The sequence below is a fragment of the Durio zibethinus genome, chromosome 19, assembly GCF_047325235.1.
Source record: "Durio zibethinus cultivar Kanyao isolate XHJ-2024 chromosome 19, ASM4732523v1, whole genome shotgun sequence".
Lineage (NCBI taxonomy): Eukaryota > Viridiplantae > Streptophyta > Magnoliopsida > Malvales > Malvaceae > Durio > Durio zibethinus.
The window spans coordinates 801,897-937,557 of NC_143180.1; the positions used below are offsets into that span (position 1 = coordinate 801,897).

The 135,661-nt window shown below is 33.0% G+C and overlaps 15 protein-coding genes and 5 pseudogenes across 33 annotated transcripts; 8 read left to right on the forward strand and 12 right to left on the reverse strand.

The window, feature by feature from the left end:
* Nucleotides 1-10,571: 10,571 nt before the first annotated feature.
* On the forward strand, nucleotides 10,572-13,712 carry LOC111310079 (scarecrow-like protein 3 pseudogene; annotated as a pseudogene). 7 transcript variants are annotated; one of them, XR_016330228.1, is made up of 3 exons: nucleotides 10,574-11,079; nucleotides 11,178-11,774; nucleotides 11,862-13,712. The product of XR_016330228.1 is annotated as a scarecrow-like protein 3 pseudogene, transcript variant X4 (transcript). The 7 variants fall into 7 exon arrangements; XR_016330230.1 differs by lacking the exon at nucleotides 11,178-11,774 and having other exon boundaries at nucleotides 10,572-11,079; nucleotides 11,912-13,712; XR_016330229.1 differs by lacking the exon at nucleotides 11,178-11,774.
* A 1,486-nt stretch (nucleotides 13,713-15,198) lies between these two features.
* Nucleotides 15,199-16,009, reverse strand: LOC111309712 (dirigent protein 22 pseudogene; annotated as a pseudogene).
* An 889-nt stretch (nucleotides 16,010-16,898) lies between these two features.
* On the reverse strand, nucleotides 16,899-19,600 carry LOC111309713 (protein trichome birefringence-like 38). The gene is made up of 5 exons (XM_022908715.2): nucleotides 19,189-19,600; nucleotides 18,176-18,341; nucleotides 17,870-18,045; nucleotides 17,596-17,754; nucleotides 16,899-17,493 (listed from the first exon to the last, which is right to left on the reverse strand). The coding sequence occupies exons 1-5, from the start codon at nucleotides 19,491-19,493 to the stop codon at nucleotides 17,202-17,204; spliced, it is 1,098 nt and encodes a 365-aa protein (XP_022764450.2). The 5' UTR covers nucleotides 19,494-19,600; the 3' UTR covers nucleotides 16,899-17,201.
* Nucleotides 19,601-20,569: 969 nt separating this feature from the next.
* LOC111310081 (uncharacterized) lies at nucleotides 20,570-22,125 on the forward strand. Its single transcript, XM_022909206.2, has 5 exons — nucleotides 20,570-20,696; nucleotides 21,002-21,090; nucleotides 21,165-21,286; nucleotides 21,379-21,500; nucleotides 21,640-22,125. The coding sequence occupies exons 2-5, from the start codon at nucleotides 21,006-21,008 to the stop codon at nucleotides 21,962-21,964; spliced, it is 654 nt and encodes a 217-aa protein (XP_022764941.1). The 5' UTR covers nucleotides 20,570-20,696; nucleotides 21,002-21,005; the 3' UTR covers nucleotides 21,965-22,125.
* A 155-nt stretch (nucleotides 22,126-22,280) lies between these two features.
* On the reverse strand, nucleotides 22,281-25,901 carry LOC111310080 (uncharacterized). 2 transcript variants are annotated; one of them, XM_022909204.2, is made up of 2 exons: nucleotides 22,804-25,901; nucleotides 22,281-22,640 (listed from the first exon to the last, which is right to left on the reverse strand). In XM_022909204.2, the coding sequence occupies exon 1, from the start codon at nucleotides 25,752-25,754 to the stop codon at nucleotides 22,818-22,820; it is 2,937 nt and encodes a 978-aa protein (XP_022764939.2). In that variant the 5' UTR covers nucleotides 25,755-25,901; the 3' UTR covers nucleotides 22,281-22,640; nucleotides 22,804-22,817. The 2 variants fall into 2 exon arrangements, with proteins under 2 accessions (XP_022764939.2, XP_022764940.2); XM_022909205.2 differs by having other exon boundaries at nucleotides 22,281-22,666.
* A 5,251-nt stretch (nucleotides 25,902-31,152) lies between these two features.
* LOC149513283 (uncharacterized) lies at nucleotides 31,153-32,460 on the reverse strand (annotated as a pseudogene).
* Nucleotides 32,461-37,500: 5,040 nt separating this feature from the next.
* LOC149513284 (uncharacterized) lies at nucleotides 37,501-39,221 on the reverse strand. The gene is made up of 3 exons (XM_089749018.1): nucleotides 39,157-39,221; nucleotides 38,287-38,380; nucleotides 37,501-37,874 (listed from the first exon to the last, which is right to left on the reverse strand). The coding sequence occupies exons 1-3, from the start codon at nucleotides 39,219-39,221 to the stop codon at nucleotides 37,671-37,673; spliced, it is 363 nt and encodes a 120-aa protein (XP_089605144.1). The 3' UTR covers nucleotides 37,501-37,670.
* A 13,703-nt stretch (nucleotides 39,222-52,924) lies between these two features.
* Nucleotides 52,925-55,954, reverse strand: LOC111310084 ((+)-borneol dehydrogenase 2-like). Of its 2 annotated transcripts, none has more exons than XM_022909207.2 (2): nucleotides 55,584-55,954; nucleotides 52,925-54,012 (listed from the first exon to the last, which is right to left on the reverse strand). In XM_022909207.2, the coding sequence occupies exons 1-2, from the start codon at nucleotides 55,631-55,633 to the stop codon at nucleotides 53,214-53,216; spliced, it is 849 nt and encodes a 282-aa protein (XP_022764942.2). In that variant the 5' UTR covers nucleotides 55,634-55,954; the 3' UTR covers nucleotides 52,925-53,213. The 2 variants fall into 2 exon arrangements, with proteins under 2 accessions (XP_022764942.2, XP_089604358.1); XM_089748232.1 differs by lacking the exon at nucleotides 55,584-55,954 and adding an exon at nucleotides 54,108-55,431.
* A 1,674-nt stretch (nucleotides 55,955-57,628) lies between these two features.
* LOC111310083 (uncharacterized) lies at nucleotides 57,629-60,878 on the reverse strand. Its single transcript, XM_089748233.1, has 9 exons — nucleotides 60,675-60,878; nucleotides 60,511-60,593; nucleotides 60,229-60,338; nucleotides 60,072-60,122; nucleotides 59,258-59,400; nucleotides 59,080-59,169; nucleotides 58,510-58,616; nucleotides 58,068-58,152; nucleotides 57,629-57,929 (listed from the first exon to the last, which is right to left on the reverse strand). Exons 6-9 carry the CDS (start codon nucleotides 59,125-59,127, stop codon nucleotides 57,798-57,800), a joined length of 372 nt encoding a protein of 123 aa, XP_089604359.1. The 5' UTR covers nucleotides 59,128-59,169; nucleotides 59,258-59,400; nucleotides 60,072-60,122; nucleotides 60,229-60,338; nucleotides 60,511-60,593; nucleotides 60,675-60,878; the 3' UTR covers nucleotides 57,629-57,797.
* A 203-nt stretch (nucleotides 60,879-61,081) lies between these two features.
* On the forward strand, nucleotides 61,082-64,195 carry LOC111310087 (ribosome biogenesis protein NOP53-like; annotated as a pseudogene). Its single transcript, XR_016330232.1, has 11 exons — nucleotides 61,082-61,250; nucleotides 61,346-61,521; nucleotides 61,619-61,667; nucleotides 61,767-61,864; nucleotides 61,958-62,068; nucleotides 62,214-62,299; nucleotides 62,698-62,815; nucleotides 62,896-63,013; nucleotides 63,294-63,367; nucleotides 63,462-63,541; nucleotides 63,866-64,195. The product of XR_016330232.1 is annotated as a ribosome biogenesis protein NOP53-like (transcript).
* An 863-nt stretch (nucleotides 64,196-65,058) lies between these two features.
* On the forward strand, nucleotides 65,059-68,009 carry LOC111310086 (ARM repeat superfamily protein). 2 transcript variants are annotated; one of them, XM_022909209.2, is made up of 6 exons: nucleotides 65,059-65,289; nucleotides 65,383-65,446; nucleotides 65,529-65,642; nucleotides 65,873-65,971; nucleotides 66,718-66,843; nucleotides 67,621-68,009. In XM_022909209.2, exons 1-6 carry the CDS (start codon nucleotides 65,260-65,262, stop codon nucleotides 67,764-67,766), a joined length of 579 nt encoding a protein of 192 aa, XP_022764944.1. In that variant the 5' UTR covers nucleotides 65,059-65,259; the 3' UTR covers nucleotides 67,767-68,009. The 2 variants fall into 2 exon arrangements, with proteins under 2 accessions (XP_022764944.1, XP_022764945.1); XM_022909210.2 differs by having other exon boundaries at nucleotides 65,069-65,289; nucleotides 65,535-65,642.
* Nucleotides 68,010-68,126: 117 nt separating this feature from the next.
* LOC111310082 (amino acid transporter AVT6C-like) lies at nucleotides 68,127-71,413 on the reverse strand. Of its 3 annotated transcripts, XM_089748230.1 has the most exons (7): nucleotides 70,807-71,412; nucleotides 69,959-70,111; nucleotides 69,604-69,807; nucleotides 69,033-69,498; nucleotides 68,847-68,943; nucleotides 68,386-68,422; nucleotides 68,127-68,265 (listed from the first exon to the last, which is right to left on the reverse strand). In XM_089748230.1, exons 1-7 carry the CDS (start codon nucleotides 71,165-71,167, stop codon nucleotides 68,261-68,263), a joined length of 1,323 nt encoding a protein of 440 aa, XP_089604356.1. In that variant the 5' UTR covers nucleotides 71,168-71,412; the 3' UTR covers nucleotides 68,127-68,260. The 3 variants fall into 3 exon arrangements, with proteins under 3 accessions (XP_089604356.1, XP_089604355.1, XP_089604357.1); XM_089748229.1 differs by having other exon boundaries at nucleotides 68,213-68,422; nucleotides 70,807-71,413; XM_089748231.1 differs by lacking the exons at nucleotides 68,127-68,265; nucleotides 68,386-68,422 and having other exon boundaries at nucleotides 68,613-68,943; nucleotides 70,807-71,407.
* A 443-nt stretch (nucleotides 71,414-71,856) lies between these two features.
* LOC111309457 (amino acid transporter AVT6C-like) lies at nucleotides 71,857-75,018 on the reverse strand. The gene is made up of 6 exons (XM_022908511.2): nucleotides 74,972-75,018; nucleotides 74,129-74,511; nucleotides 73,750-73,902; nucleotides 73,448-73,645; nucleotides 72,749-73,214; nucleotides 71,857-72,673 (listed from the first exon to the last, which is right to left on the reverse strand). The coding sequence occupies exons 1-6, from the start codon at nucleotides 75,016-75,018 to the stop codon at nucleotides 72,562-72,564; spliced, it is 1,359 nt and encodes a 452-aa protein (XP_022764246.2). The 3' UTR covers nucleotides 71,857-72,561.
* A 5,544-nt stretch (nucleotides 75,019-80,562) lies between these two features.
* LOC111310088 (uncharacterized) lies at nucleotides 80,563-83,269 on the forward strand. Of its 3 annotated transcripts, none has more exons than XM_022909213.2 (2): nucleotides 80,563-80,786; nucleotides 81,225-83,269. In XM_022909213.2, exon 2 carries the CDS (start codon nucleotides 81,312-81,314, stop codon nucleotides 83,001-83,003), a length of 1,692 nt encoding a protein of 563 aa, XP_022764948.1. In that variant the 5' UTR covers nucleotides 80,563-80,786; nucleotides 81,225-81,311; the 3' UTR covers nucleotides 83,004-83,269. The 3 variants fall into 3 exon arrangements, with proteins under 3 accessions (XP_022764948.1, XP_022764950.1, XP_022764949.1); XM_022909215.2 differs by having other exon boundaries at nucleotides 81,275-83,269; XM_022909214.2 differs by having other exon boundaries at nucleotides 81,311-83,269.
* A 20,058-nt stretch (nucleotides 83,270-103,327) lies between these two features.
* Nucleotides 103,328-104,381, forward strand: LOC111309714 (wound-induced protein 1 pseudogene; annotated as a pseudogene). Its single transcript, XR_016330233.1, has one exon. The product of XR_016330233.1 is annotated as a wound-induced protein 1 pseudogene (transcript).
* A 6,751-nt stretch (nucleotides 104,382-111,132) lies between these two features.
* Nucleotides 111,133-112,353, reverse strand: LOC111309715 (protein LURP-one-related 14-like). Of its 2 annotated transcripts, none has more exons than XM_022908718.2 (3): nucleotides 111,747-112,353; nucleotides 111,442-111,663; nucleotides 111,133-111,290 (listed from the first exon to the last, which is right to left on the reverse strand). In XM_022908718.2, exons 1-3 carry the CDS (start codon nucleotides 111,975-111,977, stop codon nucleotides 111,162-111,164), a joined length of 582 nt encoding a protein of 193 aa, XP_022764453.2. In that variant the 5' UTR covers nucleotides 111,978-112,353; the 3' UTR covers nucleotides 111,133-111,161. The 2 variants fall into 2 exon arrangements, with proteins under 2 accessions (XP_022764453.2, XP_022764452.2); XM_022908717.2 differs by having other exon boundaries at nucleotides 111,442-111,666.
* A 3,236-nt stretch (nucleotides 112,354-115,589) lies between these two features.
* On the reverse strand, nucleotides 115,590-117,887 carry LOC111310089 (staphylococcal-like nuclease CAN2). The gene is made up of 10 exons (XM_022909216.2): nucleotides 117,605-117,887; nucleotides 117,361-117,416; nucleotides 117,082-117,196; nucleotides 116,859-116,969; nucleotides 116,599-116,786; nucleotides 116,419-116,475; nucleotides 116,181-116,340; nucleotides 116,033-116,101; nucleotides 115,853-115,943; nucleotides 115,590-115,803 (listed from the first exon to the last, which is right to left on the reverse strand). Exons 1-10 carry the CDS (start codon nucleotides 117,755-117,757, stop codon nucleotides 115,748-115,750), a joined length of 1,056 nt encoding a protein of 351 aa, XP_022764951.1. The 5' UTR covers nucleotides 117,758-117,887; the 3' UTR covers nucleotides 115,590-115,747.
* A 962-nt stretch (nucleotides 117,888-118,849) lies between these two features.
* Nucleotides 118,850-121,125, reverse strand: LOC111310090 (staphylococcal-like nuclease CAN2). The gene is made up of 9 exons (XM_022909219.2): nucleotides 120,877-121,125; nucleotides 120,638-120,693; nucleotides 120,425-120,539; nucleotides 120,193-120,306; nucleotides 119,913-120,100; nucleotides 119,736-119,792; nucleotides 119,485-119,644; nucleotides 119,346-119,414; nucleotides 118,850-119,244 (listed from the first exon to the last, which is right to left on the reverse strand). The coding sequence occupies exons 1-9, from the start codon at nucleotides 121,027-121,029 to the stop codon at nucleotides 119,146-119,148; spliced, it is 1,011 nt and encodes a 336-aa protein (XP_022764954.2). The 5' UTR covers nucleotides 121,030-121,125; the 3' UTR covers nucleotides 118,850-119,145.
* A 9,053-nt stretch (nucleotides 121,126-130,178) lies between these two features.
* LOC111309458 (cation/H(+) antiporter 4-like) lies at nucleotides 130,179-134,720 on the forward strand. Of its 2 annotated transcripts, XM_089748979.1 has the most exons (4): nucleotides 130,179-130,327; nucleotides 130,631-131,275; nucleotides 132,433-133,441; nucleotides 133,553-134,720. In XM_089748979.1, exons 3-4 carry the CDS (start codon nucleotides 133,247-133,249, stop codon nucleotides 134,660-134,662), a joined length of 1,305 nt encoding a protein of 434 aa, XP_089605105.1. In that variant the 5' UTR covers nucleotides 130,179-130,327; nucleotides 130,631-131,275; nucleotides 132,433-133,246; the 3' UTR covers nucleotides 134,663-134,720. The 2 variants fall into 2 exon arrangements, with proteins under 2 accessions (XP_089605105.1, XP_089605104.1); XM_089748978.1 differs by lacking the exon at nucleotides 130,179-130,327 and having other exon boundaries at nucleotides 130,337-131,275.
* Nucleotides 131,787-132,786, forward strand: LOC149513285 (cation/H(+) antiporter 15-like). Its single transcript, XM_089748165.1, has 5 exons — nucleotides 131,787-131,847; nucleotides 131,946-132,025; nucleotides 132,170-132,221; nucleotides 132,303-132,319; nucleotides 132,433-132,786. The coding sequence occupies exons 1-5, from the start codon at nucleotides 131,787-131,789 to the stop codon at nucleotides 132,784-132,786; spliced, it is 564 nt and encodes a 187-aa protein (XP_089604291.1).
* Nucleotides 134,721-135,661: the final 941 nt, after the last annotated feature.

Here is a 135,661-nt window from a genome sequence, read left to right on the forward strand (position 1 = left end):
AGTTAAAATTTTGAGAGCAAAACCAAGAAAAATCATGAAATCTTTCATTAATCTTCATGATCTATTTGGGTGAATTACTGAGCTTTGTTTATTTCATGTTCTTAAGATTTATTGATGATTATTGAATAGAGTTTGAAGGCTGAAAGTAAGGATTTGAGTTTTTAAAGATTGAAAGAGAAATTTTATTTTTGGATGAGATGTTATGATTTGTAATAATGAATTAAAATAGAATTTTGTATTAATGGATAGATTATTGCTGTGATTATTATATATCATTGGAAAGCATGTTGAATCTAGTTTCTAATGAAACAAACGAAAGTCAAATCCGAGTTTTCTATGAAAAGTTGTCTAATTTTAACTTAAGGATATGCAGGCTGTAAGACAACAGTATCAGGGTTGAATTATGAAATTCTTCTTAATTTGTATACAAGGATTTACAGATTAAGCCATATATGTTTGGAAAACTTATTGAGTCTACTTTCCAATAAAACAAGCGGAATTGAATTTGGAGTTTCCTATGAATAAATATATAGTTTTTATTAGAAGGTATACAGGCTGTTTGGCAGTAGTATATGATGTGGATTTCAAAAATTGTTATAATTAATCTACAAGGAATTACGAGGTGTGCCATATATGGTTAGAAAGTTTATCAAGTCTAGTTTCTAACGCATTAAAGAGATCATAATTCTGATTTGGATATGTTGAGATATGATTGTTTTAATGAAAAAAGGTCAGGCTACCAGTATTAATTAGTTAAGTTAACCATTGTGTAACTTAGTTGATTTTTGTATAAATGGTCTCAAAAAGGGTTGATTAAATTTTGATCTGTTGAAATGATCTTGGATAGGCCATTAATTATTTTGAGGGAAAAACTAAGTGGTGGAATCCAAAAGAGGTAAGTAGAATCTCACACACTTTATTTGTTTTCGAACTTATGTATATATGTATGTTTCTAAATGAATGAATGTTTTATTTTTTTATTTTCGATATATGAAAATGGGATCAAGCATATAATTATTTTATGTTTTTGCTATGTAAATTATGGATCATGCTTATGAATGAAATGAGAAAGATTTATGTTTAAAGAATGATTTTGTGATGGCTACGTTTTTACATCCCTGAGAAGTGGGATCATCGACATCAGAACTAGTTCTACGACCCTGACTAACGGGTAATAGTAGTTAGCGTAAGCCCTGGCTAACGGGTTATAATAGTTAGCAATGATCATGAGAATGAAATTGTCGATACGACCAATGTCATGGGTTATAGCAGTGATTGTAGCTAACGATTTGAATGATAATGATGATTTATGATAATGATGATTTACGATGATTTTTAGTGATTGATCCATGATTTGGTTTGATTATGATGTTTGAATGATAGCATATTTTACAATGATTTATGAAGTGACATATTTTGACATTAATTTATGAATTTATGAAATATTTGACAAAACGATAATCTTGAAATGTTTTGATATTACGATTTGATGAATGTTTTGAATAATCTATATGATGTGCAAGAAAACGATGCTTGATCTAATAAGGTGTGTGAGCCTATACTTACTTGAGCTGTGGTTTGCTCATTCCCCCTTTACTTTTTTTTTACAGATGACTAAGTGATAAGTTTGGTTAATCTTATGTGAAGCTAGAAGATGAAATGGGTATGATTACTTAATCGTCAGAGAATATGTTGGCCAATGAGATTTTAAGAGGTAGTTTTGTATTTTATATGGTTTTTATTTGGATATATAAAGATATATCATCAGTTGGATTAAAGATATGAATTTTACTTGGTATATTATTTTATTGAAGAATTTTACAATGTTTAAGAAAGAAGGCTTCATAGTACTTTGAGGTTTTTTTCAAGGTAATATGATCGTGTTATGCCTCGATTCAGGGCGTGATAGCTAATTCCACCAATGGTAGCGGAATTCAGACATTCCTCTTCAAAAACCTGATACACCAAATCTCTGCTTCTACTCTATGCAACTCTGACTCCAGTTAAATCTTACAAAAACTACACTGCTGGATTATTATTTTGAGATTTAGCTAATTGCGATTTGATTGGATGCACTAATTGTGGAGACCCATATTCAATCTACAAGACATTATCCACTTTAATCCGAAAGTCATATGATTTTATTTTATAAAAAGTGACTTACAAGTTTGTGTTTATATCTCTACATATAAATAACCTTTTATTCATACATTCTTCTAATATGGGATTGGAGACATTACAATAACGTTCTAAAAAGCCTAGGGCATGAGCTATTATTCACATATTCTTCTAATGTGAGATCGAAAGCATTACAATCTTTTCACCTTTAAAGTTTGACATCCCTATCAAATCAAGTCCAACTATAAGACCAAAACCATTTTGATATTATTTGTAAAGATCCGCACCTAACCTACGAGATATTATCTACTTTAATCCGAAAATATCATAGTTTTATCTCACAAAAGGTGCCTTACAGGTTTTAGGTTTAAACTTCTACATATATGTAATTTCTTATCTATACATTCTTCTAATGTGGGATTGAAAACGTTATAATCTTTCCACTTTTAAAGCTTAACGTCCCTATCAAGCCAAGTCTAACCACATAGCTTCTATCAAGATATTCTCTTGACATAGATTCATTTTGTATGCTAGACATCTGAAGTGATAGTATTTTTTCATCTTACCAAGAACTTCAAATATCCTTACATATTGTAAACTTAACCTTTCTTACTTTATAATCCTCGTGACACTTTTAATAAAGACACATTTGAGTACAAATGATTAACCATTTGAAGCTATAAATCTTATCTTTGAATTCTTGTCTAATTATTGCTTACTTTAAACAATTCTTTAATCAACCAAAATTTATCAACCATTTGTTTCATAAATTCAAGAAATAAAAGTTTTTCTTCTTTGTCCTTATACCAATAAATCTAAGGCTTAGATCTACTTTCATACAAAACTTCAAAATAAATCATTGAATGTTTGTCTTATGACTATCGTTATAAAAATTTTCTCTTCAAGTGATGACATAGGTACTTTTTTGAAAAATGTCAATCATCGATAAAGTCTCAAAAAATAAAAAGAATACAAAATATTCTTTCCCAAAATCCATTAGTCCCTATTTATTAAAGATCATCTCTTTCTCAACTAACATTAGCATAAAAAATTTAGAACTTAAATCAAATAGGCTTTCACTGTGCATTTTGATATTTTCTTCCAATAAAATTCTAATGAATTAACTTTCATAACATTATTTTATAACAAGAAAACATATGTCCACAAATTTTTATGTAATTCTCTTTACTCCGAGTATTCATAACCATATGTAACCTAAACGTTAAATAATAGTATCAACAAATCCTTTAGTCACAAAAAAAAAAACACATAGTAATTTTTTTTTTCACCGACAATGTGAAATTTTCTATCAATTAATCATTAGAATACATATGAAATCAATGCAATAAATCATATCCATAAATTTACACTATGTAAATTCAAACATAAATTTCTAGTTATCTAAGTTGTCTCCAATTTCGAATATTGTTTTTTCTAATTTAATAGACCAACTATCATATAACAATTAATTCTTCATAATCTCCACAAATATCATAATGTTTCAAAATTTTTTTTTACCAAATATATTGCTATCATCTCCAAGTCAAAGTCAAAACCTATGCATCATAATCCATAAGTAAAATTCTCCTATAGAATTTAAATAATAAAAACTTCAAATACTTGAATTTATGTCGAAAGTATAGTTATAAAAAACAAATATAAACATCACATTATTTTAGAAATTTTTTCAAATTTCTCTAAAATCAAGTATATACTTAACATCACCAAGTATACAAAATCATCACTTATAATATTTCAGACAATTTTTTGCACTTGTAAGATTTTAAACAATCATTCTTAACCAAAACATATATATTTTTCTATAAATCAATTATTTCTTCAAAACCAACTTCTTTACTAAATCATTTAGATAATCAAAACTTTAATTTTTATCCACAAATTTAATTCCTTTCTAAGTACACAGCCTTATAACACAATTAGCAATGTTCTCCAAAAATATAAAATTCAAAGGAATCCAATAGTCCATTTCAATTAAAAACTATAACCACAAATTAATCACTTTAGCCATTAAAAAAAAATCATTACACCCCAAATAGAAATTTAATGATCAAACTTCAACTTAACTTACAAATGTCCAACTCACATGATCAAACCTTAAATACTTTCTTAATAAAAATGTAAAATCAAATCAAGTGAATATCTTTCTTTACATATATGAAACTATTTACCACAATTATAATATCTATAATTGAATCTATCAAGACATTTTCTAACATTATAACTAAGAATTAATTACTTCATAATTTCAAAACATCATTTCATTTAAACTCCAATATTTTATACTTTTAATTCCAATAATGTACACTCATATACCACTTTTAATCCATAATTAAGGATTCACTTTACACTTATCAAATATTTCAAAATCTCATTAAGTTGAAGGTCTTTTCTCAAACCCATAAGATCTTCAATGATCATATCGTTTTCTTGAATAATCCTTTAACTAATAAAATATATATCATTATAAGTCGCATTGAAAATCTCTTCAATTTATAAAATCGCATTATATCAAAATAATTAAACTTTCTCTTAACTACAAAATCAAAAAGTAATATGTAAATATCAACCAAAATAATTACTCTATGAATTCATTGAATCATTGATTCCTCAATATTTATTGAAACTTTAACTACTTTAAAATTTTATCGAATCATTCACTCGTACTCACGAATATAGTCTATGGATCAAACTTAAACCATTAGAAAATCATCACATAATCCAAAGATCATCATCTAAATCTTTAAAAATCTCCACATAGTATATAGAACATAACTCATATTTTTAGAAAGTTTTTTTTACTCTAAGGATTAAAACCTTCATTCTTAGAAAATCACCATTAATTTTATTATTATAATTTAACTTCTTAGAAAATCTCCAAAAATCATAATCATAGTTCTTAAAAAATTCTCAAAATCATAATATAAACTTTTAAACATCCTACATGGTTTAAAAATCATAGCCGAAACTCTTAGAAAATCTCCAAGAAAAATAACTAATCTTTTTAAAAAATCTCATCATAATCTAAATATCATAATTTTAACTTTTAAAAATTCTCCAAAGATCACAACATAAGCTTTAATATCAAATGTGGAGATTCATGCCCAATCAATAAGATGTTATTCATTTTGATCGAAAAATTTTACGATTTTATCTCACAAAAAGTATCTTACAAGTTTAAGTTTTAATTTCTATATATATATTATTTTTTATCTACACATTCTTTCAATATGGGATTTGAAACGTTACACTAATCATCATCATTAGCGCACATGAAACACACCAACATGCCAATCACAAACTTGTTTTATTTTTTATCCACTTACCCTTCAATCAAGTTTTTTTTTTTTTTTTTTTCTTTCTTGATAGATAGTCTTGAAACAAGTTGGATTGAATTAATTCTATCAAAAGAAGTTAAATTGAATTTAAAAACTCAATTTCAATTAAAGAAAAAGTATTATCTTAGGCACAATCATTAACAAGAAATGTTTACCTCTTTCATTCTTTAAATCCTCCCTAACAATATTTTTTTCATATGTGCTAAAGTAAGCTAAACACATTGGTCAAGAAAAAATTAGGTTGAAAGAACATGAAAGGAAGGAGTGGAGAGGTAGTTTTAATTCAGAAAAGCACCAGCTTTAATCATTGTCATTGACTACTCCAGCAAAGATTAAAATAATGTTAATCTTATGTGTTTTTGAAATCTTAATTACTATAAAGTGGAATTGGTCGGCTACTATTTGTTACCTTTTGAGAATTATATAATACAACATTTTATCAAACATTTTTTTATTATTTTAATTTTCATATCTCTCTGGGAAGGATGCTTAACTAGTTAACTGAATCTGCCTTCAATCTTATCCACGCAAAAGAAAAACAAAGGGAGATAAAACCAACAAATAGAAAATATATATACATGCTACCCAATCCATACAAATGTCTGCTAGTAGATTCTACCTAATTTTTGTATTCAAAGACAACGTTGGCATGCACCGACAGGTTGGTGAAATACCAAGAAAAATAATAGTAAAATCTAGTAAAACATTGTATTAAATTTCCAATGGAAAATTTCATTTGATTCTGATTTGTAAATATATATATATATATATATACAGTAGTAATGAGATGAACATTCCTTAGAAGCGATATACGCTGCACAAGTCCTGTAGCTAGCATGTACTGAACTACAAGTCTCAACACATATGCCTGCTGTCAAAATTTTATTGTCTTAAGGGCTTTAAAATGTGAAAGTAAAGGTTTCAAATCAATATTTCTCTGGTATATATGCTATGGTGGTTGGGTTTGGCTGCATGATGATTTAGCATTATTATTATTATTATTATTATTATTATTATTATTATTATTATTATTATTATTATTCAATTAACTAGACATAATGCAAGAGACGTTGCACTGGGCTGGCAATCTCGAGCAGTTAAGGGCATTTTTGACAAATTCGAAAGAAGTACTTTGGAATTGGGTATTTTCATTTCAATTTTTATGACTTGAAAGAAACTCCGGATTCTTTATCCTAAGATATAAGAAATTTATAGGTTGAGTTTGATATACAAACAATGTTTAAACTGTTGCATTGAGTGAAGGATACAGTGGTTGATGTTGTGCAATCTGAACAGCTGACATATATAAATCTTGCAGTGTATAGGTAGAGTAGATGATGATGATATATAATTACAATTATCTATATTATGAGATTATTAATTCATCAATCAGTTTTAATAAGGCTTTGGATAAATTAAATTCTTTTGTCTTAATTGATCAAACTGGTGGTTAGATAGACGCTCACCCAAATTTCCATCTCCATAAAAAAGGATGGTAAGGTCTTACTTTTGCTTCGCTTAGAAATCGGTTAAAACTTGAAAATGATGTTTCATTCACCTTAAAAAAAAAAAAGAAAAAGTGGAAGCTCTTAGAAAAACGAAACATCAAATTGAAACTTTAAAAATGATATTTGATTCACTTTCCACAAAAAGACGTTGAAATGGAGAGGAACAGATGCCAGGACACCATAGCAAAGCAAAGCCCATCCCTCATTTGTTTTTGCATGTCCCAATTGTTGAATTCCATATTTCCTCCACATTCTGAACTTAACAAATGTACTCCGGCCCTTAATAAGTGCTACATTTATCTCTCTAGTTAAACAATATCCTCTTTCCCCATTTAAGACTGATTAAGACTAATATTTAAGCAAACAAATATGTAGAATACAGCTCAAATTATATAACAGATGAAATGACAAAGTTTGATGCATAATGTATTACTACATAATTAATTGGTACGAATCTCACTGTCACATAAAAAGTAGAAGGAAAAAGGTAAAGCTGCTGAAGTTGAACCCAAATGCCAAACTTTAGAGAAGAGAAGTGAACTACAACAAAAGCTGCAAACACCTATGCTATGCTATGAACAAAGATTTTGACTTTGGAAGTTGGAACTAAGTAACAACTCTGCCACAACTAGATATCCAAACTCCTGTAATCTTAACGAGGTTGATGGATTCCTGGACTGCATTTGGATTTGGGATTGATGATCCGTTGGTTTGGAAAAGATGCTGATAAGATGTTTCCTTTCTAGAAAGTGGGGGGAAAAGGATGAATGACATTATGCCACCTGCCCCACGCATTTGGATGCATCGGGTGGAATTAGAAGATCTGATCAGGATGGGTGGTTTTTAATTTGGTTTATCATGAAATCGTTGGCAATGGGCATAGGCATGGCTAATAGTAAAAAAGGTGAGGCCCACGTTTTTAATTGGATAATGGAGAAATCATACATGTAACTGGTTGCAACTCATCCAAGCACATCATATGACTGCTCTGTCTTTTTGCTCATTAGCTTTTTTCTTCCCCCCCCGAATAAAAATGTGGAAGAACCACAAAATTTTGTGAGCTAAGGGCAATGGAAGCATCCCAGCCAGTGACTTCACATCTATATTCTCCAAGATTTGCGGTTCCTTTGATTTCTAATCAACTTCATGGAACTGTGTAACTTGCAAAATTATATACCAATTGACAATCAAAATATTAAGTCTATAAAACGTAAAGGAAATACACTAACTAAATCAACAAAATGAAATGAAGAAGAATTATTTGGTTCCAGGGGTAAAAATTACATACATACGTACGTACGTATATTAACTCTTTTGAATGCTCATCAAATTATGGGTTCGCTTGTTTTCCTTTTGCTGAGAAAACTGTGGGTTCTCTTAAACCTTTATGAAGTTGCGATTTTAGAAAAACACATGATGAAAATTTTGGTCCAGGAAACAGCAAAGATCAATTACATAATACTGGACATAATAAAAGAGGTAGCCCTGGTCATGTGTTCAATGCCCAATGGAGATTAAGCACCATTTCCCAGCCCAAAAAAAACGCAGTTACTCATCGTGTCAATGAACTTGGAAGATAGTCCAACCCAAAACTCTTGGCCTCTTCCCTGTCAATTAATTTGATTGCAGTTATGACTTATGAGCTTTCAATTTTTGGCCCAAATGGTGTTTTCCTAATAACTTTCATTACCTATTCTAGGTTTAGGCTAAAGCTACTTTAAAGGCTTGGCCCAAGACATATGGATTTTTATTTTATTCTTTTTTGAGAATTAAACGAGCTAGGGAAACAGCATTGAAAGGGTGGTTGGTCGCAAAAGTACAAAATGTAAACTCAGGAAAGCATCCCCACCTAAAACATTGTAAGGATCGATAGACGCTTAAGACAAAGAAGCTATCTTAATTTCATGTCCAAATCAACGAACTTTTTTTCTTTCGAGTTAATATATGTATCGCAATTAGCAAGGTATCTAGCCATATGAATCGAGAGAGAGTCTAACATAAGCTCTCTTTCAAAGATAATATCTAGACCTTGAAAAAACCCATCCTTTCATGTTTTTCTACTTTTGGATTTGACATGCTTTGTTTGATTCTGATTTCTAACCACTCCTCTCCCATTCCCATAAGAATTAATACAAAACAAAAGAGAAAAAAAAATTGATCAAGCAATATGGCAAAAAATCCTACACGGAAATACGGGGTGCAACCTAGTCAATGAGCTTATCGCACTTGGTTTGAGTAAAATTAAAGGAAAATTCATATTTAATATTAATTGCATGAATTATGAGATGTAAATATTCATGTTGTACATGAATGATTAGATTGGAGCAACCTCTATATTGAGTATATTCACTGAAAAACAATGAAGAACGAAGGAATATTTACACCAATGTTTGCTCCATAAAACAAAATTGAAAACATTAAACATATATATATATATATATATTTATACATTAAGTTTTAGAGAGTGCAAAAAAATTTACATGTGCTTGGAGTTGTCTTTTTGGCTGATGAAGGCTAGACGCACTACAAACAAAAAGAAACAAGTGGGATGGATCGATCCGCTCCATTGTCTAGTTTCTACCTATGTTAACTAGAGCATGGTATATAACCCACTATACTACTTTTATAACATCTTGGATAAAAAGTTAATGGTGTTTGTGTTTATATGGTGCTGAAAATGTGATGTTTTAATGTCCACGTGGGTGCCATTGATGTTCCATGGTAGAAAATTTAAGAGGTCAGGTCGACTAACATTGTAGATTTGAGAATTTTCTTTTAGCTGTTTGGAAACTAAGAACAAAGCAAAACTGCCTAAAAAATAAGTCATATCTCTACCAAACCTTTGTGTAATTGTATCACCATCAAGGGTTAAAAGCTTTAATTTATTGGCAATTGAGCAGATTGCCATTGATTGTTTTCCTGTACCAAATCATCTCTTTAAAGTGATGCGAGATCTTTCAACTGCTGATATTACGTAATTCAAAAGATTTACCAACTTTCTTATGCTGGATTTGGAGCATGTATAAGTTGAAAAGAGCAAGGACATAAAATTGCTGGCCACTACCACTACCGCCACGACCAAGACCATAAACAATGGATAAAAGGTATCAAAACAAAATTAAAATAATTAAAATGGAGGTAAGTGGGCATCACATTTCCCACTAACAAGATTCAGCAAATCAGTGGATGATGTGGTAAATCACTAAGCCATGATTATGTGGCATAATTTGGATCCTTATTACATTCTAAAAGAACAATTCTAAAACATTTTGTAGAAAACAAGGAAATGAGGCTAAGATAATTCCAAACCAAGACTAAACCATCCTAAAGTTAAATCTTCTATCATCTACTTTTGGCTTTTTTTTTTTAACTTGCTTGTCCCTTTGTCCTAATGCTAGAAGTAAGCCCCAAGTGGATGGAAAGAGAACAAATAGTCGATTTGGAGGCACATGGAGAGGCTTCCCTTGAAATCTCCACTATCACCCACTAAGCAACAAGCAAGGGTGTTGTTTTGTTTTGGTAGAGAATGTTTGGCTTTTTGTTGGGTTTGAGCATAATACCAATCTTGGCCAGCTCTTATTCCCATCCACTTCACGTACTGACAAAACAAATCAAATTTAGTGAGAGAAGGAAACAAACAAAGACCAAAATATGGTTGGTTAGAGATGATAACATTTTTAGAGAGAGAAAGAGAGAGAGGCAGACAGTAGAAACAGAGAGGGCTCTATCTCTATCTCTATGCTGTGTATGTATTTCAAGAAATTCCATATTCTTCCGAACCCACCAAAAGATAAACAAAACGATGAGGACAAAAACAACCTCTTCCGTTCTTGCCAAAGCAGCCATGGAAAAGTCCTTCAAGACAAGAACTTTAATTCCAATTGACTCGCTTTCCAACAGAACCAAAGACAACCAACCGAACCCTGCTTTTAGTGATGAAACCGCTTTCATGGATAAAGAGATTTGAGTTACCAAGTTTTCCACTTTTCTTAAGGGGTCTTCCACGATTTTAATGAATTTCAAAACCCAGTAGGGTATTTTAATTTATTACTCGGTTTGATCGGTTTTTCTCAGGACAATTCGCTTTTCTTCTACTGGTAATTTCCCTGTCTCTGTTTCATGACTTTCCCTGCTTAATTTGGTAGAGATTCCTTCTTTTAATCAAACTATGGGTTTTCCTTTGTTTCTCTGTTAGAGGTTTGCTTCAGTCTCTATTTGATTGCTGAGAAAACGTAGGAAACGGATGGAGAACTTTTAACAGTCTCTTTTTAACAAGCGCAGCATTTGACCTTACTTCATGATTTGTGTATAAAGATGAAGATGAAGTTTCCTCCTTTCTCTTTCTTTTTCTGCGAAAACATTCAGTTTTTAAGTTTCAAATAAGGACTTCTTAGGACAGGAAAGCAGGGGGTAGGGGGGGTGAGTGTGCTCCACTCAGCTGATATTTGTACAGGCAAAACAGGAAACATTAAAAAACAGAGCCTTGTTTTTGTTTTCCTCTGTTTCCTTAAAATTTCTTTCAAGATTCAACTAATGCTTTTTAGCCACAATTAGTCTAGCACTGCTAAAGTGTTGCAGGGAGAAATATCTAGTTCTTGATTACACTATTCTGATTAAGGAGTTCCTTCTGGTCGGTTACCATGTATTTTGTAGTCAAGACAAAAAAAATCAAGATGGCAGCTTAGTTTTGTGATTGAGAGTAATGAGAAGTTCAATTGACCTTTTTTCTTTTTAACAAGGAGACCAGATAAAGAACAGAAAGAACGAACTTTTAGAATTTCTCTCAGTTTTAGTAAGTTTTTGGACTATTCATTTAAAGCATTTGATTGATTTTGCATTAAATTATTTAGGCATTAGCTGTTCACTGAACAATATGCAGGAATTTTATTTTTCAGGGGGGCTGAGATTACTCTTGACTGTTAATGGCAGGAATGATTCAAGAGGGACGAACGTCTGTGACTTCATCGCCACTTCAATTCTTCCCCTGGATGTCACTATCTCCTGGTTTAGGATCGCCGTTCCCATGGCTCCGGGAGCTCAAATCTGAGGAGAGGGGTTTATGTCTGATACATCTTCTTGTTGCATGTGCAAACCATGTCGCTGCTGGTAGTCTTGAGAATGCCAATTTCGGCCTAGAGCAAATATCCCACCTTGCCTCTCCTGATGGAGATACCATGCAAAGAATTGCTGCTTACTTCACTGAGGCACTTGCTGACAGGATGCTTAAAGCATGGTCAGGTCTTCACAAAGCCCTCAATTCCACAAAAATATCTTCAGTATCAGAGGAAATTCTTGTTCAAAAGTTGTTCTTTGAGCTATGCCCCTTCTTAAAGATTGCATACGTTATCACAAACCAGGCCATTATAGAAGCTATGGAGGGGGAGAAGATGGTTCATATTATAGATCTCAATTCATGTGAGCCTGCACAGTGGATCAATCTTTTTCAGACATTTAGTGTTAGGCCAGAAGGGCCACCCCATCTGAGAATTACAGGCATTCATGAACAGAAAGAGGTGTTAGAGCAAATGGCCCTTTGGTTGACAGAAGAAGCTGAAAAATTGGACATTCCATTTCAGTTTAACCCAATAGTTTGCAAGTTAGAGAATCTTGATCTGGAAAGTTTGCGAGTCAAGACTGGGGAAGCTCTTGCAGTCAGTTCTGTTCTTCAGCTTCATTCTCTCCTGGCCACTGATGATGAAATGCGTAGAAGGAACAATAACTCCCCATCCTTGTCTAAGAACCTTAATAGTAATCAATCACACAGAATCTTGCAGATGAACCAACGTACTTTAGGAGAGTGGCTTGAGAAAGAGCCAGTCCATATATACAGCCCAAGTTCTGACTTGGCAACACCATCACCATCATCCCCGCTGTCCCTAGCTCCAGCACCGAAAATGGGGAGCTTTTTAACAGCTCTTCGGGCACTGTCACCAAAACTGATGGTTGTAACCGAGCAGGAGTCCAACCATAATGGCCCTACTTTAATGGAGAGGGTAATGGAAGCATTGAATTTCTATGCTGCGCTCTTTGATTGCTTAGAGTCTACGGTATCAAGAGCACAACTAGAGCGACAAAAGGTTGAGAAGATGCTTTTTGGAGAGGAAATTAAGAATATTATAGCATGTGAGGGTCTTGAGAGAAAGGAGAGACATGAGAAGCTTGACAAATGGATTCTGCGACTTGAGTTGGCCGGTTTTGTAAAGGTGCCTTTAAGCTACCATGGCATGTTGCAGGCAGGAAGGTTGTTGCAGACCAATAACTACGATGGTTATAACATCAAAGAAGAGAATGGGTGTTTGGTTATGTGCTGGCAAGAAAGACCTCTATATTCAATGTCAGCCTGGGGGTAGACGATATGATTAAGATTGTTACCCATTTTGTGTGTGCTTGTTTCCTCCTTTCTCTTGTTCTCTCTGTAAAGAATATCAAGTTTTTCTTTCCTGCAATCTCAACGTGTTCCGATGAAAAATTTGAGCTCAATTCTCCTTGACTCTCAAGTTTCTCTTTCCTCGTTTGCTAGTTTATTTGCCCTTGTAGTTTTAATGTATATGAAAGACTATTTATTCTGTATTTACTTAAAAATTTTGAACATATCGGTTCATTTTCCTTTTGGCTGCCGCTATATGTATAGTCCACGATTATTTGGGAACTCTTTATTTGCAGAAATTTGCTGGGAGACTTTTGAGTCATTTCATGATCTAATAACATTTCAAGTTTATTATTGATGGAATTTATTCTTCTGACTAAGCTTTGCCAAATCATTTTCTGATCTGTTCAAGCCTTTCCACTTTGTTTTTTATGTATTTCACATCTTGAATGCCTTAATTTGTTCTCTGGAAATGCCACTTTGCTTCACTCAGTAGTTGTGTGGCAGAAAATATTCTTGGAGGTTTAAAGTTGCAACATGACCTAAGAACTTAACAAGTCAATTGACAAATTAGATAATACCGCAACTCCAGCATTGGAAGGTTGAAACGTCTCTGGTATAAATTTTTTATGCATCCTTACGAAATATAGAAGTGAAAATCAGATTCTCCTTTTTTTTGTCAACACGAGAGCTGCTTGTTTCTGTGGCATATTGTTTTTGTCAAGAAATGGTTACTTGTGCGAGGCCTTCCATCTACATCACTTCTAGCCAGCCTGAATGATTTATTCAGTACATGATGGCTTGAGAAAATAATTAAAACACAAAAGGAAGCGTAATTAATAAGAACAAAATGCATAAAAAATCAATAATAAATGATACACTTGATCCTAATTAATAAATCATTTGATTGAGTGGAATGAAGTGAACTGCTCCTTTTTTTGTTTGGCCAACGAATGAAAAGAACTGTTTACTATTTTAATCAAATTGGGGCTCTCCTGCATTATTTCAGATATAATCTCAGTTAACTGATAGCTAATTCGTGATACTAAAAATAACTTAGGCAATTCAACAACTTTAAGTTGCAGGGGCTTTGGATTCAAAGTCTTCATTTTAGTCTTTAAATTAACTTTTCTTGAAGTATTTGCTTTTCTACTTAATTTCTCTTTTTCTGCAAAGAGAATTCATTGGTTTTAGATATTCTAGTCAGAACCACATGGTCATCATGTATATATACCAGGTTTTTTCAAAGCATGCTTGCTTCCTTCCATCACAAACAAAGGCCTCACAACTTTACTGCCACTGGATAGGTAATCACTAATCTGTAATCACAGCTTGCTTTACTTTTCTTTTGTCCCACATTTCCAAGTTGGCTGCACAAACTTGCTTTTGCTAGATGTTATATCGTGGTGAATGGGCCCTAATGAAATTTCTTTGATTTGTATATACCATGACTGAATCTTTAACTGTTTTTTCATGCTTAAGGTTAAGGCAGGCATTTTGAGAGCATTTCTATTTCTGCTTAGATTGATGTCCTACTTCATTTAGCTGGAAATCAATACTAGAATTTTTTTCTGCCTTTGCTAATTAAGAAAGGATATTTCTTTTTATGCTGAAAAACCCTTTTATATATAGTACCAAGAGAATTTCTAACCTTAATTTGTATTTTGTCAAAGACACTAAAACCCTTTTAAAAAAACTTATATACTTCGGTAATAAATACAACACTAGCTTTAAAGATTTAATCATTACATGATGGCTTGAGAAAATAAAACACAAGAGGAAAGCATACATTAACAAGAAGAAAATGCGATTAAAAAAAAAAAGTAAATAATGATACACTTGATCTTAATTAATCAATCATTTGATCGTGTGGAATGAAGTGAACTGTTCGGGGCTCTCCTATTTTTTACTGTATAATTGATCAATGAAAAAACATAATTAAGAAGCAACAAATTAATATAACCTAACAAAATAGCTCAATAATGTGACACATAGACATGGTACTCAACCGTGGCATCTCCAGTGTTGTAATCAAACCAAATTGTATGTGCCAGTGCATAGCCCCGGGCAAGCCTAAACACCCCACTACCTCCAACAATCGGCATTTCCCTCACGTCATTGAAAACTGGATTCCTCCCAAGAATGCTGATGCTGCTGCCATTGTAAGTTCCTTCAATGAATGCAAAATTCATAACCATTAGCAATGATACCTCTTCTTGTGCGGCAATGGCATATAGCCCTTGAGCTCTTCCAACCAGCTTTGAGCTGATATCAGGCCCTTCTGTCAATGCATCATCCATCATCATAGTGGCTCCAAATCCGTAGGCGCTGCTGTTTGCTGGTCCAGCAATTTTCACAGCACTAGGTTTTTTCCCACTAGTGACATCATGGAAATAGAAGTGGAGGTGGGATGTTTTTTCTACACGCTTTATTGCTATGCCCTCAGTTAGTTCCTCACAGAAGATGCCATTAACAGTATTGTAGAAGGTTGGGAAGATAACGAAATTGAAGGTGATGAGAAGGCAAATGGAAAAATTAGTGGCCATTTTGGATTGATTTTGAATGAGGTTGTTTTAAAGATTGCACAATGGCAAAGTTTGATGTTCTTTGTCAGTCAAAATGAGATTTGGCCTTTTTATAAGAGGTAGCAGCGTTGGTGAGTTTTGTAGAAACTGTTTGCCCTTTTCTTCCATTTTTCATTTCGTTTTTTCAATGACTTTTATAAATGCAAGTGGCCTTCTTGCTGTTTTTTGACACTATGAAAGGTTCTTTGATTTTGAAGGAAGAATGATTATGCTTCCACTATAACCTATCTCCAGTTAAAAAATGCCAAAGTACAAGGTACCATGATGTCCTCTTCATTTTCAAAACAATGATACTTTATTCTTCATCATATAGACTTATGCTCTGCTTTTTTCAAAGAATCCTAAGTTTTTGCTGATCTTGGAGGAAATGTCTTTAACTGTTGAAATACTTTTGTTTGTTGGTGTGCAATAGAACTTGCTCCAGGAGAAGAAGAAACAAGAGAAAAGAAAAAAAAAAAAAAAAAGAGTCTAAGAATGCTTGTTGGATGATGTTGTGCACTTATAAAAGTCAATGCAACAATCTGGGAAGATTTCGAAAGAATTAATGTAAAGCCAAATTTTAACATTTTTTTTTAATGATTTACATACGAAAGATGCAATAAATGAAAACAGAAACCTCCAGATAGCAGAGGTTTCTTTGTCATGAGCTATAGCTTGTGCATGATCTTATTATAAATTATGTGACTGCCCATTGCTAGCATAGTTTTTGACTATATTACCTTTGGTTGCCGACATATCTGATCGGATGTCGCACACTACTTCATAAATCTTATTTTAAGTTTGATATTATGTGACTGATGTTGAAGTAATCTTTGCTTCAAGCAAAATCAAAGCTCTAAAGCATTTTCTGTGAACATCTATTCTTTCATATCACCTATTTACCTTAGCTTAACAGTCAGCCATATTAATCTGCCTGTACATTTTATCTTTCACTAATTTCTATTCACATTTTTACATTGATCTGCCAAGAAGCTACTAATGGTTCTCCCTAAATCTTCATTAGGAATTTTAGAAGGAAATTACAGATTTATTACATATTTCAATGTATAGTCTTATGATCTTTTTGTAGTAAATAGAAAAATAAATAATTTAGATAAAAAAATGATTGGATTTAGTTTTATACGTTCACCTAGAATAAATTAGCACAACAACAATACCAAATGCCATTAAATCTGTCACATGTAAGGAGACTAAATCTATGTCGGTTGGCTTTTGACGATTGCTTGCTACCTGAACCAAATTTGTACTTTCATCTTTGTTTTCTCTGCTAACTGATGAGAGCTGCATACAAAAGTTCATTCCATGTATCAGGAAGGCCTGCGACGCACCAGTGGGTGCAATCCATGCCCTTGAAGCCATTGTAAGAGCTCGGATGTGCATCTTTTCTTAATTGGGAGAGTGCTGTAATATCTAGCAAATGAACAGGTTTCTTGATGCTACTTATGACCTCCTTAACCACATATGCTGCCTCAGGCAAACCAATTGGATAAACTGATCCATTAAATGGAATCATTTCCCTTAAGCAATTTCTCACTCCTGGCTGATTCCAATCCGTGCCACTGTATTCATATGAAAATAGAGTCAAGAAACTATCCTAGTTTTATAGGCTGATACAGTGTTCCGTCTTGAAAACAGAAATGGAAAAAGGAAAAGCAACTCACTTGTAGTGGGAAGGAGAAATTCCTTGAAAAATTACTTTAGTTATGTTAGTATCCACATCTGAATCAACCCATTGGGCCCATGTTGTCAAAGCTGTGCGAAAAGCAGTCATGCGATCAATGTCCTTAAGAATCTTTCCATCAACTTGCACATAATCCCATCTGCAATGTAACAAGACATATCATTATAACTCTTGTTAAAGTAATTGATCACTTTATGCTTATTTTATTAACTCTTGTAAAAATAAATTTTATGCTTGAGTTGTAGAGTTCATACTGTTGCTTCGGTCCTCTGCGGTACCACCATAGCCAAGTATTGAAAACTAAAACATCAATGTTATTCCATAGATCGCCATTTCTAATAGAATTCAGCTTCAGAACTCTGCCAATTTTTTCCTCGTCAATGTCTACTAAGTATAGGGAATGAAATAGCATCACGGATACATTGTAGTCCTGAAAGTTTCAGTCCAACTAGCGCGGTTAGTTACCTATAAGTTAAGTGTAAACAAATGAATCACGTGAAACGTTTCTGGTTGAAAATTCTTACATAGATAACCTTAATTATTCATCCTGGTGTTTTTACCTGGAATGTGACATTGTTATTCAACTCTTGTCTGACTATAGAGGAATTAGGCGTGGCGGCATGAAGCATGCAGATTAGTGATTGCCAGTGATTAAGACTTACAGAGTCGCCAATAAACGCGATCTTCTTGCCCTTGAATCTCTTCAAAAAATGTTGTCCATTAAACCTATCGTTGATTTGTTTGTAATTTCGATGTTATAGACTTAATTGCTTACAGCAAAATATGGAAAGAAAATTAGAAGGAAACATTATCAAAAAGAAGATGTAACGCCTACAGCACTCAGTAGACATGTGGGGCATTGACCAAACCTCATATTTCTCCATGTTCTGTCTTTCTCCACCTCTTAACTAAAAAGTAAATGCAGTATTTCAAAGATAGATGCTATATTTTTAGCTTTATTTTTAAATCATGCCTTCGCCTTTTTCTCAGATTCTTTAATTTAGATTGTCTGTTATGGGAGCATATCATCTGAGGTTGATGCATTTCAAATCCCACAAGCTATCTCTTCCTAATTATCGAGCATTAATGCATCACTGCACATCATTTCAAGCAAAATAATAGACAGTTTTCAAGATAAAATATATATTACATTTCCTCAATTTTACGTTAGAAAATGTTGTTTTTTATAGGAGTTTGTGTTTCTTAGCATCATTAATTGGCACATCCCATGGCAACATCAACATATAATATTTTTACAACACTCTCCTTTGTTTTTTACTCTAACCTTGCATATGCTGCAACAGAGTAAGCCGTACTATTTCTCCCTCCAAATTTAATGCAAACTGGACATTTGTTTTGTTTTTAGTAAAAACTGGTACCAACAATAAAGATCAGCCTAAAGTAACAATGAAATTAATGGAGCCTCTATATTCTTCAAAAGCTTGCAACTATAAATGACAACATTTGCAGCAGTACTGAGAACAATAACAGAAGAGAGCCTGAAAATGCTTAAGCTAATAAGCAGAAACATGGAGACAGTAGTGAGAGAGATGAGATATATATAGCAATGTACCTTGGCAAGTGACAGTTGCTTGGCTGCCATCTATATTTAAGGTAGAGGTGATCGGGACGGCCATACTTCTGGCAATCAAATTCCTTGCGGATGAATGGACAGGTTGATGAATTGTAGAGAGGGTAAGAGTTGTCAGACACCCAATTCCCTTGGTACACATTGCAACTGCTCTGTTCTTTTCTGGAGTACTCAACGCTGCTTTTCTTTCTGTGAATGCCATTGGCATTTGCTAAACATAGACATGAAAATATGACAAAGCTGACAGCGAGAAAAGAGTAGCATCTTCTTCTCTTGAAAGAACCCATTAGAGAGAATGGCAATGGATGATTTGAAGACGGGAGAGTGGAGATGAAAAGGTCATAATGATTGGTGCCTATATATACTAGAAAGAGGAGCTTAATTCTACAGAACTCTTTTAATTTGTTTAACTATTTACTAGTTGACTAGTTTGATATGCAGCAGGCTATTAATGGCCGACCTTACTTAAGGTGTCACCAATAGTTGTTTATTCTCATATTTGTGAGCATTAATTATTGCAAGCAATGATACTGTAAATAAGAAACGAAGGCCGATGATTGAAAGGGACTGGTGGCCATTGATAAGTATGGAAATGACATTGCAAATAGCATTGTGATTAAGAATTGATTGATCAGAAGTCAAAAAAGTTGGGAGGTAGCCGCTGTAGATGAAAGAAATTTTAACAACGGTAACCTCATGATATTCTTAGATAATTCATTTATTTGAAAGGCAATTAATAATAATCCAATAATTATTATCCTTATAATAATGGTTATAAATTGGGGGGTAAACAACAATAATCATGTGCATTGAGAGAAGCTAATTAATTAGATGAGGGCATTTGGCTAGCTATTTTCACATGCAACACATGACAAACAACTCACTCACCAATTTTCAAATGGCATGTCTGTCTGAGAACAAGAGTTGTAACAAAGAATGAACCATTAATTATTACTACCACATTGAAAAAAGGAACATATCGAGTGTGCTAAGAAAGCTCTTTTTGATTGATTGGTATTTGGCAATGGCATGCATCCAACTGCCTTAATTTCCATATATAATTGTTGGTATTTTGCATTTTCTCAAAACTAACTTTGTTAAAGCTATAAATTTCTAGTGCTTTCCAATGTTGCAATCATGTGATTCCAACCTGTATGTGATAATGATAACTTAAAGGAAGTGGAAATGAGAGAATGTGGCATTGTCTTTTTCTCATGCAAGACATTTATTTAGCACATCGTCTCTTCCGTGGCTTTAAAAGTACCAATTGGGCCCGGCTGGTCAGACCCATTTATGAACTATAATGGGCTTATTGAATAATTAAAGGTCCAAATAAGCACAATGAACAAAGCCCAAACAGAAGAAAAAAAACAAAAAGAAAAGAAATAGAAACGGGAATGAAAATCAGAATTTTCTTTGCCCTCTAGCTTTAATCGAGTTTGGACTTCGGAGCTTTAACGGAACCGAGAGACAAGGGGGAGATTTACGAGGTAAGTTTCGGATATTATTATTTTGATTATTAATCTTAATTGTTGTGTTCTTATTTTAGTTTTTTTTAAAATTCTTTTTCTTTAGAAATATGTGTTGGAATTTGAAGATTAAGTAAGCCAATTCTTATTTTAGTTTTCGATTATCAAAAGAAAAATCCTGCGAAGATCCTGCCGCAGGATTTTACTTTTAGCTTTTATTATTTGCACAAAAGTAAAATTTTTTTAACCAAATCGATTTACTGCTTGCAACTTGGAACATGTTTGATGAAATGCCAAAGTGATTGTTTCTTCTTTTTCTGTTGTAGAGAAATGGATAATAAATTGGCTCAAGAGCTCTATTCAGAAAGTTTGCAGCTATCTAATTTACACTTAGGCCATTCTTCAACTGCCAATGGTAATCAGTTAATAGTAGCAATTCCATGGGGTACCCGTAAGTCTTGCATTCTTTAGCAGTGATTTTTTTCCCAGGGTTCAATGAAGCTGACATTCAGGCTGAAGATGGGTCTTTATGGGGTGACTCTGATGATGAATTGGATAAAGCATCTGATTTAGACCGGGAATGGCAGAGGAGGCATGATCAATTCCACACGGTACTTGACAATTTAGATTTTCTTTTCATTTTATATGAAGATATGATGGTTGTTTAGTATTTAATATCACCGTCATTATTGAGAATTTCCAGATTGGATATCGTGATGGCCTGATAGCAGGGAAAGAGGCTTCTGCCCAACAAGGTTTTAATATTGGCTTTAAGCAATCAGTTTCCATAGGGTACAACTGGGGTCTTGCTAGAGGTGTTACCAGGTAAAATGAAAAGGAGGAGAAAATTTCTTATTCTTTGTTGATGTCTATATTGCTTCTACATTTGATGCACGGCATTGCTCTAAATCTTATTTTTAAATTTTGTTCCTTTTCCTGTTTTTGGTGTCTTTGCCTTTAAAAGCACACTGGCTTGTCTTCCGGATGAGTTGAGGGAGAGGTTGATTGAAACACAAGAAAAGAGAGATAAATTTCGGGAGTTATATGAATCTATGAATTCGCTTTCTACTACAGATGCACTTAAGTTGTTTCATGATGATATTTTGACAAAGGAAGCTATGGAACAGAGGGAGCCTGCTGAGGCTAGTGTAGGTGCTTCACAAGAACAAAGCTCAAATTCTTGTAGTTTGGGAGCTTATACTGCAGAGCTTCAATCACTTCTTCTTGACTCACCTGAAATCAATGTACATTTCTTCCATCAAGAAGTTTCAACTCCTGATGTTTGTTGAGAAGCGTTTAAACTTTATTATTTGTACATGAACATACATGTGAGGTTGACAGTGTATGCCACATGCCGTTATCTATGCATTTTATGTGGGCATGTGACACGTGTTAACATATATGGTGCTTGATAATTTGTATATAGCATTTTTTATATCCTTGTTGCTTATTAATGTTTGAGTACTCCTTAAAGATTGAATATCCATGTTCCTACTCCTGTATGACAGTACATTCTAGTAATAGTTAAATTCTTGTATGGCAATTGTAGCTCAACATGATTAGAAACAATACATGAAAAACATTTGATGATATTTGATGTATTGCTGGTGATAATAATAGTAGTAATTATTTAAAATATAAACTTAGTGTCATGATTATCAGTACATAATATTAAACAAAATAGACCTCCAAATGATAGATATGATACATTTGAAAACACTTCACAAACTCCTTACTCGCACTTCACCCTTATAATTTAGGAGAAACTGCCACCTTGCAGAGATCAACCCGCTACATTGTAAGTTGCTATATCTACGGTTCCTCCCAACTGTTGAAAACTAGTTCGTTGCTCTATTGAAACTGTAGTTTAAAATTTTTGGCCTTCTCTTGCTATGGTGATGATGCTTGCTACTCCTTAGACTGATTGCAGTTATAATTTGCCAAAAGCTATTTCCTTCTGATATCCTGGGGAATGATAAGGTGGAGTTTGTCTGTCAGATGGTGGTGGAATTATGTTTTGTCAAACTTTCAGCTGAGATAGGAACTTGAGTATTGCATTGCTAAAACCAGAATACAAAGTAAAAACCAAATAATAGCAAGGAATGGACTTGGAATAGGAGTTAATTACCTCAATAAAAAACCCTAGTTACAAGCTTGAATGGGCTGTCCATGGGCAAAGCTTGTTGAAGTATTCCTCAAATGGGTTTCACATTTAGTTATCGGCAGGACTGTTTCAAAGGCTTCAACAAGTAATGCCACCTTCCTCTTTCTAGCTGCAGCAAGTTTGGTGACAGCTTGTTGGAGTGCATGATCAAGCATCCATTCCTCTGCATTTTTCCTTTCATCCATCATCTGATGCCTGAGATCAACCTTTTCTGCATCTGGCTCTGGAACAACAGGCAGAAAGTTTGGTTCTCGTGGGTTGAATTTCTTTGGTTCCGCATAGTTCTCTTCATGTCTGTTGCGTCCAATTGTCCATTTTCTGTTGTTATGGTTGTCACTCAGTTCTTCCTTAGCATTGCTTCTAGTGAAGGAGAACTTGCTTCTTGGCTTGTGGCTAGTTTTATCACTTGCTGCAGGAAATGTTTCTGCGACATCCAACCCAGTACTAGCACCATCCACCAATTCCATTTTCCCAACTTCTTTGATGCCCTCATCTAAACTTGTTTTATGCATCCTTGAACTATTCTGCTCCTCCGAGTCCATGGAAGTAGGGAATTTTAACTTAGCTTCATCGTGATCTTCCTCTAGGGTTCTCTGGTTGTCTACAACATCTGTGTTCTTATGTTTGCCATCTGACAGGTGATCTTGACTCTCGGAAAGAAGGCTTTCATTAACAGTATCTTGAATTGAAAAACTTTCATCAATAGTGTTGTTAACTTCACAAAGTTTGTTGTTTCGGTTGTCTTCTACCTCGATACCATCTTCATCAAGCCCAGATAAAACATGAGATGAATCAGAGATTTGGATTCCAATCAACAATTCGGCATCAGCTACTTTCCCAGCTTCCATTTTGTCTCCAGCTTCACCACATGGAACTTCCTTCTGTGGACAGAAATCACCGATGGTGACTGTCTGATCTGCTTCAGAATCCTCTGGCTTCTGGATTACATTGTAATCTTCATTTATTTCATCCAGCTCCAACTTATCAAATAAGTGAAGCTGAAATTGCTCTGTTGCTTCAAAAGCTTCATCTTTCAAATCAATGGTGCAGCTATTTTCAGGAACTTCTAGCGGAGAATCTGCTTCAGAAACCTCATTAACTGTTCCCGGAACTCCATTCTCCAGCATTTTCTCTTTAAATAATGATGTTGGCTCCTCATATAACTCCTCTGTTGAAGAGGGAGATGCATCGATGCCTATGAAATCTATTTCAGCATCTTCTTCTTCTTCTTCTTCTTTCTCTTCTTCTTCCATGGCTACCAATACCTCGAACATCTCTTCAGCGGAGGAAGCTTGGTCGTAACATAAGGTTTCAGATACTTGGCTACATGAATCAATGCATGCAGCATCTTCTTCAAAGACTTCTTCTCCATCTGCCAGAATTTCCTCACTGATGTTGCTGTCACCTTCACCTGAACCGACCACAAATTCTTCACGCAAATTACTCCTATGACTTTCTGACGAATCCCCAATGTTCAAATCACATTCATCATCAGAGTCCATTGAGGAATGGGCTTCATCGCCAGGCTCTGAAGCAGAAAATGGCCACTCCTCCCACTCCATATCAATAACCTCAAAAATAGTGTGATCCACATCATCGCTTGAAACGCCTTCCTGCTTATCACCATCATTAAAGTTCCACGCTGGTGATTCTTCTTTAACCAAAATTCCTCTAAACTCTTCATCCACGTCGCTATGTTTCAGCTCTTCAAGAAGGGCCTCTGTGATATCTACTTTGGAAATAATTTCACCGATATGTTCAAGATGTTCGTCAAAATCAATCTTAGAGTGTGGTGAACCTTCAGATAAACTCTCTGAAACTGGCTTGTCGTTGTCATGCTCTGGCGCTGTTTCATTGCCACATCCAGAACCATCCACTCCCTCGGTGTTCATTTGTGTGCTTCCTCTGGTTGCTTCAACGTCATTTCCTTTGCTTTTTGCATAGATTTCAATGAAAAAATCCGTGGGCCCTCCTTGCACCAAAGGAGATATAGGAGAGTTACCCAAATTCACTCCATTGCTTGCAGGCTCGTTACCAAAAACCACCAGCTCTTCATCGAATTCCTCGGTTCCATCACCAGAGGGCTTTTGTCTACGCGGGCTCAAAACTTCCATCTTCATGTTTCTCCGGTTTTTCAGTGAACGTCTCCTTGCTTTTAAGAAACATTTCAATGGAGGCAAAGGAGTGTGTTGATGACCATTAAGGGAACAGTAAGTATATGGGCAGACCTTGATAATTGAAGTTCCTTCAGACTCAGTTCCCCCAGGATTAAGCATAAGATAAGCGGGAAACTTTGAATCCTTTAGAGTCGAAGAACAGGTAGCTCTCTGTACATTTATATCAGTACATAAAGCAACCCTGGGACATATTTTGACCGAAGCTCTAGCCGGCTTGAAAGTAGGAGATTTTGTTAAAGTCCTCACCAGCTTCAAACTAGATGTCCTTGTTAGAGTTCTAGAAGGTTTATTACAAGAACCAGAGCTAATTGTTGAACCAGTTGAACTTCTTCTACCTAGATTCTTGCTATCTGAACTAGTTTGAGTATTCCGGGAACTAACCTGAGGGCTCTCCTTTTTTGCTTTTGAACTGCTGGTGGACTTCATGTAGTTTGGTGATGCACCGATGGCTTTGATCATAGACTTCTTGGGTAGGGTTGCTGCAGCAGGTGGAACATGGAGAGGAGGTGGTTTTCCAGGTTGTGCAACGGTTTTCCTCAAAGGTGATGATGATCTTAAGCCCTCAATATCTGAGAGCTTAATTGATCTTGACTTTTTCATTTTTTTCTTCAAGTCTGTTCCTTTGTTCTTGCCATCCTGGTGCTGACAAGATGATGGTTTGAGGCTTCCCAACCGCTTTTCTGATTTAATATGATCAGCTTGGATACCAAGCTTGTTGGGCACCTTTCTTTGAACCATCCTCAAAGGAAAACCTGAAGCATGGATAAGTGATGAGAATTAAGGTGGGTTTTTCTTTGCTTCCCCTGGATATCGGGGAACTGAGCCCTGGAAGAAAAGTAGTTTTGTTGAGCTTTGTTTTGTTTTTGATAGGATGAAAATCACCTCAGTAGGAAAGGGAAATTCTTGAAGGCCAAACAATTTAAGATTCCTTCTGGTTTAGGTTATTTTAGTTTCCAGTGGGTGGCCGTTTGTTCAACTTCAACTATGATTTGGCAGACCAAATTTGAATAAGGCTGAGGTAAGTGTTTGATGCTGACTTGCACTAACAGGTTTTGAGTTTTGGGTCCCTTTGCTTTAGGCTGTTTCCTTAACTGCCAATGGCACCAATTTATTATCATTTTATTAAATTAAGCTTTAGGTATACCATACTAGCTCTTTTTCTTTCAATTCTCTTTTTCCTGAAATGACATAAAAAACCCATCAAAAAAATAGTTTTTTGATAGGTATGGTTCTTCCTTGGTGCATGATTGACATGCAAGAATGCTAAATTCCAATTTTGACATTATAATCAAGGCCAATTTGATTTGTATTTGAACTGAATATAAAGTTTTCATATATATGTTAATAATTTTAAATTCAAATATATTTAGCCGTTATCAGTCTTTTAAATTATACTACATATAATGCCAATTAATAGCTTCAATCCATCACCAACCAATATTTTTCCCCATTATTTTGGTTGCAAGGAAAAGAAGGAATATATGCTAATTCCCTTGCCCTTTTGCTTTGCTACATATTAATAATACTTTTGGTCGTTGATGAGATATTCACATTAATTTACATGTATATAATTTATACATGTAAATTAAGATAATAGATTTAAAATTTAAATCGATAAAAATTTGATGTATTTAAATATTTGAAAGAATATTAAAAGTTTTAAAATAAAATTGAGAGAGATTGAATGACAAAGAATATGGAAATGAAAAGCCATTTCTATTTGTTATTATAGGGGTGATTAGGGTTTTAGATTGGGAAGCAAAAGCAATGATGATTAAAAGAAAAAAAAAAAAAAAAAGATTAGGAAGCAACTGCTGACTAGGAACCTTCCGGCGTGCACCGCTAGAGGTTGGGCGGTTGGACTTTAGAAAAGACGAAGGCATGGTCGGCAAAAATGGGCTGCTTGTGGGGCCAACCAAGGGCGTCAGGTCCATTTAGGCAGAGTCATAGACGCTCCCCTGCAATACAAATGCCCTGAAGAATATTGAGAAAAAGGGGCCCACCTAACAATCCATGTTAATTTCCCCACCGCCCCATGCCCATTTGAATTGGCCTAATCAAACTCATTAAATTTTGATTTAATCATTTCTCACACTTGTATGAAATTTAGTCACCAAAAAGAAGTTCCAGTTATCTCGTCATACACTAAAGCCTTTTGAAAAAAGATAACACCATGTTTGATTTTGTAGAAATATTCTATTTGAAAATGGCAGTTTTATAAATTAATATTTGACTATATATATCCACTGTTTCTACATATAATGACTGTATATGTGTAATATCATTCAACATGTACAAATTAAGTACTGAATTTAGGTGTATTCAACCCAATGAAGATTTAGCTGAAACTTTTAGAATTAAGTTTTAGAAAAACTGTGAAAATTCAGTCAAACCTAACTATATATCATGTTAGAATAAGTATTATGCAAAATACTTCATTTTTCCTATCAACATTTTGCTTATTATTTGGTGAGCCTTTTTTAGACTCTTCTTAATGAAGAGGAAAATCAAAATCATTTTAGAAATGAACTCTGCAATTCAGAGCTTGCATGATTATTTATGGTTAACTTATTGGGAAATATATATGTATCATCATTAATTAAAGCAGTCGGCCTTTCCTGTCAGGTCTATCACATGTTTATAAAAGAAATTCACCCTTACGGGATACGCAACTGGGATTGACATTTGATAATTAAGAAAAAACTTGGCTAGCTTTACCCTTACCCATTCTTTTTTTTTTTTAATTTTCTTTTTCTTCTAGTAGTGTTTAGAAATTTTTTTTTTCTTGTGCATGTTAGTGAATGTTACCCACAAGAGTTAGACCCGCTAGAGGGGGAGAAGTTATATATATTTGTTAACCAAGATTTGATTTGTACGAAAAATATTGTAAGAATAAAATTTTGAATGTATTAATTTGATATCTTTCGGTACCTTTTAAAAATATATCCAAAATAGAATTAGACTCGAGTAAAATTTGTAATTATATGACAAAAATAATAGTAATGAATGTTTCTATCAATTTCAGTTTATACTCTCGAAAAATTCTTGAAGGATTTTTTATATATTCTTGTAATGATCTCAATTCCACTTTTATCGTAAAAGAAATGAAGATGGGCGCCTTCTACCACCTTAATCTTTCTCCCATGAGGAAGCTAGCCTTTTTGGTCATCTTATTAGGACCAAATAATAATAATAATAATAATAATAATAATAATAATAATAATAATAATGTTGGTTTTTTTTAAGACAAAACACTTGTGAGAATGAACAATGAGAATATGAAACTGAAAATGTTATCTCACTTCTTCATTTGACGCAACATCTTTAAATATAAAAGAATTTTAACCTAAAACTAAAATGACTGCTAGCCACAAGGTATGATCATCCTATTTACAAGCCATAAACAAAAACTACTAACACACACCTAACTTTCATAAACCACTAACACACATCTAACTTCTATAAACCACTAACACACATCTAATTATTCATCACACATTAACAGCCTATGTTTGCATAATGTAGCTAATGAGGCATTCTTGCAACATTCTTCCTTGCCTTAGTAGCTGTAAAGACCTAGTTTACTTATTAAAGCTCCAAATCTAGCTTTGGATAGGGCTTTGGTTAACACATTTGCAATTTGATCCTCAGTTCTGCAATAAAGCAAACTGACTTCACCTTTTTTTTGCATTTCTCTTAAGAAATATAATTTGATCTTAAATGTTTAGCCCTGCCATGAAAAATAGGATTATTTAATAATGAAATTACAGCTTGGTTGTCTATATGAATCTGTGTTGGCTCATTCTCTTCTATGTGTAAGTTTGCAAGTATCTTCTCGAGCCAAAGTACTTGATTCACAGTTGCAGTGGTTGCAACATACTCAGCCTCAGCTGTGCTCTGAGCTATCACTTCTTGCTTCTTTGAACACCATGAGAACATTCCTGATCCAAAGCCAAAACAAAAGCCTATTGTGCTTCTCATATCATCAACTGAACCAGCCCAATCACTATTAGAGTAACCATGGAGTTTAAAATCCTGACAGTAGAAATACTTGATACAATAATTTCTTGTGCCCTTAATATATCTGACAATCTTTTTAGCAGCTTGAAAGTGCACCTCACTAGCATAATGCATGAATCGTTAGAGCAGGTTGACTGTAAATATAATGTCTGGTCTGGTGGCAGTAAGATACATCAAACAACCAATCAAACTTTTGTACTGACTTTCATCAATTTTGTCTGATCTATCATCCTTGCTAAATTTTTCTTTTTGATTCATTGGGGTGTTTGTGCATTTGCAGTCCTTCATATGAAATTTCTTAAGTATTTCCCCTGCATGTTTCTTTTGGCATATGAAGACTCCATCTTGATTTTGCTTCACCTTTATACCCAAAAAATAAGACATCAGACCAAGGTCTGTCATCTCAAATATTTTGAGCATTTCGGTCTTAAACTCTTTTATTAGCTCCTCATCACTTCCTGTCATAAGCATGTCATCAATATAAATAGAAACTATGATTAGATTATCATCAGTTTCTTTTACATACAATGTAGCTTTACTTAGGCTTTTAACAAAATCAAGACCTAGTAGGTGTTCATCAATCCTGTTATACTAGGCCATGAGAGCTTGTTTAAGGTCATACAAGGCCTTCTTTAACAAGTAGACTTTTGTTTCTTATCCCTTGACTTGGAAACCTTTTAGCTGCTCTACAAAGATTTTTTCTTGTAAATAACCATTTAAAAATACAGATTTCACATCCAGTTGGTAAACCTTCGATCCTTTCTATACTGCTAAGGCAAGTAGCATTCTAATTGTATCAAGTCGTGTTATTGGAGTAAAGGTCTCAAAGAAATCTACTCCAAACACTTGAGCATACATTTTCACAACTAATCTGGCTTTATATTTGTTTACAGAACCATCTGTATTAAGTTTGGTTCTGTAAACCCATTTGAAACCTATAAGTTTTTTGTTTTAAGGTTTGTCCACCAGCTCCTAAGTGTTATTCTTTTCAATCATTCTAAGCTCCTCATTCATTGTTTTAATCCACTTGTCACCCTTCTTTGCCTTTTTAAACTTTGTAAGCTCAAAAACAACAACATTACACCTTTAATAAATATCAAGTAATGGCTTTGTACCTCTAATTGGTACTTCATCTATGTCATCCTCAGGATTTTGCTAAAACTTTGAGTGTTGCTCCTTTTTTGACTCTTTCTAGTTTCATTGTCTATCATCTATAAACTTAACATCTCTGCTCACAAGAATTTTTTCATTTTATGGTTGAAAAATTCTATAAGCTTTAGATAAGCTGCTATATCCAATAAAGACTCATGGTTCTGTCTTTTTGTTTAGTTTGTATCTTTTTACCTGTGACATATAAGAAAAACATAAGCAACCAAAGGTTTTAGATGCTGCAAGTCTGGCTTATAACCAAACCATGCTTCAAATGGAGTTTTCTTCTGCAAGACTTTGGTTAGTAGTCGATTTAGTAGAAAGATTATTGTATTTGCAACTTCTGCCCATAATTTCTTTGATAGCTCCTTTTCATATAGCATACACCTTGTCATCTCTATTATGGTTTTGTTTTTTCTTTCACTTATTCCATTTTGTTGTGAAGAATAGGGTGCCGTAAGTTGGTGCTCAATACCAGCTTCTTCACAAAATTTGTTAAACCTATCAGAAGTGTATTCCTTCCCATTATCTGACTTTATTACCTGCATTCTGTAACCATTTTGATTCCTCACCCATACTTTAAATTTCCAAAATACACCAACAACCTCAAATTTGAATTTAAGAAAATAAATCCGGCAGAATCTAGTATAATCATCAATAACGACAATATAATACTTACTGCCATTTAAAGATGATGTTTTTTGAGGTCCTCTTACATTTATATGAACCAGTTGAAGCTTGTGTTTTATTTTCCATGCAGTTTGAGGAAAAGGACTTCTAACTTGTTTGCCATTCTGACAAGCCTCACAATCTACCATCTTCTCTTCCAGCAATGTTATTCCTTTCACCAAATTATACTTTTGCATATAAAAAAGTTCAACATGATGGAAATGCCCAAGCCTCTTGTGCCATAATTCTACATTGCTTGTATTACATGGAAAGGCTATATGCTCTTTCTCCATTAAATTCAGAGCGAAGCTTTTTCCTTCATTTTTATCTTAAATGTATCTATGCCTCTTGCATATTTGCTCTTACACCATTTGTCTTCAAATAATATTTTGAAACCCTTTTCAAGTAGTTGTCCAACACTAAGCAGGTTTTGATCAATGTCAGGCACATATAAAACATCAATAATGCATTTCAAACCCGTTAAGCTTTCTATGACCACTGTTCCTTTGCCCTTGACTATGATGTATTCACCATTTCCAATATTGACTTTGGAAATGTTAGTTTTATTAAGTGCTTTAAAAAGTTCCTGATCATTTGTCATGTGGTTTGTACAACCATTATCAATAAGTCAAGAGTCACTAGAACTGCTGTTTGTTGCAAAGCATGTTGTAACAAACAACTGCCCCTCCTGATATTGTTCAGTAGCGACATTTGCTTCCTTTCCATGTTTATGTGACTCGCAAATCTTTTTCATATGCCCAATCTAATCACATTTTTAACATTGAATATCTGACCTCCACCAACACTTCTTTGCGGATGATTGGTCTTCTTACAGTGAGGACAAGGTGGATAAGTTTCATCCTTGCTTTTATTGTTGCCTATATTGTTACAGGCTTGTTGTTGTTCTGCTTCTTATTATTCTTTTTTTCTTTGCCTCCTCCTGACTTCTGTGCCTTTGCTTGAAAAGTACTTTTCATAGAATTCTCTCATCTCATCATCCTTCTTTGTTTTTATGCCTGCAATGTATTCACCAACTCTGCCAAAGAAATACTTGAGAGATCTTTTGACACCTTTCTAAAGAAGAGATTTTAGCTTCATATTTCTCAGGTAATGTAACTAGAATTTTTTGCACAATTCTTTCATAAAAAAAATCCTTATCAAATAGTCTCACCTTGTTCACATTACTGAGTAGCTTGTCAGAGTACTCTTTGATGGATTTTGACTCTTTCATTTTTTGCATCTTAAATTCTCGGATTAAATTTAGCACTTGTATATTCTTTGTCCTGCCATTGCCTTGGTATTCCTTCTTGAGATACTCCCAGATCTCTTTGGCTGATTATAGGTTCATGATTCTGGTGAATATTGTGCTTGAAACTACAGAATATAAGCAAGCTTTTGCTTTTGACATTTTGGTTCTTTTCTCCTTATGATTCTTGAGTTGAGCAACTGTTGGATTAGCAGGTAGTGCATGAACTTTATAATCATCCTCCACTGCTTCCCACAGATTCAAAGCATCCAAATGTACTGTCATTCTAATAGCCCAGGCTTGATAGTTGTCACCATCAAAGACTGATGGTTCAACAGAGAATGCCTTATCTGACTCCATTAGACTAAGGGTTTTGTGTGTTGCTGTGTTTATGCAGAGGATTTTTATTTGAAATAAATTTTCTTTTTTTTTTGGTTCACTCAACTCACAGATCTCTCAAGAAGCTTGGCTCTGATACCAATTTTGTTGGTTTTTTTTAGGACAAAACACTTGTGAGAATGAACAATGAGAATATGAAACTGAAAATGTTATCTCACTTCTTCATTTAATGCAACATCCTTAAAAACAAAAGGATTTTAACCTAAAACTAAAATGATTGCTAGTCACAAAGGCAAGATCTTCCTATTTACAAGCCATAAACAAAAACCACTAACACACTTCTAACTTCCATAAACCACTAACAAACATCTAACTTCCACAAACCACTAACACACATCTAACTTCCACAAACCACTAACACACATCTAATTATTCATCACACATTAGCAGCCTATGTCTGCATAATGCAGCTAATGAGGCATTCTTGCAACAAATAATACTCTGAGCCACAAGAATTTTTCATTATGGAGAAAGAGAGAGAATCCAGAAATTTCGAGCAACATCCCATGCAGGGTTTAAAGACAGGAATGGGAGCGAATCTGCCTGTGTGCTTCTTCTTCACGCATTGATTATTGATAATGGCATAAATATATGGGTACAAGAAGATTACAAGTTATCATGACTCTGACTCAGTAACAAGAACAAGACAGCTCACCCATTTTCTTTTGTCTGCTACACATTTCACATTTTCTGCTGCCTAATTCTCCTCCTGGAAAAATCCCATGCTTTCTTGTTCCATAAATAATTTATTCTCTCCTTTTCAAAATCAATTTTTAACAGCCAAAATTTTCAGATAACAATTGCATATCATAATTTTATATTGAATGAAAGATATAATGAATAATTGAAAATTTCTTGCTTGCATAGTTGCAATCTTATACATAGCTTAGTCTTACTTTGATTTACTTGATCTATCATTGATTGTAAATGTATGTCAGTGCTATAGCTTAATCTTTTAAGCAAGAAGCATATGAAGTTAATTATGACCCACAACTAGAAAATAATAGCTGGTTAGTTGTCTTAAATCCCACTATAATATATGGTAATAAGATGGCACCTAATTAGTGATCAATCATATGTGATGATCAAAAACCTAATTGACAAATTATATAATTAAGGTGATGATATAGAGATTAGAGTCATGAAAGCTCCTTTATTATAAAGTAAAAGAAGATATGGTATCCAAAAAAAAAAAATTATATAAAGTAAAAGGAGAATAAAGAGCTTTCAAAGGCACAAAATTCATAGTATTTTTTTATTTTTTATAAATTAATTACTTCAATCAAACTGCTAAAAAATGAGTATCTATTTTTTAGCTCTCTCTTTCTTTTTTCCTCTGAAACCAATTCAAATTTCCTAGCAATTATATTTACTCAGTTTGCTAAGGAACAAATAAGTTATGTCCAAAGGTTGATGTTCTAGAAAAAATTTATTGTGTCAATTTTCTTGCTTGTGTTGCATCTGACTTTTAAGAAACCCTTAATCCTTTCTGATGAGGACTTTACTGCAAATCACCCTGTATGAATACAAGTATTTGATTTCTTGCTTTGTGCTGAGGCTTCCTCTAGAAGAAAAGATTGAGTGTTACACCAACCTGGAATTTATAATCAGGTTGGTGAAAATATATCATATATAGTAAATTTTGTTTTACTCCTCTAATTTATGGCCAAAAACCATGATCATGGCAAGGGATTAGAGCCAAATATCCAAGTTGCTTTACCTGAAAGGAAAGAAAGGCTCTGAGTAGCTTTCACAAATGCACTACCATACATATTTCGGTACAGTTGTCTCCGGTTGAAGCAATTCTAAAGATTATTGGGATGAATCCACTTTTTGTTTCATACATAAGAAATTCAGGATGATCAAAGGCTTTTGTATGTGAACATTGATAAGTGAGAAGCATGGGATTCTTTTGAGAAATTTAATCAGCATTGTAGAATGTAAGGACCCTAGAAAAGATCACAGGTAGCTTTCTGGGATGCGAATATACCGGGGAAAGTAAAAAGAAATGGGAATGGTTGACTACTTTATTGAATTATAATAAGGCTAGTGGTTTGTTTCTATAAGAATTTCTGGAAAAGAAATCATTTATAGGACTTGGTTTTTCTACTGGTACAACGGCCAGGAATACATTCCAAGTTTTTCTTATCTTTTTCTTGTTAGCTGCTCTGATGGATTGGCTTGGAAAATTAAAAAACTTCAATTATGTCAAACGGCTTCTAACAAGTAACAACTACTAAAAATAAATTTTAAGTCTTTTTCTCTCATTTTTTTTAATGTATAAGTGATCAAATGTAACCTCAAGGAATGGTGGTCTGATTTTGATATTTCTACTCCTCAAAAGTATTCTAATTCCTTCTCAAGTTACCGACAGTGCAAAAGGAGCTTTAATTAAAACTTTAAATTGTCAACATGCTCCATTGCTTTATTTTAAGATATCCAAGGGAAAATGTAGCCAACAGTCCAAGACATGACCCCATAACCACATTCACAGGTTTGAGGCTATTAATTTAATTAATACACAAATAAAATACCCTCCAGGTTAAGAACTTGGAAAATCATCTATAAATGACTGATTGATAACAATTTACAGAGACAAGTATCTGAATAAGAAAGTCAATATAAACAAAGTTAAGCAAATAAGCACTAGGGGTAGGTTTTATAATGAGATTTGATATTCGGAAAACGAAATTTCAGCTGCTTTCTCATTTTTCTCAAATCTCCATGAATTCATCAAGAAACTACATCAAAAAAATTCCATAATTTATTTTTAAGAACTCCTAAACAGTTTGCTGATCACTTATTACCAAAATTTCAAATTGGGATAAGCTCAAGAACACGTCTGTTCTCATACAGGGTCATATGTGTGTTATACCAGAAATTCCAGAAAGAAAATGCAATGGCTAAAAATTTAAGCAATTCATACCATCCAAAACCTAAATATGGCCCTGTATATTTATGTTGCTTTTAATTAAGAAAATGAAACTTAATCTCCATTCATGACCATCCAAAACCTTCTATCAACTATATATCAAAGCCTCCTGAGTCTAATTCTAACAATAAAAAAAAAAAAAAAAGGAGGATCAACTGATGGAAACACAAACAACTGCAAATGCTATGGATTGTTAATACTGCAGTTCCATAAGATGTTTATGTTTCACATTAGTAAGGAAAATGAATGATAATTTCAATCATTCAAGGTGAGCACTCAATCAGACATATGGCTGGCTGTTAGGATTCTGTTAACTGTCGGACAAAAGATGGTCAATTATGTCCAAATAATTCAGCAAGAAGTGAACAAGGAAACAAATCAAAATGTATTTATTGCAGACCAGAAATGAAATGAAAGTGAGGAAGCTCAAAATTATTCATGAATCATTTGCAATTGATAAACAATTATAGAGCCTTCTCAAATTAATGGAAGCTAATCAGTGGTCAGTAAAGCATGAACAAATCCTTACGAAACATTTGCTGGCATTTGGAGGAGGAGCACAACTTTGTCAAGGAGAGAGCAATGTAGCAAGGTGTTTTCCAAGATTCTTCATAATCTTTTGTGATTTAAAAATGCAAAAGAAATCATTAAATCAACTGCTTTTGTTTCTTGCATCCCAAATCCCCAAAAATCTCAAATTCCTGCTTTTGTGATTTACTATTATTCATAGTTTAATACAGACAGAACCTAAAAGTAATTTGATAATTTTCTATGTTGTTTTTATATTATTCACAGTGTATCAATCAATCTACTCCATTTACTCAAAAGTTTTTGAAAGAGAAAGGTTAAAAAACTTGTCATGCTGAAGATATTAAGTCATTGAAGATCACTGTAAAGTACTAGTGGTTATTGGCTCAAGCATACTTTACTTACTGCTCCATAAAATTACAGCAAGTCCTAGAGAATGCCCTCTTCTTTGTTTCCCACCTTTTTCATTTTAGGTTAAGATGTTGAAAGTTGTAAAGCAAAGATCAAGATTTCAATTCCATGTAAGCATTGCATCAAACTGATGTAATAAGCAAAGTCAAGCTCAAAAGTTTGAAGTTTATCAACATTGTTATACTGCTAGGAACACAAAGCAAATTGTGCACAGGAAGTCTAAAAAGATAAAAACTTTTTCAACAAATTTATTACCCGCAAAGCAGATCTAATAAAGATTTCAATTTTTATATCACACCTTAATCGGACAATCCTTGTTCCCTCTTCCCAAATTGGGTCTGGCCTGCACACGGCCTAAGCTGCTAAAGAGCATCCACGTCCATGTGTCACGATCTTCACGATCTAAAGGGAATCCTGAATCTCACATCAAACATAATAGGAAGGTCACTGGGATATAAAAGGGTTCACACCATCTCCGCCTTGTGAGGCGTCTTTTGTAGGACAAAACCGTGAGGCCAGGGGGCCAGAGCGGACAATACCTCACAAGGGTGTGAACCGTGGCAGGAAGGCTGATCTGGGACGTCGGAAGGGTGAATGCCCGGGTTCCGGAGCCGCGCGGGTTCGGAGCTTAAGTCTCGACCCGTGACAAGTGGTATCACAGCCAGCCCTAAACCGTTCGATCCACGCCAAACACCTCGAGGGAGGTAGGCAGGGTGGCCAGCCTCCGTGACGAGGGCGTCACGAGGTTGGGTGCGGGAGAATATCACGGACCTAAGGGGGAATCCTGAATCTCACATCGAACATAATAGGAAGGTCACTGGGGTATAAAAGGGTTCACACCATCTCCGCCTTGTGAGGCACCTTTTGTAAGACAAAACCGTGAGACAGGGAGCCAAAGCGGATAATACCTCACAAGGGTGTGAACCGTGGCAGGAAGGCTGATCTGGGACGTCGGAAGGGTGAATGCCCGGATCCCGGAGCCGCGCGGGTTCGGAGTTTAAGTCTCGACCCGTGACACATGTACATAAATCTTATTTTTGTGCAAGGGATGTCAGCCTTTAATCCTCTGTTAATCAACCGTTAAGTATTAATTGTTGCCGTGAGTAAGCAGTCATGACATATTCCTATTGTAATTAGCAGAAAGATATAAATTTTTGAATCATGGAGAAAAAAATCTATATATTCATTAAATATTGTACCACTTGGAAAGATGAAATCGTAGAATATATTTTTGAAGGGATATAATGAACATGTACAGTGTAAGTTCTACCTTGCATATACATTAATTTTCATGCCCTTTCTATACAGCTATGAACAATACAGCAATAATGGGAGAAAGAAGGAAAATCGTATATGGAAGGGCTTGATTCAATGCACCTTCCATTACTTCAGCCCCTTCTAGAGAGTAGTTGGCTTTATCTTCAATAAATGCTTCAAAATAATTCTGGCAGCCTGTGTTCTTTAGTGAAAGGTTTGAGACTGTGACCTTCATCATTCCCATGGCCTATCATTACATGAAAACTGTTATTTGTAAAGATGATTAAATATGAGGCAGACAAGAATATGAGATAATGACTCTAAGATTACATATCAAAGTCACAATGGTTAGAGATGATGATCTGCAATACCAAACTTTTTTTTTTTCAGATCTCAATTATTTAGATGATATCTATATACTCTAATATCAACTTGTGATGGAAAACGGCCTCAGGTTTTTGTTTTATTAGGATTATATTAATCAGGATTATAATACTTTTGGGCAGAAGACCAACTAAACCAACTATTTATGGGATGCTTGCAAACATTATCAGTTTATTCTTCATATTTCGATAAGTAAAAAACAACATGAAGTGCTGTTGCTAAATGTACATTTACCGTTGGAATTCGGAGCAACTAATAAGTTCATTATCAATTACCTTGAAACAGAACATAAACTGTCTTGCTTTCTTGCTTACTTTGGCATTTGGATGAGACTGGAGCTTCTCATACATAACTCGGGCCTCATTTGGTCTGTTAACAATTGCAACTGTTTATAATCCATCTTCCAAGCAATAAGAAGCACTGTACTAACCTTTGGCATATACAGTTAAGAGCAGAAGAATGAAAATTGTTATAAAAGATACCAACAGTATTTCAGATTACATTTTAGATCCATATATTTGCCTGATTTGCTGGCAAAGCACAACCAGAAGGTTAGTAACAAACTCTATATATATAGGATTAAAGTTTGCCACTATATTCAATAGGTGAGACTTTATCTTTCCATGTAGCTGAATACATTTTTGAACTTTTAAAGCCCTTGTTATATTTCTAACATGTTTCCAGGCAAATTTGATCTCAAGGAAATGAAACCAGAAAAAAATTTTATATCATATGAACTAGTCCAAACTTTCGAGCATGAGGCATGTTGTGCAGGTTATTGAGCATGCTAAAGAAGAATAAGAAAGATTCTCAGACGTTCATATAATCAAAAGGTGCCTGAACAGCCTATGAAAACTAGATCAGATCTTTATAATATAGCCTTTATGGTGAGATTGTTCTAGTCATTCAACACCAAAACAGAATAGAAAGTAGGACATGGATATTCTGAATTTCATTGAATAATAGTAGTTACTATCCGATGAACTGCAACATGGAAGAACTTATTTCATCCCCAGTCTATATATGCATACTTTTAAGCTATTTCCATATTATAGATTATGAGCTTCAAGAACAGAGAATAAGAATTTAAACTTTAAGTATGTATCTCATCAGGGTTCCAACAGATTAAATATTTGATAATTTACCTTCTAAGTGAATCTTGACATATAGACCACTGCAAAGCAGCTAATCCATGAAGTTCACTCCACATAATCAGAACTTAAATGTATCAAAAGAAAAAAACTACATGGAAAAGAACACCATATTAAGGTTAATTTCTTTGCTCTAATTAATTAAGATTCTTTCGGTATAAGCTTTGATATTCAACAATGGAAAAGCTTCAGCACTCTAGAACTTGGCTGTATATCTAAAAGAGAAATTACTAATATTGTGAACATCTAATTTGTTGGAAGCAACAATGTCAGGATGAGTGAAACATCTGCAAGCAGATTTAATGACCATGGTCTAAAGCAAAGTATGTCAATGACATCAGATACAAACATTTTCCTTTTTTTTGTTATTTTACTGGAAACAAACATTGCACAGCCTGGGACACCTATTTCAGGCATGATAAAGATATACAGTATTAACTGTTTTGAGGTCCTACTTCCCCCCTTTTCCGGGGATTGGAGTAGTGAATCTTTGTCAAGTTCCTTTCTCAATTTGAAGCAACAAGAAACGTTTTATTACATCTTCACTAAAGAGGCCATAAAATATTCAGAAGCCATTTCTTCAAGTCCAAAATTGCAGCATTGAGTAATAGAAAATAAAATCATTTCTCCAAAACAGTACTAGAAATCATCAACTTATTGGAGAAATTTATAGTTTACCGTTTAAGAAGGGGACGGTACTCGATAAGTTATAATTTGCTTCTCGGAAACAAAGCTGCACTGGAGTAAAGACAAATTTGACATATGCAATTAGGAACATGTCTAGCAGAGGTATAAAGTGTTACTTATCAGAAAATAATCAGGCTAGGTGTAAAACATGATCCATCATTTATATAATAAAATACAAAATAATCATATGGTTGATCCTATTTTTATATATCGAAGATAAAAAAATAAAATATTTACTCATTTAAAAATATGCAAATATACATAAGTTCGAAAACAAGCAAAATGTGTGAGATTCTACTTATCTTTTTTCGATTTCACCACTTAATTTTTCCCTCAAAATAATTAATGACCTATTCAAGATCATTTCAACATATTAAAAATTAATCAACTCTTTTTTAAACCATATATACTAAAACAACTGAGTTATACAAAAGTTAACTCAATTAACTAATATTGACAGCCCAATCTCCTTTCATTAAAACAACTATATCTCAATATATCCAAATCAGAATTAAGATCTTTTTAATACATTAGAAACTTAAGCTTTCTAACCATATATGGCCTATCTTGTGATTCTTTGTATATTAATTATAATAATTTTTGCAATCCACGTTATATGCTGCTGTAAGATAACATGTATACCTTATAATAAAAATTATACATATATTCATAGGAAACTCTAAATTCAATTCTACTTATTTCGTTGGAAAGTAGACTCAATAAGCTTTCCAAACATATATGGCTTAATTTGTATTTCTTTGTACAAAAATTAAGAGGAATTTCGTAATTCCTCTCTGCTACTGTTACTAGGCAGCCTATACATCTTTAAGTAAAAATTAAACTACTCTTCATAGAAAACTTGGAATTGACTTCTATTTATTTCATTGGAAAGTAAATTCAGCAAGCTTTCCAATGGTATATAGTAATCATAGCAATACTTATCTTTTAATACAAAATATTATCTTAATCCACCACTACAAATACCAGGATTCATATGAAACACAAATTTTCCTTTCTCAGCTTATCAATTTTCTGTTTTCTATTTTTACAACAATAAAATCACATTATTAAACTTTCTCAATACTTTATTAAACCATGATTAAAGTCTAAATGATTTGCCTAAACTAATTTTGAAGAGGGATGATGGATTTCTTAAAATTTTAGGGTTTCTCGATTACAAGTTAAACCTAGAAACTTAATAATCAACATTATTTCTCCAAAATTGAAGGAAATTATTTACTCACTTTTGAAAAACAACTCATTATAGATTTTGTTCTTACGCTTCATTTACATTTTCCCAAACTTATAAAAAGGTTTGTCCTCGAAACTTGAGTTCCCTTTATTTCTAAATAATTGAAAATATCGTTTATTCATATCATTTTCCATTTCTTAAGTTGTTTCTCTTGGTGTATAATTGCTCCATTGAACTTTTACAAAAGGGATAGTTCTATGCTTCAAGACCTACTTGTTTCTATCGATTATTCGAATAGAATATTCCAAGTATGTTAAATCCTCTTGAATTTCTAAAGGTTCATATTCTACCATATGACTCAGGTCAGAGACATATTTTCTCAACATGGACACATGAAACACATTGTGCACACCAAATAACTAAGGTGGCAAGGTTATCCTATATGCAACTTCTCTCACCTTATTAAAAATTTCAAACAGTCATATATAATAAAGGCGTAACTTTCCTCGCTTTCAAATCGCATAACATCTTTTGTGGGTGACACTTTTAAAAAAGACATAGTTCCCTTTGTAGAAACTCTAACTCTTTCAATGATTTTGTGCTGTTTTAAGTCTCTCCCTAACCACTTTGATCTTTTGCATAGTCAGTTGCACCATTTTCAGCCTTAGAAGTTTTCTTTCTCCAACATTACTCCAACATAAAAGTGATCTACATTTCTTACCGTATAAGACTTTAAAAAAAGCCATCCTAATACTAGATGGGTAACTGTTATTATAAGCAAACTCTACTAAAGGTAAACAATCGTCCCAACTACTTTTTAGATCAATTACACATTTTCAAAGCATATATTCTAAAATATGATTCGTTCTCCCTATTTGCCCATCCGTCTAAAGGTGAAAGGCAATACTTAATTTCAAATTTGTCTTTATAGCTCGTTGTAAGCTTGCTCAAAATTTAGAAACAAATCTAAAATCTTTATATGACACAATATTTACTGAAACTCTATGCAATTAGACAATTTCATATCGTGCTAGTTTATCAAGTGGAGTAGTCGACTTGATAAGTAGAAAACTGATTTAGTGAGTCTATCAACAACTACCCACACTGCATTATTCCCTTTCAATGATCTAGGTAATCCCATCATGAAATCCATAGAGATGTGCTCTCTCTTCCATTTCAGTATCTCCAAAGGTTGCAACAACCCTGATGGTCTTTTGTGTTCGGTCTTAATTTGTTGACACACTAGATATTGGGATTTCATGTTATTCCACCAAAAACTTTCTTTCAAATCCTTATACGTTTTAGTGCTTCTAGGATGTATAATAAATCAAGACCTATGTGTTTCTTCCAAGATCTCTTGTTTCAGCTCAAAATCATTTGGTACACACATGTTCCCAAAGCGTAATTGCCATCCTTATAAAGCTTAAACTCTACCTGCAAATCATTCCTTAATGAAATAAAATTTATCAACCATTTGATCTATAAATTCAAGAAATAAAAGTTTTTTCTTACTTGTTCTTATCCTGATAAGTTTGAGATTTAGATTTGCTTCCACACAAAACCTTAAAATGATTATTGAATATTTGTCTTATGACTATTGTAATAAAAAGTTTTTCTTCAAGTCATGACTTAAGCATTCTTTAGAAGAATATCTACCATCGATAAAACTTGCAAAACCAAAAGGAACACAAAATATTCTTACCCAAAATATTAATACCCAAAATCCATTAATATTTATTTATTAAAGATTTATCATTTTTTTAACTAATAATAGCCCGATAATTTATAATTTAAACCAAATTAAGCTTCCACTGCATATTTTGATATTTCCGTCTAACAAAACTCTAAAATAACAAATTAACTTCATAATATTGTTTCATGACAAGAAAAATGTATGTCCATAAAATTTCATGTAATTTGCTTTACGCCGGGTATTCATCAACATATACAACTTTAAAGTTGAATAATAATATTTACATATCCTTTAGTCACCAAAAAGATATCACATAATACTTTAATTTTTTTTCTTCTCTACTGACAATATGAAATTTTCTATCAATTAACATTTTTTAAACATATAAAATTGATGCAATAGATCATATCCATAAATTTATATTATGTAAATTCAAACATAAATCTTTGGTTACCCAAGTTGTCTTTAATTTCAAATATTGTTTTTTCTAATTTAATAGATTAATTATCATATAACAAATGATTTTTCACAAACTTTACCAATATCATAATGTCTCAAAAGAGAATTTTTTTTTACCAAATATATTGCTATCAACTCTGAGTCCAAGTTAAAACCTATGTATCATAACACATAAATGAAATTCCTTTATAGAATTTAAATAATAAAACCTTCAAATATTTGAATTCATGCTAAAAGTATAGTTATGAACAATAACTAAATGCATCATGTTATTTCAAAAATTTTCTCAAATTTCTGTAAAAACGAGTACATGCTCAGCATCACCAAGTGCACAAAATCATCACTAATTATTAAGACCTAATCATAAAATTAATAATCTTTTGCATTTATAAGATTTCAAATAATCATTAACCAAAACATATTTACTTTTCTGTAAATTGATTACTCCTTCAAAACCAACTTCCATACTAAATCATCTAGATAACCATAACTTTAATTTTATCCACAAATTTAATTCCTTGCTAAGTACACAATCTTGTACCACAATAGGTAATGTTTTTCATAAATATAAAATTCGAAGGAATTCAATATTATACTTCAATTATAAACTATAGCCACAAATAATCACTTTGACAATTGAGAAAATTCTTTACTATCCAAATAAAAATTTCAAATTAACTATACAAACGTCCAACTCATGTGATCAAACCTTAAATACTTTTTCAATAAAAATGTAGAATGAATCAAGTGAATATCATTCTTTATATATATGTAAAACTATTTACCACAATTATAATATTTCAGACTAAATTCATTAAAATAAATTCTCAAACATTATAATCCACAAATAATTATTTCAAAATTTCAACATATTATTTCATTCCAACTCCAATATTCTATATTTTTAATTCTAACAATACACAACTTTAGTCCAATCTTAATCCATGATTAAAGAATTCACTTAACACTCAACAAATAGCTTTAAAATCTCGTTAAATCAAATGGCTTTTTCTTTAACCCATAGGATCTCCAATGATCAAATCGTTCTCTTAAATAATCTTTTAGCTCATAAGATATGTCTCTATCATAAGTCATATTGAAAATCTCTTCAGCTTATTAAATCACACTTTATCAAAGTAATTAGACTTTCTCTTAACTATAAAATCTCAAAAGCAATATATAATTATCAACTAAAATAATTATTCCATGAATTCATTGAATCATTGATTCTTCAATATTCATTAAAACTTTAACTACTCCAAAACTTTATCGAATCATTCACTCATACTTATGAATATAGTCTATGGATCAAACTTAAGCCCTTAGAAAATCATCACATAAACTATAGATCATCATCTAAGTCTTTAAAAGTCTCTACATAATATATAGATCATAATTCATGTTCTTAGAAAGTCTCTTTTACTTTAAGGATTATAACCTTCATTCTTAGAAAATCACCATTAATCTAATTATTATAATTTAACCTTCTAGGAAATCTCCAAAAATCATAATCATAGTTCTTAAAAAATTTCCAAAATTATAATATAAACTTTTAAATATCCCACATAGTTTAAAGATCATAACGGAACTCTTAGAAAATCTCTAAGAAAAATAACCTAGGCTTTTTAAAAATCTTATCATAATCTAAAAATCATAATTTAACTCTTAAAAATTCTCTAAATATTACAACTTAAGCACTGATATCACTTTATGTCACGTCCCGAGATAGAAACATAACACAGCTATATTACTTTGTAGTAAATCCCCAGAGTAATATGAAACTTTTTTTTTTTTATTCTAAAATTCTTCAATAAAATAATCTGTTCAAGAAAATCTATAACTTTAATTTAACAAATAAGAGATCTTCATATTCCCAAATGTAAACTAATAAAAATACTAAACTATTTCATAAGAGTTTACTAGCTAACAATACTTCCAATGTTCGAATAATTTTTCCCATCTGATCATCTAGCTTCTCACATAACTAAGTAAATATATCACTTACTCATCTGTAAAGTAAAAGTAAAAAGAGAATGAGCAAACCACAGCTCAGCAAATATATACTCACACACCTTACCGGATCAAGCATCATTTTCATATATATCATTCAAAACATTCGTTAAATCATAATGTCAAAATATTTTAAAGATCATCGTTTTGTTAAACATTCGTAAATTCATAAATTAATGTCAAACCATGTCAATTCATAAATCATTACAAAATATGCTACCATTCAATTATCATAATCAAACTAAATCATGGATCAATTTTTAAATAATCACAAATTAATAGTTCATCGTTAACTACGGTCACTGCTATAATCAGTGACATTGACTGTATCGATAATTTTATCACCATGATCATTGTTAACTATTATAACTCGTTAGCGAAGACCTAATGTTAACTATTATAGCCCGTTAGTTAGAGCCATATGATCATATACATGCTAAATACTATAACCCGTTACCTAAGGTCATAGAATTAATTCTGATATCGATGATCCCACTTCCTAGATATGTAAAAATATAGCTATTATAAAATTATTATTTATGCATAAATACTTTTCTCATTTCATTCATAAGCATGATCCATCATTTACATAGTAAAACACAAAATAATCATATTTTTTTATCATATTTTCATATATCAAAAATAAAAAAATAAAGCATTTACTCATTTAAAAATATACAAATATACATAAGTTCGAAAACAAGTAAAGTATGTCAGATTTTACCCTTTTTTTTTTATTTAATCACTTAGTTTTGCTCCTAAAATAATTAATGGTCTATTCAAGATCATTTCAACATATCATAACTTAATCAACTCTTTTTGAGACCGTATATACTAAAATGGTTGAGTTATACAAAAGTTAACTCAACTAACTAATAATAGCAGCCTTACTTTTTTTCATTAAAATAACCATATCTCAATATATCCAAATCGAAATTAAGATCTTTTTAATGCGTTAGAAACTTGACTCGATAAATTTTCTAACCATATATTGCCCACTCATGATTCCTTGCAGATTAATTATAATAATTTTTACAATTCTCGTCATATAATGCTATTAGATAACATGTACACCTTCTAATAAAAATTACACATTTATTCATAGAAACTCCAAATTTAATTTTGCTTGTTTCTTTGAAAGTATATTCAATAAGTTTTCTAAACATATATGACTTAATCTATAATTTCTTGTATAAAAATTAAAAGAAATTTCGTAATTCCTCCCTACTACTATCAGAAAGCCTACACATCTTTAAGTAATAATTAAACCATTCTTCATAAGAAACTCAAAATTGACTTCCATTTATTTCATTGGAAAGTAAATTCAGCAAGCTTTCCAATGGTATATAATAATTATAGCAATATTTTATCTTTTAATACATAATATTATCTTAATCTACTACTGCAAATGCCAAAGTTCATATGAAACACAAATTTTTCTATCTAACCCTATTAAATTTTTGTTTCCTATGTTTATAGCAATAAAATACATTATTAAACTTTCTCAACACTTTATTAGATCCTGATTAAAATCTAAATGATTTGTCCAAACCAATCTTGAAGAAGCAGAATGAATGTTCTAAAATTTTAGGGTTTCTCGATTACAAGCTAAATCTTAAGACTTAACTATCAATATTGTTTTTCCAAAATTTAAAGAAATTATTTACTCACTTTTGAAAAGATAACTCTTATTGTAGATTTTATTCTTACCTTTCACTTGAAATCTTTTGACTTGTCTTTGTATAAGAAAGAAAGGAGAATAAGTTTTTTTTTTTATTTATCAATTGTCGATCAAATAAATAATATATGCTAACTTTATTAAAAGTTAAGTTATTTATCAATAAGTCTTATATATTTTTTTTTATTAAAGAGTCTCTTCACTTATAAAAATACTTAAAATAATTTTTTTTTATTTTACGTTATTACAGTATTACAATCCTTATTCTCTTCCAAAATCTACGTTATCTCAATCCTAATAGGAGAGAATAATCTATAAAGAATTTATGTTATCACAACATTCTACTCGGCATTTCTTCTGCTTTCTTGGCAACCAGAGAACAATTCTCAAGCAAACGAAGGAATATAAAAAATCTTTAATAATCATAAAAGACAAGAATTCCAAAACAGTACCTAAACCAATTTTGCTCTCACTGCTATTCTGCACACCGCTAAGGACCACTGTATTCTCCTTGTACTCTCTTGCTTTTTCCATTGCAACCTTACCTGCAGCTGGAATTTCTATACTTCCATTAGTTTTTTTCCCATCTCCACCTCTTTCTAGGTTATGTTCAGTTTTTGAATCTGGATTCACTTTCGTTTGTTTATAAGCTTTAGCTCTCCCAAAAGCAAGCTTGGCGAGGTCTACAGGACCCTGCGCCTTGGCATATTCAGGAGCAATTTCTTTCGAGTATGGGGAGATTGGCTGTGAAGCTTCATCATTAGATTGGTTTTGAGAGAAAGAATGTTTGAAAGAGTTCCTCTGATGGTTAGTGGGGGAGAAGACATAAGTGGTGTTGAGAGAAGAAAGCCATGAATGTTAAAGAGCGCCCAAGGTTTCTAGGCGTGCAGAATCAGTTAGTTTACTTTATGGTCATTGAGGAGTGAGTAAGTGTTGGTTTTTCAGGCTCTTTGGCTTCGGTTAGATAAGGGCAGTTAGTGTCAACGGTGTTAGAAGATGTATTTAGGACTGCTAATATGGATTCATTGAATGTTTCATGTTGTTCCTGTTTTTCTGGTGTTGGTTATGTTTTTTGTTATTCATGCTGGTGGTCATGGCTTAATCTTAGGATTATGATTTTAGTGGGTAGTTATTAATTAGGCTTTAAATTGTAATGTTTCTGATGTTAAGAAATGCAACAGTGAGTAAAGTTTTCTTTGCTTAAAAAATAACAACATTTGATATCAGAGCTTTTTTCTTAAGGGATCTGTGTGTGAAATTGACGCGTCATAAAAGCTGAAGCCAGTTTCTCCGTAATTGCTCTGATGGTGTTCGACGGAGACAACTACCAGATTTGAACAGTACATATGGAGACATACTTGGAAGCTTTAGATCTTTGAAAAGCAGTGGAAGAAGACTATGAAATTTTTGCACTTCCAAACAATCCCACCATGGCACAAATTAAAGCACAAAAAGAAAAGAAGACAAAGAAATCAAAGGCAAAGGCCTACTTGTTTGCTGCAGTCTCATCCATCATCTTCACTCGTATCATGTCTCTGAAGTCAGCAAAAGAGATATGAGATTATCTTAAGAATGAATATGAAAGAGATGAAAGAATTAAAGGGATGCAAGTCCTTAACTTGATTAGAGAATTTAAACTTCAAAGAATGAAGGACTTCGAGACAATTAAAGTTACTCGAATAAGCTTCTAAGTATCGTAAACAAAGTAAGGCTTCTTGGATCTAAATTTACTGACTCAAGAATTGTAAAAAAAATTCTTGTTACAGTACCTGAAAGATATGAAGCAACCATCACTACCTTGGATAATACAAAGGATCTGTCAAAATTTTCCTTAACAGAATTGCTTAACGCTTTGCAAGCACAAAAACAAAGAAGACTGATAAGGGAAGATACAATAATTGAAGGAGCTTTGGCAGTCAAGCATCAAAATGTGGCCAAAAGCAAAAGAAAGAAGAAAAAGAATTTTGAAAGAAATGGGGCAAGTACTACATCAGCCAATGCAAAAGGAAAGAATGAAAATCAGAAGAAATCTTATTCACCTTGCCAACATTGTGGAAAAAAGGGTCATCCTCCATTTAGATGCTGGAGAAGACTTGATGCTAAATGCACTAAATGTAATCAGATGGGGCACGAAGCTATTATTTGTAAAAATAAAATTCTGCAACATGGTGAAGATGCAAAGATTACTGATTAAGAGGAGGAAGATCACCTGTTCGTAGCTACATGTTTCTCCGACATCAAATCAAGTGAGAGTTGGCTTATAGATAGTGGTTGTACTAACCACATGACACATGACAAGGATCTATTCAGGGAACTAAGCAACACAAACTCATCGAAAGTTCGAGTTGGTAATGGCAAGTACATAACTGTGAAGGGAAAAGGAACAGTTACAATTTCAACTTGTTCAGGTACAAAGTTCATTTCTGATGTATTATATGTCCTTGAAATTGATCAAAACTTGTTAAGTGTTGGACAACTAATTGAAAAGGGTTATAAAGTTATGTTCGAAGATAAAAGTTGCTCGATTAAAAATGCAGTTGGCCAAGATATTTTCAAAGTAAAAATGAAAGGGAAAAGCTTTGCTCTAAATCTATTGAAAGAGCAAACTGCTTTCCCAATCAAAGAAAATATCACTGAAGTATGGCACAAGAGGCTCGGGCACTATCATCATCAGGGGCTGCTGCAGATGAAATCTAAGAAGATGGTAAATGATTTTTTAGAACTTGATGATCATATTCCAAACTGCAAAGCATGTCAGTTTGGACTGCAAAGCATGTCAGTTTGGAAAGCAAAGTAGAAAACCATTTTCCAAGGCAACATAGAGAGCATCAAACAAGTTACAATTAATTCATACTGACATTGCAGGCCCACAAAGAACGTCTTCTCTGAAAGGTAGTCTTTATTATGTTGTATTCATTGATGATTTCACCCGTATGTGTTAGATCTTCTTTTTAAAGTACAAGTCAGAGGTGGCTCAAGTCTTCTGGAACTTTAAAGCCAGAGTTGAGAACGATAGTGGCTGTAGAATTCAAACTCTCAGATCAGACAATGGCAAAGAGTACACCTCTGAAGCATTCACTTATTTTTGTGAAGAGGCAGGCATCCAACATCAATTAACCGCTCCATACACTCCACAACAAAATGAAGTAAGTGAGAGACGGAGTAGATTCATATTGGAGATGATATGATGTATGCTACATGAAAAGAACCTGCCAAAGCAATTTTGGGCTGAAGCAGTAAATACTGCTATTTTTTTTGCAAAACAGGCTTCTCACAAGAGCAGTGAAGGATCAAACACCCTTTGAGGCATGGTATGGTTATAAACTATCTCTGAATTTCCTTAAAATATTTGGATGTTTGTGCTTCACTTATGTTCCACAGACCAAGAAAGATAAATTAGATAAAAGAGCACTTCCAGGCATCTTCATTAGCTACAGCTCAATTACAAAAGCTTATAAAGTTTTTCAGCCACAAACTAAAAAAATTATTATAAGTAGGGATGTGCACTTTATGGAAGATGAAAAGTGGAATTGGGATGATGCAAAAAAGATGGATCCAACCTTAAAAGAGCACAAGCTCAAGTTTCCTAGCATTGGAGACTAGGAGAATGAAATGGTGGATGACAGTCCTATCAGAGGTACAAGACTACTTTCTGATGTTTATCAAAGATGCAATATTGCTGTGTGTGAACCTACAAATTATGAAGAGGCCAAGAAGGATCAAAATTGGATTGCTGCAATGAATGAGGAGCTATTCATGATTGAAAGGAATGAAACATGGGAGTTGGTTGATCGACCCCAAAACAGAAAAGTAATTGGAGTCAAATGGGTGTACAGAACCAAGCTTAATGCTGATGGCTCAATCATCAAGTATAAAGCTAGACTCATGGTCAAAGGATATGCTCAAATACTAGGTGTGGACTACTCAGATACCTTCCCACCAGTCGCTAAACTCGACACTATCAGGCTCTTACTTGCCGTTGCAGCACAAAAGAATTGGAAAGTGCACCAATTAGATGTTAAGTCAGCATTCTTGAATGGTTTTTTGCAGGAGGAGATTTATGTAGAACAACCAGAAGGCTATGTCAAGGAAGGAGAAGAAGACAAGGTTTATCTTCTTAAAAAGGCACTTTACGGATTGAAGCAAGCTCCAAGAGCTTGGTACAGCAGGATTGATGAACATTTACAGAACTTGGGATTTGTCAAAAGCTTATCTGAATCAACATTATATGTCAAGCACAATGGAGGTGACATTCTTATCATCTCACTATATGTGGATGACTTACTTGTGACAGGAAACAACACAAGTATTATGGAAAAGTTTAAGCAAGAGATGATTGAGTTTTTTGAAATGACAGATCTTGGATTAATGACCTTTTTCCTTGGAATGAAAATCAAACAGAATGAACATGAAGTCTTCATTTGTCAGAAGAAATATGCCAAGGAGATTCTGAAGAAGTTTAAACTCGAAGAATGTAAAGAAATGAGGACACCAATGAACTCAAAGGAAAAGCTCTGTAAAGAAGATGGAACAGAAAAGATTGATCAGGCATATTTTAGAAGCCTGATTGGTTGCTTAATGTTTTTCATAGCAACTCGGCCTGACATTTTGAATGCTGTAAGCATTTTGTCTCGGTTTATGCATTGTGCAAGTGAATGGCATCTCAAGGCTGCAAAGAGGGTGCTTAGATATGTGAAAGGCACAAATGATTTTGGCATTAAATACACAAAGAGCAAAGAGTTCAAGCTGGTTGGTTTCTCAGACAGTGATTGGAGAGGTTCCATTGATGATATGAAGAGCACTTCAGGCTATTGTTTCACACTTGGTTCTGGTGTTTTCTCATGGAGCTTGAAAAAACAAGAAATTGTAGCTCAATCCACAGCTGAAGTAGAGTTTATTGCTGCAACAGCTGTTGTTAATCAAGCTTTGTGGCTAAGGAAAATTTTAATCGATCTTAACTTAGAGCAGGAGGAAAGCACGAAGATTCTTGTTGACAGTCAAGCTGCCATTGCTATCTCTCAAAATCTTGTGTTTCACGGGAAAACTAAACATTTTAATATTAAATTATTCTTCTTAAGGGAAGTACAGAAAGATGGAGCTGTTGTTCTTGTCTACTGCAAAACAGAAGATTAGGTTGCAGATGTTTTCACCAAGCCACTGCCAGTTAGCAAGTTTGAATTTCTGAGGACAAAACTTGGTGTTTGTAGCTCCTAAAGCAAGGAGGAGTGTTAGAAGATGTGTTTAGGACTGCTAATGTGGATTCATTGAATGTTTCATGTTGTTCCTGTTTTTCTGGTGTTGGTTATTTTTTTTGTTATTCATGCTGGTGGTCATGGCTTAATCTTAGGATTATGATTTTAGTGGGTAGTTATTAATTAGGCTTTAAATTGTAATGTTTCTGATGTTAAGAAATGCAACAGTGAGTAAAGTTTTCTTTGCTTCAAAAATAACAACAAACGGATATATATCTCTACTTTTAAGCTTTAACTAACTTTTCAACTGGGGTAACTTCGATTTGTAAAAGCAGTATCAGAAACACTTACGTCCTTTAAAGCCAGGAATCACGTCCGAGTGCACTGTTTAACCTGTCTAGATTCCAAAATCAGCGGTCTCTAAACAATTCTGCAGTGAATTTATCTCGAATTCTATGTTTCACCAGTTGTTCTATCTATGATTTGAGTTTGTAACAGCAAGGTAATTTTGGATCATACTTTTTACTTGCGAATTTAATAGTTGCAAAGCTGACTCTACTACAAGGTTCATGTTATGGGACAGACACTCTTATATAACCATCTCAATAACAGGAATTACTTTAGAAGGAGATGCAAGTAGGATGTCCCTGACTGATAAATCTAATGTAAATTTCCAGAATTCTAGGCTTGCCAGCACTCTTAGATCCTACAAGCTAAAGTCTCATTATATTCATATATCACCTCTGCAATCTCCTAACCTGCATTACTTTGCATCACAATCACCATTGCCACCACAGCCTTTCCGTAGGCAATGCTATAATGCCAAAGACTTTTGCACATTGATATTAGAAACTATGGAAATCAAGCCATTTTTCACTTAAAATTCATCAATTAACGAACAGATTTTAAATGCTCGTGCAGTGATGATAAGAATAATACCTCAATCTCCCATCTCTTTTCTCTCTTGGAAAGGAATTTTGCAGATATAGTGTTTTTATCAAGTCACTGACTTAACCAACTGCACTATTGACAGAAAAAGGAAAATAAGGAAAAACAATCTCCGAGAAATTGAATAAAAGCTACGGCCTAGGCAGCCAAACTAAAGAAACTGCTTATTTCATATTTGGATTTCATCATTCATCATCGAAAGACACGCAATGAGTGGTTTACACTAGTAAAGCCACCATCAACCATAAGATTGTCTCCACTTATATACCCAGCTTCGTCACTCGCCAGGAAGAGAACAGCATTAGCCACATGATCAACAGTCAAGTCCACCCCATTCAAGTTAGCATTTCTCCCAAAAAAAGCACGAAAACCTGCTAGCACATCTTCAGTTCTTTCATCCTCAGGCAAGTGAGCAAAAGCCAAGTCTGTTGGAACTGCATATGGAGAAACACAATTCACACGTATTCCATATTTTCCTAGCTCAGCTGCAACATTCTTGTTAATGCCTAAAACAGCATGTTTAGACCCTGTATATGCATGTGGACCTAGACCCCCAATGACACTCGAAACACTACAGATAGAAATGATAGAACCCTTTTTGTGAGGGATCATAATCCTAGCAGCATGCTTCATTCCAAGGAAAACACCCTTCACATTCACATTCATCACCTTCTCGAAATCTGATATATCATAGTTGCGGATATCCTGGTATGATGGACCTGACAATCCAGCATTGTTGACCATGATATCGAGTGTGCCAAACTTGTTGACTGCAAAGTCAACTGCAGAGCTAACTTCTTCCTCTATTGTTACGTCACAATGGAAAAAGCAAACATTTGGGCCATCACCTAGGGATTGATAGACTTGCTGACCACGATTGTCTTGCACATCAACTACACAGACTTTGGCACCATGCTTGTGAAATAAGCGCACAATGCTCTCACCAATGCCAGTTGCTCCACCGGTGACCAATGCCACTTTCCCTGCTAATCTGTCAAAGGGAAAAGACAAGCTTAACTAACTACCTAGCATGTGCACATGCATGCATAAAAAAGATGCAGAATGTATTAATATAAATGGAGTCACCTCATAAAGGGTGGCAATGGTGATTTATCAGATTTGAATTCCCAAAACTATGGTCTGTTCAGGGTTAAGACATCATTGTCCAGAATCCAGAAAGAATAGAGCAAAAGGGTAGGTCATCAAGAAAAATCAATTTCCCGAGCCAGTTAACTGAATTGGTTGCGGACAGGTTTTACTCTGCTCCAAAGATGAGACGACTTTTCATATGAAAAACCAATTTCTAGCATACTATTAAATAACCCTGATTAAGTTCTTGTGTATTGTTTTCAGAAGTTTCTGCATTCTAAAGCATGCCTTCCTGATTTGAGACAGCATGGAATCAAATTTACATTGAAAGAAAAGGCTTAGCCAGACACTAGTCTTGACGAGCAATATGTGGCACTAAAATTCACTTATAATTATGATGTACCATTTGATTAGCAATAGGTCCAGAGATGCTTTAAACATGCTCTTATCATTGCAGAAAAAATACTAGATGGGAAAAAGACAAATGCTTTTCTCAATTCAGATTCAACATATCGTAGTTGACATAACCAAATAATAGATGCAGTTCAAATAATTCGTAAACAATAAATTTTGAGGCAACAACGGAAATGTGAATCTGTTCTTGACCTTTGTTTCATGCAATGAAATAAATCACAAAGTAATTGGTCCGGATAAGATCCTTGAGGACAACAAAGAAAGAAAGAAAGAAAAACCATTGACTGTTCCATAACCTATGATTAGCTGTCTGTCAAGCAAGGCCAACTTAGATGGGTTTGATCCAATGGTTACAGATTGCAGTCTTCTAACTCAGACGCAAATGGCAGGAATATAACTATGAAAATTGAACTTAATTTTGAACTGGATGAAAACTCTTACCCTTAGTAGGATAGATATGATTTTGATGAATAAATTAGTAAAATTATGAGATTTTTGGAGCAAGCTTTAAATCTTCATTGGTAAATTCAACAAAAGGGAGGAGAATCACCATTCAAATTCAACATATCCAGTATAAGGGCAGTTCCCTCCTCTTCTATAAAAGAAAAAGAAAGGTCCACCAGTTGAAAATAACACTATATGGATGATCCAAAGTTCAAAACTCAGAAACTGGTTAAAACAGCCAGCAATTCAGCAAGAAATCCCAACAAAGTTACATTCACTTAGAAATAAAAACTATCAAATCACAACAGGCCAGAGATGGTCAAATAAATATGGATCATAAAACAACTAACCATCTGAATTTATTATCTTTCATATAAACCATGCTTGCATGAATGAATTGTTACCGCAGGATATTACCTGTCATCCTCCAAACTCAGTTATAACCAAAGACCCACAAAAAAGTAGACACTGATCCAAAAGAGAAAACCATCATAGCAGCAAAATCACACATACAAAATCAGTGAGGCATGCATGTTAAAAAGAATAAAAAAGGTCAGCAAAACAACAATTGAATCTGTAATAGCAGAAGCTGAAACAGAGGGTAGAAAGGTTTACCTTTGGCTAAGCAGTGATGAATCTTTGGAACTGCTGCTGCTAGTAGCCATGGCAGGAGTTTCACTTAATAATAAGTTCCAACTATATTATTAAAGCACTACCTCTCTTTCCTCTTTAATTTTCATTTGTTTGCTTTTGAAATTTATGCAACACTGTTCGAGCAAGTGATTGCTTTAGCAGAAAATAGTGGATTGACGTTACTGAGGCTTAACTGGCCACTTAACTTGTCTACTTTTCTTTTTTAAGGAAAATGACAGAGCGCGACGTGTTGCCAAAGGAAAATGCTATCAAAAACTTTCTTTTACTGTATTTCTTACATGGCCATGTGTCAAAAGCTTGGTACCACAGTTAAGCGGGGGGACCTGTGCTTCTCCTCCAGAATTGCTAGATAATAAATAACAGTATTATAGTCATGGAGAATATGATATGACTTGAGCAAAACTGGTAGAAGTCTATTTCATATGAAAATAATTTTGAATTCTATAATCCAATAATGAGTAATGAGTTGTAAAACAATGGTAAGATGCAAATAGAAGTAGACTTCCATTCATTAAACTACTTATTGCAAAGGGGACATTAAAAACCATCATAGTAGATGAGATTAGAAGACATCATATAGTAATATTTGGTAAACCAACCAGACACTTCATTCACCCTTTCTTCTTGCCCTTCTTTTATGTTTTGAGAGGTTAAAGTTTGCAGATATTCCGCGCGAACAATCCTTATTCTAAGGCATATATTAACAAGATTTAACGTGAAAGAAACAGGACGACATGGGAAATTGAGACCTGATAGGTTTTTTACTTCTTTTTAATCATGAATTCAATTGGGCTGATTCATTTATATATTTTGGCTGTTGGAACAGTATGTTAACTTACCATAAAATTGAGAACAAGATGCAAATGGGGCCATTCAAATTACAAGACACAATTAAAATATAGCTGTCTAATAACAATAATTTTATACAAGAGAATGAAAAGATTAAATAAATTAAAACCCAAGCGGGATCAGATTCAGCGGTTACAAGAAGGATTCGTTCTTCCTATCAGGCTGCTATAGTTGTACATAAAATGATGATCACCAAAATGCTTGTTTGAGGTTGAAAACATAGAGAAACCATGAACCAGAGATGATCGAAGAACATAACATGGTTGGGGCTAGAATTCTAGTTTGCAAGCATCAGATCATAACACTATGGCCAGACTAGGTCAATAGAAACCCTTAGCTCTTGAGGATCTTCCTCTACAATCTCTGACTCGTACTTTTTTGCATCATTTCTCAATGGTTTCTTGGCAGTAGAAGACAATGAAGCGCCGCAAGGAGCAGGAGAAGAAAAACAAGAGGAGGGAGGAGGCGTTACAAAAGCAAAGTTTGGTTCATGGTGTCGAAGAAGTTCAGACAATAAAAGTAAAAGAGAAGCCATGGAAAAAAATGAAAAACCAAAGATTTTATTTTATCAATCAACTGATGTTTTTCTCTGAAAGAAACTGGATTCTTTTGCTGGTTGTTTAGGCTCTGGATGAGAAAAAATTTGTGGAAACTGAGCCACTATTTTATATTTAAAACATGAAAACAAAACAGTTGAAGCTAATAAGTAGTGTGGCTCATTGTTTCTGTAGCTACCTGTTTGGGTTTGCTTCATTAATTAGACTACGAGAAAGGGAAAAGAAAACCAGGGTCAAAGTCATGCAAAGCACCTTGATTTGCGAATCTGCTGACCTTACTACCTGTTTTTTGCGGCTTTTAATGTGCCAGAATTCGTGCACTTGCCGACACTATTACTTATGGCTTCAAAAGAAAGTCAGACTGGCTTTTTTACTGTGAAAGTTGACGCCAAGTCACAAGTTTCAACACCGCCATTTTTCCTCCAAAACCATGAGTCACAGCTAGTTGGTCTGATTATGCTGGTAAATATTTTTCATCTCAAAACTTATGCCAAGTGATTTTTCTTCATTCCAATTTTATCAATTTTCATTTCATTTTTGCTATCGGACTTTCTTTTACCAATAAGGAGGAGCATTGGTGGTGTATAGGAAGAACTGTGTAAAGAGAAGTTGATGTAATCCTTCATAACAAAACTGTTTCTGTAAATAACTTTTGGGATGAAATGTTAATAATTCAAACCTTTAAAAAGAGTGAGGCTAAATAAAACAACATTATCATTCTTAGGACAAAAATCCTAGGAACATGATAAATTATAAAAAGGTACAAAGCTTAATGTTTGTTTTTCTTTTTATTATCATCTGGGTCAATCCCAATGAAGTTGCGTTTCTTGGTTGTGTTCATGTAAGGTCTAATCACCCATTCAATTTGGGACTCACTCTGGTCCATTGTTCCTAATTTTACCTGCAATATAAGCAAAGCAAAACAAAAATGGAACAAATGCAGTCAGTTAAATTTGAACTGCAAGATAGAGCACCCAATGATTTGAGAAACCGCATAATAGCTACGTCTAGTAGTTTATTGAAATGCCATTATAACTACCTGATATAGCCGCAATTCAAACCTAGGACCAATTTCCTTCAGCTCAACTGATTTAGGACCTCCACGCTTCTCATAAATATGATGCCTGTATGTTTACATGCTATCAATGAGTGTGTGTGAACGTTTCATAACATTGAAGCGTGAGACAAAGCAATCTCAAGCACGTGTATCTATATTTAAAACGCTAACTGATATGTTTAAGCTTCACTTAAGCGATCCCTAGTCCAATGAAGTGGCAACCTGTCATTCACTGTAAAAGACCATGATAACAGAATACCCACAACTGACAAGTTGACTCATTCCAACCTTCTGAGGAGCCATTGACAAAAGTTCTAAAGCATGCATGATGAAGTTCAGAGGTTCCATACCATACATGAACTAATGATATCAATATCCCCTTCAATGCCTAAGCATCCATCAAAATCAATAGAAGAGAACCAACCTGAATGAAATATAGTCAGACCGATTAGCAAAAGTCACAATTCGATTTGTATCAGGCTTTGGCACAGGGAACAGATGTTTTAGGATGTTTGCTGTCCTTTCACCCAGCTGCCAAAATAAATTGAAAAAGAATTATCAGCAACACAAAAGATTACTCTAGGAGAAAAGGAAAAGAATTATGATCAAACACTGAAATGGGAAGCAAAAGGAGAAAAATTGCTTTGCTCCATATAAAAACATTTCCAACATAATTAAACTGATAGTGATCATGTAACCCATGTTCAGCAGCATCCTACCAAATTACAGGATCCAACTGCATTTTGAAAAATGTGTTGTTAGCACTCTTTCTTTCCCTTGCTCTGGTCTACCTACAGAATTTCATCAGCTATATATGTGTCTTTAAACTTTGTTTGTCAACATGCACAAACATACAACAGATGCATGAAACTCCTTCAAAGAAATTTCAGCACAAAACAGTCTTTGTTACTCAAACCATCTATTATACATAAGCGGCATATATTTAAAAGCATTAAAAGCACTAACCTAAATACAGGTAAAGCAATAACAGTACCTTGGTTTTAAAATTGTCAAGAATCAAATGTGGGTAAGCCTCAGGCATTGTTCCAATGGCTTTCTTGTCCTTAATGTCGTGTCTTGTAACCTAGAGGAAAACATTAGATTAAGAAATCAAGCATGGAAACAGAAGACGAAGTATTTGGCGCATGCTAGAGGACTCATCAAATACTTGCCACATTGAGTAATCCAAAGTATGCTGTGGGACCAAAAGGTAGATGACTTATTATCAAACCATCTGGTAAACCACGATGTTCTGAACCAAAATAACATCTGTGAACTCATGTGCACGGCAACTTTCAATAATTTCAGATATAACCTGCAAATAAGAAAAAAAGAATAGAAAATCACTTTCTAATTTTCACTAGAAACCAGTTTGATGGTGAATAACGTACTAATTCTTATCATATATGAAATATGTGTCAGCATTCATTATAATGATCATGGCCAATATAACTGAGGAAACAGGCCTAGAAGGTGGCTCTTATTAGCTAGCCCTTTAGGAGAGCTTTGTCAAAGAAGTGCCAAATATTAACATTTTGGCTAGCATCAGTATAAACTATTTTTGCAAAACATTTCAAGGACAGTGAAAGTAGAAGACTGAAAAAGCATTAAACAGTGCTTCTATTTAAAAGTTGCAAATGGAAAGCAATTACCATTCTGGAGAAAAGACCAGCTTAAAAAGCATTAAGAAATGTACCGGTGCAATGGTTCAAAGAAAAGATTGATTAAATTGAATGTTCTGCTTATTAATTTATGTCAATTAATCAAATGAATAACTCTCAACACTAAATAGGCAACTTAGCCAACATACAAATAACAAAATCCTTTCAAAATTGAAAGTATCCACGCATATATTAGATCTTCGAGCTAAGCAAAAATAAAAAAAAAAATACAAAGCCTTGTCAACCATTCAGCACACACATCACAGCAATAAGACAACTAATAGGAACTTAAATAAGAAAGCATATAGGTAAACAATGCAGCAACCTGGCCACCACGATTCATTCGCTCAGCATTAGGAAAGACAAATTTCAATTCCTGCAACAGGAAACCGTGCCATATGAATTAGAATCAGTGATCAAACAAACACGCATAATATTGGGTTGCAAAAAATGTTATTTATCACCAAAATTAACAGACCAACCTTAACAAACTGTACAAGAGGAGCACTTGGATCCCGAGATGTTATCAGCAAAATCTTAGGATCTCGTTCGGTTGAGTTTGCATACTCATCATCAATATGTGTATTGGGAACTATAAATCCAGCAAATTTAAGCAGTCATATATCACCACCAATAACTTTCCTTAACTAAGAACCCCCCCTCCCCCCCCCCCCCCCCCCCCCAAAAAAAAAGGGTCGTCTTTCACTCAGAGAATAGCCAAAAATACCAAATTTCAAAAAAAAAAAAAAGAAAAGAAACATTACTGGCAGTGTAGTCATCTTCAAGGTCAATTTCTTGACGAAGGGCGGCCTCCTCATTCCGGAGCTCAGTTGGAATGGTTTTCCTTCTACAACCAAACGAAATTAAAAACCCAAAAAATATTGAATGAAATTAAATGATTATTAAAAAAAGGAAGATTTAATAGTACCATCAAGGGCTTCTTTGATCTTCCTTTTCTTTCATAACGCAAACGCTCTTTGCGTTCCAAGCTCTTCCTGTACAAATACTCTCTCCTTAATCTTATGTTTCTTCTCAACATTTTTATTTTTGTTTTATCCCCAGATTTTGCATCGGTTTTGGTTTTCTAGGGTTTAGCGTTTTTTCTTTTTTGCAGTAAGGTTGTTGAAGAAGGAGAAATGACGGAGTTTTCAAAATGACGGATATAATTGGGCCAAAAATTGGATAAAATTTAGTAAATTTTTGGGCTGTAATGGGCTTGCCCCGTCCAAATAAGATGAATTTAGCAAATAACCGACGTCGTTTTAAAGAGACAAGCCCATTTTTCACAAAACCGTGTGTTTTGTCTGTCTCCTCCCTTCGGACACTCACCAGGAGATGTGAAAGAATGCAAAAACCTCAAGAAAAGGGTAAAAAGCATGGAGAGCCAACATAAGTACGGAAGACGTCGATGATTACTTCGAGTAATCCAGGAAAGATGCTTTGTCTGGGGGCTCTCTTGCTTCTGCTCCTACTGAATCCCTCTTCTTCATCGACAAATCTAAAGGTCTTGTTTTTACTCTTTACTCTCACTTCTTTTGAGTCCCCTTTTTGTTTAATCTAAAATTTGTTTCCTTAAATGGGTTTTTGTTGTTTTGTCAGATCTATCAGTTAAGAGGAAGATTGAGAAGAAAAGGGAAAAGGTGTTACGAGTTGATAGTGTGTTGAAGAAGAACCCTTTTGTTGAAGCAGTGCCATCTTCAAAGCAGAATAATTCTAAGAAGAAAAAGAAGGAGGCTTTGAATGCTAAAGATATTGTAGTTCGAGATGTCCCCAATGTGAGAAGTTGTTCAAGTAAAGCAAAACTTTGTTAATTTTTTAATAAATGAGACTAATTTTTATATAAGAAAATGATTTTGGTTTGTTTTGGTATAGGAGGATTCTGCTTCTGATTCTGGCATGGTTCCAATATGGGGAAATGAAGGTATTATCCTTTAAAAGTTTAATTTTTGTCAGTTTTGTTTTTCTTGTGCTTTTTATTATGGGTTACATGTTAATTCTGATTCTCGTTATGCTCTTTCAGGTGGCGAAGCTGGATAGGTGTTGAAACAGTCAATTATTCCTGCAGTGGAAGTTGAGCCTGCAGGATGTTCATACAATCCATCATTTGAAAGTCATCAGGTGAATTTCCAAACACATAATTGCGTATAGTGTCTGTGTCATTCTTTACTGTTTATGAGGTGAGCTATTGTATTTTCTTTAATGTCAATCCAGGATTCATTGGCTCAAGCTGTTGCAGAAGAAATGCAAAAGGTTTACAAGATTGAGTTGGGACCTCAGCCAGTTCCATTAACTGTTGTGGGAGAAGTGGTTGATGAAGATGATGTGAGTGTCTGTTGTTCTATTCATCCATAATTTATTCTTCATACTTGCAATGTTATAAACTAATATATTATGGTTATGAATTCTTTTTAAATTTTATTGTAACTTCGTAAGTAGAAATATTGACAAAACCATTCTTTTTTTATAGAAATACTTTATTAAGGCAGATGATGGAAATGATGATGAAATGAATGAGGAGAATTTGAGTGAGGAGGTTCCTGCTATTGAGAAAACGTTAGTTAATTTCAGTATCATGTTCATTGTCTTTATCAAATTGCTTATATGTTTGTTTGTATATATTATTTTACCTTCTTGAGGGAGGAAAATATTGGGTTTTGAAGGTTATGTGGGAAGCTGGTATACTTGAATGTGCTGTGAGTAGACAAATTAAACTTGAATTCATAGATTCAATTATCACTTTGGCTGCTAAGATACATTTCCTGATAAACATCACCAAAAGATCATGATTAGGCTTAGAATATGTTCTTTTGGTTAAAAATGAGACTCAAAATGCTATAATCTCAAACCAGATTTTGTATGTTGATGGCCAAGAGCTAACAGAATGAAAGTTAATATTCCTGTTAGCATGGACTGTTGATCTATGTATTAATTCTGCTTCTATCATGTTGCAGGCCTTGCAAGACAAAGAGGGTGACTGGAGTTGAGTTAAATAAGAGAGCTAGAAGGAAAGAACTGCAAAGAAAAGAAGCAGAAGCTAAAAAGGTAGAGGGGCTTTCCAAAGACATTGACTGCTATAGTTATCATTGTCTTTACTATCATCTCTTTTATTGAGGATTATATGCTTATTATCTGTTGCTGCTTCTAGATGAAGCTTGCCAGATATCTTACAAGAAATAGCCAAAGAGCATGAAGAGAAGCAAAAGAAACATCTTCGAAGGGTCATAGCTAAGCAAGAAAGGCTAAAGGCTTTTCCACCTCGCTTGGGAAATACAAGTATGCAAGCACTTCTATAAGTTCTCATTTTCATCTATTTTCTAATTGACTATGGACATAATTGATGGTATATGTTTAGATTCTGATCTTAATGGCGATGACCAAATTTCACAACTTATTGATATCTAAACTAAAATCTTTTATAATGTCTTTGTGATATTTGCCATTTGATGTTCTGTTTCACCTTTTGCTTTGTCTAATCTGACAGATAATGCACTACTTTGACAACATTTAAAGGAATTAGAAAGACATCTGATTGATCTGTGTCGTCTATAATTCAGATTCCAGCCTGCTCCTCCTCAAGTCCTGTTATCTGAAGAACTTACTGGATCTCTCCACAAGCTTAAGGTACATGTCTTTTGATATCCTATTTAATTTCAAATTTTACTTTCAGATAATAAAAATTAACTGTCACCCTGTTTTTTTGGTTTATTGCATGAAGGGTTGTGCTACACTTACTAGAGATAGATTTAAAAGCTTAGAAAAGAGAGGCCTAATTCCCCCATCAGCCAAGAGTGGAAGGTCAGTTGAATTTGATAATGTTTAGCTTGTGTTTGACTGAGACCTGAAACCAATGTGACATGGCATTTCACTAGAATCTCACTCTGTTCTACTGCTCATGCATTTCTTACAAGCAGGGAGAATTTGTTTAATTCCATATTTATTTCTTAACAAACCTGTAGTTGGAAGGACAAAGATACCCAAGTTTACTTGGAAAACTATAGAGAGTTCAGTTACTCTGACAACCTTATCATTCATCCATAGCATTGCAAAAATCTGTTTGCAGACATTGTTATCATTCTCAATTGGACAACTGATTTTACTTGTGGATGTGCCTTTGGACAGGAACTGGATAGTTTTTGCTTCCAAGGATCTTGACGGTTCAATTTTTTGGTGAGGCAAATCAGAAGACTTTTCCTGTAAAGTGTGAGAAAAATGCCATTAATGGGGACCAAGCCAGATCCATCTGCAATGCGGGAAAGCCTTCCTCTGTTTTTTGATTGTTAATTCACATATAGTTAGTCTTCTATTGTCTAGTTACTTTTGCTGTGATCAGAACAAGTGTTATATGATGTAAGATAATTTAATGATCATTCTAAAGTAAGAATTTTGTATCAAGAGCGTCGTTGTACGGTTATTTTTCGTTAGTTGAATGAGCTAAATTTTCCGAACAGACATCACAAGCAATGTTCTATGAATCTGTGCCATGTTTGAAATCTGCTGTCTGGTTATGCTCTTGTTATCAGCTACCGAATTACTTGACCTGGTTCTGATTTGTTTCGTTTATTTGAATGTCCAAAGAACTCGCAAAAAATTGAAAAACCATCCAATCAAGGTAAAATTCATTCTATAACCTCCTTTAACCCATTTACTGAGTCCTAATGACTAACAGCTAAAATAAAAAAAAAGAAAAAAAAGGAAGGCATTGTCACACTGATAAATTACTCAATACAATCTTTTAATTTTTTTCGTTTTACTGAAAAGAATAATTTGTTTATCACTCCTTGAGGAACTTGTCAACTTTTAAGTTAACGTGATTTCAAGATTCGAGTATTTATTCATATGATATTTTAAAATTAAATCTTTAAATTTATGTAATTTTAAAATTTAGACATTCATTTTTCGTAAACGAAACTTCATAAAGAAGAGATAATGTGAATTTTTATATCTCAAGACTAACATTAATATTCAATCGATGAGATTCTTGACTTTACTTTAAGATAATGACCTTTTTTTCCACTCAAACGAGAGTCCATCATTTTCATTGATACATAATTAGTACACCAAAAACTAATTTTGATACTAATTATTATGAGTTAAAAGTCAACTTTCAAAATCATGTAACTCCAAAATCTAAATATATACTCATCTAACATCTTAAATCAACCTAATTATTATAATTCATATATTTATAAGATATTATTTATTTTGACGCTTAATCTCAAAAATTCATTTCGTATAAAACTTTTTACAAAAAAAAATAATATAAATTTTTATATCTTAAAATCAACTCTAATACTCAACGGTGACTCTGCCCTACCCTGTCTTTTTCCCTACTGTGAAATAAATATAATTTCTAAACAGAAAAAAGCTGCCGCTTTATCTTCCACTGAAAAGCAACGCATTGTCGTACTGTGAAGCGGCGGAACACCTGATCATTGCTCTCCAACACCGACCATCCCAACTAAAACCAAGTACCGCTATTTTCAGTTTGAGGCTTCGGCAGTTGAGCTCGAATCATGCGCACCTTAGCAGCTCAGCTCAACACTGTAAACTGCTCAATTTTGTAATCCTTCTTCTTCTTTTATTTTTTTTTCTATTTCCACTTCCAATTTTCATTTTTACCCTTTTTTCCTCTGTAGTTGTTGTTCAAAAGAAAGCCTTGGAATGTGCAGTCTCGAAACTTCTCATCATCCAATGGAAAAGGTTACTCTTTTTGTCATTTTTTTTTATAAAAAGGTTTTTTTTTATTCAAAGCTTGGTGAAATTAAATGCTTTATCATTTTAGTTGCAGATCAAGCGTCTCTTGAACAGGAAGCTGAGAGGAAAATAGGATGGCTGTTGAAACTCTTCTTTGCTGGCACTGCAACTTTTGTTGCTTATCAATTCTTCCCCTACATGGGTATTGTTTTATTTTGTTAAACAAATCACATGTTGTTCAAAATGACTACTTTGCTGGGTATTCCCAATTTTGGTTTTTGACTGAATCCATTCTTTCTGATATTAAACTTTTGTGGGTATTTTTGGATATGTATATTTGGGTTATGAAACAATCTGACGCTATGAAAAGTGGATGCCTTTTGTGATTATTGGCTTGAAAAGGAGAAATTGCTTATAGATTTGCTTTTACAGGAGATAATTTGATGCACCAATCTGTGTCACTTTTGCATGTTAAGGATCCCTTGTTTAAGAGAATGGGGGCATCTAGATTAGCCCGTTTTGCAGTCGACGGTATTTCTTTTTCTCCTGATAATAATTTTGTGACAACTTTGGCGTATGTATATTCTCTTGTTTTGACGTGAGTTATGCTTTTAAAGTTTCATGCATTAAGCCTAAACGATAAAGCATTTATTGAAGAATGTTATTCTTGCCTCTTTTATAGAATGATAGCTGATCACATTTCTCTTCTCATATAAAATGTTTTTGTTAAATGATGTCCGTTTGTAGAGAATGAAGATCCCATTCATGACTAGAAGATTGTATTCCTGAGTTATAGACTTCTTTTGGCTTCTGTTGGATGTTCCTTTGATCTTCCTCCTCAGTCTAATCTTTTTCTATTACATCAAGGATTTGTGTTGTTTTGACGGTGTTAGCAGGGTTTTTCTGTGTTTCTTATGTCCTTGTGGTAGTGTCCCTACATGGCTTTAGCTTATGGGCTTGCAACTGCCTGTGAAAATTTGAAACCTTACCTCTTTCTGAAACTTTTAGCAATTTAGGTTTGTGATTTAGAGATTCAAATAAGTGGTTGCAATGAGAGTTTGCTGTTTCCCTTTTACTCCTGCCTTATATCGATTGTCAAAGTGGAGCTTACCTTCAAAATTACAGTAGTTGGAAATGAATCCCATAATTTTTCTCATTAATTCTAAAATAGAGTAGCTGATATTAATGCTGCATGACCCTACTGCGAGGCTATTTACTAAAATGGTTTGCTGACATCATTAATACAATTAACTCTCTGCTTCCATTTTTTATCATAGATCAAAGAAGGATGAAAATAGTGGAGATTGGTGGAGCGCAAGAGCTCTTGCATATGTTGGGATCTGCTAAAGATGAATGCACACAGAAAGAGGCTCTGAAAGCTCTTAGTGCACTGTCAAAATCAGGTAGAGTTATATCGCATTGTTTTACTTATGAATAGCATACTGTTTCCATTTCCATATTTTTGTTTGATGCATATTTGCAAGAATCCAAGCTAATTACCAACAGAGCTCAAGTAGAACTGCCTATTTGTTGTGACTTATGCCTGTTAATAATATTAGAAATGCAAGATGCTTGAGGTGATGTAAAGAAGTTATTAACCCTTTACTATATTCTAAAAGTACAATTTGAGAAAAAAGAATAGCATAAAAAAAAAGGAAAAAGATGGAGAAAAATGTTTGTGATTAAGAAAAAGGTATATGATTTATACGTATCTGAAACTTATTCTGTGGCAATGATGGTCAATAATTGCATATTTTGTCTGGGTTAGTTGCAATTTTCCCTAGTCATTTAAGTTATTTTTTGAGGTTAAGTTTTCTGCCTCGTCTGGTAGCGTAGATTGTAGTCATCTGCATCGTAGTGGACGCTAAGAAAAAATTACCTCTCCATGACCTGAGGATATCTACTTTTTAAAATTAATTCAGTTCTCATGTTTTATCTGTCTGGTTGGCATTACTAAGAGTTTTCACATTCAATTGCTTGCTTGCTTTGCGTAGCTATCAGGTTCATGATGCGCAAAAGTTATTTGAATGTTAGGCATAAGGCTTTGAGTTTGGCTACACATACATTCCAACAACACCTTTAATGTCCTTTGCTTTTTTATCTTAAAGAGCAAAACAACAGGGATGCGACTACTTTTGTTCTTGTTTCTTTATCCGACTTTTGACTTTGTGTTGTTGCAGATGAAGCAGTTAAAGCTTTACACAGTGCTGGGGCAATCTCAGTTATAAAGTCTACCCCAGACACCTTTGAAGACGCCGAAATTGGGACATACAAAACAAACTTATTGAAGAGATTTCAAGATTTGAGATATGATATTTCATCATGAGATTTGAGATACGATATTTCATCATGAGAAGTTTTTGACTCTTTGAATTTGGGGTTGAAGACCAATTAGGTGAAGAAGCCTTAGCATTGAAGGAATCTCTATTTCATAGGAGCAAATGAAAATTTGAATGTATCTTTTTGCTGATTGTAGAGTTCAAAATTCACACTCTGTGCCTCTGGCTTGGATTCTCATGTGCCTGTTTCTTTCATATTTACTTCAAAGTGTGGCCTTTTTCGCTTACAACACAGAATTCAGTGGATTATCCCAAGGAAATAAGGAATTTTTTCCCTGCCCTACAGCCTTGGTTCATTACCTTACTAACTTGTCATGTGGTTGATTTAAAGCAATTCAATTAACATGGGCAGTGTAGTCTGAGCCCTCTTCTCCACTGCCTTACAGGATCCACCTGTTGTGATCCTGCATTGGGTGTGAGTGACATTTTTCATCTAAAAACATGGAAATTGATCATCTGGAGCAAGTGAATAGTTTCTTCTTCATCCTGGATGATTTGAAGCGGTAACTTTCATGCTTAGAATACAGTTCCCATTCATAACATAACAAATTAATGGAACTTGTACAAGAAAATAAATTAGATATTAAATGAAGACTAGTAATGCACCTTCAACTTCCCCTATGCCATGAATTCCAAAGTAGAGCTGTGAAGAAAAAATAGTTCAAAATAGATACAGCAGTTAGATTGTCATGAAATTTTGCGCATGAAAGAACATCGAATTATTTAGGACTGTCATAGTGGTCATGTGATCATCCAGGGTCTATTAGCCACCTAATGCATGGCATAAATATTCTATCAAAACATTAAATAATCAAATATGGAAATGATGAAGCTAGCAAAGCAAATCTCTATTTCTCTATTTTGCATAAAAGTTGGGTCATTTGGTAATCTGGTATTTTGTCAATATATAGTAATTGACCGTTTTGAGGGGACGGCCGCGTCAGTTGTAATGAAACAAACAACAAAAGAAAAGATAACACTAAAATACAAGAACCTCTGCCAAAAAAAAAAAAAAAAAAGAGTCAGAAAACAAGTCATGACTCATTTCCTGTAAAAAAGCTATATACGTTGGTAGAAATGGCGATTGTGCTTGTTACTACAGCCAGAATAATCATGACTGCTGCCAAAATCCTATCCTTCACCGTTGATATGCCCCAAGCATCCCTGTAAACGAAAAGAAATTAAAAATAAAGAAACAAAGTAAACAGATAGCAGAGGTTGGATGCATGCAAGTGCTCAGGGTGAGAGAATACCTGAGAGCAATAGCGCCGGGGAAGATGAAGGCAAGGCAGACTGCAGAGGTTGATCCCATGAATTGAAAGAAGTACCATATGTTAGGGATGGCTATTGCTGCCAAGTAACTGAAGGCTAAAAGGACAAGTGTGAGGGACACAAATCTTGTGTTATCTTTTGCCAGATGAGTCTTATTTGGAAAAAGGAATTCATCAATATTGGACCTTAACGAGTAGTTTATGAGAGGAAACACCAGCATGAGGTGAAATGCATAACTCAATCGAACTATGTCATTGAGTAAAGAGCCAACTGCTGAACCAGAATTTTGATCAAAATTAACAAGTATATCTGGCATGATTGAATCACCAAACAGAAGGTATCCGACAACTCCTATAGTGAAGTAGATGGCCGCGCATAGAACCAATGAAATTCTGGCTGCTGATATCATATCAGAAGGTTTATTCATCTCAAAACTAATTGGATGAACTGCAATCATTCAGTAAAAGCATGAATGAGAAAATTTGGAACAAGAATTGCTTACTTTAGCAAATGTGCAACCACATAAAAGTAAGAAAGCCCAAGTGCTCTCACCATTGAAATGAAATGTGAAAGCTGTAACAATTACTGGGACAGCAGTGAAAAGGTCAAAGAAGGAGGTGTTGTTGTCCAATTGGGGCAGCAGTCTCGGGCTATTTGTTTTCCCTTCCAATAGTACCAAAATTGCCATAACTGAACTTATGGCAACAAACAGAACGGCAAGAAAAACTGATATTGCTGAACTGAACCTCAATGATTCTGCAAATAAGTCCAACTTGACAAATTAAGCAAAGCATAGTTCTTTGGAGTACCAAAGTGAGAGTCAATTTTTAGGTTTGCCTTCTTTATGCTTAATTTGGATGCTAGAAAAGAGTACAAAGAGAAGAAATAAGTGTTGGAGCATACTGACCTACACGCCTGAACAAAACCAATGGAAGCAGAATGAATACAAGGGTGAAAAGCAGTGCTAAAGCACGTGAGTTCCACCAGTGAATGCCAAACCATTGTTGCAAAACACCCAAGTGAACTGATCCTTCAGGTTGGTTTCCTGATAGAACATCCCCTAAGAAAAAAGTTATCAAGATCAGAACATATAAGCAAAGCCACGCCTCATGTAGAAAGCCAACTTACTGTGTTTTCTTTTACATTGCCTTTCAGTTCAATGAGGAGTTAGATCAATTATTGTTTTAACGAATAATAGCAGTAAACCAAAGAGCAAAGATGCCAATCCTACAAACAAACTTGCGCAAAATTACATATATATTAAGTACAAAAGAAACCATAATGTTGGAGTAGTGAAAGGGGACTCCTAAGTAGCTGTTTCAAATGCCAGGAGCATTCATTTTCAGGAAGACATCCAGATTCTCCCTCAGAGATTGACCATTTGTAAGAGTTGATGGTTCATTGGAAATTCATCTAAATTAAGTAAAAAATTTAACCATCTAAATTACAACCTTCTTGGATCCAATTTCAGTTAAACACATGGTCCACTAGTTCACTAATAGGATGAAGTGAAAAGCATCTTGGGTTGTAACCAATCCAAACTCATGAAACTTTCATTGTGTAGAGTTTGCTAGAGGGAAAATTCTAATTTTTTAGCGCCTGCAAAAGACTTCCACACCTCTAAACAATAAAATTATCCGCTAAACTAGTTCAAATCAACACCAAGAACAATCCATTTTGAGCCTTCAAAACCATATTTTGTTCCTGAAGTTCTAAATCAGTAAAGAATTATCACCAATAAAATCCAGTACATACCTATAATAATCAAATAAATAATCAAGCATCCAAGATTGGTGATCATGACACATATTTGAACCAGGACTGATCCCACCCTCCCAAACGAGTCCCTCATGACACCAGCATACGTAGTCGAGTCCCCGGCATGTGTATACTTCAACAAAAATTCAACTGACAAATCTGATAGCCAAGCTATAACCACAATCAACAGAAACGCAGGAACTACACCCAACACCTTGAGCGTAGCCGGAATTGACATAATCCCAGCACCAATAATGCTTGTGGACACATTAAACACGGCACCCGATACCGATGCATGCTTTGCTGGTGGGTTGCTCTCTGGAAGCAGTGGTGCATTATATCCGGCAGGCGGTGACATCTTGGAAGATGATGAGACGTTTCCGGTTAGAGGATCTATTACTATATGTTGTCTTGTTGTGCATAATTACACATTGAATGTGTGTCTATAAATATGATGTGGGTTAGTTGTAGGGTAGGCCAATGACAAAGAATGTCATCAGTAGACAGTGAAATATGATTAATTTAGGATAATCCAAAGAAGGGTACTCAGATCGATTGGAAATCTTTCATAATTAGAAGACAGGTTGGGGTGGGGTAATGCCGATGAATGTAACAGGAAAATGTATGTGGACGCAAAAGCAGGAGACGGCTATGTGGCTATGTGGCTCTGAACGTAACCAATAACCATGCCAAATCAAATAGGCTTCTTACTCAATAATTCAGCAAAATTGGCTGAATCGTGCCGGTCAAATATTGCATACTTAACCATATTATTGTGTTATTATGGCATAGTCTATTGGTTTGTGTAGTCCAACAAATTATACAAGCTGAAATTGAGATTTCATTTTACTAAATTAGAACTCTGTGCAGAAAGGGTCATTTCTGTCACATGGGTATGAAATACTTGGGGAAACTTTGAAAAAAAAAATGCACGGTTTGATGAGGGCAGCCCACGAAGAAAACGTTTTTCATCTGCAATACTTTGGTGCCAATCCAAGCAATCATCACTCTACTTAATAATATAAAAGTACAGATTGGTCATGGTAATGAATAATGATCACTGATCAGCATTGTGGGCCAATTAATCCTACTAGTGCCCTGCAGAACTTTATTAATTGCAGCTTTTTTTTTTTATTTTCACTTTTAACACCTTTTATTGATAGAGATCTTCTAGATAAACCTTTATGAATTCCAAATTTTCAATCACATAAAATAATACTGGTCTAGCAAGCGCTGTTATAAAATTAGGGAATGAGATATTTCATTTAGGTGTCCAAGTCAGTGGAAAACCACTTTCATGAATTATTTGGAAAATAAACTCATAAATTTCTCATTTAGCATAAATTTCTCAATAATGGGAAAATACTCACTAATCTATCTACTTATTTGTGGTAGGTGAGCCTTTGTTTTATTCCAGAGAAGATATTATTATTTACTCAAATAAGTAAATGCAAGTAGCATTTTGCTTAATGACTACTATAAAATATACAAAAAAGATAACAAAAAGAGAACAGAAAGATGTGGAAGAATTATAATTTAATCAAAGATATTTGATATCTTTGAAATTTATGTTGCAATCAAATCAGGAAGAGATTATGGTCTGAGCTGTTCAAGTTTGATATCCCAGAAGGATAATCTGCTTCTGTGACCTTTGCATTGCTCTTGAATTCTGTAATAACATTGCAGATATGCTCACGTGAGGATGAGGAATCTTCTTTAAATGCAACAAATATTTATGGTTTTGTCTTCTGATCAACTACTCCACAAGTTGGTAGCTATGGCAATTATGCTTGTCACAATAGCCAGGATGATCACTAAAACTGCCATGACCTTATCTTTTCTCGCCGATATGCCATGAACATTCCTTTCAAGATATTGAATTTTTTTGAGTTTAGTGATAACTATTTTTTGAAAAGATAGTAAGTTTCAGTTATCAAACCTGAGAACAATGGCTCCTGGAAAAATGAATGAGAGGCAAACAACAGTTGTCGATCCTAAGAACTGGAAGAAGTACCATATATTTGGTATGACTATGGCGATTATGTATGTAACACCAAGCAATAAACAACTGAGAATTGCAAATCTTGGGGTGTCTCTGGCCAGAACAGGCTTCTTTGCGAAGAGGAGTTCATCTATGTTAGCTCTCAAGGAGAAATTCATTACTGGAAATACAAGAGCTAGGTGCAATGAATAGCTTAATCGAACAGTATCATTTACTAGTTGACCAACTGCAGAATCAGAATTTTGATCAAAGTTGACTAGCATATCTGCCATGATGGAGTCCCCAAAGAGCATGTAGCCAAAGAAACCGATAGAGATGTAAATGGCTGTGCAGATTGCTAAAGAAATCCTGACAGCAGAGCTCATATCAGAAGGTCTACCAAGTTCTGCTCTTATCGGATGAACTGCATTGATATCCAAAATCTTTCATTAGAATACACGGCAATTCAACTAATTCTCAAAATTAATATTATTTCGTTTAAATTCTGAGCCAAAACTGTAACACTTTCAAAATTCTAAGTTCCAGCTTCCTGATTCATAAATAGAATTGCAAATGCTGAAGCTAGCCAGTTAGCAAATGAGCATGCTTTTTAAAAAGTAGAATTGAGAAATGAAGTTTTAAGTGAGGTTTAATTACTGTTAACATGAAACCCAAACCCCGTTACAAGGACTGGAACAGTTATGAAAAGATCAAGGACAGAGACCTGATTGGCAAAGTCTGGTAGCAATCCCATATTTTGAGTTTTTCCTTTCCACAATGCATAAATTGCCATTGCTGAGCTTATAAACACTATTGCAAGAAGAATAGATATTGCTGAAGTGCGCCTCAATGAATCTGTCACACAAGTCCAAAATTGAAGTAAAAAATGAGAATTGGATGCCAATAATACCCAATAATTCTTTTAAATACCAATTATCCAAGAAAATCTGCTGACTAACTCATATGTGGCAACAACACCAATGGAAGCATAACCAAGAGTACAACAAAGAGTATCACATAAGCACGCGAGTTCCACCATTGGATGCCAAACCATTCCTGTAAAATCCCCAAGTGCAGGGTTCCTCCAGACTGATTTCCACAGAGGACATCCCCTAGAAGAAAAGTACACCATCGGATTGAATAAATTTTCATGTTCCATTGCTTTATCAGACATTTAATAGATTCATCATCGTGATTAATTGAATAACAAATGAAAATTTGTTTCAAATAACCAAAATAAATACCCAGAAAAGGAAACAGAAGAAGCTACCAGAATCTCTGAAAAACAGGAAAACCAAAGGGCAAGATAAGAAACTCCCAACAAAATAAAATGCTTACCAATGATAATCAAGTAAATGATGAGACAACCAAGGTTAGTGACCATAACACAGATTTGAACCGCAAGGGATCCCAATGATCCAAAGGACTCTGCCATTAGGCCTGCATAGGTGGTCGCCTTGCCAGATTGAGTGTACCTCAACAAGAAATCAACCGTGACCTCAACCAAGAATGCAATCATGAAGATGACAACAAAGGCAGGAATGATCCGTAGGACCTTAATAGTGGCTGGAATCGACATGATTCCAGCTCCAACCATTGTTGTGCAGATGTTAAACACCGCACCAGAAACTGATGCACCTCTTGAAGATTGATTTTCCAAAGAATTGAAATCTGCTAAAAGTGGAGTGAGCCCACTGGCATCAGTTTCAGTTTGCTTGATGCTGCATTTTGGAGGCTAGTTAGTTTCTTCTGATTAGTTTATTTGTTCCTTGCAGAATCAGTATAGGCTGAAATACTTGACTCATTATTTTTTGACATAATATGGAAAATGGGGTTACTAAATAATTCTCATAAGCAATAAAATAACGAATAAATTTAGTTTGTCTTGCTCTGAAAGGATAAGGTTTGCTCTCGAGAAATCAGCTTCTGCCATTTTTTTAACCCCAACTTACAAGGGGTTGTTGGGAAAATATTGCAGCTATTATCTAAAGGTTGTTGGTCTAACAAGGGCCCGCTTTTCAATTTGTCAACTGACAGAGGACAATAAATGACTCAAAAATTAATGTGATTTTGATTAATTGCTAAGGTGAATTTCCTCACCCGAGGCCATGAGAGCTTTCATACGAAAATATTCAGACACGATTCAGGTGATCATAGGTTCATAATCTTTCTTGTTCCAACCTTCGACAAAGCAAGATATGAGACTCAGATAACTTCATTGATGGCATTCGAAATTAACCTAAAAAAAAAGAAGAAAATCACGATGTGCAAACCCATTCTCCTCCCATGGGAGTGTTAAGAAAATGGATTCAACCCATGTAAGTGATTTTGGATCAAATAAAAGTCATAAGCCTTAATTTTTTATTTTACACAGAGTCCTAGTTACTTAATAAAAAAAAATGAGATTATTTTAAAGAAATGTCAAAAACCAAGTAGAAAAAAAAAAGCTAGAAAAAATAGAGAGAAAAAGAAAAAGGGAGAGTTAGTTGAACGAAAGTCGATTCGTGGTCTGATTGAGTTGAAACCTTGTTAGGAGATTTATGATTCAGAGTTCTACATTCTGAACGGTAAAGATCCGGTTTGAAGCTCTCTAAAAATAAATCCATGGTGTATTTATTGAGTCATTTATTTGATAAGATTTCTCCGATTGTTTCTCTAGTTGTTGTTTAGGTCTAGTTTTAGCTAGAGAAGAACTTTGTATACTTATTATTTAATAGTGAAGATTTTTCTAGTGGTCCGTGATTTTTTTTCTTTACACAAGAGGGTTTTTCACGTAAATCTTGGTGTGCTTTATTTTTCTTGCGATTTTTTATTATTGATTGTTGTCTATTGCTTCTGTATTGTTGTGATTATTGCTTCAGGCGCAACAAGTGGTATCAGAGCGAGGGTTATTTTGAGACATCGATACAGAAGCAACCCAAGATAGAAGTAAATTATGTTTGAGATCATAGAGGGTGATACAGATTTCATGATAAAATTGACAGCATTGAATTATTCAATTTGGAAGCTTATGATGGAGAATCATCTATACTGCAAAGATTTGTATGAGCCAGTATTTGGTGATTCGGTTAAATCAGCAGATATGAAAGATGAAAGTTGAAAGAAGCTAGGTAGAAAGACGCTGGCTACAATCAAAAAATAGGTTGATATCAGCGTATTTCATCATGTAGTGCAGGAGTCAGATGCTCACATTGTTTGAAAAAATTAGCAACATTGTATGAGAGAAAAACAAATATGAATAAAGTTATGCTTGTTAAAAAGCTTGCAACTTTACAATGCAGGGATGAACGATCTGTTATAGAGCACTTGAGTGATTTTCAAGATATATTTAATCGGATGATTACTATGGAGCTTAATATGGATGATAAAATGAAGGTGTTATTTCTTTTAGGTTCATTGTCAGACAACTAAAATACTCTAGTTGTGACCATTCTTAATTCAGCTCCTGATTATAAAGTGACATTGGAGATGGAAAAGAACAGTATGCTTAATGAAAAAGTAAAGTGAAAAGATGTAGACCCTGAGAATCAAGCTCTAGTCACAGAGAATAGGGGTATAAACATCGACAGAGGTCAGGACTCAAAAGGTCATGGTAAGTTTAAATATAGATCCAAGTCTAGAGATAAAATGAAATGGTTCTATTATGGTAAGGCATGTCATATAAAACAAAACTGTAAAATCTTGAAGCAAGAGCGAAAAGATGATAATGACAAAAATTCAAATGATGGCAATGTTGTAACAGTGAATTCAGATAGTGATTCAGTTATTTTGATTTGTACACATGGTGATTGTAATTATTTTAGTGATCCCAGCATCGAGTGAATAGTTGACACAGGAACGACATATCATTGTGTTTTTAAGAGAAAGTTGTTTAGAACTTACAAAGTATGAAATTTTGGTTGTACTAAGATGAAAAATAAGAGTATGTCTTAGATTATTGAAATTGGTGATATTATTGTACAAACTAGTACAGACTGTATGTTGACTTTGAGGGATATCAGACACATTTTAGATATGAGAATAAACTTGCTTGTTATTAATGTTTTTGATAAGGAAGGATATAAAAGCCGACAAAAGAATGGATAATGAAAGCTTCTCAAAGGATTTATGATAGTTGCAAGAAAAAAATTATGTTGCATAATATATAAGACATGGATGCAATTAAACGGTAACCAGATAAATACCATTAAAAATGATGCTTCAGCAAACTTGTGGCACAGGAGGTTGGCACACATGAGTGAAAAAGGGTTACAGATTTTGGCAAGATAGTTTTTTATTCCCTTGATCAAAGGTATGTCTCTCAATTCATGTGATTATTGTTTGTTTGGTAAGCATCATAGAGTTTTTTTTCGTAAAAATTCTCAGAAAAAAATATATTGGAATTAATTTATTCTGACATATGTGATCCCATTGAGGTTGAGTCATTAGGTAGTAGCAGATATTTTGTTATTTTTATTGATGATACTTCACGTAAGACTTGGGTGTGTATGTTGAAATACAAAAGTTAGGTACTACAGTATTTTCAAAAATTTTATGCCATGGTTGAAAGGATAACAAGGTTACCCTTGAAGTGTATTCGAATTGATAATGATGGAGAATACACATCTAAAGGCTTTAAAGAGTATTGTTCAAAGCATAGGATCAGGCATGAGATGACAGAACTTGGAACACCGCAGCATAATAGTATAGCTGAAAGAATGAATCGCACCATTATGAAAAAAGTTAGATGTATGTTGAGGATGACAAAATTACCAAAGCCATTTTGGGGTGAAGCAGTCAACACAACTTGTTACTTACTTAACAGGTCACTATCAGTTCTTTTGGACTTTAACATTCCAGAAAAAGTGTGGACAGGAAAAGATACTTCATACTCTTACTTAAAAGTTTTTGGATGTAAAGCATTCATGCATATGCCAAAGGAGCAAAGATCAAAGCTTGACAGTAAAATCACATAATATGTGTTTGTAGAATATGATGATGAAGAATTTGGTTATAGGGTATTGGATCTGGTAAAAAAAAAGACAGTCAGAAGTAGAGATGTAGTCTTTCATGAAAAAAAAATTATAGCAGACCTTGAAAAAAATAAGAAGATTACATGAATTACTGTTGAGCGTGATGTTTCAACACCGATAAAAATTTCACAGGAAAGAGCCACAGATGATGGAAATGAGCAAGAAACAAAACTTGGAGATATGAATGAACCAACCATAATTGGTGATGAGCCAGATGTAATTAGTTTTGAGCAGGAAGAGCAATTCTCTCTACCTAAGAGTATTGAGCAGGGAGAGCTACCTTCGGCATCAAATAATGTAGAGTCTCAACCTAGGAGATCTACTAAAGAGCACAGGCCATCTACTAGGTATCCAAGTTCAAATTTTATTTTAATTACTAGTGAAGGAAAGTCAGAAAGCTTTCAAAATGTACAAGCTACTCCAGATAGAGAGCACTAGTTAAAAGTAATAAAAGAAGAGATTGAGTTATTATGAAAAAACGGTACTTATGATCTTGTTAAACTTTCAAAAGGAAAGAGGCCATTAATAAATGGGTGTTCAAGTTGAAAAAGGATGATGAAAAACTAGTGAGGTATAAAGCTCGATTGGTAGTAAAAGAATTTTCTCAGAAATCAGGTATCGATTTTGATGAGATTTTTGCTGCAGTTGTAAAAATGAGTTATATTCGAGTGGTACTGAGATTAGCAGCTAGTTTGAATCTTGAGCTTGAGTAACTTGATGTTAAAACTGTATTTTTGCATGATGATTTACAGGAAGACATTTATATGAATCAATCTGAAGGTTTTGAAATGAAAAAGAAAGAGCACTTAGTTTACAATTTGAAGAAAAGCTTGTATGGCTTGAAACAAGCTCCGTGACAGTGGTATAATAAGTTTAATTTTTTTATGATGAGTCATAGCTATAAAAGAACAGCAGCAGCTTCTTGTATGTATGTTAAACAATTCCATAATGGTAACTTCATTATCTTATTATTATACGTTGATGATATGTTGATTGTAGAACAAGATGCTAGTATGGTTTACAGGTTGAAAGAATAATTGTCTAAGTCTTTTGATATGAAAGATTTAGGTCCAACAAAATAGATTCTTGATATGGACATTATCCGAAATAAGAGAGCTAAAAAGCTGTGGTTGTCACAGAAAAAGTATATTGAACGAGTGCGTGGTAGATTCAACATGCAATATGCTAAATCAGTTAGCAGTTCACTTGCCAACCATTTTCATCTAAGTAAGAAATCTTATCCAGTGTATAAGGAAGAGCAACTAACTATGTCTAGTATTTCTTATTCTTTTGCAGTCGATTCTTTAATGTATCTTATGATTTGTACAAGACCTGACATTGCTCATGTAGTTGGTGTAGTGAACAGATTTCTTTCTAATCCGAAAAAGGTTCACTGGAAGCAGTGAAATTGATTTTTAGATATTTAAAGGGTACTTCAAAAATGTGCTTGACTTATGGAGTTTCACAACCAGTTCTAGAAGGGTTTGCTGATGCTGACATGACAGACGATCTTGATGATAAAAAATCTACTTTAGGGTATTTGTTCACTTTTACAAGAGGAGCTGTATCTTGACAATCAAGTTATAGAAGTGTGTTACTTTGTCAACTACAGAGGCTGCGTATATTGCAACAATCGAAGCATGTAAAGAAATGCTTTGGATGAAACGTTTTCTTCTTGAATTGGGGTTGAATCAAAAAGAGTATATGATATTTTGTGATAGCCAAAGTACTTTAGATTTGAGTAAGAATATCACGTACCATGCTAGAATAAAGCACATTGATGTTAGATATCATTGGTTATGTTCATTGATTGAAGAATATCAGATGCTGTTGAAAAAAATCCATATTGATAAGAATGTAGCAGATATGTTAACTAAGATACTTTTCAAAAAAAAACTTGAGCTCTACAGTAACTTGGTCGGAATGAGTTCTTTGTCCAAGATAAGTTTTAAATGAAACTGTTATAATAATGAATCTCCTCCTAATGGGGCTGGATGGGAAGATTGTTAGGAAAATGGGATCCAGCCCCATGTAAGTGGTTTTGGACCAAGTAAAGGCCATGGGCCTTGATATTTTATTTTACACAAAACCCTAGCTACTTAATAAAAAAGAGATGGGATTGTTTTAAGGGAGTGTCGAAAACCAAGTAAAAAAAAAAAAGCTAGAAAAAAGTAAAGAGAAAAAAGAGAAGGGAGAGTTAGGTGAATGAAAGTCGATCCGTGATCCGATTGAGTTGAAATCTTGTCAGGAGATTTATGATTCAGAATTTTACATTCTGAACGGTGAAAATCGGGTTTAAAGCTCTCTAGGAACAAATTCAGAGTATATTTATTGAGTCACTTATTTTGTGAGATTTCTCCAATTGTTTCTTTAGTTGTTGTTTAACTCTAGTTTTAGCTAGAAAAGAATTTTGTATACCTATTATTTGATAATGAAGATTTTTTTGGTGGTATGCGATTTTTTCTTTTTACATTAGAGATTTTTTCACAAAAATCTTGATGTACTTTATTTTTTTTATATTTTTTTATTATTTATTATTTTTATATTATTATAATTATTATTTCAAGCACAACAAAGAATACCAAAGAAAACACTTTCACCCGATTCATCCTGTCCTGTTGATTAGCTCTTGTCTTTTAATTACCAACGTTGAACCTGTAAAAATTAACGCCTCCGTTAGATTGGAATTTCACCATTATAACGACGTTGTTTGAACTTTAGCAATCTTTTTTTTTTTCCTAATTTTCTTGACCAGCATCAGGACCACGTGTTCAAACTTTCAAGGTAAGATCCTGTACTGTAAGACTTATGATTGGCGGAAGAATCTGTTGACTGTAAGTTGTGTATGTCTGAAACCACATCTGCTGCAACTAAAGCAAAAGTGAATTTTTTTTAGACTGATTCCATAGCAGGTTATCTCTTGAATTCATTTGTCAGTTTCCCATAAGCCCAAGTTTCAGCTCGTACTTTTCTTTCTATATCAGGTCAGTTTTTATATTCTGTTTTCAATTTTTTGTTAGGGTTTTTTTACTATAGTTTTTGTTTTCTGTTTCCATTTTTTGTTAGGATTTTTTTATTATATTTAAGCTAATTTTTACATTAAATTAAAGAAATTGAACAGATTCTGGATATTTTCCAGTCATCTGATGATAAAGAACAAATTTTGATACGAAAATAGAACTGTGCAAGTCAAAGGTCTGAGATTTAGATTTTAGGATAGATTTTACAACTGTTGTTTATCAAAATATTGATTCTTTTAGTGATTTTTTATCTTTGCGTAGCTACTTGGCACCCACAAAAATCTTTTGTTTTAGTTGCCTTTGCTTTGCAGAGTCCTTGCGTCCTATTTTGCAACATTTGTTTAGTGGTAATAACTACAAAATCATTGATTGTGTGTCTTCTGATTTTCAATTTAATTTTAGAATTACATTTTAAGAGTTATTGCAATGGAGCTTCTCTCTGTGTAGCACAGTTCTGGGATTGATTGAGAGTTAAATTTTGATATTAGAATGGCTTCAAGTGACAATGAGAATCAGAAAGAGCAAATTGAGGAATCCAATGTCACTAGAACAAAGGGACAAATTCCTCTTCACATTTCATCATCACAAAGGATGCTTCTAAACGGTGAAAACCCTCAAAGAAGGTCACCTAGAAGCTTTATGTCTCCTCCAAGTAGAAAAAAGTTTCTCAATTTTGGTTCTGCATCTGCCAAATTCAAGCGCTTAGCTGAAGAAAGAGACGAGGTTTCTCGGTTGGTGGCTTCTTCAAGTGGTCATCGTTTACGAGAACACCTGACTGGGGTTTTTGCAAAAAAGATTGATTGGGTTTCCCTCAAGAAAATGTGTAAGGAATGGTTTAGGGACCCAATGAATATGGCCCTTTTTGTATGGATCATGTGTGTTGCTATCTCTGGTGCTATTCTGTTCCTCGTAATGACTGGAATGTTGAATGAAGCGCTTCCTAAGAAGTCCCAAAGAAATGGCTGGTTTGAAGTCAACAATCAAATTCTCAATGCTCTGTTTACTCTTATGTGTCTGTACCAACACCCTAAGCGATTTTACCACCTTGTACTTCTTTTTAGATGGAGACTGGAAGACGTTTCCCGACTCAGAAAGATATACTGTAAGAATGGGACCTATAAGCCTCATGAGTGGGCACACATGATGGTGGTTGTTGTGCTACTTCATATCAACTGTTTTGCTCAGTATGCCCTTTGTGGTCTGAATTTGGGATACAGGAGATCTGAGCGACCTGCCATCGGAGTTGGGATATGTGTATCAATTGCAATAGCTGCACCAGCAATGGCTGGTGTTTACACCATTGTTAGCCCTCTTGGGAGGGATTATGATTCTGAAATAGATGAGGAAGCATTGAGGCCAACCGACACTGGTGAAAGTAAGAGGCCAGAGCAATTGAGACGAAAATCATTAGAGAAGAGATATTCATTTGCATCCGGAGATGAGAAGAGAGTTGTTGAAAGCAGACCACTCTGGAGTGGTGGGATGCTTGACTTTTGGGATGATATTTCTCTAGCATATCTTTCTCTTTTTTGTAGCTTTTGTGTCTTTGGGTGGAACATGGAGAGACTTGGGTTTGGAAACATGTATGTACATATTGCAACTTTTCTCCTGTTTTGTATGGCTCCCTTCTGGATTTTCAACTTGGCTGCTTTGAATATTGATAATGAGACTGCCAGAGAGGCTCTTGGTGTTACCGGAATTGTTCTCTGTGGGTTTGGTTTACTATATGGTGGCTTCTGGAGGATTCAAATGAGAAAGAGGTTCAATTTGCCAACTTATAACTTCTGTTGTGGTCAACCAGAAGTCAGTGATTGCACTCTGTGGCTGTGCTGTTGCTGGTGTTCTCTTGCTCAGGAGGCACGCACAGGGAATTCTTATGATATTATAGAAGATAAGTTCTTAAGAAAGCAAATGGAAAGTGGTAACCAGCTGCCAATAACACCTTTACCTCGTGAAGATGGGATCGTCCAATCTGGTTCTGGTCCTAGTTCTTCACCAGGGTACAATTCTAGCCCATCCACGAGATTAACAGCCAATTCTTCAAGTACTAGAATAGTTTCAAAGGAATATTATAGTCCAGACCGGCAGCTTTCTATGGTGAAAGAAGAGTCATCTTTACGAGGTAAAGATGAAACTATGATTCCACCTGCTCCACCATTGATACAGAGAGAAGAAACATAAATTGGCGAAAATTTTCTATCATTGTCATTGTCTCATGACTTGATGTTCGTTTGCACAGATGTTTGTGAGAGCTTTGAAATGCATTATATAATTTCATATTTTCTCACACTTTAAAACGTTTCTTTTCCCTTTTGGTTGAACATATGTAAATTTACATTAGGGATTGTTACACTGTTATTCTGAGATTCTCTTTCTTAGCAGTTAGCAGCATTAGTTTTCAAATGACCTTGCAATTTTGTTTATAATTGATATTGCAACTTAATGTCTATCCTGAGAATTAGTTTTATGAAGCAATCTAGCTTAAGAATTCCTTGTGCATGCTTCGTTAGCACAAGTGCATAATCATTATTTAGATATTATAAGGAGACTTTTCACATCATATTTATGTTGTATTACATGTAGAGAAGCCCACACACGCACAAGTGCATTTGCAACAGTGCACTCATGGAAGCACATAAATTGTTCTGAGAGAGGGCTAAAAAATAAGATCAACTTCTTCTGGTAATGGAGTAGTTAGCTGGTCAGATGGTGACAAGAGGCAAGGACCATAAGTGTTCCTGATACTGGTTCTGTTAATAGCAAATGCTTACGAGGTAGGTCTTCTTGTCATGTAGGTACTGATAGTGATAGTTCAGTTTCTCACAGATCATAATCTTGTCCAGCAAGTTCAAGCCGTCTATGGCAGTGCATATTGCGGGGTATGCCAAGCAAGCAGTGTCAGCTCGTAGGGCCTCCAGATTTAGCATTTCTACAATATCATATATGGTCCTCATATTGGTCATTATGAGTCCGAAGTCATTTCAAAGGTCTCTAACATTACAACTTGCAGCAAAATGCTATCATAGTCTCTCCCTCACACAAACACAAATACAGCACCCAAAACTTTGGAATGTCTGCTCCCTGATTCAATAAGGAATCGATCTAAAAAAATGTGATCAGCTCTTCTTGGTGTCGATGATCTTGGGACTTAATGCAACTGCCTCCATCAGGAAAGATTTTAGTTTTACTTTTGAGCTAGGGAATTGTGCACATCCACACCTAAACTTACGAGATATTATTTATTTTGATTTGAAAATCTCTTGATTTGAAAATCTCATGATTTTATCTCATAAAAAATGTTTCATAAGTTTTAAATTTAGATATTTATATATATACATACATATATATATATATATATATTATACTATATTTACACATTCTTCTAATATGAGATTGGAGGCGTTGTCAAGCTGAGTTTAACTATAGGATCAAAATTACATTAAACGTTGGGATTCTAAAAGTGGCTCCCCACCGTCACTAAACATTGGGATTTTAGAGGTGACTTTTCATCATATAGTATTTAGTGACTCCCACTGTCCCATCATATAGCGCTTAATTTCCGTTGACTAGTGACCACTCGATACCATTTGTGGATACCCACACTTAACCTGTGAGATATTGTTTATTTTGACTTGAAAGTCTCACGGTTTTGTCCCATAAAAAGCTCTTCACAAGTTTTAAGTTTAGATATATATATATATATATATATTATACCATATCTACACTAATATGAGATTGTGGCGTTACAATTTAATGTAATACCCCGCAAAAAAAAAAGGATTATTTTAAGTATTTTGATAAATGGAGGAACTCTTTAATAAAGAGTAAAAAATGCATACTACTTATTGATAAAATAACTCAACTTTTAATAAGATTAGTATCTATCACTTGTTTGCCCAACAACTTATTGAAAGAAAATAAAGGCTTATTTCTCTTTTATTTCATATACAGAACAAACAAGTTAAAGAATTTCAAGTAAAGGGTAAGAACAAAATCTACAAGAAAAGTTGTCTTTCAAAGGTAAATAAATAATTTCTTTCAATTTTGGAGAAATAATATCAATTGTTAAGTTTTGAAATGTAACTTATAATCAAGAAACTTTAAAATTTTAGGAAATCTATTATCCTTCTTCAAGATTGATTTTGGCAAATTATTTAGACTTTAATTAGAGTCTAATAAAGTATCGAGGAAGTTTAATAATGTGATTTTATTATTGTAAAAATAAGAAATAGAAATTTGATGAGATTAAAGAAGAAAATTTGTGTTTCGTATGAACTCTAGTGTTTGCAATATCAGATTAAGATATTATTTTGTATTAAGAGATAAAATATTACCATGATTATTATATATTGTTATAAAGCTTACTGAATTTAATTTCCAATGAAATAAACAGAAGTCAATTTTGAGCTTTCCATGAAGAGTAGTTTAATTTTTATTTAAGAATGTGCAAGCCTCCTAGTAGCAGTTACAGGGAGAAATTACGAAATTTCTCTTAATTTTTATATAAGGAATTCCAAATTAAGTCATATATGTTTGAAAAGCTTATTAAGTCTACTTTTCAATGAAATAAACGGAATTGAATTTGAAGTTTCCTATGAATAAATGTTAAATTTTTTTTAGAATGTACACATATCTGACAACAGTATATGATGGGGATTGCAAAAATTAGTATAATTAATCTACAAGGAATCACTTGATGGACCAATATGGTTAGAAAGTTTATCTATTCTAGTTTCTAACACATTAAAAATATCTTAATTTTGAATTAGATGTCTTGAGATATGACTGTTTTAGTGAAAAGAACTCAGACTATCAGTATTAATTAGTTGAGTTAATCATTGTTTAACTTAATTGTTTTTTGTATAATTAGTCTCAAAATGGGTTGATTAATTACTATTATATTAAAATTATCTTGAATAGGTTGTTAAGTATTTTGAGAGAAAAACTAAGTGATGGAATCAAAAGAAGGTAAGTAAAATCTCACACACTATGTTTGTTTTCAAACTTATTTATATATGTATATTTCTAAATGAGTAAATATTTTATTTTATTATTTCGATATATGAAAATAGGACCAAGGATATGATTATTTTGAGTTTTTGCTATGTAAATGATGGATCATGCTTATGAATGAAATAAGAAAATGATTTATATTTAAGAAATAATTTTATGATAGCTATGTTTTTACATCCCTGAGAAGTGAGATCATTGATACCAAAATTAGTTCTACGATCTTAGTCAACGAGTAATAGTAGTTAGCATAGACATGATCATAAGATCCTATTAACGGATTATAGTAGTTAGCATGAGGCTTTTGTTAACGGATTATAATTATTAGCAACGATGATGAGGATGAAATTATCGATATGATCAATATCAGGGGTTATAGCAGTGACTGTAGCTAATGATAAATGAATGATTATGATGATTTATGATGATTTTAAAGATTGATCCATGATTTGTATGCAATATGTTGACCATGATTTATGATTTATAATTGGTGAATTGACATGTTTTGACATTGATTTATGACTTACAAAATGTTTGACATAATGATAATTTTTTAAATGTTTTGATATTATGATTTGATGAATATTTTGAATGATCTATATGATATGTATAAAAATGATGCTTGATCCGATAAAGTGTAAGCCTATACTTACTGAGCTGTAGTTTATTTATTCTCCTTTTACTTTCTTTTTACAAATAAGTAAATGTTAAGTTTGCTTAATTTTGTGAAAAACTAGAAGATCTAATAGGAAAGATTACTTAGTCATTGGAAACAATGTTGGCCAATGAGATCTTATGAAAAAATTTTGTATTTTTATATGGTTTGTATTTGGATATCTAGAGATGAATCATTAGTTGGATTAAAGATATAGATTTTACTTGACAAACTATATTAGTTTATTAAAAAAATTTAGAATGATTAAGAAAGAAAGTTTGGTATTACTTTAGGGTTTTACTTTAAGATAATATGATCGTATTGCGTCTTGATCTCGAGATGTGACATAATGTAGCATCAGAGCCAGGTTGCGATCTTTGAAAAATTTTTAAAAGTTAGATTATGATTTTTAGATTGTGATGATATTTTTTTAAAAGCCTAAGTTATGTTTCTTGGAGATTTTCTAAGAGTTTAAGTTATGATTTTTAAATTATGTGAGATGTTAAAGAGCTTATATTATAATTTTGATGATTTTTTAAAAACTATGATCATGATCTTTGAAATTTTCTAAGAAGTTTAATTATGATAATTAGATTAACAGTGATTTTTTAATAATGTAACTTTTGATTTTTGGATTGAAAAAGATTTTATAAGCATGGTTATTATCCATATACTATATGAAGATTTTTAAGAATTTAGGTGATGACTTATGGATAATGTGATGATTTTTCAAGGACATAAGTTGGATCCATAGACTATAATGGTGAGTATAAGTAAATGATTCGATAAATTTTAGAATAGTTAAAGTTTCAATGAATTTTGAGAAATCTATGATTCAATGAATGTTTTGAGTAATTATTTTGGTTGATAATTACATAATGCTTTTGAGATTTTATAGTTAAGAAAAAGCCTAATTACTTTCATAAAGTGTAATTTTATAAATTGAAGAGATTTTTTATGCGACTTATGATGAGACATATCTTATGAGCTAAAGGATTATTTAAGAGAACGATTTGATCTTTGGAGATCTTATAAATTTGAGAGAAAACCTTTAACTTAATAAGATTTTGAAATTATTTGATGAGTGTTAAGTGAATGTTTAATTATGAATTAAGATTGAAATATGAGTGTACATTGTTAGAATTAAAAGTATAGAATATTGGATTTAGGATTGAATGATTTTTTGAAATTTTAAAGAAATTATCTATGGGTTATAATGTTTGAGAATTTGTCTTAATGGATTTAGTCTGAAATATGATAATTGTGGTAAATAGTTTAATATACGTAACAGAAGATATTCACTTAATTGGGTTTTACTTTTTTATTGAGAAAGTACTTAAGGTTTGATTATATAAGTTGAAAGTTTGTATTGTTAATTTGAAGTTTTTATTTGGAATGTAAATAATTTTTTCAATTGGCTAAAGTGATTAATTTATGGCTATAGTTTCTAATTAAAGTATAATATTGGATTCCTTTGAATTTTATATTTATGGAGAACATTACCTATTGTGGTACAAGGTTGTGTGCTTAACAAGGAATTAAATTTGTAGATAAAAATTAAAATTGTAGTTATCTAAATGACTTAGTATGGAAGTTAGTTTTGAAGGAATAATCAATTTATAGAAAAATATACGTTTTGGTTAAGAATGATTGTTTGAAATCTTACAAGTGTAAAAAATTGTTTGAACTTTTATAAGTGATGATTTTATGTACTTGGTGATACTGAACATGTAGTCGATTTAAGAGAAATTGGAGAAAAAAAAACTTTTGAAATAATGTGATGTATTAGGCTATTATTTATAATTATACTTTCAGCACAAATTCAAGTATTTGAAGTTCTTATTGTTTAAATTCTATAAGAGAAATTTATTTATAAGTTGTGATACATAGGTTTAGACTTTGAGTTGGAGATGACAACAATATATTTGGTAAAAAAAAAAATTTGAGACATTATGATATTTATGGGAATTGTGAAGAATCAATTGTAATATGATAATTGGTCTATTAAATTAAAAAAAATAATATTCAAAATTGGAGATAACTTGGGTAATCAACGATTTATATTTGAATTTATATAGTATAAATTTATGAATATGATCTATTGTATCGATTTCATATGTTTTATAATGGTTAATTGATAGAAAATTTCATATTGTCAGTGGAAAAGAAAAGAAAATTAAACTACAATGTGATTTTTTTTGGTGATTAAAGGATTTGTTTATATTATTATTCAACTTTAAGGTTGTATATGGTTATGAATACCCGACATAAAGTGAATTACACGAAATTTTGTGGACATACATTTCACAAAATAATGTTATGAAAATTAATTTGTTATTTTAAAGTTTTGTTATAAGGAAATATCAAAGTATGCAGTGAAAGCTTGATTTGGTTTAAATTATAAATTCTTAAGCTATTGTTAGTTGAAAAAGTAATGAATTTTTAATAAATAAAGATTGATGGATTTTAAGTATAAATATTTTGGGTAAGAATATTATGTGATCTTTCTAGTTTTGGAGGTCTTATCGATGGTAGGCATTTTCTAAGAAATGTTTATGTCATAACTTGAAGAGAAACTTTTTATAATAATAGTCATAAGACAAAACATTCAATTATTCATTTTGAGTTTTGTATGAAAGTAGATATAAATCTCAAACTTATTGGGATAAGAATTAGTAAAAAGAAACTTTTGTTTCTTGAATTTATGGATCAAATAACTAATAAATGTTAGTTCATTAAGGAATGATTTGTGGCTAGAGTTTAAGCTTTACAAGGATGGCACGTTACATTTTGGGAATAGATTATGTGTACCAAATGATTTTGAGCTTAAACAAAAGATCTTGAAAGAAGCAAATGGGTCTTGATTCACTATACATCCTAAAGGCATTAAGATGTATAAAGATTTGAAAAAAAGTTTTTGGTAGAAAAACATGAAATAGGAAATAGCTCAATTTGTGTCCTAATGTCTAGTATGTCAACAAGTTAAGGTTGCACACCAAAAGCAACCAGGATTATTACAACCTTTAAAGATACCGGAATAGAAGTTGGAGCATATCTCTATGGATTTTGTGATGGAATTACCTAAGTCATCGAAAGAAAATAATGCAATATGGGTAGTTATTGATAGACTCACTAAATCAACTCATTTTTTACCTATAAAGTCGACTACTCCACTTGATAAAGTAGCACAATTGTACATGAATAAAATTGTCTGATTGCATAGAGTTCTAGTAAATATTGTGTCAAATAGAGATTCTAAATTTATCTCTAAATTTTAGGCAAGCTCGTAGTGAGCTATAGGGACAAATTTGAAATTGAATACAGCTTTTCACCCTTAAATGGATGGTTAAATAGAGAGAATGAATCAAATTTTGGAAGATATGCTTCGAGCATATATGATTGATCTAAAAAATAGTTGGGATGATTAATTATCTTTAGTAGAGTTTGCTTATAATAACATTACCAATCTAACATTGGGATGGCTTCTTTTGAAGCCTTGTATGGTAGGAAATGTAGATCCCCTTTATATTAAGATGATGTTGGAGAGAAAAAACTTTTGAGGCTAGAAATGGTGCAGCTGACTATAAAAAATATCAAGGTGATTAGGGAGAGACTTAAAGCAGCACAAGATCCTCAAAAGAGTTGGGTAAACAAGAAAAAAAAATTAGAGTTTTAATAAAAAGACTATATATTTTTAAAAGTGTCACCCATAAAAAGTGTTATGTTGTTTAGGAAGCAAGGAAAGTTAAGCCTATATTATATAGGATCGTATGAAATTCTCGATAAAGTGGGAGAAGTGCATATTGGATAGCCTTGCCACCTCAACTATTTAGTGTGCATGTAATATCCCAGCCTAAATGATAATTGAGCTAGACTAATACCAAAGCCCATCAGTTTATTACGAGATTAATTAGTAAAAGAAAATTGGTTGAGATATTAAATGAAAGAAAACATAGCTATCATGAAATAGAAAAAAAATATGAGTTTTTTTTTTCTCATCTTCCTTAGGGTTAGAGAGCATAAAAAATCAAGTTAGAGATTCAAAATCAAAGTCTACAATTAAGTTAATCCTCTAAATGTAAGTATATGTTCTCTTTTATTTAAGAAAAAAAATCATGTTGAATGTTATTATATAAAGTTAAAGTTTTGAAAGAAAAACTAAGAAAATTATGAAATCTTTCATTAATCTTCATGATTTATTTGGGTAAATTACTGGACTTTGTTTATTTGAGTTTTTTATGAATAGTTGTCGAATATTTACTTAAAGATATATAGGCTATAAGACAACAGTATTAGGGTTAAATCATGAAAATTGTCTTAATTTTTATACAAAGAATTATAGATTAAGCCATATATGTTTGGAAAGTATATTGAGTCTATTTCTAACAGAACAAGCGGAATTGAATTTGGAATTTCCTATAAATAAATATGTAATTTTTATTAGAAGATATACATGCTGTCTAGCAGCAGCTTATAACGTGGATTGCAAAAGTTATTATAGTTAATCTACAAAAAATTATGAGGTGGACTATATATTGTTAGAAAGCTTATCAAGTCTAGTTTCTAACGCATTAAATAGATCTTAATTTCGATTTGAATATATTGGGATATGGTCATTTTAATGAAAGAAGATCAGACTACTAGTATTAATTAGTTAAGTTAACTTTTGTTTAACTTAATTATTTTTTGTATTATTGGTCTTGAAATGGGTTGATTAATTTCTTTTATGTTGAAATTATCTTGAATAGGCCATTAATTATTTTAGAGAAAAAACTAAGTGGTGAAATCGAAAAGAGATAAGTAGAATCTCATATACTTTGCTTGTTTTTAAATATATATATATGTATATTTCTAAATGAATGAATATTTTATTTCATTATTTTTGATGTATGAAAATAGGATCAAGCATATGATTATTTTGCATTTCTCTATATAAACGATGGATCATGCTTATGATTGAAATGAAAAAATGATTTATGTTTAAAGAATGATTTTATGATAGTTAGTTTTTACATCCTTAAAAAATGGGATCATCGATACCAGAACTAGTTCTACAACCCTAGCTAATGGGTAATAGTAGTTAGCAAAGACATGATCATATGACCTTGGCTAACAGATAATAGTAGTTAGCATAAAGCCCTAGCTAGCGGGTTATAATAGTTAGCAATGATTATAAGGATGAAATTATCGATACGATCAATATCACGGGTTATAGCAGTGAACGTAGCTAATGATAAACGAATGATAATGATGATTTATGATGATTTTAAACATTGATCCATGATTTGTATGAAATATGTATTTGACCGTGATTTGTGATTTATAATTGATGAATTGACATGTTTTAACATTGATTTATAAATTTACGAAATATTTGACAGAATGATAATCTTAAAATGTTTTGACATTATGATTTGATGACTATTTTGAATACTCTATATGATATGTATGAAAGCAATGTTTGATCCGATAAGTTGTGTGAGCCTATACTTATTGAGCTATGGTTTGCTCATTCTTCATTTTTTTTTCTTTTACAGATGATATGAATATTAAGTATGATTAGTCTTATGAAAAGCTAGAAGAATTTGAGTACTGAAGAACTACTTAGAGAATAAGATTTATGAAGTATTATTTCTTTTAGTTGTAATACTCGACATTGAAGCTTTGAAGACTTGTTATCTAGATATTTTACTTATTGAGAACCTTATTTTATTTGAGAATTGTTCAATGATTAAGAAAAAAAGCTTTCGTATTACTTTAGGATTTTATTTCAAGGTACTATGGTCGTGCTGTGTCTTGATCGTAGGGCTTGACAAAAAGTAGTATCAAAGCTTAAGTTACGATCTTTGGAGAATTTTTAAGAGTTAGATTATGATTTATAGATTATGATGAGATTTTCTTTAAAAGCCTAAGTTATGTTTCTTGGAGATTTTCAAATAGTTCAGGTTATGATCTTTAAATTATGTGAGATGTTAAAGAGCTTATGTTATAATTTTAAGAATTTTTTAAAACTAAAATTATAATCTTTGGAGATTCCTGAGAAGTTAGATTATGATAATTAGATTAACAATGATTTTTTAAGAATGTGGTGTATAATTCTTATATTGAAAGAGTTATTATATGAGCACGATTATGATCCAAATACTATGTATAGATTTTTAAGAATTTAGATAATGACCTTTAGATAATACGATGATTTTTCAAGAATATAACTTTGATCCATAGACTATAGTAGTGAGTATAAGTAAATGATTCAATGAATTTTGGAATAGTTAAAGTTTCAATTAATATTGAGGAATCAATGATTCAATGAATTCATGGAGTAATTACTTTGGTTGATATTTACATATTGCTTTTGGATCTTGTAGTTAAGAGAAAAATTAATTACTTTGATATAATACGATTTTATAAGTAGAAGAGATTTTCGATGTGACTTATAATGAGATATATTTTATGAGTTAAAAGATTATTTAAGAGAATAATTTGATCATTGGAGATCCTATAAGTTAGAGAAAAAGACCTTCAACTTAATGAGGTTTTGAACTTATTTGATAATGTTTAGTGAATCCTTGATTATAGATTAAGATTGGAATAGGAATGTACATTATTAGAATTAAAAGTATAGAATATTGAGTTGGGATGAAATGATATGTTGAAAATTTGAAGTAATTATTTATGGATTATAATGTTTGAGAGTTTATTTTGATGGATTTAGTCTGAAATGTTATAATTATGGTAAATAGTTTAACATATGTAAAAAATGATATTCACTTGATTTGATTCTACATTTTTATTGAGAAAGTATTTAAAGTTTGATCATGCGAGTTGGATGTTTGTATAGTTTAATCATTAAATTTTTATTTGGGATGTACTGATTTTTTTTTATGGCTAAAGTGATTAATTTATGGTTATAATTACTAATTGAAGTATACTATTAGATTCTTTCGAATTTTATATTTATGGAAAATATTGCCTATTGTGGTATAAGGCTCTGTACTTAGCAAAGAATTAAATTTGTAGATAAAAATTAAAATTATGGTTATCTAAATGATTTAGTAAGGAAGTTGGTTTTGAAGGAATAATCAATTTACAGAAAAAAAATATATATTTTGGCTAAAAATGATTGCTTGAAATCTTACAAGGGCAAAATATTGGTTGAAATCTTACAAATGATGATTTTGTGTACTCGGTGATGTTGAGCATGTATTCGATTTTAAAGAAGTTTGAAAAAAAAAAAACAACTTCTAAAATAATATGATGTATTTGGTTATTGTTCATAACTATACTTTCGGCACGAATTCAAGTATTTGGAGTTTTTATTGGTTAAATTCTATAAAAGAATTTTACTTATGGATTATGATACATAGGTTTTGACTTTGACTTGGAGATGATAGCAATATATTTGGTAAAAAGAAAATTTGAGACATTATGATGTTTGTAGGGATTATGAAGAGTCAATTGTTATACGATAATTGATCTACTAAATTAGAAAAAACAATATTCGAAATTAGAGATAACTTTGATAACTAGAGATTTATATTTGAATTTACATGGGGTAAATTTATGTATATGATCTATTGCATCGATTTCATATGTTTTATAACGGTTAATTGATAGAAAATTTTATAATGTAGTTGAAGAAGAAAGAAACTTAAAATATTATGTGATATTTTTTGGTGACTAAAGGATTTGTTAACACTATTATTCAATTTTAAGGTTTTATATAGTTATGAATACCCGACGTAAAGCGAATTATATGAAAATTTGTGGATATATGTTTTTCTTTTTATGAAGTAATGTTATGAAAGTGAATTTATTTGAATTTTATTGGAAGAAAATATCAGAATGCACAGTGAAAGCCTGATTTGATTTAAGTTCAAAATTTTTTTTGCTATTGTTAGTTGAGAAAGTGATGAATCTTTAATAAATAAGTACTAACGGATTTTGGATAAGAATATTTTGTGTTCCTTCTAGTTTTTGAGGCTTTATCGTTGATTGATATTCTTTTAAAAAGTGTTTATGTCATGACTTGAAGAAAAATATTTTATAATGATTGTCATAAGACAAACATTCAATCATTCATTTTAAGGTTTTGTATGGAAGTAAATCTAAGTCTTGGACTTATTGGCATACGGACAAAGAAGAAAAACTTTTATTTCTTGAATTTATGGAACAAATGACTGATAAATTTTGGTTAATCAAGCAAGGGGTTAAAGTAAGCAAAAGAATTATACTGAAATTCGAAGATAAGATTTGTACCTTCGAGTGGTTAATCATTTGTACTCAAATATGTCATCATTAAAAGTGTTACGAGGATTCTAAAGCAAGAAAAGTTAAGTTTGCATTATGTAAGGACATTTGAAATTCTTGGTAAAATGAAAGAAGTTCAAAATAAAGAATACTGTCACCTTTGATGTCTAGTGTAGATGATGAATATATGTTAAAAGAATATCTTGGTAGAAGCTATGTGGTTGGATATGAGTATTTAGAAATTCAAAATGATATAAGCTTTAACATATTGAAAATATCTTTTCAAATTGTTGATTGGAAAGAACAAGTTTTGATGTAAAGTGATTACTTTTGTCAAAGTTAAATGAAACAATCATACAGTAAGAGATGTGATTACAGAAATGGTGGAATAAGATGTGGATGTTAATCAAGTTTCGAGGATAAAACTTTTTATAAGGAGAGGAAAATGTAATATCCCAACCTAAATGATAATTTGGCTAGATTAATACCAAAGCCCATCAGTTTATTAAGAGATTAATTAGTACAAGAAAAAAGGCTGAAATATTAAATGAAAGAAACCCTAGCTATCATGAAACAACAAAGAAATAGGAGTTCTTCTTTCTCATCTTCTTAGGGTTAGAGAGCATGAAAAATCAAGTTGGAGATTCAAAATCAGAGTTTACAATCAAGTTAATCCCCTAAAGGTAAGTATATGTTTTCTTTTATTTAAGAAAAAAATATCATGTTGATTGCTATTATATGGAGTTAAAGTTTTAAGAGAAAAACTAAGAAAATTATGAAATCTTTCATTAATCTTCATGATTTATTTAGGTAAATTGTTGGGCATTATTTATTTGAGTTTTTTATGAATAGTTATCTAATTTGTACTTAAAGATATGCAAGCTAAAAGGTAGCAGCATTAGGGTTGAATTACGAAAATTGTCTCAATTTTTATACAAGGAATTACATATTAAGCCATACATGTTTGGAAAGCATATTGAGTCTACTTTCCAATAAAATAAGTGGAATTGAATTTGGAGTTTCCTATGAATAAATGTGTAATTTTTATTAGAAGATATACATGCCGTCTAACAGCAGCTTATGACGTGAATTGCAAAAATTATTATAATTAATCTACAAGGAATTACGAGGTGGGTCATATATGGTTAGAAAGCTTATCAAGTCTAGTTTCTAACACATTAAATAGATATTAAATCTGATTTGCATATATTGATATATGGCCATTTTAATGAAAGGAGGTTAGGCTGCCAATATTAATTAGTTGAGTTAACTTTTGTTTAACTTAATTATTTTTGGTATTATTGGTCTTGAAATGGGTTGATTTATTTATATTATATTGAAATTATCTTGAATAGGCCATTAATTATTTTGAGAAAAAAACTAAGTAGTGAAATCAAAAAGAGGTAAGTAGAATCTCACACACTTTGCTTGTTTTCGAATCTATGTATATATATATATGTTTCTAAATAAATGAATATTTTATTTTATTATTTTTTATGTATGAAAATATGATTAAGTATATGATTATTTTGCGTTTCTCTATATAAATGATTGATCATGCTTATGAATAAAATGAAAAAATGATTGATGTTTAAAGAACGATTTTATGATAGCTACGTTTTTACATCCTTGAAAAGTGGGATCATCGACATTAGAACTAGTTCTACGATCTTAGCTAATGGGTAATAATAGCTAGCAAAGACATGATCATACGACCCTAACTAACAGGTATAGTAGTTAGCGTAAGCCCTGGCTAGCAGGTTATTATAGTTAGCAATGATCATGAGGATGAAATTATCAATATGGCCAATATCACAGGTTATAGCAGTGATCATAGCTAATGATAAACGAATGATAATGATGATATATGATGATTTTAAATATTGATCCTTGATTTGTATGAAATATGTATTTGATCGTGATTTATGATTTATAATTGATAAATTAATATGTTTTGACATTGATTTATAAATTTATGAAATGTTTGACAGAACAATGATCTTGAAATGTTTTATCATTATGATTTGATGACTATTTTGAATACTCTATATGATATGTATAAAAGCAATATTTGATCTGGTAAGGTGTGTGAGCTTATACTTAGTGAGCTATGATTTACTCATTCCCCATTTTTTTTTACTGATAATATGAATGTTAAGTATGATTAGCCTTATGAAGAGCTAGAAGAATTTGAGCACTGAAAAACTACTTAGATAATAGGATTTATGAAGTATTGTTTCTTTTAGTTGTAATACTCGATATTGAACTTTTGGAGACTTGTTTTCTAGATATTTTATTTATTGAGATCCTTATTTTATTTGAGAGTTATTCAATGATTAAAAAAAAAAAGGCTTCGTATTACTTTAGGATTTTACTTCAAGGTAATATTACTGTGTTGCATCTTGATCTCGGGCCGTGATAGTGCATAATGTGTTTTATATGTCCATGCTGAAAAAATATATCTCTGATCCAAGCCATGTGGTAAAGTATGAACCTTTAGAAGTTTAAGAGGATTTAACATACTTAGAATATCCTATTTGAATAATCGATCGAAAAAAGCAGGTTTTGAAGCATAAAACTATTCCCTTTATAAAAGTTCAATGAAGCAATCATACACCAAAAAAATAACTTGAGAAATGAAAAATGATACAAAAAAAATGACTTTTTCAATTATTAAAAAATAAAGGTAAATCAAGTTTTGAGGATGAAATTTTTTATAAGTTAGAGAGAATGTAATACCTATAAAAAAAGAACTATTTTAAGTATTTTTATAAGTGAAAGGACTCTCTAATAAAGAATGAGAAATGCATAAGACCTATTAATAAATAATCCAACTTTTAATAGGGTTAGCATCTATCACTTGTTTAGCCAATCAAAAGGAAATAAAGGCTTATTTTTATTCTCTTTCTTACAAGAACAGACAAGTCGAAGGATTTTAGGTGAAGGGTAAGAACAAAATCTATAAAGAGAGTTGTCTTTCAGAGGTGAGAAAATAATTTTTTTTAATTTTATAAAAATAATATTGATTGTTAAGTCTTTAGATGTAACTTATAATTGAGAAACCCTAAAATTTTAGGAAATCTATTATCCCTCTTCAAGATTGGTTTAGGCAAATTATTTAGACTTTAATTAGGGTCTAATAAAGTGTTAAGAAAGTTTAATAATGTGATTTTATTGCTGTAAAAGTAGGAAATAAAAATTTGATGGGATTAGAAAAGAAAATTTGTATTTTGTACGAACCTTGGTGTTTGCAGTAATCGATTAAGATAATATTTTGTATTAAGTGATAAAATATTTCCATGCTTATTATATATTGTTAGAAATTTGCTAAATTTACTTTTCAATGAAATAAACAAAAGTCAATTCTAAGTTTTTCATGAAGAGTAGTTTAATTTTTACTTAAGAATGTATAGGCTGCCTAGTAACAGCAGTAGGTAAAAATTATGAAATTTCTCTTAATTTTTATACAAGAAATTATAGAATAAGCCATATATGTTTGGAAAGCTTATTGAGTCTACTTTTCAATGAAATAAGCATAATTAAATTTGAAGTTCCCTATGAATAAATGTGTTATATTTATTAGAATGTATACATGCTATCTAATAATAGCAAATAATGTTGATTTCAAAAATTAGTATAATTAATCTACAAGGAATCACGAGATAAGCCATATATGATTAGAAAGCTTATCAAGTCTAGTTTCTAACACATTAAAAATATCTTAATTCCAAATTGATATCTTGAGATATGATTGTTTTAGTTAAAGGAGCTTAGGCTATTAGTAGTAATTAGTTGAGTTAACTCTTGTTTAACTTAATTATTTTTTGTATAATTAGTCTCAAAATAGGTTGATTAATTACTGTTATTTTGAAATTATCTGGAATAGGCTGTTAAGTTTTTTGAAAAAAAAACTAAGTAGTGGAATCGAAATAAAGTAAGTAAAATCGAACATGCTTTACTTGTTTTCAAACTTATGTATATACATATGTTTCTAAATGAGCAAATATTTTATTTCATTATTTTCGATATATGAAAATAAGACCAAGCATATGAATATTTTATATTTTTTATATGTAAATGATGGATCATGCTTATGAATAAAATGAAAAAATGACATATATTTAAGAAACGATTTTATGATAGCTATATTTTTACATATTTGGGAAGTAAAGTCATCGACATCAAAACTAGTTCTACAATCTTGGCTAACGAGTAATAGTAGTTAGCATAGATATGATCATTCGACCCTACTAATAGGTTATAGTAGTTAATGCAAGGTTCTGGCTAGTCGGTTATAATTGTTAACAATAATTATGAAGATGAAATTATCGATATAACCAATATCACAGGTTATAGCAGTGACCATAGCTAATGATAAATAAATGATAATGATGATTTATGATAATAATGATTTATAATAATAATGATTTATGATGATTTTAAAAAATGATTCATGATTTGTATGAAATATGCATTTGACTGTGATTTGGGATTTGTAATTGATGAATTGACATGTTTTGATATTGATTTATGATCTACGAAATATTTGACATAATGATGATTTTGGAAATGTTTTGACATTATGATTTGATTAATATTTTGAATGTTCTATATGATATGTATGAAAACGATGTTTGATCTGATAAGATATGTGAGCCTATACTTGCTGAGTTATGATTTACTCATTCTCTTTTTATATTTTTTTTACAGATAAATAAGTGTTAAGTTTGCTTAGTTTTGTGACAAGCTAAAAGATCAAATGAAAAAGATTACTTAGTCATCAAAGACAATATTGACCAATGAAATATTATAAAACAGTTTTTTATTTTTATATAGTTTGTATTTGGATATATAGGGATATATCATTAGTTAAATTAAAAATATAGATTTTCCTTGACCTATTATATCAGTTTATTAAAAAATTTTAGAATGATTAAAAAAAATATTTCTTATTACTTTTAAATTTTACTTGAAGATAATATATTTGTATTATGTTTTATTATCGAGGTGTGACAAGAATAAAGGTGTGGAGTGGTTGAAAATATAAAACAATGCTATTTTCGTTTTGTAATCCATCCAAATGTACTGAGTCGGAGAACAAAATCGGCTCTAATCTAAAGAATTCATCTAGCTGACTCAACATCTAGCTGACTCAACCAAGATGTATGCTTATATAGAACTTGAATATCAAAGAATTTAAGGTCCAAGTCACAAACGGTTTCATATTCGAAATCAACACAGCGTGTCGTGCAGGAAGCCCATTATATTTATGATACATAACCATTTTTGTTCCTCAGTGACCTTGTGGGACAATTTTATGATTCCATGAAATATTATATTAACCCGTAACCTGTTCCTTGATTACCACCCAACAAATTTAGCTAGAGTCATTTGCAATTGAACTAATTTCGTTTCTTTCTGCTTTGTCTGTCCAAAGGAAAGCGACATTTTACCAAGGGATTATGTGAGAATGGACAGTGGAAATGGAGTAGTTTTGTAGGTGGCACAATTTGACAATACAGGCCGGTGAACATTATATCATCAGAGTTAAAATTTTATGAGTTGCTGATGGTGGACGCAGAAAATGGTCATGGAATCTGGGAACAAGAAAATACAAATGAAAGACTCCATGGTGTCAAAGCATCCTATAAAGCCGTTGATTCAAGCCTTTTTTACCCTTGACTAAGGGAAGAAAGATGGCCTTTAATAAGTAAATCTGTAATTAATGTATTTTTAATTTAATAAAGATAATACATTAAATATAAATTTTTTAAATAATATTTTAAAATCTTTAATCAATATCCATAAGCGAGGTTAAATCCTATTCAATTGCTCAATGTTCAGCACAAGGACAGGACTAGGGGCGGGGGCCATGGCCCTTCGGCTTTGCAAAATCCCCCTTAGCCCATTTACAAAATTTATGTGTTGGCCCCCTCGTATTGTACTGTGGCTCCATCCCTGTTTAGTGGTTGAACTAATTAAAAAGGAGATAAGTGGTTAATTGAATTAATTAATGGTTGGAAAGTGGTCTAAACAACTATTAATTAACAATAGATTAGTGAGTGGGGATCAGCTCCTTCAAAGGCTTTAAATGTATAGATTAATTTTCACAACCATTTACTTACATATTAGCTAATATTTTCATCAAATACGTTGAAAATCATGAATGAAATTATCAATTATTACATTTAATACAAAATTATTACTATAAATAATATATTAACTGATCTTGAAAATTGTTCATTGAGTGGCAGAACTACTTTTGATGGTTTAACATTTTTTCACCGATAGGGTATTGATACACTAGATGGAGCAGCAGTCTATAGGTAGCTAATTTAAGTAGTTTTGGGTAACACCAAAACTTAATTTCTAGGCAATTCAATTTATGATTCCCCTAAATGTCAAATCTCTATCAAAATCAAAGGGAAAAAAATCATAAAAAAAAAACCAGTTGCCAGCTCAAAAACACAATTTTAACTGACACAAATTCTATAAACATGGAAAATGAGTTGGGACATTAGATAGTTGTAAACCTGATTCATTAAAGGCAAGGCAAGAGCTCACCGATTTTATTTCCATACGAGGTATAGCTCATTGAAATTGAAGTATCCAGCTAAGCTTCCATGATCCTAATATAACAAAAAGTAGCTTGTATTGTGGCGCACTGATCACTTCCTTTTAGGTTCTATCTGTCTTCTTCTGCAACACTTAGCAGGTAAATTGACAAATTAATATTAATCCACTTATATTTGCGCAATTTGGGTCCCTGTCTTTTTAATCTGGCTTCCAAAACATTACCACCTTTCCATGGTAGCTAGTTTGGCATGGCCTGGACTTTTCCAGGTTACAATCTTAATCCTGTTTCTGGAAATGTGATTGGAGTAGGGACAACTAAGAACCATTTCGAACTTGACAACTTGTGGACTATGAGAGACGTTTGATCTTCATCAAAAGGTAAAGGATGGGCCCTTTTCGTGCAATAATGGTAGGTGGATGACGATGGCCTGTCTCCGAACCAGCACCAACTATTCTTTACCTTTTACCATGGCCTCTTTTACTTTCCATTGCTCTTTATTGTACAAGACAAACTCTCTTTGTCCTCGTCTTGCTACGACTGGGACCTGGAGTTGGTTTCTAGACGTGTGTTTCAAATATGACCTGCACTGGATAAAAAGCCATTGAATTGATGTTTCCTTCCAATATTTTTTTCGGGTATTATGTGTATCTCAAATCAAGAAATTTGTTTATTGTTTTTAATTATGTTGTTCGGATTTTTCTTCTTTTTTTTTTTTAATTGTATTTGTTACGTATTTGACAAAAGTGACTATGAAAGTTTGATACGTAAGTTTCAACGAAGGCTAATAAGAAATGGCAAAAATGACGAGAAACTAATGTTACAAATGGGGTTAAGAAATTAGTCTCAGTTATGTAGGATGAAGTGATAAAAATGCTGATAACCTTCATTTCATTGTCAAAAACCAAGCCATCCTATCAAAGGAAACAATGACTCATGACTGGTTAAATCCTTATGAAAACCAAGTTGATTTGAATGAAAGAAGCTTATCTATGTTCTATAAGCTATTTCACTGATCCTTGAAATCTAAGCAAAATAAAGCAATGCTATGCTTTTAAGTGAGATAATGGTATCATTCTTTGCCAATTTTGCTTGCTCTCATCTACCAAAGTCTTTTACCCTTTTCCCTTTTTTGTTTTTTTTTTTTTTGGTTCTCTAAAGAGAGATGAAAATACTTAAGATTTAAGCATTGGATATATACATTTTTGTTTCATTTAGCCCCCCAAAAAGGCACTTACATGGCTTTAACTAGCTAGTTAGTAGTTACACAAGTTTAGCACGATGAAATAGAAGATTTACCTTATCATCAGATTAAAATCTACTGACTTTAATCAGCCAAAAATACCCAACTATTTTTTTATTTTTAGCAAAACAACGGTGTTGTAAGATTAAAAGGTAGAAAAGTTTAAATTGAATTTTGTGTAATAATGACATGTTTTGTTGTTAAAATGCTGATTCTTAATTTTAATAGTGATCAGGTTTTTACATTTCATAATATCAAGTATAAAAAAAAAATAAATTGAGTTTTCTACCAAAGATTACCGAACCCCAAATGGCTGAAACAGGAAAAGATGAAATTGATACAACCAATGACATTTCACTGCGAAATGAACGCACCAATCAATTCCATGAGCATGCAGCTGCTTATCACCAACGTAAGATATTAGGACAAACTCATCCCACTATCGAGCCGAAATCCATAATTTAACCCCGAAAAACGGACCTATAAAGTAACTTAATTATGCAAATTAAGTGGGGTCAAAAAGAGTTGGCTTGACCTAGAATTCCTGACTGCTCACCTGTCCTCGCCCCCACCTAGCCGCTTAGGGCAGAAACTTATTATTCATCATCAATGTGTCCCACTCATCCCATCACCACTAATATCCTGCCACGTATGGCTATAGTTGTAATTTATCCATTGATACTCCTTAGTAGATTATGAGACAAAGAAATGGGTGTAGAGAATCAAAGCCAAGTTGAAGAGCTTTTCTATATAGACCACGTCCTTACATAGGACCCTCACCAGTTCTATCTGGTTTTCTGCCACTATTTATTGTCTGGAACAGAAATTTCTCTCCCAAATCTTCTTCTTCTTCTTCTTTGCTTTTCTCTGCTTGCTTGTTTTTTTCTAGGTGTTTTCTTTCAAGAACTGGCTAACGCACAGGAAAAAATTCTGGAGGAAACCAACAAGAACCAAGACGTGGTTCTTGCCCTCTATGAGGCGTTAAAGACTCGAGACGTTGAAACTGTTCATCAAATCCTTGCTCCTGACCTTGAGTGGTGGTTCCATGGGCCCCCAACCCACCAGTTTTTGATGCGCCTTCTCACTGGAGCTTCATCAGACGATTCTTTCCATTTTGAGGTTCATCCTCTTTCTCTTACCACCTTTGGGTCCACCGTTATTGTTGAAGGCTGTGATCACAACCGTTCCATCTCTTGGGTTCACGCTTGGACTGTTACTGATGGGATAATTACCCAAGTGAGGGAGTATTTCAACACTTCTCTCATTGTTACTCGCCTTGGAAACTCTAGCCAATCTCCACCGTCCGACTACAATTCACCATCATCATCATCTACTTCTTCATCGACGGCTGAGTTTCCCCCAGTACATTGCCCTTCCGTCTGGGAGAGCAGCTTTTCCAACAGGGTTGGAAAATCAGTGCCGGGTCTTGTCCTGGCAATTTAGTGATCATTAACTTCAATATCCGCATGATCAGGTGCAGCTGTGAGTACGCCAATATAAAAAATAATAATAATAAGAGGGTGCTTGCGTGTCAGCTCCTTGGTGTCCTACTTGCTGATGGGCCGAAATAGTGTCATAAGTTAGGACAAAGAGATCAGAGATGTGAGTTCCTAACTTAAGGTCCTGTCTGTTTCCACTGTGTTTTTACTATCTTGCTTGTTTGGGATTGTGAATTTGTATCGTGTTTCTTTTCCAATGTATTTGTCAGATTATTTGCAGATTTCTGGGTCCAACCTGGGAAGACCCACTGCACCTTCTTTCCCCTTTACTCTCTATGATGTAAACTATTTCCATTATGCGATAAAAGTGGGTTTTTTATTATTATTATTATTATTATTTGTTTATATCCCAGCATTTGGTTTATACATATATATATATTTTATCAGTTGAAGAATCGGTTTGAATCCCTTTCTTGAATAAAAAACAAATAAATAAATAATTGAATAAAAAATTAATTAATTAATTAATAGGACGGTTGCATCTTAATTCAATTTTGATTGCGCATGTTCAAAGATAAGTATTAATGATTTGAATTCACTTCTCATTTTTCCAACCAAACATAAGAAATTCAATGAAAGGGATAAGGCGGAATTTGGACCATTTTTTATTCTTTTTTGCAGCAGGCATTTCCCCTCTTAACAAGCTGTAAATGTGTCTTTATCTTTGACCTCATTAATTAATTACTCATTTATTAATTACTCGTTTATGATGAAAGTCTTTTATTTTGGCTATTTCTTAGCGAGGAGAATCCACCTGCTCTAGTTGGTGACAAATTTCTGATGTGATAGACTATTTTGGCTGCCGAAATCATCTAGTAACGTAAAATAATAAATTGATTTAGGTTTAGCCTTGGTGAAAGTAGTTTTTTATTCAAAAATTGCTTTTGATTTAATCTTAATGTTAAATAATAAAAAATTTTGGTTTTTAGTTTAAAAGCTTGATTTTATAATCCAAACCAAAATATTATTTAAGTATTTTGCACTAAAAAAGTATTTTAGGATAAAAAATTATTATATTATCTTATAATTTTAATATTTTATACATATATTTTTAAATATTTTATTACTCACAACATTTTTTTAATACAATCGAACAATTACTACAATAAGAGACTGAACAATATTTGCACAAATATGTTAATCGGAAGCATCTAGATGCAGCTGTTATAACTTTGGTTGATGGATTTCAACACACATACACACATATATATATATATATATATATAGCCCACTCCTATAACAATAATAACAAATAAAAATTAGTTATTAATTTTATAAACATTAAGTAATGAGAATAAATCACAAGCATCAGTGTGATTGAACTTATTATCTATTCATGTCAGATACTCGTTACAATATAAGTCTTGAAACTCCTAAGGATAGAAGTATCCATCAACTCTTTGAAAAAAGACTCAATTAGCTCGTGAGCACATCTACACCTATCATTATGCTATTAGGTGGGAGATCTATCCTTAAGAACCGACGCTGAAACGTCAATCGACTCATCTACATGCTCTTAAACTCATCATCTATTCTCAGAGGTAGTCGGATGTGTCAAGTGTTAGGTGCAATGTGTTCCCACCTCTATAGAGGTCTAGTGTTCGGTACAATGCGTTCCCACCTCTAAACGCCACTTTTTCTCGTTCGTGCTATATATGTTGTTACATAAAGCAATGGTCAACATTTTGTCTCTCAAAACAAATATGCAAAATAATCTCAACATTTAATTCATTTTATGGTGATATTGATTTGCACATTGCTATTGGTATTGAATTTGAAATTTATTATAATTTTCATATTTGCATATCTAAAAATTTTGATTATGCAAATTCAAAATTTTTAAAAATTTTTGAATGTAAATATTCTTCAAAGTTTTTTGAACATTTTTGAATATATAAATTTGAAAAACTTTTAAAAATTTTTAGATTTGTATTCCAAAAACTTTTAAAAGTTTTTGTATTTACATATTCAAAAAATTTTAAATATTTTAAAATTTGCATATTTGGAAGCTATTAAAAATTTTTTTAATATGCAAATCTAAGAATATGTAAAATTATAAAGAAAACAATTTCTTAGCTCACGATTTTACCAAAAAAATGCATATTACAAATAATAAAACCTAAACAATATTCAAACATCATAAATAAATCACCTTTATATCGGAATGAATGAATTGAAACTGTTATTTTGTTTGAAAAGTTAGACAATTTCAAGATGAGAATCGAATAAAGAGAGGAAAAAAATTGATTTTAGGGTTTATGCAGACAAAAATGAGGATAATGAAAGAATTGAAATGTTACAAGTGTGGGGTGTAAAGAATAGTAATAAATTTTCTAGGTTTAAATTTTGGGTATTATTAATATCAATGTATTGAGTAAAAATTTGGTGCAAATAGAAACGCTATTTTTTGTAGCCATCGAGAGAAAGGTATAAAAGCCGAAACGAAACGCACGTAAAAAAAGGAAGAAAGAAAAAAAAGGGAGGACTTACTTTAGGGATAGGTAAATCATTCTGCAAGGAAATAGGGAATCTCAGACAAGGAAGGGAACAGTCAGTGCTTTGTCTTGGGACTTTATAATTATGTGATGATTATAAATACACGTGTACGATGTGGCGGGATCTTACAGCTCATCAAATTCAGCCATGCTTTGATGGAAAAGGACTTGAGAGGTTCTTGAACCGTCTGATCTTTGGACTGTATTATTACAGGCAATTTATATCACATCACATGGAATCAGTGACCAATGTGACAAATATTCTGATTTTCGTTTGATTTGTTGAATGATGAAACCCAGAGAATCTATTTTTTATAATAATTAATGTTAATTTATCAAAAAAAAAAAAAAAAGAATGTTTCCCACCAATTCAACATTTTTTACTTGTATAATCCATTTTTTCATTGTCAACAACAATCCCTTTTGTTTTATTGATCAAATGATAGATTTTTAGTTCAAGAGATTATGGTTATTTTTCACAGTTTTAAATATATATAAAAATAGTGGTTTATATATAATCCTAATGCATCCATTTGAAAATGACAAAGAATGGTTGATAATTTTAATTTGTTTGATTTTGAATTTTCTAGTCATTAGTTTATACTTTATACAATAAAAAAAAAAACACAGAGGAATTTTCCATGATAGCCAATTTTCAATTTGATATCGACATGGAGATGACCAATTTGTTTTTGTCTTCCCATTCTTTAAATAAATTCATGAATTTGAAAGAATCTGTTATTTTAACTTACTTGAAAGAGAATGCAAATGTTTTTTTTGTTTGGTGAAAAGAATAAAAGTGGTAATAAATAATTAGTATTATTGTTGTTCTATGCTTTTTTGGATCAATTGTTAGTATTATTATATTTTTTTTATCCAAGTTAGTATTATTGTTTAATTAGTGTAATATTTCATTTTTAAACTAAAATTTGATCTTTGAAACCAATAGTATAAGAGTAAAATTCTAAACATATCAGATTGATATGAGGTAATATGCTCTATGATTGCTTGTAAAAAGAATTAGGTTTTGAAAAAAATTTGTCGATACTCCTAACCGTATTTTTTTTTTAAATAAAAAATATATTATTTTGTTGTTGTTATTTTCAACTGATGGTTAGTTCACAAGAATAATGCTCACGAGTTGTGGTATATTCTTGACCTTTTATGGCCTTATTGTATTTAATTAATTCAAAGAGAGGGAAAAAAAGAAGAAGAAGGAAATGCTCGTTAATTAATAATTCCAGTTAAGGATCTCAACTGGAACTTATTCTAGTTATATTTGTAAGAATTTCCTTAAACTGTTGTACCAAAGTTCACATGTTTATATCAAACAAAATAAAGCATAAAACAGGAAATATGCTTTAAAGAAGGAGACGGGGAATGTTGGCCCAAGCTTATGGTATATTCATTGAACAATTGAACAAACAATTCCCTCCAAATTACCCCCCCCCCCCCCCACCCTAAAAAAAAAAGAAAAGAAAAAGAAAGCATATGATTCCTATATGCATACCCCAAATATGCCATCCCTTTTGCCTCAACAACTAAATTTGTTTATTTTATTGTCAACTTCTTTTTCAACATGATGGTTTTTAATTAAAAAAAAAAAAAAGATTGCATAGCTCAAAATCCATTGAATTTGTCAATTATCATACAAATTATTCATTAAATTCAATATATAATATAATTCAAAAAATATATATAATAATTGACAAGCATTCTTATAGGTATATTATGCATATTAAAAAATAAATAAATTAATAGAAATTTAAAATTTTTACAGGTTATAGAAATAAATAAATACATATGATTTATTTTGATAAGGGAAGAATTGAAGGAAGGGAATTTATAAGTGGTGTGGATTAGTAAAGATTCTTACCTTATCCATAATCTGTAAATTTTTTTGTAGCAAATATACTCTGATTTGAGATATTTTGGGGTGACCTTTTCATATTTGGTTCCTTTGCTTCCACTTTCGTTTGAACAAAAGTGGGGAAATTATCTTCTCCTGATCATGAAAGGGATCATTTTCTTTCATACTGTTAAATCAATAGAATCTTGTCATAATTCACCAAAATAAAAATTAAAAAAATCAGCCATCTACTTTAATGGACTGTTGTAAGAAAAAAAGACAGCAAAAAAAATTGATCGATCACAACATTAATATTTGAAATATCATCAGCACTAAATTTTACATAGACCTGCCCAAAGGCTTGAATCAAGCTTTGGAAACAGATTTTGGACTTCAAATCCCGCTTGGCTTGGGATAACATTTAATCAATAAAATTGATTTTTATTTAATTTTAATTTTATAACTATTAAAATATTAATATTTTAATATATTTGTAATAATTCAGGCTTATCGGAAAAAATTCGAGCTTGAGCAAGAAAATTTTCAAAAATCAATAGAATCCGATCAATGAACAAATATAATTTTGTATATGATTAGAATAATTGTAAGAGAAAATTTTGTTGTTTCTCCATCCTCATTAATTATTAATATTGTTGGGTGTATGAATCTTCTGTCATTTAAATATGTTAATTGTGGAATTAGATTTAAAAAAATTTTAAAAAAAAATTCTTGTACGTAATGAATTAGCTAGAATTTCTTGATTAGTTATTATCTCATCTCTACACGTAGAATGAATAAACCTTAATTACCGTGGTTTGATTAATTTGGAGCTTGTTGGCAATCCTCGTCATTCAAGGTTGTAATAATAAGAAGTTATCGAATACTACTTACAAGACTGGTCAAGGAAAATATGGAGAAACTGTTGGAATTAAAGAAATTATAGAGTTGAAAGTCCAATCAGAAGTTGGGATGGTAATTGAGGATTTCAATGACTAAACCATAAAATTGGGATTTTCGACAGATTATGATGAAAATTTATCTTTTTGAATTAAATTTTTTGGATTTATTTAAATAAATTTACCTACATAATAATTATATTACAGATGAAATTTTATGTTAGCAATTATTTATAAAACTGTAAAATTACTGATGAAATGTTATTATTGATTTTTTATATATAATAATTTTTATCAATAAATTATATTAATAAATGTTTTATCACAAAAATTAATCTTATATCGATAAAATTTTTTTATGGGTGATATCTTGATTTCTGATAATGAAATCCCTATTAATGGACATATAGACGACACATAGGTTTTGAAATTTCTTGTCATTAACTTAGAATTCTTATCTTGATTTCTGATAATGAAATCCCTATTAATGGACATATAGACGGCACATAGGTTTTGAAATTTCTTGTCATTAACTTAGAATTCTTATTTTTGAATTGACAAATTGTACTCGTTTTGACAGTGGAAGTAACCTTTTTTTATTATTATTTTCCTAATGAATAAAACATGTACAACTGTTTAACCATGGAATTCAATTGCATATTCCTCATATAAGTACAACTTGAGTTGCTTACTCTTTTACTACATGCTTAGTTTGATGGTCCTAAAAAACTAGCCTTCAATGTTATATTGGTTGTGTATTAGAATTAGAGTTGGTATATAATTGTTCACAATATCTTTAATATGTGAAATTTCTTATGAGATAAAATCATACGATTCAACCGTCAAAATGTACAATAATTTTCAAGTGAGCATGAAACAAGACACGAAGCCAATGCCACTTGTATTTACTCTTAAACACAAAAGGTAGTTTTGCAATGGGATGAAAACAAAAAGGGTTCGGAAGCTGATACTAAATGCAATAAGCCAGTAGGCAGTAATTGAATCAAGTGCAGGAGAAGAATCTGACAAAGCACAAGTTGAGAATGTTCATTTTAAGCACTAAAGTGAACTTATTCTCTGGTGTCAGATTAGAATTTGAAACGCATATTTGTGGCCACTAGCTTGGTCCCAGGCCCCAATTAAAGCATGCGTCTGCCATTTTGCTTTCTCGTTTCAAAGGAATCATATTAGCCCAAATAGGTTAGTCCAATCCATATGTAAATTGCCTGTGGAGTTGTGGTCAGGAACTGTTGCTAGAGAACTAAATAAAAGGGAGACAAAAATGTTCTTAATCTAATAAATTTCATTTATAGGTCCTTTCCTGGTCGATTGATTGAAAATGGCAACTTCTGCGCTTAAAACTTGACATATCAGTAAAGCAGTGTCATAGATGGGCTATGCTTGCATCATTTTATTGATCGATTCGGTAAAGGGATTATCTGATATTTTTGACATCCTGTTGCTTATTTAGACGAGCTTGATGGGATTTTTTTATACGTGAGGTTATTAAAGATCGAGTCTGGTCATTAGAAAAGTCAAACATTTTATCAACAGAAAAAATATCTAGTCCAATTTACTGAGTCCTAGATGTTGGCCTGTTGAGATTTTCAATATATCAACCAAATCAAAGTTGATGAAGCAAACAAAAGATTCAACGCAAATGAGGGAAAAAAGACAAAAAAAGGGAAATAATAAAAATGCATTCTAGATTTGTGTAACATGTCAGGATTCAGGAATATTATACACTTCAATTTTAAGGTTGATTACTTGATTCCCATTTTTTTTATGCAACTAAGCAGAAGAGAATTCATGCAAGCTTTGGAGGAATTAAAAAAGAAAGAAAAAAAAAAGCCTCTTTGGATTGAGGATTATGCATTGTCATTCTCGTGCATAATCACTACTAAAGCTGCAATGAAGGCATAGTCCACCTCTGGATACACTTTTACCTTGAAACTTTCTTTGCCCTTGCAGCTTCCCCATGAGAAATTGTGGCTAACCTGTATTTTCATAAAATTGTAACATTGGGTTATCTCTTTTAACATTTCCAGGAATATTTCTGAAGTGATTCTGCTAATTCCAGTACCAAATCAGACGCATTTGATAACAGAAATTGAATTGAACGCACAAAACAGAAACAGCTTTTTATACCTCTGCAATGATTGAATTGCCTTTCCGAACTTTGAAAGAAAGGGATGCAAAACTTCCAGTTACACGAAAATCACCACCATCTTCCTTGTACCTGTTTGCTAAGTAAACATCAAGATTGTTTTTGATCTGGAGAGCATTGGATCGTTGCACGCTGCAGACAAAATGCTTCTTTTCAGAGCTTTCACCTTGATGAATTAACCATTGCTGTTTCCAGGATAATGCCTGCTGAAATTCCAATGCTCCTAACTTCATTGCACAAAAATTTTTAACGCCGAAAAATCTGATCAGGAAAATGCTTTGCATACCTTTTCGCGTAGCGTGATGACAGGCAAACCAGCAGGATCTTTCATGACCCTTTTCTTATGGAAGTTCCAGACACCTCCATCCACTTGAAGGAGAACGTTTCCGGTAGTATCAATCACATCATAGTGCGCATTAGATAATGATTGTATTTTCCTCTTGACAAGAAGCTCCATCGTGTAAGGGACACAAAATCGATCCCCCACAACCTTGATGATCTGATCATCACTTGCCATGTTCTGAATCTATTGGCAAACGATTCACTATTGATTGATCCTCCTGATATCCTATGGTAAACTGAAAGAAAACACTTCAGGCCGCTGGAGGCTGCAATTTCCTGGAAATGAAGCTATTTGAATATGGGGAACTCGGTAACAATATCAGTTCAGGTTTTTGACTCTATTTTAAAACTAAGTACGCTACATCATTCATCAGCAAATATGCAATAAAATGCTAACCATACGTTTTTTACCTTTTTTTTTTTTTGGCAAAAGATTCAAATTAGAATACTTATCCTTGACGTAAAATAATTGTAGTCGTTTTGCAAGAGAAGAAGAAGAAAAGCAGAGGGAAACAGAATTAAAGTCTGGAAAAGATGTACTATACGCTAAACATCTGTATAGAGATAGCTTTTAAAACTTTTTACCTCAGAATTTAAAATGAAATTTTAGCACTAGGGACCTTGACAACATCAATAAAAATGTCATTATTACATTGACCTCATTGATTAAAAACTTGAAAAGTAATCCCATTGAATTGTTTTATTTCATATAGTGGATCTAGAATTTCAAGTTAGGGGCCAAATTAAATAATAATTGTAATTTAAACATTTTTACTTAGCATATAATATGTTATTATTTTATCCAAAGTTATAAAAATTTTAAGTAAAATATGATATGTTATAATGTAATCATAAAGAACATATACATAAAAAATTTATTGAAATAAAAAAATATAACTATTTAACAAATACATTTATTTTTTGATGAAAACTAAACTATAATATTAATACTTTTTACATATTAATTGGAATTTGAGAATTGATTTTTTTTTGCCTTAAAAGCTTTTTTTTTTTTAAATTACAAGTACAAATTATAATTATAATTAAGTATTACATAATTGAAAAATCAAAAAAATAAATTAATCAACAATTAGAGTATAACTAAATGAATTCAACATAAATTTGAAACTTGAATCTAAAATTTCAAAATTCTAAACATTTATAATTGCAAAGAAAAACTATTTTTTTTTAGGAAAGTGAATTTTTAATTTTTAAAAAGATCACTTATAAATTATATAAATTATATAAATTATATCAATATATATTATATATTAATAGGGCTTGAAAAATCTTTGGGCGGGCCATTACCCCTCTGGTCTCAGTTTGGCTCCGCTAGTGCTTTCATAAATTGACCCTTTTGTAATGTGGAAAATGTTGGTTTGTGATATTGAACCCCAGGTTCATATTTATCAAAATTTGCCAAGCATAAAATCTCAGAATCTAATTGACAAGCTGAAAAAAGATATATATATATATATATATATATATACAAACTAAACAATAACATACCTTTAATAAAGAACTGGATTTTGAACCTCACATAAATCCATGAATGCAGGATAATCTGAGCTCCAACTATTGAATGAAACTCAGGAAAAATGATGAAGGTGGGGGAAGGGAAAATTGGGAGAAGTAAATTTACCTTTTGTATAAAACAAACAAAATTCTGTTACCTGTTCTGTTATGATTTTGAAGAACAAATTATTCTTAATGACAGCTAAAGATTCTAACTTTGAGTATCTAAATTTAAGAATTTAACAGAAGTGATTGATTGTTTTTCCTAACAAACATTGGTTTTTTTTTTTTAAACCAAATTTTCTACACATTTAAAATGTTTAAACCACTTAATCAAATTAATAAGGTCATAGCTAATTGGATTTTTTTTTTAAGGAAAAAGATAAATACAAGTTAAATTTTAAAAATTTTATCCTGATTTCCTGCATCCATTTTGAGGATATTGTTTTCTTCCTTTAAATCTTTGTGCACAATTTTATTCCTTTCATCTCATGATTTTGATATTTTTAAATCTGAATTTAAGCTAAATGATTTCTCACAAAATTAAGGTTCCATCTGTAACATTTATGATTCTTCTTACTTTAATTTTATAGGCTTCAACCTCCCTACTTGAAAAAAATGTTTGACATTTTCTTGATCATAATATTTTATATAATTAAATAAAATTATTGAAAACAAAAATATTGATAATTTTCAAAAATGAAAATTCTAAACGCTTTTGGTTCTATCACCCTCCAATGTCTCAAGATCCCTGAGAGGTCTCCATCCTTTTTTTTTTCAAATTTTAATGATTAGCTACTAGACTACTCTTCCTTGCTGACTATTTGCTGCTTTATTTCTTGGGTTGTTTCATGTATGGTGCACTTGTTATGAACTTGGGTATCCTGACCATATTAGTTAATCATTTCTTCTGAAACTAGGGGAGTGCTTGGATTGGTAAAGTTTCAAGGAATCGATCTTCTGGTTGGAAAGTTAGCGATAAGAATCCAGGTACTCTCTCTCTCTCTTGCTCTGAAAGTAGGGTCGTCATTGCTTTCACAAATGATCTTTCTTGGGTTTCCTTCGGGTTACAACGCTAGCGACTCTGAGTCTGATGAATTGAAGGGAGATGCAAAATAGGGTCGAACTTGTATTCCTTTCAAAATTATCCATTAATATGTAAGTTGTTTCAAATGATTGGATAACTAACTTCTTGTTTCTGTTTCTCTGTTTCTTGTGTTACGTAAAGAAACACTAATATTTTTTGCATTGATGGAATTATCAGCTATGATCATGATAGTTATCTTGATTTTTATCCATGTTATGGATTTTAATCACCTCTCTTTGTGCCTCACTCAATTAGTTTTAAGTTACTGTTGAGATATCTGAGTACATGTCTATCTCTTTTAATGGTGGAACTTGCATATAGAGTCATGTGGCCTGCATTTTGATGAATTAAATTGGCCAGTGATCCTTCGCAATGACCAGTAAATATTTTCTTTTTGTTTTTCCTCCAGAGAAGAGAAGGAAAAGTCATTAGAAGTTTAAGTTGAGTCCTGTATTGATTTATGGTAATTCAACTGGGAAATTCTGTTGACTGATTGTTAATATGCTTCTTTGCATATGCATTAGGAATATGTAGTTTCTTCAAAATGGCATATCGTTTTGGGTGAATTAGATTTTAAAGTTTCTCCAGCATGAAATAATAATTCATTGTTATTGCAGATAAAAATATAGAACTGGTTGGCATCTTTTCTTTGATTAACAATGAGAACAATGACTATAATTGCAGATGTTGCTGTATTCTGGGTTATGCCTCCTCACTTGCTGCATTTCCTTGCCAATAGAGAGATGATTTCTATTTCTTTCCAGTCCCACTTAATCTTTTTACTGCCATTTGTATCCTTTTTTGGCCATTTCCTTGACATTTTTTTTGTTCCAAGCGTTGCTGTATTAACGATTCATATCATAGGTTTGTTCGAGGGAAGGAGTTTCATTCAAGGGGCATACCTTTCTCTTTTTAATCAATTTTGGTATTTGGTGGATTGCAACAATATTAATGGATTGTTCGTAAATGACCCTCAATGATTTTGCTTGGTCAAAAAATATCTTTGAAATCTATGCTATTTACTGGAAATTTTACATGGAGCAGTGGTCCTACTACATGCTTTGGTTCGGCCAACATGAATTTGCCATTCAGTCTTTCGGTGATCATGAGCTGCCAAATAGTTGTGTATTCTTGATAACTAAGCTTTAAATAAAATTGTTCATTTATATGATTCAGCACGCTATATTATGGTACAATGCTCCCTTGAAGATCTATTTTAGTTGCACTGCTTGTTTCAAAAACACATACAAAGAGAACAAAGATAGAACTCCCTCAGACGGGAAGAGAGAAGAGAACAATTATGACACTTACATGCTTTGGTTCCACAAAAAAACATATGACTTTCAGGTGATCTTGTGCTGTACACTGCCAACTGCTGTCATATAAAACAACCAAGTAGCTAATCACGTCTCAGGATGTTTTGGTTAAATAAGGCCAATGTTTTCTACCTTCTCGTCTGTCCTTCCTCCATTCCCATGGCTTCTCAGGGTTCGATGATGCCCAAAGGCCGATTCGCTTTGCCCGAGCCTCTCTTTCCCACTATAATTGCACACGTACAAAGATCATAATCGGGTGTCTTTAACTCAAACAAGTGCAAGAATGAACAAGAATTATTGTTGTTTACTTACAGTTGCAAGTTCAATGCGTTGGTCATATGCTGCATAATGCCATGCAAGTCCTTTCTTTAGCATTACTTCCTATTTGACAGAGAGATTAGCGGATTAATTTGTTCTTACCAGGTAAACCAAATGCAAGCTAATAAAATCGTATACCTACCTGCACAAATATGCCATCACAGTATACGTCTGCCACGCAGCGACCGTAACGATCTTCCCCATAGACGAGCACTCTCAAACACTTGCCATGAACAAGATTAATCAACTCTTGTTTGGCTTCTTCTCCATACGGCATAGAATTCTCTGGTGCGTCTATACCTCTATTTACTTTCAATAGCCATCAGGTCTTTTAAGTCTAGAAAATGTAACATTGAAATGCCACAAGAAGATAATGTTACCTTAGTCGAATGCGATACTTTCGAGCAAGGATCTGTTCATTTTGAAGATTTATGACCCTGGAGATAGATGACTATTAGAAACCATTGGTCTTGATTCTCTTGAATGACAGACAGTTGGCAGTACAAAAAATCTAAGAATTGAATGGAAAAGATTTGAGTAAGGGAAGTTAAATATCTAACTGGTATCCTGATTCAATAATTTTCTGGCGAAGTTCATCTGCTTTGTCATAATTCTTCTTAGCACGTGCTTTAGATCTTTGGTCTGCAGCAATAAGAACATCTCTAGGTACGATTGATGACTCCCTGGGATCAACAGTACTCACATACACATTTATACCATCCCCATCTGGTACCGTGTTCCCATCTACCTGATTAAGTTAGAGAAATTTTCAGTATCAAATCCACTAGTTCTGAATCTTGTTGACATAGGTCATCCTTACTGGTAGTGTATGCATTTCAAACAGCACTGGTTCAGGCAATCTTGTTCGCATTCTAGGATAAATTCCCACATTGATAGAAGGATTTGGAAGGCCATAGAATTCCAGCAAGCCCTAATGAGCACATTAGAATACAGAACATCCACAATGCATTAATGTTTTTTCTTCTATTCAGATAAAAATGGAACAAGCACAAAGTTTTGAGACTTTTGGTCCTTTTTTGTACCTCAACATCTGCCTTTTGATGTCTATTCAAGGTCTCAATAACAAGCATAGCAACCATTTCAGGCGTTTTTGGTGGTGGTTTTGCTTCTCTCCATGCCTGTAGTAGCTTTCCATACCTTAATGTATTCTCAAAATTTAGACAGACAACAAAAGCAGACAGTGTAAGTCAACCAGATTATTGTTGATCATCACCTAGGAAATTTAGCCAATTATTTTGAAGTTTTAGTTTCTTCTAAAGATGATTCAATTAGACACAGTTCATTGATGGTCTGTTAGTTACCAGTTAGCCTGAGCTTTCCTTGATGATACAACATGCTGACTGAGACCTTCAGGAACCTGAAAACCAGTTTATAATTTAAGGAACTAATGATTAAAATTTGACAAACAGATATTATTTTCAGCTCAAAAAGACAAGTAAAGAAAATACACAAAATAACCATTAAAAAGAACAATTATTGTAAGCCAACAGTATCAAGTTGAACAAGAAAAGAGGCTTGGATTGCAGGAATGACCATGAAATCTACCTGGGAGGTGATTTCAAAATTGAAGAGATCATGGGCAAAAGCTGAAACCCCAGAAACGGTTGGTCTATAAGGGGGTTCTAGTGAATCAGAATCCCCAGTGGCAGTGGTGGTTTTGCTACATTTTACAAATAGGAACCTAAGAGCATTTCCCATATTGGTATCGTCTGATCAACCTAGACTTTTGCAGTAGCTGAGATACTGAGGACTGGGGGACCGAGGAGAAGAGAAGGCTCCAAGAAAAGCGAATGAAGACTTCCTGTGGACGTGTACCTTTTATAATCAAAGCAGCCTACTGGATTTTATCCATATTCCCGTTGGTATTGCACTTCTTACATTTTTAGCATCCATTTGATGGCAGTGAAATTAATTTTAATAAGATTAAAAATAAATGGGATTGGTTTTTGTAATAGGAAGCTTAATTATTGTAAGAATGAGTTTAAAATTAATGATGTATGTATTTAAATATAAAAATAATTATGATGATGAAATGAAATATAGTGAAAAAATATATAATAATATAAAAGTTTAATAATAAATTATATATTTTTAAAGTTTTTAACATTTAAAATCTTAAAAAATTAAATTAAATTATTGATAAATATTAAATTGTATTAAAATAATAATTAAAATTTTAAATATTAAAAATTATAAGATTTATTTAAAATATTTTATATTAAAAAAATAATAGTTACAACAATTAAACCATTTGAAATAATTATTTAATATACTAATGTAAACTAATTATTCCAGTATATATTTTCGTTATTTTAGCATTTATTTTGGGGTACTTTAGGATTTAACAAAAATATATGATGACAATTGTGATTTTTAAACTTTATTTTGGTACAAATAGTCAACTTGAACCTTAAATAGTACGCGTGGTGCCATTAATTCACTTTCACCGGTCAACAAAACACAGAACTTTTGCGAATGATGCAATTGCACCTCATCACTTCTTACTGGTCATCCATATGCATCCAAATGGAGCCTTCGGGTATTTTATTAGAATCCTTGTCAGTTGTCACCACACGGTATTTATAGTTCTTCTGATTTTTTTTGTTCTTCAACTAATTTTCTCCCAGGAGAGGACCAAATTTTTGCTGTGTAAGTCGAATGTAGAATATATTGATCTCTCTTTGAGATGATTTTGGTAATTTCTTCAAGCATCCTGGCAAATCCTTAGGTTTGCCTTTTGGATGCCTTTGAACTGATCAATTCTATAAGGTGAACTTTACTAATTGATGCTGAAAAGTCCAATAGATTTGTAAAGATCAGATTGATAGAAAACAAATGTTACAACACTTTCTTATATTGTCCGAACAAATGATAAAAATTACAACACTTTCTAAAATCAGAATAATATATCAATCATGGTTTAACTAGTTTGCAGAGTTTCCTTTCCTGTTCCTCTATTCTGCCATCAAACCCTGCTCTTGGATGTAAGTTAGGGCAGCCATTTTTGTTTATGCTGGTGCCGAATGGTGTATTCCAACTATAAGGAAATTGCAATTCTTTAGATGGTCACTTCTTTCAGGACAATGTCACCTGCCTTCTCGTTTGTCCTTTCTCCATTCCCATGGCTTCTCAGGATTTGATGAAGCCCACAAACCAACTCGTTTTGCTCGAGCCTCTTTCTCCCACTAGTTTTTATACAAGTACAAATGTTTTAAGTTTTAAGAATTTGACAGTTTTAAGTTTTAACAGAAAGAACTGCAAGAATGAATAACTGTCGGTTACTCACAGTTGCAAGTTCTATGCGTTGATCATAAGCTGAGTAATGCCATGCAAGCCCCTTTTTTAGCATTATTTCCTGTTTGACAGAGAAATTAGAAAAACTAATTGGTTCTTATGAGGTAAGCTAGGGGAATGCTAAGTAATACCTGTACAAATTTTCCATTGCAATATATATCACCAACACAGCGGCCATAACGATCTTCCCCGTAGACAAGAACTCTTAAACATTTCCCTCCAACAAGCTTAGCCAACTCTTCTTTAGCTTCTTTGCCATATTGCATTGAACTCTCCGGTGCATCTATACCCCTATTTACATTCAATAATTCATTAATTATATGTCATTATAGAAGAGATTTAGCTTATAGAACAATAGAATTCAAGAAACAAATAATGTTACCTTAACCGGATGCGATACTTTCGAGCAAGGATCTCCTGATTCTGAAGATTTAAGACCCTGGAATAATTAAGAAGCTAGACTATTAGTAGCCATTAATTTTAAAAGATAATAGGAAGCACCAATCCAGAAAATTCATGAAACGAATTTGATCATTTAGGGGAAATTAGATAGCTAAACCTGTATCCTGCATCAGTAATTTTCTTGTGAAGTGCATCTGCTTTTGTATAATTCTGCTCGGCACGTGCCTTTGATCTTTGTACAGCTGCTACTTGGACCTCTCTAGGTACGTTTGATGACTCCCTGGGATCTGTAGTACTTACATACACTGTTATGGTATCTCCATCTGCTACTGCTTTCACATCCACCTAATTTAATCATAGTGTTTTTCAGTTTTGAATCCATTATCCAAGTTACTTCGATGATTGATAATTTGAAGTTTCCAGGAGACAGTCGTTACCGGTAAAGTTTGCAATTCATAGTTAACTCCTTCAGGCAATGACGTTGGGGCGGTAGCAGAAGGCTGCTGGACAAGCGTATGAGGAAGAGGAAGACCATAGAATACCAATAGTCCCTACAAACATTCAAATATAGAACAATCGGACAATGCATTAATTTCCTGTTATTTTATTCTAACCAATTTGTAAACAATCTCCATATGTTTTAAGATTAATGCCGTTGCTTCTTTTTACCTCAACATCTGCCTTTTGATGTCTCTTTAAGGTCTGAATGACAAACCTTGAAGCCTCATCAGGTGTTTTTGGTGGTGGTTTTGCTTCTCCCCAAGCCTCTAGTAGCTTTCTATACCTTCATTACTTGTCAAACTTTAGACAGACCAGAAAATTAAGCGAAAAAAAAAATCATATAATTATTGTTCATAGCACATGAAATTAATTAGTAATTACCAGTTAGCCTGAGCCTTCTTGGATGAAACTACATGCTTACTTAGCCCTTCAGGAACCTAAAATAAGTTGGCAAAACCAACCCAGATTTTTCTTTTAGAAGAAATAGCCCAACAAATACTCTAACCAAGCCAATCTCAATTTCTAGTTGTCACTATAACCATTAAAATTCACTGTAAGCTAACAAAAAGGAATTAGAGAAACCAGGCTTGAATTATAGCAGTAATGCTCAAGAAACATACCTGGGAGGTGATTTCAAACTGAAAGAGATCATGGGCAAGAGCTGAAACCCCAACATTGGCTGTTGAGACACCGTGGGGGTCTAGTGATCCGGAGTCTCCAGCTGAGGTAGGATTGCAGCAATAGCTGTACAAGAACCTTAGAGCATTCCCCATATTCAAATTCTTTCAGATCTAAAACTTTTTTTTTTTCTTTTAAGGTAGAAGAGACTTAGAATCAAAGGAAAACCAAAGCTGAAACAAGAAAAAAAGGTATAGGATTTTGAAGGGAGGGAGGGTGAGGAATATGATGGCTTTGAAAGCAAGATTATAGGACACGTGGTGAGTTTTGATTGGTGGATAGTGATTAATTGTTCAGCATTTTACAGTGAAGATCTATGAGCCTGGGCGGTTAAACTTGAAAGTCAACGGTTCTTTTAGGCCGTACGTTGTCACTTGTAACAAGAGTTTGCGTGCGTTATATGGCTTGTTGGAATGCCCGGTATGTGCTAAATGTGTGTTTTATGTTTTTTTTTTTTTCCTAAAGAAATAGGAAAATCCAGGGACATTTTTTGTCACGCCCTAGGCGAATACACAGGAGCCGAGGCTCGAGCACCTGCGGTCAAGGTGTACAAGGGACTGTTACGGGGTTGGCGCAATAAGTATGAGAGAAGTGTTCAGATTATTCGCACAGTATGCAAACCTACCCACACAGCCAGAACCAAGTTTGCAACATGCCCACCACCGTACCTAGGTAGACCCAAGAGAGTCTAACCAATCCAAAATCTTCCAAAAGCATCCGAGATCGGTATCATTCAATAGAAGGATTTGGTTGATTTTAAAAATCAAGATGAGCTTTACATAATTTATGTAATAATATGTAATCTTTGATTTTTAGAAATCTTGTAAATCTTTTAATTTTAATAGATAGCCATAAATAGAGTTAGGAGCCTCAATTATAAATAGAGGATCGTTTCACCTTTAATTGTATATCATCAAACATATTATTATTCAGTAATATATTGTATATTCTAGCATTCTCTGTGTTTTCTCTAACTTGCGTATTTTACCTTTTCAGTTGTTTGTTTGCCTGCTCATTTAGTTTTTAGGCTGACTTAGACTTAAGAAACACATTCCTAATCTAAAGTCGTACAGATTTTAAGTCAGAGGTCAGAGCCCATGACAATTGGTATTAGAGTAAGTTTTGTGCAAGTTCTGTTCAATGGTGTTTAGATCGCACTTAATGTGTTCACGAAAATGGCATCCCAGAGTGATGTTGCTAGCCAACAAACAAAGGTCCAAGAGCAAAGCAGTGGAAAGGGCAAGAAAGCCAGTTCAAGGGATATTTAGTCTTCCCTAAAAGGTTGTATGGCTAAAGTAAAATCGACAATGGGTGATGTGAAGGAGAAGCTTGATGAGGTAAATGCTCATTTCGAGGCATTAGACTCTATGAAGTAAGAGCTTAAAGGTGAGTTGCAAGCTGCTCTGAATGAGGGCATTGACATGATCACCCAACGAAATACAACTTTAAAGGCCCAAATGGAGACTATGGGTAAAGAGATGGAGAAGCTCAAGAAGAAGCTCGCTGCTTGCAAGACAGCCATTGGGAATGGCGTGATTGCTAGAGTGTCTAAGAGCCGTATGGGTATTCCCAAGCCCAAAGAGTTCAAGGGGACTAGGATGGCTAAAGAAGTAGACAACTATTTATGAGGGAAGGTGTCACGCCCCGAATCGAGACATAACATGGTCATATTACCTTGAAGTAAAACCCCAAAGCAATACGAAGCCTAATCCATAACCATTGAACAACTCTCAAATATAAAATATTCTCATTAAGTACATAGCTAGATAACAAGTCTCCAAAGGTTTAAAGTAGAGTATTACAACTAAAATAAATAATACTTCATAAAATCCTATATTTCTAAGTAGTTCTCCAATGCTTGATTCTTCTAGCTTTTCTCAAGCTAATCATACTTATCATTCATAACATCTGTAAAATAAAAGAAAATAGGGAATGAGCAAACCACAGCTCAGTAAGTAAAGGCTCAAACACCTTACCGGATCAAATATCGTTTCATACATGTCATATAGATTATTCAAAACATTCGTCAAATCAAAATGTCAAAACATCTCAATATCATCGTTCTGTCAAATATTTCATAAATTCATAAATCATTGTAAAATATGTTATCATTCAAATATCATAATCAAATCAAATCATGGATCAATCATTAAAAATCATCGTAAATCATCATTATCATAAATCATCATTATCAATCAAATCGTTATCATTCAAATCGTTAGCTACGGTCATTGCTATAACCCGTGACATTTGCCGTATCGACAATTTCATTCTCATGATCATTGCTAACTATTATAATCCGTTAGCCAAGGCTTATGCTAACTACTATTACCCGTTACCCAGGGTCGTATGATCATGTCTTTGCTAACTACTATTACCCGTTAGCTAGGGTCATAGAACTAATTATGATGTCGATGATCCCACTTTCCAGGGATGTAAAAAAAAACGTAGCCACCACAAAATCGTTCTTTAAACATAAATCATTTTCTCATTTCATTCATAAGCATGATCCATCGTTTATATAGAGAAACACAAAATAATCATATGCTTGATCCTATTTTCATACATCGAAAATAATGAAATAAAATATTCATTCATTTATAAACATACATATATACATAGATTCGAAAACAAGCAAAGTGTGTAAGATTCTACTTACCTTCTTCTGATTCCACCACCTAATTTTTCTCCGTCAAAATTTATTGGCCTATTCAAGATAATTCCAACATAACAATAATTAATCAACCCATTTGAGGCCACTTATACCAAAACAATTAAGTTAAACAAGTAATAACTCGAGTAATTAATTCTGGCAGTCTGCGCTACTTTCACTAAAACGACCATAACTCAAGATATCCAATTCGGAATTAAAATCTTATTAATGCATTAGAAACTAGACTTGACAAGCTTTCTAACAATATATGGCTCATCTCGTGATTCTTTGTGGATTAATTATAACAATTTTTGTAATCCACGTCATATGCTGCTGCCAGACAGCCTGTATACCTTTTCATAAAAATTACATATTTATTCATAGGTAACTCCAAATTCAATTTCGCTTATTTCATTGGAAAGTAGACTCGATAAGCTTTCCAAACATATATGGCTTAAACTGTAAATCCTTGTATAAAAATTTAGGGAAATTTCGTAATTCCCCCTGCTGCTACTAGGCAGCCTGCACCTCCTTAGGTAAAAATTGGATAACTCTTCATAGGGAACTCGAATTTGACTCCCATTTGTTTCATTAGAAAGTAGATTCAACATTATTTCCAACCATATATAGTAATCATAGTAGTATTTAACCTTTTAATACAGAATATAACTTTAATTCATCACTACAAACACATGATTCATATCAGGATTTATACGAAACAAAGATTTTCCTTTCTATTCCCATCAAATTTCTGTTTCAACAATAAATTCACATTACCAACTTTCTCAACACTTAACTTGACTCTAATTAAAGTCTAAATCATCTGCCCAAAAAGGGATAATAGAAACCCTAAAATTTTAGGGTTTCTCGATTATAATTTACACTTTAAAACTTAACCATCAATACTCCAAAAATTGAAAAAGATTATTTACTCACCTCTAACAGATAATTTCTCCTTGTAGATTTGTTCTTCCCTTCACTTGGAATCCTTCGATTGATCTATTCTGTATAAGAAACATATAAGAAATAATTTTATATTTTTATTACGACTAATCGTCGACTAAAAACTGAAAAGTTAACTCTATTAATAAAGAAATTCGGGTTATTTATCAATAAGTCCTCTGCACTTCTCATTCTTTATTAAAGAGTCCCTCCACTTATAAAAATACTTAAAATAATCTTTTTTTCAGGTATTACAGAAAGAGTAGTACTTTCAGGCCACGAGCATGTAGAATGATGCTACTAAGGTAAGCACTATTTCAATATATCTTACTGATGTTGCCTTATTGTGGTAAAGGTGTAGGTGTGATGATGCGAGGTGTAGAGATGTCTTAATTGAAACTTGGCAGGAGTTCCAAAAAGAGTTTAGAAAGCAGTTTTGTTCGAAGTACGCCAATGATGAAGTGCAAGCAAAGTTACACAGGTTTACTCAGCAGGGGGACATAAAAGAGTATGTCTATAAGTTCTTTGAATTAATGCTTCAGATTTCAAATCTGAGTGAGATTAAAGGTTTGTTTGCCTTCATGGATGAGCTTAAGCCATGGGTGAAGCACAAGCTACAAAAGATGAGAGTTCGTGAGTTGGCTAATGCCATGACCATCGCTAAGTCTTTAGTGGAGTTTAAGCCGCAGAACAAGTTAGGGTTTACTAAGCCCAAGGAGAAGGGCAAGGACAAGAAGGATTAAGAGAAATAGTCTAAGAGAAGGGGCTATGAGTGATAGTCCAAGGATGGAGATAAGACTATTTGGACAAGGGTGTCCAAGGCAAACCACCAACAAGAAAGTGAAAGAAAAAGGGACATCGAGAGCCAATTTCATGCTACTTGTGTGGATAATCACATTTAGCTCAAAATTGTCTAAAGAAAGATAAGCTAGCTGTTGTAGACAAGGAGTTAGATAGGAAGCCAGAGGTCAAGACAGTGAAGATTGACTCAATCGTGTTCAATGCTATATACAGTAAGCGAAATCGTAAGCCAAAGGGCTTGATGTTTACGGATCTAATGGTTACGAGTAAGAAAGTAAGCACACTAGTGAACACAAGTGCCTCGTATTTCTTTATTTCAAGTGATAGAGCCTAGAAACTCGAACTGAAGGTGCATAAAAAGAGTGGTACCATCAAGATGGTGAACTCCAAAAAAGTTTTAGCCATTAGAGTAGTGCTGGGGTAGAGATACAGCTTGGAGCTTAGAAAGGCAAGAAAATTATTAAGGTAATTCCTTTAAATAATTATGAGTTTGTGATTGGGTTAGATTTTCTTGTTCGGATTAATGCCCTCTCTATGTCTTTTGTAAACTACATATGTATTTTGGATGTACGGTGCCAATGCCTTGTACCATTGAGACACGGGTCCAGGATTAGGTTTAAGGTACTGTCGGCCATTCAATTTGCCAAGATAGTGAGCAAAGATAAAGAGACCTTTTTGGCTAACCTAAAGTATGATGAGCTAAAGGAGAAAGAGATCGAACCCCCTTAGAGGTGCAAAAAGTGTTGGAGACCTTTAGCAATGTGATGCCCGTAAAGTTACCTCGTAAGCTACCACCCAAAAGAAATGTGGATCATAAGATCGAGCTAGTGCCCGAGGCCAAGCCACCAACCAATGCTCTTTACCGAATGTCCCCACCATAGTTGGAAAAGCTGAGGAAATAGTTTGGGGAATTGATTGATGTTGGCTACATTAGGCCATTTAAGGCACTGTATGATGCCTCGATTTTATTCCAACGTAAGTACAATGAGTCATTGCAATTATGTGTTGACTACCGAGCATTGAACAAGCTAATCATCAAGAACAAGCATCTTATCCCACTTGTTGCAAACTTGTTCAACCAACTTGATGGTACAAGATGGTTCATCAAGTTGGATTTAAGGTCAGGTTATTATCAAGTCAGGATCACGGAGTGATATGAGCCCAAGACAACATGTGTCACCCTCTATGGCTATTATGAGTTCTTGGTTATACCATTCAGACTCACCAATGCCTTGACAACATTTTGCACACTCATGAGCAAGGTACTTTAGTCATTCTTTAATTGTTTTGTTATGGTTTATCTTGAGGATATTGTGATATACAACCAAACATTAAGAGAGCATATAGACCACTTGAGACAGGTGTTTAAAATGTTATGGGCCATGAACTATATGTGAAGAAGGAAAAATGCTTATTTGCCTAGTAAAAGGTACCATTTCTATGCCACATAGTGAAAGATGGCAAGATACGTATAGATGCAAGCAAGGTGTGTGCCATTCTGGATTGGGAGTTGTCTGCCAAGGTAATTGAGTTGAAGTCATTTTTTGGGCTGGTCAACTACTATCGACGCTTCATTAAAGGCCATTTAGCTATAGCCACACTATTAACTGATTTGTTCAAAAAGGGAAAAACGTAAGAGTGAAACACCGAGTTCCAAGAAGCTTTTGATTGATTGAAAAAGATAGTGACTGAGAAGTCAATGTTAGCCTTACTAGACTATGCTAAGCCATATAAAGTGCATATAGATACATCAGACTTTTTGATAAGGGGAATATTGATGCAGAAGAACCATCCAATTACATTTGAAAGTTGAAAGCTCAATGAGATCAAGTGTAGGTACAAATTTTAAGAGAAAAAGATGACAGCAGTGGTGCACTACTTGTGCACTTGACTGCATTACTTGTAGAGGTTGAGATTCATGGTCAGAATGGATAATGTGACAACTAGGTACTTATAGACGTAAAAGAAGCTATCCCCTAAATAGGTTCATTGATAGGATTTTCTTACAAAATTTGATTATAGGTTAGAGTACAAGCTAGGGCAAGCAAACATGGTGGCTAAAGCCCTGAGCAAGAAGGTGAACCTTGCTACCATTAGCCAACCAGAGGGGTTTTTGGTGCTACGCATAAAAAAAGGGCTCGTGCATGATCTTATAGCCAAAGCTCTTATCAAGTATACTAAGCAAGGGAAGACTAGGCGATTTTGGTTGTAAGATGACTTGTTGTACACCAAAGGCAGTAGGTTGTATGCAAAGCTATGTAGGAAAGTTTTACAAGAGTGTCATGATTTGAAATGGGCTGGTCACCCAAGGGTGAGCTGCACTTTAGCTTTGCTAAAAAATTGATACTACTAGCCACACATAAGAGACGATGTGGAGGCCTATGTGAAGATTTATCTTGTGTGCCAATAAGATAAAGTGAAGCTAAAAAAATCAAGAAATCTCTTGAAGCCATTACTAATACTAGAGCAATCATAAGAGAGCATCACTCTGGATGTTATACTCAGTCTACCGAAAGTTGAGAAGTTTGGGAGCATCATGATAATGGTGGATAGGTTTTTCAAGTATTGGATTTTCATTCTAGCAACCAAGGAGTGTGTAGCTGAGGAGGCAGCTCATTTGTTTCTGAAGAACATGGTGAAGTATTGGGAAGTACTGAAAACTATTGTTAGTGATCAAGATAAGTGTTTCATAAAGTAGTTTTAGACTAAGTTGCTCAAGCTGTTAGGGTCAGACTTAAACTTTTTCACTAACATGCATCCGTAGATTGACGGACAGACTAGGCGAGTGAAAGGTTTGTTGGAGGTCTACCTTATACACTATGTGAGTGCCATGTAAATGGATTGGCCAAAACTGCTTGATGTCGCCTAGTTCTCGTATAACTTACAAAGAATGAAGCAATGAACCAGAGTCATTTTGAGATTATGACAGGTTAGCAATAACTAACACAGGATTTAATTACTGTAGGTTATACAAGGCCTAATCCAATAGCGTACAAGTTTGCTAAGGCTTGGCAGAAGCAAGTTAATTTGCCCAGAGTCTATATACATAAAGCCACAAAAAGGTCGAAGAAGTGGGTAGACCAGAAGATGAGGGATGTGTAGTTTCAAGTGGAAGACTTGGTTTTGGTGAAGCTGCACCTTATTGTATGCCACAAAGGGCTGCACAAAAGCTTAGTCCAGAGGTATGAGAGATCTTTCAAAGTTCTTAAAAGGGTAGGCAATGTTGCCTACAAGTTGGATGTGCCACCTAAGTTGAGGGTACATTCGGTGTTTCATGTTAGCATGCTTAAGTCATTCCATGAGGATGAGGGAGATCCAAGATAAATAGAGTCAAAGCGTGCACCATTGGGAGCTAGAGCTTTATATGAGAGGGAGGTCAACAGCATTCTTGCTAATCGGGAGATAAGACAAAAGAACTATCAACCAAGACATGAGTATTTGGTGCACTGAAAGGGATTTCTAGACAGTGAGGCGAGTTGGGAACCAATAGACGACTTATGGCAGTTCCAAGACCAGATCAGGTAGTTCCACACAGAGGATGCAATGAGGGCATCATGCATTTGGGTGAGGGAAAATGTCACGCCTTGGGTGGGCGCACTAAGAGCTAAGGCCCAAGCACATGTGGCCAAGCCTCAAGCACTGGGGACAATTGCTGGGGTTGGTGCAATAAGCATAAAAAAAAGTGTCCAGACCACAGGCACAGCATGCAAGCCTACCTACATAGCCAAAACCAAGCCCACAACATGCCTACATCGCACCTAGGTGGACCCAAGGAGCTTAGTCGATCTAGAATCTTCCAGAGGCATCCAGGATCGACAACATTCAGTAAAAAAATCTGGTTGACCTTGAAAATCATGATGAGCCTCATGTAATCTATGTAATAATGTGTAATCCCTAATTTTTAGGAATCTTATAAATCTTTTAATTTTAAGAGATAGTCATAAGTAGAGCTGAGGGCCTCAACTATAAATAAAGGGTCACCCCACCCTTAGTTGTACATCATCAGACACACTGTTATTCAGTAATACACTACATATTCAAACATTCTATGTGTTCTCTTTAACTTAAGTATTTTGTCTTTTTAGTTGTTTGTTTGCTCGAATGCTTAGTTTTTAGGTTGACTTAGACTTAAGAAATACATTTTTTATCTAAGACTACACAAATTCTGAGTTAAAAGTTGAAGCCCATGACACTTTCACTTCCATCCTTTATAAGTGAATAATTAATTCTTTAATTAATTTAATTTCCTTTAACTCAATAGATACATTGTTAGGCTGGGATCAACAACTGCTTTTTGCTATGTTAATGCATATCTTTAAACCCTTAATTTGTTACTCCTATTTGCTAAATATTATTCCTTCTATTATCTATCCCATAAGTAATGTTTTAGTTTATTTTTTAATAATAATTTTTTTTTTTTAAATTTTGACTTCATTTTATTTTAAATATATTGCTAATTAAAATATAAAAACTACTTTAAAATAATCTTAAATGAGAAAGTTTTAAAATATTGCTACAAGTAATGATTAATCATATAAACTATCACTTGATATGGTTACAATATTGCGACAAATAAACAATAGTATTTGATTTAAATGAAAATTGTCTAATTGTCATCTTATAACATGTACTAATAATTTCTTTTTCTAGAAAGGATTAAGAAGTTATTTTACTTGAATCATCCAAAACAACAAAGAAAAAAAAGAGAAAAATTCATGGCTTCCTTGCCTCTCTCTACAATATGATGTATTGCCTACCATATGTGTGCGGTGGCTCATTCTTACAAAGTCAACAAATTATTGGAATAAAGGCAGCTTATAGCAAAAGCAAAAAGATTCCCCCATAAATCACGTAAGGAATGAATCCAATACCAGCTTCAAGGCCACCCCTTTCCCGAACACAAAATCTCAGCTTTCTTCTTTCCCTCATTCTCTACCATCACCTACCAACCAAGAACATTTTCAGTTACTGCAAATACATCAATGGCAATGGCTAATGTAAGATTGCTTCATTTTTTTTCAAGTTTCATAGTGGAAATGGTTTTCATATAGTATCTTTTATTTTATTTTATTTAAAATAAAGTTATGGCAAAATGTTTAATTTCTCATGGTTAACTAATGTAAGATTGCTTCATTTTTTTGCAAGTTTCATAGTAGAAATGGTTTTCATATGGTATCTTTTATTTTATTTTATTTTCATTATTTTATTTAAAATAAAGTTATGGCAAAATGTTTAATTTCTCATGGTTAATGTTTATTTTCCATTAATTTATTTTAAAAAATGTACTTGCCAACTTTAAGATATATCACAATTGAGGAGGGCAATGCTGGAATTAGCCATGACTGCAACCTTGATTCATGACAACGGCAACAGCTGCCCATGGTTTTCATTTTCTGTCCGAGGAAATTTTTTTCATCAATGGTTTTTTTTTTCTCTGAGCTGCAGAAAGAAAGAGGTGTCATTGGGAGAGGAACCCATTTACCCTGCCAAAGGAAAAAAAAATCATTGATGGAAAACATCGATGCCAGTTCAGGAAATTATTAACAATATCAGTTCAAGATTTAGGCAGTTTCATTGGCAGAAAACCTCCTCCATTGATTGTCAAAGTGAATTGAGATGCCTCTTTTAATTGCAAAACTAATAGAGCAGGAATTGCTGCGGCTTTTAGAGACTTTAGGGCCTATGTTGTGGATATTGGTTTCAATATCTCTTGTCATGCAATTATCTTGCTATATAATCAGAAGGGATGAAGTAGTTTATGGGTGGAATCAGACTACAGTGAAGTGGCAAATTAAAGCTATTGTTGATGACATCACACATGTTCTGTGAGAATTGGCAGTATCACTTCCCACTATGTTTCCAGGAAAGCTAATGAGGCAGCCAATTGACAGGAAATGGTCTTTGTCCTATTTACAAGCTTATGTTTCGTTGTGACTTCTACACAGGTTGGATTCCCGCCTTCTGTTTTGTTTCCTCTTTTACAAGCTGATGTTTCATTGTAACTTTTTGACTGGCTTTTGGAACCATTGTTATGAACAGAAATTAAAAAAAAAAAAAAAGAATATGAACAAAATGGTCAGCAAACACTTGGCGGCCACTAAGAGTAATAGTAACTGATTTCCAAAAGTGGACATATTAATAGTAAGACCTTGGCTGCCAAAATGTCAAAAAGTAAAAAGTAAAAAACTGCTAAAATATATATTTTTAAACAGTTGGTCAATGCATAACGAAAATCACATGGTCCATTAATCTCAAGGGTCCTCTCCTTATTCTTCGTTATCCACCAGGCGTCAATTGTTCTTACCTTTCTGCTCATCCACCCTTTGCAAATTTTTACAATTTTTTCATCCTTTCTTTTTCCAAGAACATTGTTCATGGTATAAACAAAAGGTTTATTACCAGGCATGTAGGGCAAAGGCAGGCTTTAGGGTGCAAAATCAATAAGCTTTAAAAGCCATGGAGGCAACAAATTCATTTACCAATGACTTGGAGCCTGAATACAGGGTAGATGGATCATGTTGGAAAGTCGTTCCAGTTACCTCAGAAGGATTCTTTAACGAGAAAGCTGATGATCATATTCTCAAACATCCTCTGATTCTTTACAAATGCAATTAGCTATAATCATCAGCCTTGCCACCATCATACACCTCTTTCTTAAGCGCTGCTTTATGCCTCGTCTTATATCTGAAGTGCTGGTACTTTTTTTGGCCTTCCAGTTAGCTATATTTTAATCAATATATGGTCTTGCATGGTTTTAGGCTAACATTAATTTCCCAGGAGTAATTAGTTAAGAATGTTCTACATCGTTTAACAATATCTCCTTTTGTTTTGTTCCACAGCTAGAACGAACAATAAGGATACCCTTTATTCTTGTTGTCATACACATTATATGTAGAAACCATAGAATAGATATGGATACTAGCTAACCTATATATCAAATTTCTAGCAACCTGTTCATTTCTTTTACACAAGGTGTCTATGAAAATTTGGTATTCACGTTAGAAGTGTTGCCAAAATTGTTCATTCTTTAAGTTTGTTAAGCCCATTTATTTGGTAGTTGTTTAACTGATTGAAGGACGTTTATATCTTGTGGAAATGCCAGGCAGGTCTAATTCTTGGACCAACTGTACTTGGAAGGTTCTTTCCTAAAATATCAGAGGTATTGTTCCCGCAGCAATCTATAAAAATCCTGTCTACATTGACACGCTTTGGGTACTTGTTTTTCATGTTTTTGATCGGTGTCAAGATGGATACAAGTCTGATCACAAAATCAGGAAAAAGAGAATTTACTATAGGCTCTATTGTCATTATATTCGCCCTAATCATTGTTGGCTTTGCTAATTGCATAAGTACAACGGTGGACAACATTGATAAACACTCTATGGAAATGGAATGGGTTAGAACTTTCTCAGGAGTACTAATGTTAACCTCATTTCCAGTGGTGGCTGTCTTTTAATGCATCTCAAGATTATTAACTCTGAGATTGGACAACTTGCTTTGTCATTAGCATTGATTAGTGACTTGCAAAGTGTAGTAATTATAAATTCCGTTTACTACGTAGAACTAATCGACTTGGCATCAATACGTGTAGCAGCGAAGTCAATGTTTCTTTGTAGGGTTCTTGTTATGTTTGTCATAAAGATTTTGCGTCCAATGATGTACTGGATCATTAGAAGAACACCTGAAGGAAAACCTGTCAAAGACGCTTACATTTTCTTTATTGTGATAGCACTACTAGTTGTAGCAGTAGTTGGTGACAATGTTGGAATTCAGTACATGTACGGGCCTTTTATATTAGGCCTGGCAGTGCCAACAGGACCTCCCTTAGCATCAACTCTGATAGGAAAATTGGACACCATGGTAACAGACACGATGCTGCCACTTATGTCAACTTATTGTGGATACAAATCCAATCTATGGGAATTGAACTTGTGGCCACCTGCTTGTGTAATTTTTTAATTACTTTAGGTTTCTTGCTGAAAACAACCTGTGGGTTTATTGCTGCGATATGTTTCAAAATGCCTTATAAGGATGCTATTGCACTTGCACTGATTTTGACCGCTAAAGGCATTATTGAATTGGGCACTTTTGCAACCAATGCTGACAGGCAGGTATATTGACAATCCCTTCAAAACACTCTTCTTTTTTTTAACTGCTAATTTCTTTTGGTCATATAAGACAAGACTACTAAACCTCTCTCTGTCTTTCTTTCTTAATTTCAGTCCATTGTTCCTGGACAATTCACCTTGGCTGTAGTAGTTGTATTCGTTTATGCAGCAGTCGTGCCAATACTTACCAGAAGGCTTTATGATCCATCAAAGACATACGCTGGTTACCAGAAAAGAACCGTATTAAACTGTCCTACAAATGAGGTTCTTCGAGTGCTAGCTTGTGCGCATAGAAAAGATGATGCATTATCAGCAGTCAAGCTATTTGAACTTTCAAATCGTACAACAGAAAGTCCCTTGTCTGTTTACGGGCTTAACTTGGAAGAACTTGTCGGTGGATCCACTCCTCTCCTCCTTAATCACCAATTAGGCCAAAGGACTTTTTCTGATGGAAATCGCTGGCAACCCATCATTGATGTTTTCAATTACTGTAAGTATCAAAATAAGAAACAGACCCAAGTTAATGTCTTCACGGCAATATCACCTCTCAAATTAATGAATGAAGATATTTCTTGGGTTACCTTCAGCAATTCAGTCGCATTAATAATACTTCCATTTCATAGGAAATGGAATTGCAAAGGAAAAATGATTTCAGATAGCAAAGGATTGAGGGCCTTGAATTGTGAAGTATTGAACAAATCCCCTTGTTCCGTAGGCATTCTAATTGATCGCAGCAGAACTCGTGGTCGATCATTCCTAGCAAATTCATTCGCATACAATGTATGTGTGATTTACTTAGGAGGCAAGGATGATAGAGAAGCTCTTGCTCTTGCACGAAGGATGGAAGGATGGATTTCTGTTTACGTAACTGTTGTTAGGCTCATGCTATCAGATGCTTGTCACCTACAAGGATGGGAGGCTATGTTAGATGATGAACGTTTGAGAGACATAAAACACCCAAGCCAAAATTTGGGTAATGTACAGTATAAGGAGGAGACAGTTAGAAATGGTGCGGATACATCTGTGCTTGTTGGATCACTATTGGAGGAAAACTATGATCTCATATTAGAGGGGCGACACTCACAATCAAAGTCACCTTTCCTAGAAGGTTTATCAGAATGGACTGATTTGCCAGAGCTAGGGCCAATTGGAGACCTACTAGCTTCTCCAGAAATCACTAACTCGGTTTCAGTCTTTGTAGTCCAACAACAAATAAATTGTTAATTATTATTATTATTAGTATGCGTAATTTTTCAAGGTCAAATAAATTCTTTAGCTTGGAAATTTGTTTTGAAAATTAAAATAGGAGCAGTTACACGAGTAAATATGTAAAATATATCTCACATTAAACAAACGTCTTGTCAACAAAAAAAAACAAAAGGATTTGGCTTGCCAACTTTGAAATGTCTGCAATTGAGGAGGGCAATGCTGGAATTAAGATGATTTCAACATTTCTGAGAAAAAAAAAAAAAAGCGAACCTTGATTCGTTACGTGTAAAATTGGGCGAGCCCAAACTTCTAAGCTAAGAAAGAAACTAATAATGAATTAATTAAATTAATAACTAAAGGTTCCATATGCTTAGAATGAAAAATAAGATCAAAAATAACTTTTTTCTCTTAGTTTAATGATTAAGAGATTAGTTAAAAATCATGTAAGATGTGAATTCTATCCCGTCATTTTTTTTTTAATTTTTGTAAGGATACTAACACTTTTTTATAATAAAAAAATAATAATAATAAAGTCAAAAATTTTCATTGAAGCCGATAAAATTGATAAAAATTAAATATTTTATTATAAATTCATGAATAATTTGAAATTTAATATAAAATTATGATTTTTTTCTTAATTTTACACTGAATAAACCTCCATTTTAAACTTTTATATAAAAAAATAGTAAAAAATTGTAATTGAGGGAAGCCAAGATATTTACATTCCTATTATCTAAGGCCGGCTTGGGAAAGGCCTTTTCTGCCTTTTTGCTATTAAATAAAACCCAATTCTATTTTTAATCTATTGGATCAATAAAATTTGATAAAATCTTTTAACAAATTGATGTAGTAAGTTAAGAGACATTAACTTAATAAAAAATTTGTTAAAAATTATTTTACATTTTTACATATTTATTTAAATAATATAATTATTTATTATTTTACGCAAAATAAGTATGCTAAAGACTAATTTGTTATGATAGTTCTTATAAGAAATTTTTTAAAAAAGAATAA

Bases quoted from the DNA above. Each gene is read 5' to 3' on its own strand.
- LOC111309713 (XM_022908715.2), bottom strand. From the start codon at position 19,493: ATGGGTTCTTTCAAGAGAAGAAGATGCTACTCTTTTCTCGCTGTCAGC. The intron at 18,342-19,188 runs GTACATTGCTAT...AATCAACGATAG, and splicing joins AGCAACTGTCACTTGCCAAG to GTTTAATGGACAACATTTTT. The intron at 17,755-17,869 runs GTATGAACTCTA...GTTACATTGCAG, and splicing joins CGCAGAGGACCGAAGCAACA to ATGGGATTATGTGCAAGTTG.
- LOC111310081 (XM_022909206.2), top strand. From the start codon at position 21,006: ATGGATAATAAATTGGCTCAAGAGCTCTATTCAGAAAGTTTGCAGCTA. The intron at 21,091-21,164 runs GTAATCAGTTAA...TTTTTTTCCCAG, and splicing joins CCATTCTTCAACTGCCAATG to GGTTCAATGAAGCTGACATT. The intron at 21,501-21,639 runs GTAAAATGAAAA...TGCCTTTAAAAG, and splicing joins CTTGCTAGAGGTGTTACCAG to CACACTGGCTTGTCTTCCGG.
- LOC111310080 (XM_022909204.2), bottom strand. From the start codon at position 25,754: ATGGTTCAAAGAAAGGTGCCCAACAAGCTTGGTATCCAAGCTGATCAT.
- LOC149513284 (XM_089749018.1), bottom strand. From the start codon at position 39,221: ATGTGGAGTGAACTTCATGGATTAGCTGCTTTGCAGTGGTCTATATGT. The intron at 38,381-39,156 runs GTAAATTATCAA...AATTGTTAACAG, and splicing joins TGTCAAGATTCACTTAGAAG to ACCAAATGAGGCCCGAGTTA. The intron at 37,875-38,286 runs GTAATTGATAAT...ATGTAATGATAG, and splicing joins AGTTTATGTTCTGTTTCAAG to GCCATGGGAATGATGAAGGT.
- LOC111310084 (XM_022909207.2), bottom strand. From the start codon at position 55,633: ATGGCTACTAGCAGCAGCAGTTCCAAAGATTCATCACTGCTTAGCCAA. The intron at 54,013-55,583 runs GTAAACCTTTCT...TCCCTTTGACAG, and splicing joins TCATCACTGCTTAGCCAAAG to ATTAGCAGGGAAAGTGGCAT.
- LOC111310083 (XM_089748233.1), bottom strand. From the start codon at position 59,127: ATGCCTGAGGCTTACCCACATTTGATTCTTGACAATTTTAAAACCAAG. The intron at 58,617-59,079 runs GTACTGTTATTG...TTATTTTGGCAG, and splicing joins TTGACAATTTTAAAACCAAG to CTGGGTGAAAGGACAGCAAA. The intron at 57,930-58,067 runs GTAGTTATAATG...CTTATATTGCAG, and splicing joins TTGAATTGCGGCTATATCAG to GTAAAATTAGGAACAATGGA.
- LOC111310086 (XM_022909209.2), top strand. From the start codon at position 65,260: ATGCGCACCTTAGCAGCTCAGCTCAACACT. The intron at 65,290-65,382 runs GTAAACTGCTCA...TTTCCTCTGTAG, and splicing joins TAGCAGCTCAGCTCAACACT to TTGTTGTTCAAAAGAAAGCC. The intron at 65,447-65,528 runs GTTACTCTTTTT...TTATCATTTTAG, and splicing joins CTCATCATCCAATGGAAAAG to TTGCAGATCAAGCGTCTCTT.
- LOC111310082 (XM_089748229.1), bottom strand. From the start codon at position 71,167: ATGTCACCGCCTGCCGGATATAATGCACCACTGCTTCCAGAGAGCAAC. The intron at 69,499-69,603 runs GTGAGAGCACTT...GAATGATTGCAG, and splicing joins TTTCACATTTCATTTCAATG to TTCATCCAATTAGTTTTGAG. The intron at 68,423-68,846 runs GTATATAGCTTT...TTTTCTTCACAG, and splicing joins CAATCGCCATTTCTACCAAC to CTCTACTTTGGAATTCATGG.
- LOC111309457 (XM_022908511.2), bottom strand. From the start codon at position 75,018: ATGCCATCAATGAAGTTATCTGAGTCTCATATCTTGCTTTGTCGAAG. The intron at 73,903-74,128 runs GTAAGCATTTTA...CTTTTCTTCTAG, and splicing joins CATTTACTTGATTATCATTG to GGGATGTCCTCTGTGGAAAT. The intron at 73,646-73,749 runs GTTAGTCAGCAG...CTTGTGTGACAG, and splicing joins GGTGTTGTTGCCACATATGA to ATTCATTGAGGCGCACTTCA.
- LOC111310088 (XM_022909213.2), top strand. From the start codon at position 81,312: ATGGCTTCAAGTGACAATGAGAATCAGAAAGAGCAAATTGAGGAATCC.
- LOC111309715 (XM_022908717.2), bottom strand. From the start codon at position 111,977: ATGGCAAGTGATGATCAGATCATCAAGGTTGTGGGGGATCGATTTTGT. The intron at 111,667-111,746 runs GTATGCAAAGCA...TTGGAATTTCAG, and splicing joins TCATCACGCTACGCGAAAAG to CAGGCATTATCCTGGAAACA. The intron at 111,291-111,441 runs GTATAAAAAGCT...ATGAAAATACAG, and splicing joins GCAATTCAATCATTGCAGAG to GTTAGCCACAATTTCTCATG.
- LOC111310089 (XM_022909216.2), bottom strand. From the start codon at position 117,757: ATGGGAAATGCTCTTAGGTTCCTATTTGTAAAATGTAGCAAAACCACC. The intron at 117,197-117,360 runs GTAACTAACAGA...GAATACATTAAG, and splicing joins AGGAAAGCTCAGGCTAACTG to GTATGGAAAGCTACTACAGG. The intron at 116,970-117,081 runs GTACAAAAAAGG...TGTGCTCATTAG, and splicing joins ATCAAAAGGCAGATGTTGAG to GGCTTGCTGGAATTCTATGG.
- LOC111310090 (XM_022909219.2), bottom strand. From the start codon at position 121,029: ATGGGGAATGCTCTAAGGTTCTTGTACAGCTATTGCTGCAATCCTACC. The intron at 120,540-120,637 runs GTAATTACTAAT...CAAGTAATGAAG, and splicing joins AAGAAGGCTCAGGCTAACTG to GTATAGAAAGCTACTAGAGG. The intron at 120,307-120,424 runs GTAAAAAGAAGC...GAATGTTTGTAG, and splicing joins ATCAAAAGGCAGATGTTGAG to GGACTATTGGTATTCTATGG.
- LOC149513285 (XM_089748165.1), top strand. From the start codon at position 131,787: ATGGAGGCAACAAATTCATTTACCAATGACTTGGAGCCTGAATACAGG. The intron at 131,848-131,945 runs GTTGGAAAGTCG...AAATGCAATTAG, and splicing joins ATACAGGGTAGATGGATCAT to CTATAATCATCAGCCTTGCC. The intron at 132,026-132,169 runs GTACTTTTTTTG...TTTGTTCCACAG, and splicing joins GTCTTATATCTGAAGTGCTG to CTAGAACGAACAATAAGGAT.
- LOC111309458 (XM_089748979.1), top strand. From the start codon at position 133,247: ATGGGAATTGAACTTGTGGCCACCTGCTTGTGTAATTTTTTAATTACT. The intron at 133,442-133,552 runs GTATATTGACAA...TCTTAATTTCAG, and splicing joins CAACCAATGCTGACAGGCAG to TCCATTGTTCCTGGACAATT.